Genomic DNA, 113,881 nt, shown 5'->3' on the forward strand with positions numbered 1-113,881 from the left:
ATTGTTTCTTTTGCTGTGCAGAAGCTTCTTAGTTTGATATAGTCCCACATTGTTGCTTTTTCATGTAACCAGTCTTTTGGATATATTCCTAGGAGTGGTATTGCTGTGTCATGTGGTCAGTAGATTATTGGTTGCCTAAGTATTCTCCTTACTAACTTCCATATTGGTTGCATTAGCCTACAATCCCACCAGCAGTTCAATAGGGTTCCATTTTCCCTACAACTTTGTAGCAGGTGTTGATAGTTTTCTGTATGTGGGCCATTCTTACTGGTGTTAAGTGGAACCTCAATGTTGCTTTTATTTGAATTTCCCTTATTGCCAGGAAGCTTGAGCATTTTTTCATATGCCTGTTAGCCCGTTGGATTTGTTCATTTATAAAGTGTCTGCGCATTTTTTTCTTGCCCATTTCTTGATTTGCTTTGATGGTATGGTTGTTCTGGAGTTCTTTGTGTATTCTGGAAATTAGCACCTTGTCTCTTGTGTAGTGTGCAAAGATCTCCCACTCTGTTGGATGATTTTTTACTTTGTTGATTGTTTCCTTTGCTGTGTAGAATCTTCTTACCTTATGTAGTTCCATTTGTTTATTTTTGTCTTGACTTCTTTTGCTTTTGAAAATTTTTCTAGGAAGTAGGTACCTACACCTGTATCTTGCAGAATATTTCCAACTTTTTCTTCCAAAAGTTTGATGGTTTTTTGGTGTAGTTTTTGATCTTTTATTCATTTAGATTTGATCTTTGTGTATGGTGAAAGGTGTCCCACAAACTTCTTCCTGTAGCAGAAGGCTACTTTTAAAAAACTAAACAGTTATCACCAATAAAAAGTGTTTATTTTTGCAATCTACTTACTTTTATCATGACTTAAAATTGTATTGTCATCTATCTTTTTGACCTATTTTTAATGGTTATTCAAACTGCATTTTTTTTCATTTGTCAAATGTCTTGGGATTATGTTTTGTATTAATTCCTTTTTGGAATATTATAATAAAATGTTAAAATTATTTCTTATTTTATTTAGGGTATTTCAGATAAAGGCACTCTACATAAATAACAGAAACGCATATTCATAGCTTTTTTTCTTTATTATTTCCTATTGTGAGGCCTTTCAAAACAACTCTTAACATTGTAATATCTATCCTGTAAATTTCTCGCAAAGTTCAGATATTTAAACTAAAATCTCTGGATTGTAAAGGACTATTAACAAATAATAAATAACTGGCACTCCAAGATGGAATAAGGTATTCCTAAAGATAAAAAAGTGAAAATAGAGTTCTTAAAAATTATTTATTTATCATGTTCCTTTTTGAAATTATTTTTTTTCATTAAAATATGTAATTTTCAGCTGTAAAACAGATAGGATTAGGAAAAGCTCCAAGTGCTACCATCCTGTCTTGGAGAAAAGCTAGACAACTGCTGGTGCTTGTCCCATCAGGGCAGCAGAGAGGGTGACTGGGTCCACAGGCAGGTGTGGCTCCTTCTTCATACCTCGAGACTCCCTCATAGGGAAGACACAGAACATTTCCAATGAGTAAGAAAGAGGGGAGGTTTTGCCTTTGGTTGGTTTGTTTGTTTTTGAAAACAAATTGGAACCACACCTCAATGGTGATCATACTTCCCCAACCGGATAAGCGTGGCCTTCTGAGTCATGATAGTTGCTTGCTCTGAGCACTCTGTGGCTTGGCATTTCCCCAGGTGAGTATTGACACTGACTTCACCGTGTGCAGCCAGGTGGCATGGAGTTGATCAGGCACTTATCAAGCTCTATCAGGCTTCAATCACTTAACCTGTCAGGCTTGTTCTCTCTCTTGTTGCCAATGACTGTCATTGTTTTTATCCTCCCAGTGCTAATCTGGCTGATGTAGATCAGATGGTGACTGAATAGAAGCTGCTACAGTCTTGGGTCCATGATGTACACGTAAGTACTTGGCTTTTCTCATTAAGGGCTGTCAGTGTGGACCGAGGTTTACCACTCCTGATACAGACCATGCAGGCACTGGCTGGTACACACTGCTTTCAGATAAGTTTTACACGTGTTTTAGCATATTTGAGTTTTATTTTGTTGTTTAGAAAATAAGATGTCTGTGAAATAGATTGGTCAATGAGACCTTCTTTCTAAAAAATAAAAATATAAATTAAACGCTATAATAGGTTAGCTATATTTAAACATTTTGAAAAGTTTGTTTCAAAGAATGAAGTGTTGGCACAGTTAACGTACTTTATTTCATATGTTTTACAGCATGACATACATTCTTTATGTGTGCATTCTGTCTAACCAGACTAAATTTAGAGGAGAGTTCTTTTTAATTTGAATTTAAAAAGTAACAGAAAGAATAAAGATGAGATTATTGTATATTTTACCCTAATGAAATTGTTAAAATGAAAATACTCAGATAAATAATATCGAATAAACTCTAGACTTTATGTGATATTTGACATAATTAAACATAAATAATTGATTAATTAAGATGAAAGATGTGTGCATATTTATATTTATGTCATGTTCAAGCTGCTGTTCTGTAGCATCAGCAACCAATAGCAGATTGCTCCTTGGACTTTTGTCTAAGATCAAGTTCATAAAATGAATAGCTGATGTTGATGAGTGACTTCCTTCAATCTCCTGGTTAGTTTAAACTTGTTTCTCAATGAGGATTTTAATCACATTAATTTCTCACTAGTTCTGTGCTGACTGATGTTTCAGACTTAAGCACGGTTTTGTGATAATTGCAATTGTTCAGCAATTTGCTCTTTGTCTTCAGTTAAACTAAATACTTTAAGCCTGTAGGCCCTGGCACTCTTAAATGATGAGTGTTCTTATTCGTGCTAGTTTACTTTCTAATAACACTAAGAGCCTGAGGAATACAGTACATTTCATGCACAGAGGTTTTCCCTGTTGCCTTTTCCCTGTACTTGTTAAATGTAAGTATGCATACTTACTGTTTAATAAGACAGAATAATACAAAATATGCAATAGAAACTCAAATTTAATATTTCATATTCATATGTATACATGCTACCAATTTCAGTTTTTAAAAATTAACAAAGAGCTTGTTCTTTCATATTTATTTAGTCATTGGTGGCACTATTTTTTTTTCTATTCATTTATTCATTAATTACAGTGTATTACATGACACAATTTCATACGTACTGGGATTCTCCCCCCTTCACCCCAAACCCCTCCCCCATGGTGAGTCCTCCCACCTTGATGCATAACCACAGCCCAAGTTCCGCCGAGACTCCCTAATTAAAAGCTCACACCATACAGAGTCCAGCATCCCACTTGTCCAGTCAAGTTCAACGGCCTCTTAGGGAGGCCCTCTCAGGTTTGAGGGCAGAGCCAGCAGAGCGTCACCTCGATCAATTAGATCAGCAACAATCCAGGTACGATGAGACTGGTGCAGAGTCCACTGATTGACATAGTCCGTCTTAGAGTTTCCCCTTGTCCAGTTTTTCGCTGCAAGCATATGGCTGAGGTGGTTGATTGATCTACTCCATCTTCTATCTTTTCTTGGTTAATGTTTTGATTCCTCCATTTTGTTCAGGGGAATCCCCAAAGAAACTTTGAGGTGTTCCCAGTCCAGGCTCCTAAATACACTACTAGTAAGCACAGTGCCCGCCACAGTCCATCACTCCGATCAGCTGGTGGTTGTAATCCCTGGGTTGGTTCTATTCTGAGCCCCGACCTCCATTGGCACTGATGAGTATTGAAGCTCTTCCCGGCTCTGCCCAAAACACACTCGTCCCTCACCTAAATCAGTGGGAGGTGTGCTGGTTGGGTGGTGGCACTATTTTTTTTAAAGATTTATTTTTATTGCAAAGTCAGATATATAGAGAGGAGAAAAGAAAGAGAGAAAGTGGACCTGGCATGATAGCATAGTGGTTAAGGTCCTCGCCTTGCAAGCCCAGAATCCCATATGGATGCTGGTTCTAATCTCGGCAGCTCCACTTCCCATTGAGCTCCCTGCTTGTGGCCTGAGAAAGCAGTCGAGGACAGCCCAATGCATTGGGACCCTGTACCTGTGTGGGAGACCCAGAAGAAGCTGCAGGCTCCTTGCTTTGGATTGGCTCAGCTCCAGCCATAGCTCCAGTCATAGCGGCCGCTTCGGGAGTGAACCATTAGATGGGAGATCTTCCTCTATGTCTCTCCTCCTCTCTGTATATCTGCCTTTCCAGTAAAAAAAATAAATAAACCTTAAAAAAAAAATAAAGAGAGAAAGATCTTCTACCCATTGATTCACTCCCAAGCGGCCACTGCCAAGCGGCTGCAACGGCCAGAGCTGAGCCGATCTGAAGCCAGAAGTCACAATCTTCTTCTGGTTCTTCCATGTGGCTGTGGCGTCCCAAGGCTTTGGAATGTCCTCGACTGCTTACTGGCGCCAATATGGGATCCCAGTGCGTCAGGTGGCACTATTTTTAAAAATTCAATTATTGTACATTTGTATTTGAAAGTCAGAGAGTGAAACAGAGTTAAAGATAAGGGAGAAGAAAATACGGATTTTCTAGTTTCACTCCTCAAATTCCTGGTTATCAAAAACCAGGGCCAAGTAAGATCAAAGCCAGGAAGCTATTTACCTTTCTCTAGGAAGCGATGCCTTTCTCCAGGTTTAGCCTTACCTTTCTCCAGGCATAGCTATAACTTTCTCTAGATCTGCCACATGGTGGCACAGACTCACGTATTTAGCCATCGCCATTACCTCCCAGAATGTGCATTAGTAAGAAACTGGATCAGAAGTAAGAGTCAGTGTTCCAACCAGGTGTACTGATACAGGAAATGGGTACCCCAAGCAGCATCTTACCCACTGTGCCAACTCTCTGCCCTATGGCATGATTTTTTTATTAGTCTGGTTCTCCTCTTCCTAATTTACAACCTCATCTCTACTCACCCACATTTGCACTACTAAAGTATCCTTATAGGCATTCGGGATTTCTATATTGAAGTATTGTCAGCTTTGATTCAGTTTATGGTTCCAAGCATTTTCAGCATCCCTTCTAATAGGATCCTAGGCCACCACCAGTATATTTAACATAGAAGGTCAGATAGATGGTTCATTGAATTCATTATAAATGTATTTTGCCAAATGTACTCACAGAGTGAATGAGCCCAACATGCTATAGCTCATCAATGTGTTGTTTTCAGTGTGCTGAAGTAAACAGACCAGCATGGTATTTAGATGTGTTCTAGACCCAGCTTTAGACTCTTATCTGAACTTACTTATCTGTCAAGATATTGCATATATCTATGTAAAATGTGGAGTTTACAGGGAACCGAACAAGGTAGGAGGTCTTGTCATTGACAGCATGAATCTATTTTTGTTTTATTAGTTAATTATTTAGCATATATGGGGATTACCTTTTTATTCTTTGCTATATTGAAATAAAATTGACATAATACCTGATACTAATTTCTTTTTTTTAAACTACATTTCAAATACTAAGCATTATATTGTGGAACTGTTATTTTGAAAGTATGAGTACTCCCTGGTGGAGAGCATTTATTACTATAGGTTACTAAAAAAATTTTTTAAAGATACTTGTCCTTTTGAATGCTTAAATTCTATTATTTTGGGGTTAACAGTTAACTAATATGGATAATATTAAGACATTAGAAAATTACGATATTATTTCAGAGAGTAGATAATTAGGTTTGGCTTCGTAATCCTTATATGTGATCAATGGTTATCAGCTAATAGAGAACTTCATGGCAAAAACCAAATCCATAGGTCACACCCTGACCACACAATCTGATACACATAAAAGAAGGATAGCTCAGGTGGTACCCAACCAACTCAAAAAAGTTCTGAATATGCAGTAATTGAGTGAATAGGAACTACTTGGAAAATAAAGGACAAATTTTACACTGAAAGGCGATGGCCCTTGTTAAAGTTATAGGGCTTAAAATGTACTTGCAAACAGACGAAGGAAATTGATACCGGAATGATTGATTTCCCTATAAACATCTTCATTTGTGCTAAATTCAACCTTCTGGACCTTATTATGAGTTAAATGAGAACAAACGCAGGATAAAGAAATGATGGTATTCATAAATTGAAAGCACTGGGGAGAGCAGCACAATAAATGAAAGCCAAATTTGAAATATATCTTGACAATTTAAGAACTGAAAGTTTCCCATTGTGCTTCAGAGGAATCTGAACTCCTGTAAGATTTCAGCATTAGAAAGATCTTTTTGTAAATGTTTTTGTGGGGGTTATTAATTTTTAACTTTTTCTTGATACGATTCCATAGGCACAGGGGTTCTCCCCCAGTCCTTCCTCCCCATTCCGCTCCGCTGTCCCGCCAGCTGTTTACCCTATAGTATTACAATAGTACGGACCTTCAGCAGCAATCACAAGTCCGTCATTCTGCTCTTCAATTGTATCATGGCATTGACACAAGAAAACTATAGGAAGAGAGGTTGGTGTTTGCCCTGGCAGATAAAATCCTCCTGCTCCATGTCAAAATGTTTGATCTGATACTAAGCCTCTCTCCCCCTCCTTTTCCCCCCTCCCTCCTTCCTTTTCCCTCTCCTCTCCTGATTCATTTATGTATTTCCTTTTTCTGGTTCATTTATGTATTTGAAAAGCAGAGTCACAGAGCAAGAGAAAGAGAAACACACACAGAAGAACATCTGCTGTTTCACTCTCCAAATGAGCTCAAAGTCTGGGCTGAGTCAGACCACAGCCAGGAACCAGGAGGGTCATCCAGTTTTCGTACATGGGTGGCAGGGTCCCAGGTACTTGGACCATCGTCCACTGCTTCCTCAGGCATATTAGTAGGGATCTACAACAGAAGTAGAGCAACCAGGATTGGAACAAGAGCCTACACGGAATGCTAGTGTTATAGGCAAAGGCTTAACACATTATGCCACAGGTCCAGCTCCTTAGTTCTGCTTTTGATTCTAGCTTTCTGCTAATGAAACTTTGGAGAGGCTGTGGTGGTGACTCAAGTGGTTGGAACATGGCCACACATATGGGAGAGTTGGCTCATTATGTGCATTTGGGTAGTAAACATGTAAATAGGAGCCCTCCTTCTAACTCTTTGCCTCCCAAATACACTTTTTTTTTTAAAGAAAGATTGCATAAAAATTAATATCCTGACCAAAAAGATGGCCTACATTTAAAAGGATATCTTGTATTTGATATACTATCAATATTCTGTCTTTGGAGTACTTAGGAGTTAGTTAGTAGGGACGACAAATGTATACTTAGGGATAAATACCAAGACAGATGTTTGTACTTTTGTGTTGCATAAGCATCATAAATCTTCGTTGTCTATGATGAAGTAAAGTAACCTGTTAATACTTCAGGAACATTCATATTCAAATTCAGTGTTCAGAACCCAATTCAAAGACAAGTCAGAGATGTTTGACTTGCTGTTTCGGATTTATATTATGTTTGCTACCCAACAGCACATAACACAACTTTGGTCCAACTTGTTTCTTGTAGCTGCCAGTATTTAGTGTGCACTAACTTGTCTTTAAATTTTTTGCAAAGAGTGTTAAATTTTATTTCTAATGGCTTGTTTTTGCTGAAAAATTTAAAACAAGCTACTTGGAGGCATTCAACAATTCACAAAACTTTACCGAGACAGCAACTCACATCTTCAGTGTTTCATACAAAATAATAATGAATTTATTTAAACTGCAACTTTAGAAAATATGCAGTATAAAATACAAGAGGATATGGTGAAATCTCTCCTTTTGTAGTTTAAAATCATAAATCACTAGCAGATTTTCATGTTGCTCAAATTTACAGCCTTTTTTTGTTAGAATGCAATATACGAAATATCTAAGGCAACTGCTAGAATATGATTCTTAAAAACTAAGTATCAAGACAACATTTGAAAACTTCCATGTATGATCTAAATATGCTATCATAGATACTGAAATGTGAAACAACTTGGAAACCACATTCCAACAGGTGAATAATACAGAACAAATCGCCAAGCATTTAACTGGTAACAATAGAAAAAAAATCAATGCAGGCTATGTTAGACACCACTAAAAAAAGGGTATGTTAGACACCACTAAAAGGGTATGTTAGACACCACTAAAAAAAAGATGAGAGAAAAGCCAGTTAATCATGTGATCTAAAAGGTGTCAGAAAATACTGTGTCAAATCACAAGAGGAGGTATAAAGTTAAAATGTCAAAACCCTTATTGTGATAAAGGTCTTTTTCAAAAACAAGTTAAAAAATCAGGTCATTTACTCTGCTCACATTTTCACATTGAACTCATTATGTCAGTCGTATGCCTAAACCTGAACAGGTTGTTGAGACCTGTAGGGGACTGAATTTCAGGCAGTGGCATAGATCTCACCTGGAAGCCGCAGCAGCATAGTGCCAGCATGCCATTTTTGTTGTGTCTACCAAATCAGTAAGACACATCCTGTCCACTCTCACCTTCTGTCTTTCAGTCATCTTTGCATTAATTATTCTGCTCTTAAGATCATGGTTTTATAAATGCTTCTGAGGGACTGGTCACCATTTCTCCCAGGTTAAAGGGAAACTCAATTACTTTATCTTTTACATAGCTTAAAAATCATATCAGTATTTTTAAATTAAAAACTTTGATCACATGAAAGGGTTAAGAGGTTTCTCAGCCTTTTCACAGAGCTAGTGGAATGATTTTCAGTAGAGTTAGCTCAAGAAATGAATATTTTTATTTATTTTTATTGCAAAGTCAAATATACAGAGAGGAGGAGAGACAGAGAGGAAGATCTTCTGTCCATTGATTTATTCTCCAAGTGGCCCCAATAACTAGAGCTGCACGAATCCAAAGCCAGGAGCCAGGAGCTTTTCTGGGTTGCCCACACGGGTGTGTAGAGTCCCAAGGCTTTGGGCCGTCCTCCACTGCTTTCTCTGGCCACAGGCAGGGAGCTGGATGGGAAGCAGGCCTGGCGGGATTAACACCGGTGTCCACATGGGACCCTAACACATGCAAGACAAGGACTTTAGCTGCTAGGCTACCACACCAGGCCCAAGAAATGGATCTTTAAAGGAGAACACAGACTGACTCCTTGCCTTTAATGATTTTACTCTTTTTGGGCAATAATTCTTGCTTAAGATCCCTTCTGTGTACTTTATTCCTTGATCCTACAAGAGCAGCAAGAACTTACTTGGTAATGACTACTTTTCAAATTTAACAATACCACTCATTTCTCCTTTCGATTCATGTATCTGTTCAGCCATAACCTTCCTCTTATTGACACTAGTTTTAAAATGAACATTAAATTTGTAACTCGATTGTGGCAGTATAAATGTGCAGCTTCTTAGGTTTTTTTTAAATTTATTCACAGACCTATGGACCGTGAGTCTGTTTTTTTGTTTTGTTTTAGTAGTGTTTTCCTTGACTGTTTTAGGACCTTCCATTATCAAAGAATTTGGATGACTAAAATTGAATTGTAACTTATAATCAAGGAACATAGCAAGGGCAGCTGTTACTATATTCTTATCTTATTGCTCAACTCAAACAGGTTTCTGATATTGGTAAGCCAGAGTGCAAAATTAAGCATCCTTCTACATTGCTTCAAAGGAAAAAAAAATCAAGAGAGTCACGAACTCACTACCAAAATAGCCACACCTTTAAACTAGTCAGAACAAACTGTTCTATATTTGTGAATGTCTTGCTGAAAGTAATTTAGTACATTTTAAATAATATATATTTATTTTCAACAGTCATGTTTTAAGAGCTGTCCTAGATTCCTGTAACTGAATTTCTGCTTAAGTTACACATTATTTGTGTCTTAAAATAAATGGTATAAACATCATTGACAATGAAATCTACTGAATATAACTTAATTTATTTTATTTATATGCTAATGTTGACTAATCCGGCATCATTTTAACTCTCTAAAACAAGCTGCATGAAAGCTAGAGTCCAAATCACACAATATACTTAGTGTAATCTGGTTGCTATCATGCCTATAAGGTATGAAGCAAGCTTTTTTCCTGGCTGGAAATCTTTTTCAGAGGTTTTTTTTGTGTGTGTGTGACCTTGTGTAATGATGTACTAGGTTGACTGATGAGTTTTAAAGTAAATATAGAAGTACATTTTTTTCCACCTACTTATGCAAATAGAATATACCAGAATATGAAATGTGGTAATGGAACACTGAGTACCATACAAAACTGAATGGCTACACTTCCTAAGTTGCCCACACAGCTACAAATTTTCTTAGAAAGCTCAGATGTTAGAACCCAATTATTCTGTTTAATATTCTGTAACTGCACAGCATAACTTTTTTAAACTTGCAAAAATTTGGTGGTATTGCTATACTAGTTGATTATGTATCAGTGAGCTACTTTCAGACCATCAGAAAGTTACAAAATACTTATTTGAAAAATATATATCTTATGAAATATATGGGCTGCATGATTTTTAGTTGTCAACGATAAGACAGCTGAATATCTAAGAGGAAAATTCCAAGCGTGAGAGTCTTTGAAACTTCCTTGTCTGTTGTGCTCTTACCCACTAATTATGTCTCACACAAAGCTCTTCAAAAATGTGACAGAACATTTCTGGGACATGTTAATTGTGTTATTTGGCATGCAAATTTTATGAATTGTAAATGAGAACATTGTTGATCTCCTTTATCTAGGACATTTATATCTTAATCAGAACTCCTCCCTCTGAAATGGATTACAAAATAACATTGAAATAGAAATATTTGTACGAAAAGTTATATGGGAACCTAAGTTGGAATTGTTGGGTATTTATTGCTTTTTTTTTTTCCAGAAACTATAAACTAATTATGCATTCTGTTTGGCATTTGTGATACTTTATACATACATGTACATGGATATATGTATATATATATATATGTTTTCTAAAACTAAACTAGTATTTATTACAAGTCCAAATTATATTCAAGTCTATTGCAACTAATCATAACTCATTTAACTGTATAGTCTTTGAATATCAGGAGACAAACCACTGAAATGTTTTTCAACGTGTCAAAAATATTCAACATCAACAAATATTTTAAAATATTTCCATAAAAGAATATTTACTAATTTATAAATTATTTTAAGTCATCATTTAAATTCAAGGTTTTAGAAAAACATCATAAATGTTATATGGAAAACCAAAAGAATGCAAACAGCCAAAGCAATCTTGAACAACAAAAAGAAATCTATGGCATCACAGTATCCTATTGCAAGGCCCACTGCATGAGACCCAAGTCAGCATTGATTACCAATTGATACAATCATTCATGAGTGATACAGTTGTTCAAAAGATTACATCAACCAACTGAATAAAATAGAAACCCCAAGAATAAGTGTGGGTGTTTACAACTAATTTATCTTTGAAAATGTGCTAACACAATTCCTGAAGAGTTTAACACAAATATAGGATATAGCGCACTGAGATTTAGTTTTTTGTCCTGAAATATTCTTCCAAATTCACAAGCAGTTTATAGAAATGGACTTCTTAAGAATCATTTTGTGGGTTATTAGCTGAAGATAAACTATATTAATAGAAATAGTCACACTGCTATTAGAATCATTGAGATATATTTAGCATAGGCAACATAATTTTTCTGAAGCTGACATGAGTTGCGTGGATTCAGTGATCTGAGTGTAGCAGAAGAGGAGAGGCTTCCCAGGGGCTTTCCTATAATGTAGTGCTTTCCTTCTCCATTTTTTAAATGTCAGTATTTGAAAACAGGATTCCTGGAGTCTTTTTTGGCACAGACATCAAATTGGTGTCCTGTTACTTAATCAGAAGGTTCAAGCCAAATGGATGAGTGTTCTAGTTCCTCCGTCCTTTGTTAGGTGACATGTATGATTATTTATACAAGAGTCTTAGGAGACAAAACAAAACTACAAACCAAGAATATCAATTGGATTCTAGGAATCTATGCTGGAGCTTCTAGATGATGTGGATCAAACATTGATTTGTGTCCCTCTTGTCTGTGTGACCTGCTAGCAGGTTCTTCATGTGACTCATATTCATAGCTGTAATTTTCCAAGTTAACAAGATTTCTAAATGATTGTTTTGCAAGAGCCTTATAAAAATGTACAAGTAGAAGATACATTTCTGGTCTGCTGGAGACTACAGTTTTGTTTAAGCACTAAAGTTTGTAGATACAAGCTAAAATAAATAAGCATGCAATCCAAGACTTCACTGTGTAGTAAAATATTCAATCCACATCAGAGCAGAAGCATACTAATAACACCTCAGGGTATTAGGATATTCAAATCATGCTAGGTAGAACTTCTATAATTTGTGTAACCTTTGACCCCAGAACATCCCTGTCATTACTGGGTTTTTCTAAAATCTTAAATTCGCTAATTATTTTAAACACTTATAAATGTTATGAAATCCTATGTTGATAGTATTATATGTAGTGAACTCTATGTGCTATAACATCAGCCATATTGTTAAAGCTGATTCGTGCACTCACAGGGCATTTGGGGAGTGGTAGAATAGACTATTGTGCATATTTCTTTTAGCTGCTCCCTTCCTCACTCACTAGTTCTATCTGCACGGGTTTTACCTCACTATCCAACAAGCTTCTACTCAATCCATACAGGCTGCCTCATCTGCGTGTGCAACTCCTTTTAATTTCACTTACTTACACAACCCTTCAGTTCTTGGTTCAAGTGTCCTTCTGATTCCTGATCACAGAAAATTTTCCTTTTCTAGGCAATTATTTCTCTTGCCATTTTCAACTTATAACTACGTGCTTCTATGACAGTTTTGACATCTGCATTTCTCTCCTAGATCATAAACTCTCATGAATATCTCTGATTAATCATTCCATCCACAAATATGAAAATTTTCAGTTTTTAAACAAAAATCTGAGGTAGCATTACAAAAAAACAGTGGGAGAGAATAGGCAAGCATGTAGAGAGAACTCATATCTCCTGGCTGACTCCTCAAATGACCACAACAGCTGATCTGAAAACTGAGAGCCAGGAGATCAACACAGGTCTCGCATGTGGGCGGCAAGGACTCAATTAATCCGTCACAGTTGCTCCTCAGAGTCTACAATAGAAGGAACCTGGGGTCAAGAGATGAAACCAGGAATAAAACCCAGGCATTCCATTATGGGACCTGTTCCTTTTAACCACTAATGTCCTACTCCCAAAAACTATTTTTAAATTAACATATAAATCTCAAAATTCTTTATCAAGCCTAAAAGTGAAGATCTGGTTGGAAATTGCTATATGGACAGAAAGTTTCTGTTTCCTATGAACAGTCTTTGGGCACTATGTCTGTGTCCTTGGTAGTAAATTCTCCTTTGACACTCAAGATAATTGGGAAATGAAAGTTCCTAATCACAAACGCCCATCTCTTTTTTAAAAAGTGGCATCGTTCCTTTAAAGGAAAAAAGATTTAAGTGAAGTGCATTGATTTTTCTCTCCCTACTTGTTATTAATTGGCCTAAGGAAATGGAATGACTTTAGCATGACTGAGCCTAATTCACTTAGTGACACTGTTGTTTAAAAAAAAAAAAAAAGGTCCTGGTTGAACATACCACATAAACCTGGACCCACCAACATATTTGAAATGAACACCAGCTCTCCTTTTTTTTTTTTTTATATGACTTGCCTTACCGGCAATTTGGCTATTTAGTACTGTATCTTAATTGTTTTATTGGAGCCCATCCAACCTGACAAGATGTTGCCAAAGGAACTCTGGCAGAAATAGCCTGGTAATGGTATAAATATTTTTCCTAGTATGAACTCCAGAGATTAAAATTGTAAAATTACTCTAGTTGCATGGAAAGCTTTAATACTTAAAAGCACACATAATTTTTTAAAGATTTATTCATTTTTCCTGTAAAGTCAGATCTACAGAGAAATGGAGAGACAAACAGAAAGATCTTCTGTCCATAGGTTCACTCCCAAGTGACTGCAACAGCCATTACTGAGCCGATCTGAAGCCACAAGCCAGGTGCTTCCCCTCATCTCCCATATGGGTGCAGGGTCCCAAGACTTTGGGCCATCCTAAACTGCTTTCCCAGGCCACAAGCAGGGAGCTGGATGGGAAGTGGAGTAGCTGGGATTAGAACTGGCGCCCACTTGGAATCCTGGTGCATGAAAAGCAAGGACTTAACCACTAGGTTACCGCCCTGGGCCCACAAATTTTGCTTTGATCTATTGCATTTCCTGTCATCAAATGGTTTATTTTTTATTTCATTTTTAAACCACTGGGTTGACTGTAATTAGGACACAGCAAGCTGTAAATATTTAATGTATAGGGTTTGCATATAAATGTACACCTTTGAGATTACCACAGTTGGGATGATAAGTTGAACCATCATCTTTCCAAGTGTTTCCTTTCACTTTTTATTTTTTCTACTTGAAAACTATGTTAGGTACATTTTTTGTAGTAACAGTAGTTAACATACTAGCCTCTTGGCAAATTTCAAAGTAAATAATACACTTTTGTTAACTGTATGTCTTACAGTACACAGTAAATCCACAGAAATTATTCATCTTGAGTAACTGAGACCCTGCTGTATTTGAGTTCGATTTTCCCACCGTCCCTAACCCTGGTAATCATTATTCTACTCTGTGGTTCTGTGAGTTTGAACATGGAGTGTAACTAGCCCTTAGAATCTCTAGTTTCTTTGGGTATATTTTCAGAAGTGACAATTGCCAGACTAAATAGTAACTTTTCCGTAGTGGCTGTAACAGAACCCATCTGAATCAGCTGTATATAGTGATTCTCCTTTCTTCATTATCTCCTCAACAATTCTTATCTTGTTTCCTGATAACAACTGCTACAACAGGTGTGAAATACTGTGTCATTGTTTTGATGTGCATTTTGAAGAACACTGAATGCTTATCCTGTACCTGTTGGCCATTGGAATGTGTTCTTTGGTGAAATATCCTTGCAGATCTTTTCCCCAGTCTTCCTTTACATTTATTTATTTATTTATTTATTTATTTATTTATGAGACACAGAGAGAAGTACATATGTGGATGTCCAACTTTTTAATAACATTTAATGAACAGGCTGTCATCTGTGCATGTGTATTCGGGGCACCCTTACCAAAGATCAGCTGGCATGCATTTATTCGTGATCTCGCTATTCTTTTACAGTGGTGTATGAGTCAGTTTGAAGTCAACATCATGTTGGTTTGATTCATGTACCAATTCTATCATGAAATTGGGTAGTGTGATGCTTCCAGAATTGCTTGCCTTTCAGGATCTTCCGTGGTTCCTTATGAATCTAAGACTACTTTTATTATTGTTGTTATTATTATTTTGCCTTTTTAAATATCAGAATCTATGCTTCTACCCACTAGGCTATATTCACTGAACTCAACTTTCTTGGGGACAAACTTTATGCCTTTAACTAATAAAGAACCGATTAAAATGAAAGATAATCCATTCTTTGGGATTTAATTCCACTCTGCCCTATATGTATTACCAAGCACTGAGGGGAAAGGCTCTGAGTCTATGGATAGTCCTCAGCTTCACAGGCTGCGTGGGATGTTCTAAATCAATGTTGGGTTGATCTTCTATTGCTGTTTCTTTTTATTAGGGGTGTGTGTGTGAAGGAGGATCATTTACCTCAGTTAACTCATGTCATTAGAGAAATGTCTTAGTCATAGACAGTACCAGAAATAAAAGCATTTTGGCAAAGAAGTGGAGAGGATTCTGTCCAAGCAGAGTACCTCGTGTCTATGCTTTGGGTTGCACAGAGCTATGCTAAGATGTGTAACACATAAAAAGAATTTTCCCTCAGGGCTGCTGCTGGGAGAACACCTGATTTGCACATAAATATTCATGTGGCACACAAAGAGTTTATTGCATTTAACTCATGCTTGGTTAATTACATTTCTCTAGTAACAAGCCTAGTCAGATATGTAAATCCTCGTCTTGATAGATTTAAATCCTCATCATGATCAATTATCTGATGCCTTCACTTCACTGGGTTCAAATGAATTAAATAGCATTTTCTTATAATATCTTACTGACACCAAAGAACAATGTAGAAATGGTCCCCACAATAAAATCATGTAAGGGTTACAATAAATATTTGAGTAATTTTGGTCACACATTAGTAAAGACTACTTACATAGTCCCACAAAGTAATTTTTCATTTATACTTAAACTCTGCCAACTCTTCTTGGTGTTACTGAGTTAGACTCACATATAAATATGTGAAACATAAACTCTAGGTCTTCTGTTTCTGACTTTGAGACACAACTTGGTTCATTGGTTTGTTTTATTAAAAAGCCAAAACCTTAATTTGTGAGTGAGAAAAAGGAGACTTGTAAAGTTCCTGATGATGAGGTGCAGATTGGGCCTGGCAGCTGGGATACTGGTTGGGATACTTTATCCCACATCAGAGTTCCTTGTTTGAGTCCCAGTAATTCTCCAGTTCCAGTAAACCCTGGGATGCGGCAGTTGATATCTCGCGTGAAATCTCTGCTGCCTACAAGGGAGGCTCGGCTCACCTCCTGCTCCTGTCATTGCACGCGAGTGAGCAAGAGGATGGCAGATTCTTCTGTCAACTTACCTGCCTGAAAAAAATGTTTAAATCGAGCCACGTTTTCCACAGCCTTTTATGTAATTACTATTAATATTTCCCAGTCTATAAAAGATATTTAGAATATGCCTTCTCAACATGTTCCTGACTTTTCCCAAACTATCCTTGTTTGGATAGTGATAGAAGGGACTCCACACTTAAACAGTTGGCTTTCATTTTTGTGGTAAAATGGACTTTGGCTTCTTCATCAGTGAATATCGAGTGCCTAGAATAGTGCTGGTCACACAACAGTGAGAGCAATTGGTGAAAACCTGTGGAATGAATCGCGAGTGATGAAAAAATTGAAGCTATTCTGTGTGTTGCTGAGGATATACAACTCGGACTAGTCAAAGATAAGAAGGATTTCCTCAGAAACTTAGGAAGGAAATATTTTAAGAAAGAAGGGTCTGCACAACATTGTGATGATGCTATAATGAAGGGGGGTTTAACATCGGGATTTTAATAGATTAATCATAAATTATATTTAACCTAAATTCTGTGGTTCTGTATAAGTCCTGAGAAAATCAAACGATGCTGACAAATGTATTTGCAAATATGCCTACAGAAGAAGTAAATCCCTTTATTAAAGGTTGAATTGTCTAGATTACCTCCTTTCTATTGCTGCTGAAGCCAGGGAACAGAGAGAAAAGGAGCAGTTCCTGTGTGTGACCACCACTGAGTACTCATTCCCACTTACAGCCTGCGCCTGCCCAGCTGTTCCCTATGTTGACATAGTTTCCAATGGACCAGTTTCATTGTGGCATGGCTTAAGATGCCACCTGCAACACTAACATCTCTTATCAGAGTACCAGTTCAAATCCTGTATGTTACGTTTCCAATCTGTTTCCCTGCTAACCTGTCTTGGAAAATAGTGGGAGATAGCCCCAGTGCGTTATCCCCCCACCAGCAATGGGGGATACCTGAATGCTGCTCTGGGTTTCTGGTGTTGACTCATACCAGCACTAACCACTGTAGTTAATTGAGGAATGAACCAATGGATGGTTGATTTCTCTCTGTCACTCCTCTTTCTTTTTGTAACTGCTTTTATAATACTAGAATAATGAAGATGTGTGTGGCAAGTAAAGCTTTGAGAATAAGAACACTTATCAGGGTTTGTGTGAGAAATCAGAGTGCTGAGGGTTCCATCATGGAGAATTTTAAGGGTTATAGAAAGGAGTTATACATCAGTGTGAAGCTCAGCAGTCAACATTGGCTAATGTGTTTCAGGGAAGTCCTGACTGGTCTGACATACACGTAGAGCGCTATGTACCTTCTCCATGCCTGTACTCCAGGTTTAAATCTGAATTTGATTCTACTTAAGTATTCATTTAAGAAGGTTGTGCCACTTTACTTAACAAGTTGTCTCACTTTCAAAATCTACTTGATTATCATATATTTCCTTGCTTAGGGCAATTTTGTGTTAGTTTTGATGAAAAATCATTAGGCATTTGCCTTCTGGTCTGTATTTACTACTTTTTACTTCATATTTCTATATATTGTCTAATTTAAAATATTCACAATCACATATTATCTTCAGTTAATAATGTAAAAAGGGCAGCCTTGATGTTATTACATTCTCAGAATATTTGGGATTTTATGGATAAACTGCATGGCTGATTTCAATGAGAGTCTATGTTGAGAATTGAAGTTTGTCTTTTTGTTCTATTACTTGTTTGAAAGGTAGAGTGACCCAGAGAGGCATAATGAATATGTCTTTGGGTCTGATTGGTATTGTTGCTTCAATGTCACAATACCAATTATACCCAATTCCACACATGGTGGAATTAGGGCGGAACCCTAGGAATGGAAGTAAGCAGTGCAGCTGGCCTGTAGACTGCACTTTAGAAGGACCATCCCCAGATGGTACTGTAACATCACAGCTTGAGTTCTAGGGAGGGGACATAGGTACACACAAGTTCCTTCTCCACAGGAATGTAATGACTCCAGCCAACTCTGTAACCTGGGCTCGGTTCCTGTGAGAACTGTGGAACTCTCATATTGTCAATATGGAGCGGTCAGTAGTGGTGATGGGGACTGCTTAGGCTCTCTTGTTTACGTTTTCTTTTGGATGACAGCTGCAGGCTGCTTCCTTCCCTTCTCTGTCAACTCAGGATTCCAACCACCACCCTGCTGAAATCCAGCATTTTCTCTCAGGCATTGCCCTAGAAAAACAGCTGTCTAGTAGTAGTTTTGCTTTTTCTGTAGAGGAGTTGAGTGTAAGACACCTCTATTCAGCTCTGTTGATGATGTCTGTCACTGCTGTCCATTACTGAGTTTCTGGCTTCTGCTTCCCAGGATTGCCAGTGACCTCACTGCAAGATGAGCTGCTCAGACTGAATCCCACTGTCCACAACTGGAGGAAATTGAACTGTTTATGCCATAAACTCTTGTATCAAATTTGTTTAATGCTCTCCACTACAATGTCCATCCCTTTATGATTTACTGCATGAGATTTTTAAATTCTTTTTAAAATAATGCTTTTTTATTACTATTTTACAATGTGGTCCATAAACTCTGTGATTTCCCCTATCCCCTCGCCAAATCTCCTCCCTCCCACTGATTTCCCCAAATTATTATGGTAGTATAGTTCTTCATAGTCACATGTCCATCATTCTGCTATTTAAGTGTAACCTTACATTGTAGGTATGAACAATGCCAGAGAGTCCAGGATTCTATTGTCAAGACATTTTTAACAGTTTCTTTGGGAACTCATCTTTGGTTTGGAAGTAGAGATGTATACTACATTATATCTTCACAACTGGTTATGACAGTCTCCATTACACAGTTATTACACTTCCCCTTAAATGAAAGGCTGTAAACCAAAATCAACAACAGGAACTGTAATGAAAAAATTACAACTTGAAGTTAAACAACATGCTACCTTATGACCAACATGCTGCTGTAGAAATGAAAAAGAAAATCGAAAACATTCTTGAGGAAAACGATGCTTTTGTGCGACCTATGTGTCACTGAAGCAATCAGTAGGGGAAAATTAAAAAAAAAAACTTTTTTGACGAAATGAAATTGAAAACAAAACTATCAGATCCCATGAGATGTGGCAAAACAGTAGTAAAAAGGACCTTTATATTGTCTCCCTTCTATTGTCCCCTGTGTTTTATAGTGAAATAGTCTATCAAATGTAGTCTTGAATCCAACTTTCTGCTCTTTACATGAGCATGACAATTTTTTTAATGGTCTGTTCTGCCAGTGTGTCAAGTGTTTTTTCAATGTAGGCAACTTCCCATACTTTCCATTTGCCAGAACAGACTTACAAACATCCACAATGGATTTCTTCTCATTCTTCATGCATCAAATGAAATGTTACTGCTTATAGTCCATTTATTCTGTTCAAATATTCCCCTCCTTCACCGAATTTATACCTTCCTATTTTCGACCACATACATCTTACTCTTCTTGATAGATCTTACCAATCTCATAAGCATATTTTTGCTAGTTTTCTCAGTCTCTCTTCTACATTACCAGCATCATAATATCAGGGACCATGTATTGTTGTAGTTGCAGTTTTTTAAAAAAAATTAAAATGATTTTTATCTATTTTTATTGGAAAGTCAGATATACAGAGAGAAAAAGAGACAGAGAGGAAGATCTTCTGTCTGATGATTCACTCCCCAAGTGACTGCAATGGCCGGAGCTATGCTTTATTGTGGTTAATTTCATGTAACAAAATTCAATACATGAATCATTTTCTAGTTCACAATTCTAGACCAAAATATATCATAGTCTACTTTACAATTTGTCATCTCGAACATCCTTAAAATTTGTTTTGCTTACCACAAGCATTTCACAGCTGCTTAACTTTATGATTTTCATCATTTAGCCGGTAACTGCTTACTGTTCTTGCCAACAATTCTTCAAATATAAGTAACAGTATACTACAATGTCTACAAAGTAAATACAAATTCTCATTGTCATAGCTTTTGGAAACAGACAAAATAATTATGAATGGGAAGGAAGGGACATTTCTAATTTTTTTTAATTATTTATTTTTATTGAGAGAAGGAGAGACAGAAAGCTCTTCTGTCAGTTGGTTCACTTCCCAACTGGCTGCAATGGCTGGAGCTGAGCCAATTAGGTGATTTAGTTCTATGACTCTTTAATAGAATCATTATCTTTAATAGAATTATTATAACGTGATAGGTCATGCAACTAACACAGAACATGCAAGAGAAAGGTATTGAAACAGATACTCTTCATGTGACTTAGACCCAAGTATAAGTACAGTGAGTTGCTCTACATTAGCAATAGTGATGTCCATTTTGGAAATATTCTTTCTATTTTATTCTTTCTCATTTGGCCCAGAAGCAGTCATTCACCTTGACAACCAAACAAGCGAGTCACTAACACCTTTCTTGATTTATGGCAATCATTCACTCGATAAAGCGAAAGGGCTGGAGCCAAATCTGTTTTCTCTTCAGCTAGAGCCTTCTCTGTCTGTGGACCTTCTGTATAACCTCTACTCAATCTGCCTTGAAACACACATTCATCCGAATATGTCATTATTTTCTGCCCCTGGTTTCAACTGTTTGGCTCCCTGCAGGGTAGCTTTCTAGCTGTTTGGTTGGGTTATCAGCCTTGGAGCACCCATTCTGCCTCTAGTACTTCCAGCACAGCAGAGCTAATGATGGGCTTGCAGTCTTGAATACACTCAATGCACCACAATTTTTTAAAATAATTTATTTATTTTTATTTCAAAGTCAGATATATATATATATATATATATATATATATATATATATATATATATATATCTGGAGAGAAAGAGAGAGAGAGAGAGAGAGAGAGGAGAGACAGAGAGGAAGATCTTCATTCTGATGATTCACTCCCCAAGTGAGTGCAACAGCCGGAGCTGAGCCAGTCGAAAGCCAGGAGCCAGGAGCTGTTCTGGGTCTCCCACGTGGGTGCAGGGTCCCGAGGCTTTGGGCCGTCCTGGACTGCTTTCCAAGGCCACAAGCAGGGAGCTGAATGGGAAGTGGGGCTGCTGGGATTAGAACTGGTGCCCATATGGGATCCCGGCATGTTCAAGGTGGGAACTTTAGCCACTACGCTATTGCGCCAGGCCCCACCACAAATTTTTAAGAGAAAACACAATGTTTTATTTATTTATTCATTCCCAATTCTAACTGCTGTCTAACTGCTTCACATTCTTAGCTCTTTGCAGTTATTTTTCCTGTGACAGTTCCTTGTTCTTGTCTTTTTTGTTCCACCTAATGCATCTACATTCTTCTAGAGCTTAATTGTGTTGCATTCTTTTTTTTAAAAAAAAAAGCTTTACTTATTTTTATTGGAAAGGCAGATTTACAGAGAGGAGGACAGAGAGCAAGACCTTCATTCTGATGATTCACTCCCCTAGAGACCTCAGTGGCTGGAGCTGCGCCAATCCAAAGCCAGGAGCCAGGAGCTCTTCCAGGTCTCCCATGCGGGTGCAGGGTCCCAGCATCTTGGGCTGTCCTCCCCTGCTTTCCCAGGCCACAAGCAGGGAGCTGCATGGGAAGCAGAGCTGCCAGGATTAGAACTGCTGTCCTTATGGGATCCTGGCTTGTACAAGGCGGGAACTTCAATCACTAGGCTACTACACCAGGCCCTGATTGTGTTGCATTCTTGGCAAAATCCTGCAGAACAGTTTTGGAACATTTTATGTAGCATGTACTGTTTTATTTCATGGAAGATTCAATAAATATTTTACCAAATAAAATTGAAAGAAACATTTTGCCAAAAACTCATTTGAGATAATGCAGTGTTGAATCTTATTGTGGGATTTAGAAAATAAAGCAAGGAAATGATCACCTTCAAGTTAGAGAAGGGTCATTTGATTGGATAGTGGAGGCAGGGCACCAATAGAAAAGCTAAAAGTCAATGAAAGTTACTTTTCAGTACTATAATTTTATCAAGCAAAATTTACCAATTTTGTTTTCCTTGGGGAGGCAAGTAAAATACATAAAAAAAATATTCAGGGCTGCAAAAGATCATTTTTTAAAAAATAAACATTGAAAAAAATTTTTTAATAAAGTAAAACTGAGGGCCTGCTGTGGTAGCCGAGTAGCTAAAGCTCTCGCTTTGTATCCTCTGAGATCCGTTATGGGCGCTCGTTCTAATCCAGGCTGCTCTGCTTCCCATCCAGCTCCCTGCCTGTGTTCTGGGAAAGCAGTTGAGGACATCCCAAACCCTCGTGAGCCTGTACCCATGTGGCAGACTTCTGGAAGAAGCTCTTGGCTCATGGCTTCAGATAACCTAAGCTCATGCTGTTGTGGCCACGTGGGGAGTAAATCAGTGGATGGAAGATCTTCCTCTCTGTGTCTCCTTCTCTCTGTTTATCTGCTTTTCTAACAAATAAATAAAGTAGGACTAATGACAATATTCTGAAATAGTATTGCTAAAATTCCCTTACTACGTGATGTAAAGGCATTACTGTTTATAAATTGTATTTTTAAAACAAATCTTCATATTTCACTAAATTTTCAAATTGGCATCATGGCAGAAAAACTGTAGAGAGAAGAGGTCCTCACTGAGGCCTGAGCATCAATAGACCTTAACTGAAATTTATTCTGTGACTGCGGTAACAAGGGAGGGTATACACCTGAAAGGTTCATGTTCTTTTCAAGAGTTAGCTATCCTACTGTTAGCAACGCAAACTGTTCATAAAGGAACATAGTAAGAGGACAGTAAGCCAGAGCTAGTATTAATTTCTACCACCTTACTATTGTTTTTCTTTCTGTTATCACAGACCAGTTGAAATTTCAGAAGCTGAATACCCACGAGTTGAATACCAACGAAGGCAGCAATTTTGGGACCCTGTGAGGCTAGCTCTTTTCTCCTTGGCGATTGTGGCAATCATAGCCATTACAATTGGTATTGTTACTCATTTTGTTGTTGAGGGTAAGTATCCAGGTCACAACTGTATTGCCTAAGTGCTCTATGACTTAGTGCCTTGAGATTCTGTGCTGTATAAAAAATGGTATTTGCATATTAACCTTTTAATTACTAATCTTTCATTGACCTTAAATTACAGTTTGTTCCCACATTGATATTTGTGCTGCATATTACGTACCCATTGAAACTTGTAATATACATTGCATTGATAGGCACATTTAAAAGAAACATATAAGAAAGATAACATTTCCTTTATAATTAAGACAAATAACAGCATGTGTAAGCTTAATTTACCACATAATGATCAAAGGATCCATTCAGCAAGAAGAGATCACCATAATAAATTCATACACACAAAAATAAATAATCAAAATAAGAGGGAAAATAAATCCAATAGAGACCAAATGAATTACACATAAGTTCAATGAATCAAAAAGCTGATTCTTTGAGAAAATCAACAAAATGGGTTCCCATCCACCCAACTAATCAAAAAAGGAGGGGGAAGACATGAATCAATAGGACCAGAGACAAAAAAGGAAATGTAACAGCAAATGCCTTGAACATACACAGAATTACTAGGAACTATATGCTAACAAATCAGAAGACCTAGAATAAATGGATAGATTTTTGAACACATACAGTCTACCAAAAATGAATCACGAGGCAATTAATAATCTAAATAAAGCCATAAACAAGGACTCAGATTGAATATGTAATTAAATACCTTTCAACAAGAAAAGCCTTGGACCAGAAGCCTTCATTGCAAAATTCTACCAAACGTTTCAAGAAGAGCTTACCCCAATTCCCCACAAATTATTCCAAACAATAGATAGGAAGGCAATTCTTCCAAACTCCTTCTATAAAGCCAATATTGCCTTAATATAAAAGCCAGATAGAGACATAACAGAAAAAGAGAACTACAGACTGATATTCCTGATGAACACAGATGCAACGATCCTCCACAAAGTTCAACCAACAGAATCTAACAGTATACCAGACAAATCATTTACCTGGGCCAGATGGGATTTGTTCCTGGCATGTAAGGATGCTTCAACATTCACAAATCAGGATATGTGATTCACCAGATCAACAGGCTGAAAAATGAAAACCACATGATGGTCTCAATAGATGAGGAGAAGGCATTTGATAAAACCCAATGCCACGTCATGCTAAAAGCTTTAAGCAAGATAGGCATAGAGGGAACATTCTATAACACAATCAGAGCGAAATATGAGAAATCCAATGCCAGTATCATATTAAAGTGGGAAAGACTGGAAGATTTTCCAGTAAGAACTGGAAATAGACAAGGATGTACACTGTCACCACTGCTACTCCGTACAATGTTGGAAATCCTTGATAGAGCTATTAGGCAAGAAAAAAGTTGAAGGAATTCAAATAGGAACTGAAGACTTAAAACTATCCTTGTTTGCGGATTACATGATTCTCTACATAGGAGAACAGAAAGATTCAATAAAGAATATATTGGATCTCATAGGAGAATTTGCCATGGTAGCAGGGTACAAAATCAATGACCATAAATTGACGGCAGCAGAATACACAAATAACTCCATGGATGAGAAAGAAATTATAAGTGCAGTCACCTTTAAAAAAGCAAACAGGAATCTCTAAATACCTTGGAATTAACCTGGCCAAAGATGTGGAAGACATATATGATGACAATTATAACATATTGATAAAAGAAATAGAAAGCATTAAAAGATGGAGAAACCTACCATGTTCTTGGATTGGCAGGATCAACATCATCAAAACATCCATATTACCAAAAGTAATATACAGATTCAATGTGATCACAATCAAAATCCCAACAACATTCTTCTCAGAAATAGAAAAAAAAATAGAAAAGTTCACTTGGAAGCACAAGAGACCCCAAATAGCCAAAGCTGTCCTGAACATATAAAATATAAAATAAAGCTGGAGGAATCACGATTCTAGATCTCAAGATTTCCTACAGGGCAGTGGTCATCAGAGCAATCTGGTACTGCTACAGAAACAAAGAATAAAATAAATGGAACAGAATAGAAACTTCAGAAGGGATCCCACACATGTACAGACAACTAACCTTTGAAAAGAGAATTGAAAATAATCTAGGAAAAAAGTTCGGTCTCTTCAATAAATGCTGTTGGGGCAATTGGATAGCAGCCTACAAAAGCAAGAGGCAAGACCCCTACCTGTCACCTTATACAAAAATCAGTTCTAAATGGATCAAGGACCTAAATCTGCACCCAGAAACCTTCAAATTATTACAGGAAAACATAGGAAGCACTCTCCAACATACAGGATTGGGAAAGGCTTCTTAGAAAAGTCACCAAAAGCAAGGTAGTCAGAGCCAAAATAAAAAAATGGAATTACATCAAACTAAGAAGCTTCTGCACAGCAAAGGAAATGACCAAAAAACTGAAGAAGCAACCAACAGAATGGGAGAAAATCTGCACACTACAAAACAGATAGGGGACTAATACCCAGAATTTACAAAGAACTCCAGAAACTCAACAACTGCAAAACTAACAACCCTGTGAAGAAATGAGCAAAGGAAATGAACACACATTTTTCAAAATAACAAATTCAAATGGTTAATAGACACGTGAAAAAAAGCACTCAGACTCCCTAGCTGTCAGGGATACACAAATTAAAACCACAGTGAGGTTCCACTTAACTCTAGTGAGATTTATCTACATTCAGAACTCTACTAGCAATACCTGCTGGTATAAATATAGGAAGAAAATTGCCTTCCTTCAATGCTGGTGGGAGTGTAGGCTAGTACAATGACTGTGGAAGTCAGTATGGAAAAAGTGCTGAAAGAAGAGAAAATTGGTCTGCCATATGACCCACTTCTGGGAATATACCCAAAGGAAATGTGATTTGCATATGAGAAAAGAATTTGAACCCTCTGTTTACAGCAGCACGATCTACAATAGCAAAGACATGGAAACAACAGAAGCCTGTCAAAAGAGGAGTGACTAAAGAAACAGTAATACATCTACTCCATGAAATTCTACTTAGCCAAGAAAGGAATGAAATTCTACCATTGCAACCAATTGGTCCCAACTAGAGATCATTATGCTCAGTGAAATAAGTCAATCCCAAGAGGACAAATGTATGTTCTCTCTGATAAATGGCAACCTTCATGCAAAATGTATGATTAATAGTGTTTTTAATATTGTTTTGCTACATTTCATATTCTGTTTTTATTTTTTATTTCTTTGAAAATTTTTTCTTATTAACTCCTTCACTAACTCATAGGTCATAGAGTAGTTTCATTTACTTCAAGTTTTTTTTTTCATTTTTTCAGTGACACATTGATCATTCAGTGGCATGTTATTTAATTTCATGCTGTTAATTTTCTATTTTTCTTTCTGTTGATTTGTTTTATGGTGTTTCATTTAACAGGATGTATAGGAGCTGTGTAATATAATGTGACACATCTGTATCACATCCAGATGTGAAGATACAATGCAGTATGCATCTCTACTTCCACATCAAAGATGGACTCCCTCTTAAATATATCTTGACAATGGGATGCTGGACTCTCTGCCAATATCTATTCCTATAATGTCAGGATAAACTTAAATAGCAGAAGGATGAATTTAGTGCTACTTATAAATGACTATACTACTGTAATAATATGGGGTGGAGTAGGGTATTCAGTTGGAGTATGGAAGGGAAATCCCAGTGCCTATGGAACTGCATCGTAAAATAATAGTAAAAACAAAACAAGCAAACAAAAACCCCCCAGCTATAACATCTGCTTATTATGAGAGGTTTTCTTTTCTTCTTATTCTTTCTCTTTTTTTAGTAACTGAAGAACCTAGTTCTCAGAAAATCCTCTATCATAGTGAAGCTCCTGATCACTTGTCATGAAACAAAGACAAGTTTGTGAGTTCTAATGGAAAATCATTATCCATCCAATTTCCACTCAGAATTTGACTAATTCTGATTCTTTATGCTGTCTAATCTTTAAATGCATTTTAAAAGCATGAATTTTTTTCAGTTAATAATATAAAAATGACTTCCTTAACATTTCAGAACCTTCACATCTTTATGAGTAAACTAGATGACAGTTTCATTTTTGGAGACTGTATTGAAAAAGTAATTCATTATAATTTTTATATATTTAAAAAATTATTTATTTATATTAAAAGTAAAGTGACACCAAGAGGGTAAGACAGAGAGAAAGAGAAATCTTCACCCACTGGTTCACTTCCCAAGTATCCATAACATCCTGGTCTAAGCCAGGCTGAAGCCAAGAGTCCAGCTGGGCCTCCTAGGTTCATGGCCATAGGGGAAAAATCTGCAATAATTTTTGCAATAATGAAACACAAAGTGCATTATAGGAGCCTAATTGATGATACTGGTGAAGAATTGGGAAATAAGAAACTGATCACATTTAACTACAAATCTTTCTTTTATTTTACCTTTCAGATGATAAATCATTCTATTATCTTGCCTCTTTTAAAATCACGAACATCAAATACAAAGAAAGTTATGGAATAAGATCCTCAAGAGAATTTAGGGAAAGAAGTGTTCAGATTGAAAGAATGGTAAGCACAATAGACAATTTTAATTGTTTTTATAAATGGGTGTGTGTTTTTTTTGTTTTTTGGGTTTTTTGTTTTGTTTTGTATTTGTACTGTGAAGGTGAGCATTTAAAAAACTTAATCCCTCTGTGTTTTAATTTCTCCTCTCAAATGAAGACACTGTAGTATTGAGGTCACACAATGGAGAAGAACAAATGACTTAATTGATACAAAATGCTTAGAATCATGTTGTGTACCATTAAATGTATATGGATTAAGGCAGGCAATTAATTCCTGAGAAAATTGTTGAATGAAAGATATATATATATCTATTTTTAAAACATCTCTTTATAAGCTAACACTTTTAATTGCCATCTGCATTAATACTTTTTAATCATCACGTGAATCTATTTTGATTTTTTTTAATAGAATACAATGTGGTAAGTCCATACATGCATTCAACAAGGCTGATTAAATAAAGTTAGCTAATATTTTGCACTCCCTAAAAAATTTTAATTTCTTGAGTTGACATTGAATGGTATTTCTTTACAGGATACCATGTATTTAACATAAATTTTTTTCATTTCTTGAGTGACACTAAACATTTGTTGTTTTCATTATTTCATTCTGTTAGAATCTTTGAGATCCTTTCTTTAGTTGGCTTATTGAATAGTTCATAGCTTATTGTGAACCACAGGCAACCTTGCAGAACACTGGGACTTCCTCTGTCTGTATTTGGTTGCTTATTGTCCATCCTCTCTCTTCTCCCTTGTATTCACTCTACTGATCACTATTCCATGGTTGAGTGGAGCTGGAGACAAGGGTTCTTATCTGCTGCAAATTCAAAAACTTTTAAGTCTAATCATGTGAGCTATGGACTATCTGGATTATTTTCTCATTCTTTCATGTTTCTTTAACACATTCACTTTCTTCACTGTTTGGAAAATCATTTCCTCTCCAAACAAACAGGAATTTCACTTTCATAATTATTGAAACTGTTGGTGAAAAAATATATCCTAAGATTCATTCATTCATCTTTCCTTTACCCCACTGAACCATCAGTCTATGCATTAATTTGTTCATATATTTGTTTAAGGAATATTTAGTGCCTTCCATACCCCCAAAATCCTGTCAATTTTCTATTTTATTGAAAGGGTGTTACTTTTTATTGATGACTAGAAAGGACAAGAAACAAAAGTTATATTCACCTTTAGTAATGTATTAATGATTGAAATTACTAACAGTTTAAATCATAGTTTATTGTTGACTGGTAGTATCTCTAGCATCATTTTCTGATCCAAATCAACCTGAACTACATGCATAGTGTTCTCTACCTCCAGCTAATAAATACTTGTGTAGATTTGATCCTGAGTTCAAAGAGCTTTCACTATGCTCCTTTTAGACATAGATATCAAGTGCCCTACCCTCTTCTCTCTATCCTTAGTACTTTGAAATCATTGTTAGTATCTGCGTGAGTTTAGAGTAGGGGTTTGTCTTTAGTATATGTGCTGCCGAAGCGAGCACAAGGGGGTGTTGTCTTTAATTCACAACATTCTACTCCCTTGCTTTCCCAAAATCATGTTATTCTCACATATAACATGCCATCATGTTATCATAGAAGGCTTAAAGTTCAGTCCAACATTACTTTTTTTCTAAGATTTATTTTATTTTTTATTAGAAAGTCATATATACTGAGAGGAGGAGACTGAGAGGAACATCTTCCATCTGCTGATTCACTCCTCAAGCGGTCGCAACTGCTAGAGCTGAGCTGATTTGAAGCCAGGAGTCAGGAGCTTCTGCTGGGTCTTATGTGCAGGTGCAGGACCCTAAGGTTTTTGGCCTCTACTGCTTTCTCAGGCCACAAGCAAGCAGCCGGATGGGAAGTGGGGCTGCTGAGATTAGAGCCAGAGCCCAAATGAGATCCCAGCACATGCAAGGCGAGGATTCTAGCTGCCAGGTTACCGTGCTGGGCCCCCAACATTACTTTAAAAGTTCATAGTCAATAATCTCAGCTGACACTCAGGTAAAAATCTCTTAGCTGTGAAACTAAGGAAAAAACAAACCAAAAGTAGTTACTCCCAAGATGCTGTGGAGAGGCAGATAAGGAGTGTATATTTCCATTTCAATCGGGGAAACAAGGGAATGGAAAGGACTTAAAGGATCAAAGCAACGTTACTTCAAGAAATCAGTCTTTAGCTGCTCACCACTGCACTGACATTGAAAGCACCAGAAGTGAGTAGCTAATAAGACACATGGCTTATTTAAGCAGTCAGGGGAAAGAGTGCATCTCTGGATGAAAATGACTCTGTTTAATCAGCAGGAAATTTTTTTTCAGCAAAGGGGTAGCCACAGGAGTTCATAATAGTAGTAATAATAATAATAATAGTAATAAATGTCTAGTGAGCTGAATACCGGGGGTGTTTTTAAGATGTACTCTATGTTATCCTGGCACTGGTCAAGTACAGGTTTCTTTGGTACAAACCTAAGCTTATTGTAGTTAGTGGTTGCAAATGTCTTGCTCAGCTGGAATGTGAGATCTGGCATGCTAGTATTTTCCTTTCAATTAGTTTTCGAAATTCTTATACAAACATTATTCACAAGACTAGTACAAAAATCACCACATTAGTCACAAGACAAGTCACAGGACTAGTCATAAATAAGTCACAGGATTAGTCATTGGGCTTTATTTGGTTAAAATGTAAAAAGCAGGAAAGGAAAGATGCATTTCTTAGGGCTATAGCAACACCTAAAACGAATAGGGAAAATGTTGCATCATAGGCACACAGGGCTTCCAATGGCTTGGACTGCCCCAGCCCTACAATTCTGGGGTCATAGTTCATGCTTCAGTTCTCAGGGAAGAAATCTCATCTCTGCAGTTCCACTAAATGCTGACCTGATGCGAACTCTTTGTAGGCACTATGTACCTGGAACTGACATATGTCCCGGCCACTTTGAAATCTAGGTGGAGGCTTCTATGTCATCATGGTGCTGTCACATTTTGCCCACAGAACTGCTCTCTGAGGCCGCACCTAATAATGTGCAACGTTTCTTAGCCAGTGTTACTGGCAGATGTTACTGGCCCATCTGCTTTTCTGGAATTTCATCTTCATTACTCCTCACATGTGCACAAACCTCATAGCACAACTCTCCCTGTCTTCCAGGCTTTCTTTTTAAGTCTCACTAGGAACTCCCATGAGCCCAGAACTCTAGCATTCTTCGTCCTGACAAAATCAGTATTATGTGAACAACACTAAAATGTGCTGTCAGCATGAGGCACATCTGAAGTCAGGGAGCCCAAATCCAGAGGAATCGTGGGGCACTGGAACACCCTGGGTTCCTTCCTGGAAACTTTTCCCTGGCAGGTTACAGAAAAACAAAGTTGCACTTTTAGCCTCTCCTGGGGCAGGCTGTAAGATCTCTGAAATGCCCCCTGGGGTGTTCCTCTCATTGTCTGACCCATTTCCATGTAGCTCCCTTTCACTTGCAGTAATCCCTTTAACAAGTGTCACTTTCCTGTTCCCAGTGAACTTTTTCTTCATCCCTTCCTTGACCAAATCCTTCTGTTCTGCTCCCTTTTATTCCTGTTTCTCACTGTGAAATTACATACGCTCTTACTGTATCCTGGAACATGTTGCCACCTTGAAGTTTCCTCCATCAAACAAGCCAGAGCAGGGACGCAGCCCCACAGCGTAGTCAGGGTGGTAGTGCAATTCCCCAGAGGATCCTTATCAACAAGACCTTTGCTGTCAATATTTCCACCTGTAATCAGGTCTTCTGGCCCTCTTCAGCGTTGATGAAAACTCTCCGTTTAACCTTCCCTGACACATAAATTCCAAAACTTTCACATCTTTAGCTATAGTTACTAGTGATGCCCTCACTTCCCCACACCAATTTTCTGCAGTTATCTGCAGAAACATAATCTTGAGAACATACAGGTTTGCTTCAATTTAGGATCAGCTGGTCACATTAGCCAGCAGATGGAGGAGGTTGTTCAAAGCAGAGTAGATGCAAAGGAACTATCACACAGGAAGCTAGGAAACAGAGAGAGAATATAGGCTGCACCTAGCTCAAATAACCAAGTTTCTTGCAAATACTACCTTCTGAGAGCAAGCCCCCAATGACCAAAAGATATCCCACCAAATCCACTGCTCAGACAGTGTAGCTGAATGAAGTCTCCACCCTAAGTCCCTCAAATGTTAATACGAAGACTTCAGAGTTGAAACATACGCATCACTTTGAGGAGCCAATTTCTCTTTCATTGATAACAGGACAGCAGGAAAGGGCAAAGGTCGATGACAGACAGTAAGTGTTTTCAACAGTGACACTTTTGTCAGATTTCTATGGGATACTTGAAGGCTAGACTCCATCACAGAAGAGACTCTACACAGAAGAATAGGTACCATGATATTGATGTTGTACCAAAAAGGGCTGCCCTGGTAAGGTAGAGCAAACCTCCCAGCATCACTGGACCAGTGCTCATGTCAGGCAAGAGCAACCTGCTGGAGAAGTTCGGGTATCAGATGCTATCAGCCACCACTTACAGAAACAGGGATGCACCTGCCCACTGAACTTGCAAATTCAGTAGAGTAAGTTTCTGCTTCAATTCTTTCATCACATGTCTAAGTGAATTAAGTTTACTCATAACCTCAAGGGAAAAACTAAATTGCATTTCCTTGATGAATCACCACAAGCAATAGATATTAGAGAAATTGATGGTGGACAGGTAATGGATGAATGAATAGATAAATGATTGAAAGATAGATAGATAGATAGATAGATAGATAGATAGATAGATAGATAGATAGATAGACAGTGCAGTGAAGGCTATTGCAGAAATACAGAGACTCATCCGGCTTTAGAAAGGGCCATAACATTGTTCTCAGGATTTCATTCTTTCTATTAGTCTCGATGTGGCAAATGAGTTACCTAATATTTACTTGATATTTACATTTTCCCAAGGTAGTAACTAAAGTGAGAAGGACAGTTTTCCGTAATTTTCCTTTTTGGGAAGTTTGAAGAAACAATCTGGCTTTCGGTCTGATTCATTTTGGAACACTTACCCCATCACTGCACTGTGAGCACAAGAATCAAGCTGTGCCACTCTTGCAGGAGATGAGACAAGGGGGAAAATTCAGCTGTGTTGAGTCTACAAGAATGTAACTAAGCTACTCTTTTTCCTGCAATAATCTGTTTAACCTTTCTACTTGAATCTCGCAGATTTCTTGAAGTTACCATTTCCTAGTTCACTTCTTGAAGGTTTCTCCCTCTCAGATTCTCATGTCCCTGATTGTTTTTCACGTAACAAATAATGTCAGTATCTTCCTAGTTGCCAGAATATTTTCTTTTCCATCATCCTCATGCCTAATTATTCAAAAGTTATGTTTCTCCTACCAAATCATGATGTCCATCCTAGACCTAGCTAAATCTAGCCGGCATCATGCTTCAAAGAAGTAACTGCAAATTGTTACCACAACCAGAAAGATCTTTAGGAAACACATTTTTATTCTTTTGCTTAAACTTGGAATAAAATGCCCTTGCACCTGCAGGCTTTGCTCTGACTCCGCCCACATTTACACCCTCCTCCTTCACATGCTCTATCTATTGACCTTCTTTGGGATTCCTTGCACAATCGGTTCCCTCCACCTAGAACATTATTTCATGGCTCTGCTCTTTTTGTTGCTGATTCCTGTTCATCTTAGAGCTACCTCCAACTTCCAACCCTTCTCTGTTATAGTCTCCTAGTGATTATTCAGTATGATTCCACTCTATTAATTGCCTTTCCAAATGAATGTCTTGTTGCATAGAGACTGTCAATATGTCCATTCTGAGTCTGAGTCCTACATCTTTGTGTTCTCTCGTCTTTATCTACCTATTACAGTTAATTAAACCTTGGGGACCCTCTAGCTTATCATCCTGAATGATTAAGAAAACAGCAAAAGAGAAGAAAGAGGCAGGATATGCTGAAAGCTTTCTGCAGGAGAATAAAAGCCAGCTTTTTTTTTTCATGCTGTTAAAATAAGCCATATCTAGAGAATCAGTCCTTAATCAAATGGGTATTCTACAGCTATCTCATGCAAAATGATAAAGCCAAGGTTAGGAATGTATGGTTCCTTCCTTAGAGGAGCTTATAGAATGGTTGGTGTACAGAAATTTACGCCTGGAAAAAAACGTAAAATGAAAAATTTAGATAACAAAATGGTGATTAGATAAGACCTGCCTATACTCTGGTTTCTCTGCAGATTGTAGATAAGATCCGCCACAGTGCAGCACACAACTGTCAAAAAGCATGACTGGAATGGTCATTATTTCAGGAGTTCAAGGGAAGGAAAATCCCTTGGAGTTAGCAGAAAGCTTTCCTGGAACAAAACCAGGATGGATGATTTGTTGGTGCCTTTGCCCTCTGCTGATACACATTTCCCTGACTGACAGGAAAGGGACTCTGCACAACTTGCCTGCTTTAATTTCATGGGTGGACCTCAAAGGGATTCCCTACTGGCACAAATAATTCCTAATCTTTCTTGAGTGCTTAATTTGCATGCAGTTCCCAGTTGGAGGAAACTTACAAGCTCAAACTTGCCAAATAACAATCATTGGGTGGGTATCAGCTTCTTTAGACAGAGTCACAGGTAATGCTTCAAAAATGTTGTTTCATTTTCTAATACTAGAGTTCAAACCAAGGACAACAGTTGGTCTCTAATTTTAAGGTGAACATTTTCCTCATTTTACGTTCAGCTTGCAGACTATCTTATTTTAAATGGAATAATTGCTGATATAATGACTTAGGTTTGGATCAATAAAATGCAATTATGTAAGCAATAGTTTGAACTGAATATCATGTTACTAAATTCCCGGATGAAAACTGTAAACATTACCTAAACTTCCCTGAAAATGGTTACAATACTAGTTATCTTTAGAGGACAATCTCTTTAGTCCTGTGAACCATGGAAGCAACGAGGGCAATGTCTAAAGATGTTGTCATTTATAAGGTTAAGTTCCATGAACAGATTTGTGACCTGAACCTTTCTTCCCACTGACAAAGCTTCTTTGCGTGGTCAGCTGTAGTTAGGATCCAGAACGTTCTGCTTATTTCCTTGTAAAATTCAGTTTTAACAAGGAACCCTGCTAAGTCAAGTTAGAATCTACTCCTGCTGTCTTATAGCTAATCAAGTTCCTCTTCCTCCACCAGCCACCAGGAGATGTCAGATTGGTCTGGCCTGCCATCAACAAGAGTTTTGCTCTGTTAGTTAAGCCAGAATACTCTCACCCCTGTTGTTTCACTTGGCACTTTTTTCTTTTATTTAGTAACTCCCTTCTTGCTCCTTGGCTAGAAACTTCCCTTGCCCATGCAGTACTGTCTCCCCAATCATATAATTACATTGCATATAACTACCTCAATATCTCTTAATAAAATTTTACTGATCATAATTTAATACGTACATTGGAAAGTTTTTCCTCACTTTCCTTTGGACCAGAACATAAAGTAGTTACTGTCATATAAGATCTTGTAATATAGACATATTAAAAATTTTGAAGGGAAGAAGGAGGCTTTGATGGTTGGACAGGGCAAAATGCAAGTTAGTGAAGGGGTAAGATGTGGTGCCCACACTGAAGATCTTAAACTTGAAGCAGGAGTATAATATACCCAGGATTTGTACTCAAGGTGACATCATAGTTGCTGGGATTCAAGGGGAGACAGACGGAGGTGGACCACATAACCATGCTGATGATGCCCAGGCACATGTTTCTAAAGAGATGTTGTAACTGGACCGTAGGAAGGAGATTCAGCATTTATGAAGTAAAATCTGTGGGGCATATTACAAGTTTAGGAAGGGCTATTGTAAAGAAGGAAGGCCATATTTCTTCTTTCTAGAAGATGTACTAATTGGGGGAGACTTGTTTTGGAGTTAACTCTTTTAAAAAAAAGCATTTATTTATTTTTATTACAAAGTCAGATACACAGAGAGGAGGAGAGACAGAGAGGAAGATCTTCCGTCCGATGAATCACTCTCCAAGTGAGCACAACAGCCGGTGCTGTGCCGATCCAGAGCCAGGACCCAGGAGCCAGGAACTTCCTCCAGGTCTCCCACACGGGTGCAGCGTCCCAAGGTTTTGGCCCGTCCTTGACTACTTTCCCAGACCACAAGCAGGGAGCTGGATGGGAAGTGGAGCTGCCGGGATAAGAACCAGCACCCATGTAGGATCCCAGTGTATGCAAGGCGAGGACTTTAGCCACTAGGCCACTGTGCTGGGCCTGGGGTTGACTCTTATGTCAGTATCCATGACATTACAATTACTTCTAATTTAGTCTAATACATAAATAATCATGTAAATTTGATTTTCCCTGCTGTTAATATTTTTTAGTATTCTTTACATAAAATGAGCCTCTTTCCTCCCCCAGGGAAGTGGCATATTCTCTTATCAAATGCTGTTGTTTATCCAGCTTTATTTGTTTATTTCTCTCTCTGTACAGTCAGTGGCTCATGTGTTGCCTAGGTTGCCTTTTGGGAATCAGGATCATTTAAGAGATAGTTCATTGAAAATTCACGATCCTTCAGTGGTTCAGACTGGAATGGCTGAATCATGAAATGCTGATGACTTGGAGTGTGGTGACGTTCATTCCCAACTCCAATACCAGTTGTGAAAGAGATGCTGTAGAGAGATGTCTAAAAAGTTAGTCACATGGCAGATATCACAAATTATGTCAAATGATCTGGTAATCACAGAATCATTTCAGAAATCAACCCATTGGTATCAGTAATGAAATAAATGACATCTTGGGGAATGAGCAAACCAGAGGTCAGCTTTCTTTGAAAAAATAAGGTGCTGTCTTAAAAAAATAGCTCATACGTCAAATTACACGACACTTAAGACTAACAGTGTCAGTAATTTACTAGATATCATACAAGGTGTGAAATGCATTATTAAATTTAATTTAATTTCCAAGTTAATTCAATGAGGCAGCTAAAGTGATCATGTCACTTTACAAAGACTTGGTGAGATTGAATAATTTTGTTAAGATTGTTATGATTAGAATTCAGATTTCGTATTACTGCTAGAAGTTAAACCACTTGAATAAACTAGACTTTTGACTTTACCTCCAGTCTCGAGATAACAACAAGTGAAATTTGTTGGTGTTTGTTTTTGTTAATCAGATATCTAGGCTATTTCGACGTTCTTCTGGGGGAGGACGGTTCATCAAATCACATGTTATTAAATTAAGGTATGTGAACTGCTTTGCAGCCTGACACCTTTAATATTAGGATGGGTTTTTACCAACATAATTGCTTAGCTGCCTTGTATATATCTCTGTGTCAACACAAAGGCTTCATAAATGTCAAGCGACGTGAGCCAGACTACCCAACTGTATCCTTCACTCTACAGGAGGATGTAGACTGCTTTACAACAAGAAAGTCCCAGCTACTAGGGAGAAAATGCTGCAGAAATAGATGAAGAAAAGAGATGCTGCTGCTTACACATCTCTGCCCTTAAGTTGGAGAAAAATTGTTACCTTTGATTTCCTCCTGTTAAGCTGATAACTATCAGATTATGTTTCTCTGTAATAAGGGTCTCCTTTAATGCCAGTGCATTTTTGCTATCATTACTTCATGTAATTTTATTTGGGTGTTTATTGACTGACCAGTAAACCTTAAAACATCAGTGCTTTGATGTAATCATGGTACAGGACAAAGTCAGAAGTGGACAAGGAATGGGCAGGGTAGGGATTGTGGAGCAGAGCATCCCAAGGGATCTCCTACATCTAGTTGAGGACCAAGGAACAGCATAGACAGGAAAATAGTATGAAAGGCTCCTTAGGTGCCAGATCTGGATGCACAGGGCATCGTGTCTGCCCACATTCCTGTAGACAGAATTCATTAGGGAATTTTGATTATTTCAGGAGAAAATAGGAAATGAAATTCAACTCTGCACTCAGCAGGCAAAGGAAATGAGTTCAACAGCACAGTCATGGTTTCTGCCCCACTGCTCTGAACAATAATAATCATGGCTACAAATATTGTCCAAAATGTCTTAAAAATCTAATTTTAAAGATTTACATAAAGCATAATTTGTGAAAACATGCTCCCTCAAATCCCACTAAACTCAGTTAAGTAAACACAGAGAGCAATTTCCTAGGTAAATATGCTATGCAGTAATTCTTATTTTTATTTTTTAAAGAGTTATTTATTTACTTGAAAAACAGAGTTACAGAGATGAAGAGACAAAGAGAGGTGAAACTTCCATCCACTGCTTCATTCCCCAAGTAGCTGTAACTTTCAGGGCTGGGCCACGCTGAAGCCAGAGCCAGGAGCTTCATTTGGATCCTTTCCATGGGTGGCAGGGTCTCAAGCACTTGGGACACCTTCCCCTGCTTTCCCAAGACATTAGCAGGCAGAGAAGCTGAAAACGGAGCAGCTGGGACACATACAGGTGACCACATGGGATGTCAGCATCCCAAGCTGTGACTTTCTCCATTAAGTCACACCATGAGCCCCCATATGCATACGTCATGTTTTTGTATCTTCTACAAGGCTGATGACACTCTGAACATTTGCAGCCACTCCCATTCTTTATGTCCAGAGATAATGTGAAAGGATGATACTTTCATACCATCCATTATGTTTCTTTAAATTCAGTAAGAGTCCTAATTGATAAAAATGGTTCATGTTGGAGAAATGATATTACTCACTGATTTCTTTCTCTTCAGTCCAGATGAACAAGGTGTGCAAGTTCTCATGGTGCTCATGTTTCGATACTCATCTACTGATAGTGTTGAGAGAGTCAAGAAAAAAATTGAAAGGACTTTATACCAAAATATGAAGATCAAGCAGTTGCCTTTGACTATAAGCAAACCATCTTTTAACCTCACACGTAAGTCTTTTTTTCCTAATCTGTTTGTTGGCACATATTGAAATATCACATATATTCTATAAATATATATAATCTTAAAAATATTTCTGCCTTGTTGGACATGCATATTAACCTTTAATACATTGTTTTAAAACCCAAATAGCTACATTTTGCGATTATATTCCATAACAAAACTTTAACTGTGTGTGTTTTCTGTGGCCATAGATGTCTTTCATTAAATAGAGAAATACCTAGGTAATCTGTGGTGGAGACTGGGGATTGCATCCCTCTATCCAGTTTCAGGATTTAGAACAAAATGCTCCAGTGCTCCGGAGAACTGGCTTTGCCTTGTGTACTTCGAACTGAAGGAAACTGACCAGTTCTGGGAAGAAAATATCTGCTGTCCTCCTTTCTCCTACTTTCCTTTCTTCCGAAGGTCAATGATAAAAACCAGACTTTGTCTTCCCCATAGGAAACCACATAACCTAGACACATTACTCTAACTTCCCCTGCTTTTCTGTGAAGGTGTCATCATAAGGACCCTCTTTCCAAAGGGGCACCGTCATGTACCCAGGAGGAAGGAATGCTACACAGCACACACACACACACACACACACACACACACACACACACACACACATCTGAACAGACAGGCACTGGTGCGGCTTGCCCCGCAGTCCGTCATCATTAGAGCACAGCCTTTCATCCCTGTGCTCTCCTACAGTACACAGTTGTCCACTCTGCATTAAACTTAAACCTAAATACCTTTCCCTGGATCTATACATCTTCATTTCTGAAACCTTCATATCATGACAAGCTTTTATTAAACAAGGGTGTACATTTTCGCCTGTTAGCCTATCATTATCAGTTTTAGCTCAGGTTTAATTAAGGGCCCTATGGGAGGAAACTCATGTTTCTGAGGAAAATCACTGCATAATTCTCCATTTCCATTTTGACAAATAAATAGAATAAATGGTCGCCAAATCAAGCAAAGTTAAATGTAGCTGACTTAAAATGAGCCGAATGGATACATTTGTTGGGGGAAAGATGTTGCAGATGTCTCCTCAACTTTCTTTGACTACATTCCTACTCTTTCCTGGTCCTGGTGTTGTAAGCCTTGGGACATGTGTAATGCCGGTAGCTCCCAGGAATGCTGGCAAAGGGATAGGCCTAAACCCAAAAGCCTGGTCAGCACCCACTAGGCTCAGAACAGAAAGTTGTTTCCTCAAGTTATATATATGTAAGCCCCAAGGAAAGTGACCATATTTACCCTTACTCTTTGTTTCCTAATTTTTTTTACTGTTTCTAAAGAAAAGTCTGAAAATCAAGAGCCTCTGATTTTACTTTAAATCAAAATTATACAATATGTACCCCAAATCAATGCTGAGGGCTATGTAAAATGCACTTCAAAAGGGGTTTTTTTGGAAAAATGATATTTAAAGATGAGTTTATATTGGTGAAAAAAATTTTGAAAATTATGCATCGCTTTTTCATATTTTCCATGTACTTTATTAAGATCCCATATATAATGCATGCTTATGAAAAATTGAATGCCCTTGTAGAATATGGACATTTTAGACTATAAGCATTTCTAGTTATGACCATTTAAATAAAATAACATAAAATGGGAATATATTTTTTATCAACTAATTCATGTTTTTTTTATTACAGCTATTGACAGTAAAAAGATGCGGAATCTTCTCAGTAGTCGTAAGTTTAACAATGCACAATTAATCTGATCATTTCATAGCAGAGATCATGAGGGACAACTCACCCAGCTTACAAAAGTTAAAAAATAATATATGAGAGGCAGAGACAGAAAGAAAGAGAATTTAGCATCTGCTGATTTCCCTCCCATATGCCCAGAATGCCCAGGGTTGGGCTGGGCCAACAACTAGAACTCCAAGAACTCACTTATCCGTGCTTCCTGCACATATTTCTCGAGCTACTACTTCCCAGGGTCTGTATTAGCAAGAAAGCCAAATAAGATCCAGATACTCCAATGTGGAATCAGTCATCTTTTTTTTCTTTTTAAAATTTATTTATTTTTTAATTTGAAAGGCAAAGTTACAGGGAGAAGGAGAGACAAAGGATCTTCCATCCACTGGTTCACCCTCCAAATGGCCACAAAGGCCCAAACTGAGCTAATCTGTTTCCAGGAGCTAGGAGCTTCTTCTAGTCTCTATAGAGTCCAAAAACTTGAGCCCTCTTCCACTACCTTCCCAGGCCACAAGACGGGACTAGAACAGGTGCCCATAAGAGATGCCAGTGCTGTAAGGTGGGAGATTAACTTGTTGAGCCAGGCATCCTGATATTTCAACCACTAGGCTAAATGGCTACCTACAAACTAACTTTTTTCATTTTATATTTGTATAAGAAAGTAATCTTTTTATAAGTTTTAATATTTTAGATTTTTACATTTATAAATTTGCACCAAATACTTTGTTTTTTTATCTATATAGTTAAAAAGACACATAATCTTGTAGATGATATACTCCAATTCTCTTTAAATTGGCCTTTAAAATTTTTCTCTCACAATTCAGGAGAGTATTTGAACTTTTTATTTTTTATTTTTCAGATGTATTGCAGTTTTTTTTTTAATTTTAAACTTCTTTTTTTTAAATACATTTTATTATTGTTGTTATTATTTTATAATACAGTTTCATATTCCCTTATCCCCTCCCCAGTTCCCTCCCCCCCAGTTCCTCTGTATCATTACTAACATGTAGTTCTTCATACTCAGTCTTATGTCCATCATTGTGGGCATGGACAATGGCAGAGAGTCCAGAATCCTATTGTCAAGATATAGTTTACAGTTTCATTGTAAGTCCATTTTGGAAGTAGAAATGGATACCATACTACATCCTCACATCTGGATGTTAGTCTCCATTCCACAGCTACTGTACATCTCCTTAAATGAAAAGTCATGATTCAAAATCAATAATAGAAAGAAAGGAAGAAATTTACAATGCCATGAAGTTAAATGACATGTTACTAGATATGACAGTCTCCATTACACAGCTACTGTACATTCCCTTAAACGAAAAGTCATGATACAAAATCAACAATAAAAAGAAAAATACAAATTTGCAATGCCTGAAGTTAAATGACATGTTACTAGACATGACAGTCTCCATCACACAGCTGCTATACATCCCCTTAAATGAAGAGCCACAAAACAAAATCAACATCCGGGAGAAAAAAGAAATTAACAACATCAAAAAGTTAAATAACATGCTACTAAATGACTAATGTGTAGCTGAAGAAATGAAAATCAAGAACCTTCTTGAAGAAAATTATGCCACTGCATGATCTACGAGTCATTGAATGATTTAATCAGAAGGAAGTGTTTTGAAGAGATGAAAACAACAGAAAACAACAAAACCCATGTGACATAGTTTCCGCTGATCTTTGTTGAAGCGTGTCTCTTCCAGACAATAAGCAGATGGGTTTTGTTTCTTAATCCAGAGTACTAATCTATGATGTTTGATTGAGCTTAATCCATTTACATTCAGAGTTTAATATACATGGGTGTTACTTTGGTCCTATCATTTTAGGAATGGGTTGTTCATTGGTTTAGCCTTCTGTTGTCATTTTACTGGGATCTTCTTCCCATTTGCCTTTGGTTTTGGTAGGTGCTATTCCTCTTTTCTGTCAAGAGAACTTCTTGAAGTATCATTTGTAAGGCAGGGTTGGAAGAGGCAAATTCTTTTAGCTTTTCTTTACTGTGGAAGAATTTTATTTCATTTTCAAAGACAAAAGAAAGTTTTGCTGGGTATGTTATCCTAGGCCGACAATTTTTTTCTTTTAGAATCTGAAATATGTCACTCTATTCTCTTCTTGCCTATAGAGTTTCCTGTGAGAGGTCTCCTGTAAGCTTAATTGGCATTCCTTTATATGTCAATTGATTTTTTCATGTGCACATTAAGGATTTTTCCTTATGTTCAATTGAAGAGAGCTTGAAGGTCATATGTCATGGTGAAGATCGCTTTTGATCAAGCCTGATGGGAGTTCTGTGCCCCTCCTGGAACTTGTTTCCCAATTCTTTCTCCAGATTAGGGAAATTTTCCTTTATTATTTCATTAAATACATTTGCAAACTCAGCTTCTCTTTCTGCACCTTCTGGGACTCCCATAGCTCTTATATTTGGCCTCTTAATAGTGTCTTTTAATTCTTGAATACTTTTTTTGGCCTGATCCAGCTCTGCTTCCAGCTTTTTGTTTGCTTCCCCCTGCTGACAGGAAATATCTTCCAGTTTTGAGATTCTTTCTTCTGCTTGCTTCATTCTATTTTGGAGACTCTCCACTGTACTCTTAATTTGCTCTACTGTGTTCTTAATTTCTGATATGCCAGCCTTGATTTGCTTTATTGCTTCTTTAAATTCTTTGAACTCTTGCATGAGCTTCTCATTGTTGATCAGAATCTTTAAAATGAGTCTTATGGATTCTGTGTGCCCCATTTTCTCAATGTCTTCCTCAGTTAACTCTGAGGTTGGCATAGGGTTTTGCTCCTTTGCAGGGGAGTCTTCAGTAGTATTCATTGTGCTTTTGTCTCTTCTTTTGCTCTTGTTCATTGCACTTCTGGTTAGCAGAGTCTTCTCCTTGGGGCAGGTTTCTAAGTTGTGTCACCCACAGGGCTACAATGCGATTTTACTTATTGCAGTTGGTACACAACTTTTTGCTTGCAGCCACTTGTGCCACAACCTCCAGCGAGTCCTATATAATTAGGTTATTGGTGGCGCTGATCTTGCTGGAACCTGTTGGACATTAGGTCTGGGTGCCACACGGACCTATTTTGACCCATACGATGCCACAATTGGTATTATTTTCCTGCGGGACCAGTGCAATCACGGACCTCAGCAAGTTCTCGCGAGATCAGCACATGCGCAGTTCACTGTTGTCTCCTGCAGTCCCAAAGCTATTGCCACAGTACCCAAAATGGCGCCTGATATACAACCAGTACAGTTCTTGATCTGCTGGTCATCAGATCCACGAGCTACCCAAACCTGCCCTAGGTGGAATCCATAGAATGCCACATCGTTGCAGTTTACCGAGTCAGAAATGAGCTCACTCCCAGCTCAGCGCATGCTCCGTCCCTTCCCTTGCCCTTTTCTGCTTTCCCAAAATGGCGCCCAATTCAGCTCTAAGGGGCTGACTGGGCTATGGAATCCACTCTGTTCTCGCACTGCCCATCTGAGATCTGCTGCTCTGTGTCTGCTCCTGATCAAATCAAACGTACCAGTAGAACGGACAGTTCTTTGTCTGGGTTCACCACCCGAGCTCCCAGTGAAAGTCCCTTCCCACCTGGTTGCTGGTGGAGTTCTGGCTGCTGGTGGAGTTCAGATCGCCGTGCTGGAGTATCAGTCTCTGCAACACCACACCGTTGTGTCCGCTGCTTTCCTGTGTCTATCAGTCTCCAGGTACCCCTCTGCTGTTGTTCTGTCCCTTTCTATTTCCTGAAACATGTCCTCTCTGTTTCATCCTGATTAAATGTTTTTCCGTCCGCATAAACGTGTCCTTACCCTATTCCGCTATCTTGATTCCAGCCTGTATTGCAGTTTTATTGAAATCCTGGAGGTGCACATTTTCTGCCTCTTTGCTGTCATGTCACTCACAATTTGCTGACTCATATTTGAGTCTTTTTTTTTTTTTTAGGCAGATAAACCCATTACAAATATAAAAAGGCAGTTGTTTGGCCTGGGTTTTGGTCCTCTCTCTAGCTGCTGTTTCCAGATTCCTACTCATGCGGATTAGGAATGAGAGCCAGGTAATGATCCCAGTGGCCGAGTTCCTGCCAGGCCTAACCTTAACTATGTGGGTATTTGAGGAATGGATTCCAGACAGGAACACTTTGTTCTCTTTCTCTGTCAAAACAATTTTTTATTTCTTATTGCATAGCATTAAAGCTGTCTGCCATCTGTATTGTTGGTTTCCAATACAGATACCAGTTTAAGGCTTGGATGCCCTAATTCCAATCCAGCTCCTTGCTAATGGTCTAGAAAAAGCAGTAGAAGATGGCCCTGACAATTGGACTCCTGCTACTCATGTGAGAGTCCCAGATGAAGCTCCTAGCTCCTGGCTTTGGCATGACCGAGTGTGGGCCACTGTGACCGTCCCGGGAGTAAACCAGCAAATGGAAGACTAAGATCTTTTTTTGTTTCATTGTACCCTCCTTTCCCACCCAGTCTCTGTGACTCTGACTCAGCTACTTAGTTTTCAATGCATAGTTTCCTCATGTAAAAACTGTGCAGCTATAAATATGCCTAAAGCAGGTAACAGAAGATCTACAAATTTTTGATATTCAATCACGTATCTATTTGCCCATTACAAAATTTTTAAAACATCTAGTTACTTATTTTGAGGTTGACACTGTGGTGCAGCAGGTTGAGCTGCCACCTGCAATGCTGGCATCCCGTAAGGGTGCCACTTGAAGTCTGGCTGTTCCATCTCTGATCTTGCTACCTATTAATGTACCTGGGAAAGCAGTAGATGGTCCAAGTGATTGGGCCCTTGACCCACATGGGAGATCTGGATATAATTCTTAGTTCCTGGCTTTGGTCTGTCCCAGACCTGGCTGTTGCTAAAATTTGGAGGGTGAACCAGCAGGCAGAACAGCTTTATCTTTTTGAAAGGCAGAGTTGCAGAGAATTACAGACAGAAGGTGAGAAAGAGATCTTCCTTCCACTGGTGATTCCCTGTGATGTCCTCAACGGCCACCAAAGCCATAGATCTCCTATGTGGATGGCAAGGGCCCAAACAGTTACACCTCCTTCAGGTGCTTTTCTCAGACCATTAACAGGGCCAGATAAGAAGTGGCGTGACTGGGACATGAACTGACGCCTATATGAGATGTCGACATTGCAGGCAACAGCTTTACCCACTAGGCTACAAAGGCTGCCCTCACTGTGCTTCTTTTTAACAGAGAGACACAAGTAAGTTCCTGATCTGAGTATAATGAAATGTTAGTATTTCTTCTTCATTATAACCAGAGCAATCAGGATCCCTACGAAACAAAATCTCAAAGGCTAAATACAAGAATGTGTTAAAGAGTAGCTGAAACAACACCTATGGGTAATCAAGATATACTTTCTCCCCGTTCCTTTCATGAAAAAAAATTGTGTTTCTATGGCAGGCTGTGGGATAAGGATGACACCTTCAGACATGCCATTGCCAGCATCCTCTTCTATGGAAAGAATTATCCAAGGGCGGGAGACAGCTGTGGAAGGCGAGTGGCCCTGGCAGGCCAGCCTACAGCTCATGGGGGCAGGCCATCAATGTGGAGCCAGCCTCATCAGTAACATGTGGCTGCTCACCGCAGCTCACTGCTTCCGGAGGTAAGTCCACCAGGCCTCTGGTTAACCTTCTTTTCCAAGTTGTATCCAGCTTAGCCTCAGCTCCATTCATGGCAACTCTGCTCTGCTCCTCGATGCACTCTGCTAGTTCTTTTTTTTTTTCTTTTAAAGATTTATTCATTTTGTTACAGCCAGATATACACAGAGGAGGAGAGACAGAGAGGAAGATCTTCCGTCCGATGATTCACTCCCCAAGTGAGCCGCAACGAGCCGATGCGCACCGATCCGAAGCCGGGAACCTGGAACCTCTTCCGGGTCTCCCACGCGGTTGCAGTGTCCCAATGCATTGGGCCGTCCTCAACTGCTGTCCCAGGCCACAAGCAGGGAGCTGGATGGGAAGTGGAGCTGCAGGGACTAGAACCGGCACCCATATGGGATCCCGGGGCTTTCAAGGCGAGGACTTTAGCCGCTAGGCTACACTGCCGGGCCCTCTGCTAGTTCTTAACATGTAATTCTGTGGGATTGTGATTTGGGTTCTCTTTCCTCCTACGTAATTATCTTTGTGTAATAAGTAACTATTATATTAGGGAACTTCAAAAACCATAAAGTATGTGTGTTATTGACTGCTACAGATTTTAAATTTCTTGTACCAAAACATTTTTTTAAATATTTATTTTTATTTGAAAGGCAGATTAATTTAGACAGAGAGAAAGAGAAACACAGAGACTGGTCTTCCAGCTGCTGGTTCACTCCAAATGGCCACAATGATTGGAATTGAACCAATCCAAAGTTGGAACCCAGGTGCTTCCTCTGCACCTTTCATATGGATGAAGGATCCCAAGGACTTGGGCCATCCTCTGAGCTGCTTTTCCAGGGCATAGGCAGAGAACTGGATTGGAAATGGGGCAGCCAGGACTCAAATCAGTGCCGATAAGAGATTGGGCACTGCAGCCAGAGGAATAATGTACTATGCCACCATGTTAGCCCAACTGTATTTCTTAATTCATTTTTCCTCATCTTTGTCACAAGTTTAAACTCTTCAGCACACCCAAGGAGTAATTCACTCCAATCTGTTGTATTTCCCTCACTAAGTCATCTAACTTCGTATTTTGGCATCCATTGTCACTTCAGAAATAAAAATAAATCCTGGCTATCTCAATTGAAATCTTGTTTTCTCGTTAAATCATCCAAGAGCCCCTGCTGCTGGCTTGCATGGTCCAGCATGTTGTGTGGAAGGTGGGAGAGACTTGCTACCTTGTCTCTCTATCCTTCCACCATTAAAGACTAGTCATGGACAACACAGCAGGAAATTCCTGCTGGGGCTTTTGTGACAGTGGTTCTTCAAACTCAGCTGAAAGTGGCTGTTTGGCATAGCAGTAAGGATTCACCTGAGGTTCCTCTATCCCATGTTAGGGAGCCTGGGATTGAGTTTGGGCATTGCTTTTAATTCCATCCTCCTGATAATATGCCTGGGAGACAGCAGATGCTGGCCAAGTGTGTGAGTCCCTGCCACCCATATGGGAGACCCAGACTGAATTTTGGGATCATGGATTAAACCTGGCCCACTCCACACTGTCCTAGCCATTTGGGGAGTAAAGCAGAAGATGGAATGTCTCTCTGCTTCTCAAGATTAAAAAAAATAGAGAAGTGGAAAGACAGATAAATAATGAATGCATTTTTTGCAGTTCAGCTGTGTTAATTTCAGACACATGGACACACAGGCTCCTTATTGTCTCAGAAGATAAAGGATATCCTTTTTTCTTCCCTAGAGATTAACCATCTAGTACAGAAAGCTCTTCCTTTCAACGTCTCCATGACAAAAATCTCTGAATACAGTCCCCTGGCCTGACCAGCAACATTAATCTTATACCCTCCTAAAGAGGCCATACATGATCAGTCCAGGAACCTCTCTAACATCCTTTTAAGTGTAGCACCATAGCTGTTTTCAAGACACTGACACAGATCTTTATGTAGTAGACTTATAGTGAGAATGACCTAATGAATTTGAGGTAATTATCTGCTACTACCTCACTACAGTAAAGAATCTCGTTTAAACAACTTTGAACTTTTTAAAAAGATTTATTCATTGTTATTGGAAAGGCACATATACAGAGTAAAAGAGATACGAAGAGAACGATCTTCCATCTGCTGGTTCAATCCCCAAGTTGCCATACCAGCCAGAGCTGATATGATCCAAAGCCAGGAGCCAGCAGCTTCTTCCAGGTCTCCCATGCAGGTGCAGGATCCCTAGGCTTTGGGCCATCCTTGGCTGCTTTCCCAGGCCACAAGTAGGGAGTGGGATGGGAAACAGGGTAGCCAGGATACAAACTGGCACCCATATGTAATCCTGAGTATGCAAGATGAGGACATTAGCCACTAGGGTACCTCACTTTGCCCCAGACTTTGAACTTTCAAACCAATCAACATTATGCCTTGAATGTGAACTTAAGTTTCATCCATTTGTTAAGGCTTTTTGATTTGTACTTGTTCAGAGAGTCCTCCAAATATACATTTCCATTTCTGTAAGAATTTACAATTAATTGGTCTTTGTTTAGGTACAGTAAAAAGAAATAAAGCCAAGATATCAAATGGATATTTAGTGCTGCTACAGTCATCACTGTATGGGCATGGGTCCAGGAGACAATGGAAGGAGGATTGGATGCCCTAAGTTTATACACCAACTTCAAGGCACTTGCAAATGAAAACAAAAGAGAGAGAGCATTTGTGGAGTCAAAGGAAGTCATTTTAAAAAGATTTACTTATTTTTGTTGGAAAGGCAGATTTACAGAGAGAACGAGAGAAGAGAGTAAGATCTTCTGTCCACTGATTGATTCCCCAAGTGGCCGCAACAACCAGAGCTGAGCTGATCTGAAAGCAGGAGCCCTGAGTCTCCTTCAGTTCTCCCATGTGGGTGCAGGTACCAAAGGCTGTGGGCTTTCCCAGGCCACAGGCCTGAAGCTGGAAGTGAAGTGCAGCAGCTGGGGCATGAACCAGTTCCCATATGAACTTCCTGCATGTGCGAGGCTAGGATTTAGCCACTGACTCATCATGCCAGGCCCAGAAAGTCACTTTTAAAACATTGAAGTCATACTATAGAATATTTTGTGCTGAAGTTCATAGTTCAGGAGAGTCACTGTCATTAAGGTGATCATCCTGGAGAAAGGTGATTCAGTGTTTCAGATGGTATTTCATGTAAATGTAGCATACTGCTGTGAAGAGAAAATGTAAAATATTTTGAAGACAGCATAGCAGTTCTCAAAATAGTTATTATGTTTTTGAAACTGTGTTTTCTTCTGCAGAAATAATGTGTTTATAAATTCTGTTCAAGTTAATCTTAGCACCTACACGTCCATGAAAGATCAATGCAGTCTTTGTGTGGGTATGTAAAAAAGTTCTTAATGGTATGGCAGGAGACATGGGCCATGTCCTTTTGACACTAACTGGCTGGGTATGTCACTTGCCTGGACAAGTCACTGAGTTCCCTGGGTTTCTGTTTCCTTATCCTTGCAACATGTTGAGTTAGTGTATTAAGTGAGGCTTTCTTTCTCATCAGTAGTGAATGAAGGGATGGGAAAAACTCTTGTTTTGTCAATTATTTTATTAGTGCCTTAAGACCTGGGGTTGTACTCATCTTCATACCTCCCACAATTCTGTGTAGTAACCAGTGCCTGGTTCTCCAGTTAATATTTCAGTCCTAAAATTTTTGCTTTAAATACATTTTTTCCTTAACAAGTAGCAAGCTAGATACGAGCAGAAAACTCCCCCCACCCCATCCATCAACTCCATGCCCTTGGCAGCTCAGCCTATTTTGAAAACCACTAATCTTTTGAAGTTTTTTTGTTCCACTTAAAATTTAATGATTCACCAATTTAATCATCCTCCTTGAAAGTGGAAATCCCCTATCTAATTCACCTGTGTGTGGTTTCCTTCTCCAAATTTTTAACCCAGGGTTTCAAGTCTCATCAACCTTAAAAAAAAAAAAAGGTATTAAAAAACAAGAGAGAGAAAAAAAACTGGAGTTTGGAGAAGAATTAGAAAGATAAAAAAATAATAAGATTAGAAACAATTTGCTTATGATGGAAGTGTGTAGGGAAACATTCACCCATTTAAAGGATGAGCCCCAGTCCAATTAGAGGGACTTTCTAGACCAGACTGTGGGAGCACGGTTGGGCTAGGACTACAAAGTCCTTCCTTGAAAATAGGCAAGATATATGAACATAGGGTGAAGATATAACCCTGGCATACATGGGGTACATGCAACAGTCAATTTGTGAATTCTAAAAATGGATGGAGGGTTTGATACTGAGCTGAAGGAAAATGAGTCTTAGTGTGTAAATTATCCCAAACTGATCAAAAGTAGCATCTTCCCAGCGCATTAAAAATTAGGAGAAATGAATCTTAAAAGTTTCTAATTAACGAACTGCTTAAATCTTATACTTCAAACCTCATAATTTGTTAACTTAACATAATTGATTGTATGATTTTAAGAATTAATTTTTTTCCATAGAGTCATCCATGGCAGCTTCTGTCACCATGAGGGTATTTTTAGATGCATAGTGCCAATAGTGGGAGAGAAGTAAGTCTCAATCTTTTTTAAAGTATGAAGTTAAGTATCACCAATCTTACCCTTCAACTTTTCTTTTTCCAGAAATAAAGACCCAAGTCAGTGGATTGCTACTTTTGGTACAACTATAACACCACCTGCAGTGAAACGAAGTTTGGGGAAAATTATCATTCATGAAAATTATCGTAAAGAAACAAATGAAAATGACATTGCTTTGGCTCAACTCAAGAGCAGAGTTGAGTTTTCAAATATTGTCCAGAGAGTTTGCCTCCCAGATGCATCTATAAAGCTACCACCTAAAGCAAGTGTATTTGTCACAGGATTTGGATCTATTGTGGATGATGGTGAGTAGCTTCAATACTGTTTTCCTATCACAAAAATGTCTTGAGATCAAACAAGCTGTCTCAAATTTTTCATAAAAATAGAAGTGATACTTACAAAGTATGTGGCCCTACGCAGGCAAGAGGGATAGATGTTCAAAAGTAAAGAAAATAGGGTCCTTATTTTTGAGTTTCTATTTGCAGCTGTGATAAGACAGGGGAAAAACTACCAGGGAAAAATAAAACAGAATACTGGATTAAAGAAGGGCTAAGTAGTATGTGAGAGCAAGCGAGTAACTAAATACAAATTGTATGCTTTCTGAATGTAAGGACGTCTGTTCAGTACATACCCTACATCTCAAGCAAGCCAAGGAATAGCATGATTTCCCTTTGCTTACTGCAGCCTTTTCTAATTTTAAAGAGAATTTGCAATAGCTATAAACATTTAGATGGGTTTTCTTGTTAACAGAGTATACAAACTTTTTTTTTCTATTCCAGCAGTGCTGAGACTGTATGTCTAAGAATTTTATAAATTTAAGGTCAGAATGTAAAGATTGTTAAACACTAGTTCACTCTGTTCTAAAGAGAGAAATTATCTGAATATTATAAAGTAAAAAATAAAAAGTTATTAAGGTTCTACCAAAAATATCCAGAAGAAACAAGAAAACAAGTACAGTATTATTATATCTTAAGTTAAACTTCTTGGGTGAGAATTGATTTCATTTTTAATGGAAAATTTTTGAAAATCTCCATGTATGTCTCACTTCATTTCTCCTTCCTATGCTGTTACATAGTGTTTCACAAACAGTTCTGGTCTATTTCCCTTCCCATGTCCAATAGTTCAGTGTCCCCCACTCCTAAACCCAGACCTGTCTGTACCGACATGAGATTCTTTGCACCAAAGAGACATCTGTTTTTCTCCCCAAATCACAAGACACACACTACAAACAGAGTAGAGCAAATACATCTGTGCATTGGGTTCTGGTTTCTACTTCAACAGCTCTTGGGAAATCAATTAACAAGGCCTTGGCTTCCTTGCATGGAAAATGTGTCATTTGGACAAGAGCTGTGTGATGGAGCACTCCGAAGAAGTACAGAAAGATGTGGACATATCTCTCATTAAAAAAACCCACATAGATACAGATAGAGACACAGACACAAGTTTTGCACCTAAGTTTGAGTGCCTGAAGGATCCACGAGTACATTAGTGGAGCATATGTATCACTAGTTCTTCGCATGCAGACAACAGAAAGTAAAATCAGAAGACTACTGCTAATAAAACAATCGTGTGCTTTTGCTCTTAAGGATACACACCTATCTTCATGTCTTGGATACAATTTCATTTAAAAACGCTGTTTGTTTGTGTAATAGGACCTACACAAAATAAACTCCGGCAAGCTAGGGTGGAAACTATAAGCACTGAAGTGTGTAACAGAAAAGATGTGTATGACGGCTTGATAACCCCAGGCATGTTGTGTGCTGGATTCATGGAAGGAAAGGTAGATGCATGTAAGGTAAGTCCAAGACAAAGTTCAAAATTTCTTCTTGTTGTGTCTAAATTTGGCATGTATTTTACCAGCCAGAAAAAAAAAAGCATCCCTTTCACCAAGACCTATTTTGATTTAGTAAATCACATTGAATGTTTAGTGTATGACAAGAAAAAAATTAAGCAACCTTTCTGCATTCTTTTCTTTACCATAAAAAGATAAAAGGAGCATTCTAATTATCCCTATTTTACAAATCAGGAAATTTAAACCTATTATTCTCTATTTTTGGACTCCACAGTTACCTTTGTTCTCTATTATTACTTTCTTAAGCAAGCTCAGAAACAAAAGACAGAAACCTCACCTCTATAAAAGGCAGAAACTCACGCCTTTTAGTGGGTCACATACATGCTGTGTTCATCCCGCAGCCTCCAAACTACTCCCTTTGTATTGCTATCCTGCTTTAATGGCCTGAAACAGGTTTCCTCTCCATTCCAAGCTACATGGCATCGACATCAGTCTGCTTAAATACCCAGTTCCTAAACTTCATCTCCATTTCCATCTGACTGCTTGACAACCACCCCCAACGTTCCCTCCTCGTGCTTTCAAATAATACACTCCCTCGGTTATGTTTCAGCGTGCCAACCTTCATTCCCAACACACATGGCATGGCATGCACAATTATTCTTTGTGTGCTTCCTCTGTTTTATTTCATTCTGTAGCCCTCATCAATATTCAGTACATAATATTTTTACTTAACTTTTTTCTTTACTATTTATCTACTAAATAAAGTTAAATAAAGGGAGATATTTTTGGAAATCTATATTCTATATTTCTATATTATCAGTACCTAAGACAATATCTGCTGCAAATTGTTGACTGCATTAAAAATATAGTCATGGAGTACAACCTGTTGCCTTCATATATGTATGCACTGTAGCATGACTAATTCAAGATAGTTAACATATCCATCACCTCACTTGCCTAAGTTTTTGTGGTACTAAATTTAATCTCTCAGCTGCTTTGAAATATACAATACATAATTGTTGATATGGTCACCCTACTGAGCAGTAAATCTCGATACTTATTTGTACCCTTTGGCCAGCAATTCCACATCCCATTTCTTTCCCTTTCTCACCTTCCAAACCTCTGATAATCTTCACTTTAGCCGCTACTTCTGTGAATAAAAGATACAAGTGCAATCAGGGTGTCACATGGTACTGGTCTTTCTGTGTCCGCCTGATTTAATTTATCATAATGGCCTATAGATTCATTCATGTTGTCCTATGTGGCAGATTTTTGCTTTTTTTAAAAAGGAATTTCTTGATTTTTTATTGGAAGAGCAAATTTACAGAGAGGAGAGACAGAGAGAAAGATCTTTCATCTGCTGGCTCACTCCCCAATAGCCACAATGGATGGAACTGAGCTGATCTGAAGCCAGGATTTAGGAGCTTCCTTCAAGTGTTCCATGTGAGTGCAGGGCCCCATACATCTGGGCCATCCTCTGCTGGTTTCCTTGGCTATAAGCAGAAAGCTAGAATGGAAATTGTGCAGCTGTGATATTAACTGGTGTCCATATGGGATTTTAGTGCTTGCAGGTGGAAGATTAGCTAGCTATGCCACTGCAGTTTTCCCAATTTTGTTCTTTTCAAAACCTCATTAGCATTTGAGTATGTGTATATAAATCACATTTTCTGTATCGTTCATCTGACATTAGGTTGATTCTGTATTTTCCCTATTGTGAGTAATGCTGCAATGAACATGAGAACTCATGTATCCTAAACATTGATTTCTAGTATATTCAGGAGTTGATAGCAATATTTTTTTTGCTTTTGCAGAAGTGCCATAGTGTTTTCCATAATTGCTGTACTAATTTACATTCATAACATGCACAAAGATTCCTTCTCTTCTCATCTTCATCAACACTTTTCTTTCATCTTTTTTTAAAATTTCTTATCATTTGACTAGGCCTTTGCTGTTGAACTCTCTTTGCTAGATACCATTGAACTTCCTATACCTGAACATTATTATCATTTCAAAAATTTGGAAAATATTTATTATTTCCTTCAATATACTTTCTGGATCATTTTCTTCCTGTTCTCTTTTACAAACTCCAATTGCACTTAACGTTAGTTTTCTTCTTAATGATGCTCCATGATTCTCATGGGCCTTCTTCATTCATACTTAATTGTTTTTCATTCTGATTATATGACTAGATAATTTCAAATATTATTTCTTTGAATTCCTTAATTTGTTCTTTTGCTTCAAACTATTGAAGTTTTCTACTGAATTTTAAATTTATTATCATATCTTAAAATAAATTTCTGTTTTGATTCAGTTACTTTGTTGAACTCATTTTATTCATGAATTAATTTCCAACTTGCATTTAGCTTTCTATTTTTTCAAAAAAATTATTATAGCATATTTACTCATTTGATAAAGTGAGGCAGAGAGTGAGAAAGATGTCATATTCACCAATTAGCTTTTCAAATGCCCACAGTAGTCTTCAAGGGGTGTCAAATCTGCGAACCAGGAACTCAATCCAGGCATCTCAAGCAAGACAAATCTAATTACTTGATTTTTGACTGCTGAATCCCAGGATCTGCACTGACAGGAAATAGGAACCAGGAGCAAAAACTGAACGCAGACACTCTGACCATAAGTGTGGGCATCTTAACCACTACAACAAATGCTTGGCCCATATTCAAATTTTCATAGTGCTTACAAGTTAATTAAGACAATTATTCTAAATTATTTGTCCACCATTTCATAGGTACCAATTTCTTTAGGTGCATTATTGGAGCTTTGTTAAATATTTTTGGTAGCATGATATTTCCTGAATTTTCATAATCTTTGTGTCCTTGCAGTAGCTACTGCCCATTTGATGGAACAGAAATCTATTCCAACCTTTGTTTAGTATTTGGTGCTTATAGTTTTGTTTCAATTTTTTATTGGGCTGGTGGTGAGCAACTCCAGACAGGTAGATTCTATCATGTTCCCTTGTTGGACTAGGCTGTTACCTATGCTTTGGAGTCAAGGGAAAAGTTCTAGTTGTGCTCTATAATGAATTAAGACCACCACTTATTCTTCTTTGTAAGGTAAGAGATATTGATCAAATGGAGATGTAAGTTATATTCCCTGGCTGGCCAATTCTGCAATTTGCATTCTGCTACTAATTAAGATTATGTGTTGGCCTCTAACACTCAGCAAGGTCTCTAAGATACTACCCCATCAATTAGGGTGTTCAGGAGCCTGAGACAATGCTTCAAATATATAAGAAACTATGTTCCATATACGTGGGGTCATGGGCTTACCTTCCAGCCTATGGTAGTATTAAGTAGAACCCTGAAGCTTAATGGAATAGCTTTCATCGTGGGGCAAAGAGAGGCCTGATACTCCTCTCAGCAAATATGCATTTACTTCATCCTCCTGGATTACCAATGGTTTAAGGAAGGCATAGAGTTGGATGGAAAACTAGCCAGGGAATCAAGCCTGGGAACACCACAGACTGTGTTTCCTGCAAAGTAATACTGCTGGTTATGTTTCCTGGAATGCTGAGCCATCAACAGGATCCGTGCTGGTCAGAGGAGCCCCACCTCTTATTCTTTTATTCTGACTGACTCCAGGTAGTCTAACCCTGCCAGCACTGCTGTGTTTCCCATGACATGAGACAAGACAGCACCCGCTCTGAAACATCTCAGATTGGCAAGGAAGCTAAATGTTCATTGCTGACTCTTCCCCTCCCTTTAAAAAACACATGGCTTTATTGAAACATCTATGTGCAGGGCTGTGTTTGTCTTGGAAGAGAAGGCAAGCAGAAAACATTGCTCTTGTCTTCTTTGTACAGCTGGTCTCAGAACTGGAGTCGAAGGAAATGTTTCAGACTCACTCCTAAATTCTGGAATACTTACAAGAGTTTGTGAGGAGAACAGACCAGGACAATTGTGATTTGTAGTCCATCTTGTTGACAACACTCCTGCCATTAGTTTTAGCTCACTGTTGCTTAAGCCCCAAGCTTATTTGTGGCACTCTTTCAAGTGGTTCTGTTTGACTAAGTTCCCAAACTGAAAACAAGCTCTCCCTATACTCCTCCATCTCCACTCAGGTAGAAATTTCCTGAAGAGAATATTAAAACACATTGGTTATTACCAGAAGTTCTAAATAGCAAAATCTGATAGTACATATTTGGATTTTTTTTTGTTTGTTTGTCTGATTGATTCTCCAAATACGTCGGTCTTTGAAATTCCCCAACACCATCTTTAATCCCTGTTTTTTCCTACTACTTGTTACCATTTGATGACTTTGTGCCCCAATTTTAAAAGGAAAACAGAAGCACCTTTCTATCTGCTCAGCACCAAGCATGCAGCCCGGCCTTCATCTTCATTCACTTCTTCCACTATCATTTCAGGATTCAGATAAGAAGTTGCAGCTGCCGCGAGCCAAATCCCTCCTTGCCAGATCCCTGTTCTTATGCAGGTTTTGGTGATGTTCACACTAACAGTTATTTTCTCTCTGTGTTTTTGCAGTCATCATTTATCTTGCTACTGAATCTTCAGATGTCCTAGAGGGGAAAATGTTCTTTGTTTACACGGGTATCTCCAATTGGCAGTCCACCTTGTCACTTTATCATCAAGCATTTGAACAACTTTAATACTTCTTACTTCAATGTTCTTACCACCTGTCATTTTCCTTCATCCATTTCAACCAGGTTTCTTCTTCTTCCACAGAAATGGTACTTCCTAAGGTTTCCAGTAACACACCACTGGCATTCATGTGTTTAAAGTCAATAAATGCTTTTTTGATTTATGTTTTAACCTTTTAGCAGTATTTGACAATGTTCAACACTACCCTTTCTTGAAATAATATCTTTTCTTGCCTTGTAATAACTTTCACCCTATATTATTCCCTGCTTTCTCTCTAGAGTCCACTTGTCACCCACAGCCTCAGTGACCATCTCTGCAGATAATTTGTAGGTTTATGTTGTTAGTGCACAGCTTTTCTCAGAGCTCCAGAGTCACACATCCAAATGTTACTGAAAGACTCTACTTGAATATTTCAAACACATCACAGATTTGGAATGCTGTACCTGATTCTGCTTATTCTCATACCCATCCAACCTGGACCTCTTCCTTTGGCCAAAATACTTGGACCACTGCTACACACATGGGAGACCCAGAGTTCTAAGCACCTAACATCGTCTTGGCCTAATCCCGGCTATTCAAAGCCTTTTGGAGGTGATACAGCTGATGGAACATTATCTGCATTTTTTCCTCTCCTTTTGTCACTCTGCCTTTCAAACAACAAAATGTTTTAATTTATTTATTTTATATTTAATTTATTTATTATGTTTAATTAATTTATTTTTATTGGAAAGGCAAATTTACAAAGGAGATAGAGAACAATCTTCCATCTGGTGGTACATTCCCCAAGTGGTCGTAATGGCTCGAGCTGAGCCAACCTGAAGCCAGGAGCTCTTCCAGGTCTCCCACGTGGGTGCAGGATCCCAAGGCTTTGGGCTGTCCTCCCCTGCTTTCCCAGGCCACAAGCAGGGAGCTTATTGGAAAGTGGGGCAGCCAAGACATGAACTGGTACCAATGTGAAACTGGCGTTTTCAAGGCGAGGACTTCAGTCACTTGGCTACTGTGCTGGGCCCTAAGTCTTTTTAAAAGAGTAGGTTCATTTGTATTTTCCATCTATAGTCACAAATACTAATTATATATTTAACATAGTTTATGCATGGAAATTAGGTCATGCATGAACCAAACCAAAAATCTGAAAATCTGTTAACCTCTCCAAGGAAATAATGTAATTTAAATTTTAGCACACTGCTGGGTCAGGCATTGTATAGTGGGTTAAACTGCCCCTGCAAAAATGCTTAGATGTCCAAGCTACTCTGCTTCAGTTTTCCACCAGTGTGCCTGCGAAAGCAGCAGAAGATGGACCAAGTGCCTGGGCCCCTATGAACCACATTAGAGACCCAGATAGAATTCTGGGATTTTGATTTTTGCCTGTCCCAGCCTGTATGTTGCAGCCTGCTGGAGAATGAGCCAGTGGATTCAAGATTTCTCTTTGTGATTCTTAAAGTTTCTCCCCGTCTCTCTGTAACTCTGCCTTTCAAATAAATGATTAAAAAAATTTTAGTATAATATTTAACTCAGCTGAGAAGACTATTACGAAATCTATAATCACTATATAATCTAGCTTTGTGGTCTATATACAATTTCTACTTTTTTTCTGTAGAAGAGAAATGATCATAATAACCTGTATACTGAATTGGATTAAGCTAATATTATTAAATTTGTTTTTGTTTTTTTAGGGTGATTCTGGAGGACCTCTGGTTTATGATAACAATGACATCTGGTACATTGTTGGCATAGTAAGCTGGGGACAATCTTGTGCTCTTCCCAAAAAGCCTGGAGTCTACACAAGAGTACATAAATACAGAGACTGGATAGCCTCAAAGACTGGTATCTAGTGGAAATTGTCTGAATTTTAGAGCCATGGAATGGAAACACCTGCTTCTTATATATTATTGTTCACAGCAAGTGGCCTAGAGGAATACTTTTACTAGATGTTAAGAACCTCTTTGGACCTGGACCAAATTAATACTATGAGGTGGACATTATGTCCACATGACCAAAATGTCCCTCTTATGAAGGAAGAAGACATAGCAAACGTCAGATAGCATTGTCTCCACACTCAGAAGGGGAGTGCATGTGACAATTCATAAGATATAAAAGGTCTCCTCCCTCCATGGAAGAAGCAGAGCATCATTTTCCACAGGATATGAAAAATCTCAAGGGGTGCCAAAATTATACCTCATATACTTTAACTACCTGGGATTCGTTTAGAAAAATATCAAGCTAGTTGAAATATCTTCAAGTTGAAACCCTGAGGATTTTCAACTTTCTAGAACTCAGGACTACACACTCCATGATTAGAATGTAGGGCCATGATATTGTAATACAACTTGAACACTACCATGGGTTTATATTTAATGAGGCAAAAAAAATATCGTTAACTATAGGAGGTGTCATTTTTGAAGTATTTAAATGTAATTGAACTTGCCAAGAACACTGTGTTTTGCTTCAAGCATAAGCTTCAGGAAGCATACTGTGTTTTTAAGAAGCATTTCTGATTTACTCTTTAACAGTGTTTTTACTCTGTAACATTATTCTTGCCATCCATGCATCAGTTGTAGCTAGCCCAGAAGTAAGACACAGAAAATTCTTAGATGTTTTATTGTATAAGTGCAAGGAGCATCAAAAGAAGGGGATGAAGGCTGTGAAATGATTCAAAACAGGACCCGCACAATAAATATTTGATGCAATGAGCTATACAATAATCTATTTAGAAAGATAAATAGCAGTATTTGTTAACTGGTACTTTGGTAAGTCTTCAATTCTATGACAGAATAGATGCCTATCAGAACATTTTCACTTAACACAAGAGCCCAAACCAGAAAGTTGCTGGAGGGAGTGGCACAACTGACCACAAACGAAGAGCCGTGTACCAACTGCAATAAATAAAATCAAATTGTAGACTTGTGGGTGACACAGTTTAGAAACCTGCCTCAAGCAGAAGACTCTGCTAACCAGAAGTACTACGACCAAGAGCAAAAGAAGAGACAGAGGCAAAGTAAAAGTTACTGAAGACACCCCTGCAAAGGAGCAAAAGCCTTTGCCAACCTCATACATTGAGGAAATGTGGGATACAGAATTCAAAAAGCTCGTTATAACGCTTCTTATCAACAAGAAGCACATACAGGAGTTTAATGAATTTAAGGATATGTCGCACAGGAATTAGCAACATTGCAACAAAATCAAGCTGAATTATTAAAATGGGCAAATGAAAAAAAATCAGTGGAAAGTCTCAATACTAAAAGGAAGGAGGCAGAAAAAAGAATCTCACAAATGGAAGATATTTCTTGTCAAAATGAGGAAACAATTAAAAAGCTGGAATTACAGCTGGATCAAGCTTAAAAAAATTCAAGAATTAAGAAATATGATTAAAAGGCCAAATATAAGTTTCAGAAGTTACAAAAGGCTCAGAAACAGAAGTTGGGTTTAATGCTGTATTCACTGAAGTAATAAATGAAAATTTCTCTAATCTGGAGAATTTGGAAACAACCTTCAGAAGGGGCACAGAACTCCCAACAGAATTCACCAAAAGTGATCTTAACCCCGACACATGATAATCAAGTTCTCTTCAGTTGAAAATAAGGAAAAGATCCTTAAATGTGCCTGAGAAAAAAAATCAGTGGACATACAGAGGAATGGCAATGAGACTCAGCTCACTTCTCACAGGAAAATCTACAGGACAGAGGAGTATGGAACACCATATCCAACATTCTAAAAGCAAAGTGTGTACCCAGAAAAGCTTTCCTTAGTTTTTGAAAATGAAATAAAATTCTTCTGCAGTAAAGAAAACCTGAAAGAATATGCAACTTCCAGAGCTGCCATACAAATGATATTAAAGATGTTCTCATGACAGAGAAGAGGAATAGTACTCACCAAAACCAAAGGCAAATGTGAAGAACATCCCAGTAAAGTAATAATGGAAGACTAAATCAGAAAATGAACAACACATTGCTAAAATGACAAGATCAAATTACCATCTATTCATATTAACCATAAATGTAAGTAGCTTAAACCCATCAAATATCATAGATTAGTAGACTGGATCAAAAAACAAAATCAATCTATTGCCTACAGGAAACACATCTCACCAACAAAGATGAGTGGAAACTGTATCTCATGGATTTTAGTTTCATTTTTTCAAAAATGTGTTTTTTTCTCATATTGAATTCTTCAATGACTCATACATCATACAGTAGCAACATTTTCTTCAAATGGTTCTTGAACTTTCTCATTTCTTCAGCGACACGTTAGTCATTCAGTAGCATGTTATTTAACTTCATGGTATTGTAAATTTCCATTGTTCTTCATGTTGTTCTTCATGTTGTTAAATTGCATGTTGTTGATTTGTGGTTTTTCATATAAGAAGAGGTATATTAACTGTCTAATGGAGACTATCATATATAGATGTGAGAATACAATGCAGTATACATATGTACTTCCAGAACAATGATGGACTCCCAATGAAACTGTTTTCTGTATCTTGACAATAGGATGCTGGACTCTCTGCCATTGTCCATGCCCACAATGATGGACTTACTACTGTTTATGAAGAATTATATTGTAATAATATAGGGAAAACCATTGTATGGGGGAGGGAATTTTGAAAGCAGATCAGGGATATCCCAGAGCCTATGGAGCTATATCATAAATTAATAATAATAATAAATAAATTTTATAAAAGAAAAAAGTTTACAATTTTTCAGACTCATTGTTTTAAAAGAGAGATTATATCCATTGGGGTGACAGAGTTATGTAGCATATACTCCAGGTAGAATCATCTTGGAGTTCTAGGAGCCATGATAATTAAAGAGTAACTTTCTAATACTAGAACAAGATGTACCCCACATTTTTGCTAACTATGCTCTAACTGAAGCATTCATGATTCAACAATAAAACATATGTATTAATAGGGGTCTGCTGATTCAACTGAATATACTCATTAGCTTATTTTTTGTTAACAGAATTAGTTGACAAGAAAAGATCTGTGGGAATCACATTCCATATAATCATGGAAATGAAAAATCCTTCTTACAGAGAATTGAATTAGAATAGTAGCTGCTGGAACTGGATGGGTCCACAAGCTTATCTTCAACAGCCTGTTTGAGTTTTTGTGCAAGTAGGGTCAAAACAACTTCTACAAGGTCATATAGTAGTTGCAGGCTGTGTAGGCATGGACACCAGGGCCCCAACCATGAGTTTCCCTGACCCTAACCTGAGTTTTCCAGGCTCAAGAAGCAAACTCCACTTGCTTAAAAGTCACTGAAATTACATGATTGTTGCCGAACTGTCTGTATTTGCAAAAACAATATAATGTCAGCTAAGCTTTACATGGTATACAATATTGTTGGATCGAATCAGTTTTATGTATCAGAGAACAACTCAGCCAAAACCATATCTAACTGTGCCTATGAAAATGAAGGATGATTTTAGTGTAGGCAAAGCTGCTTTGCTAGTTAAAGTGGCTGGTGTCCACACTCAATAGAAAACTCACCCCAAAGTCATGCCTTCTTGTTTCCTTTCCTCATCCTCAACATTAAGCTTTATAATTAGGAAATAATATAAAGCCTTGATATGATACAAATTTAAAAGCCATCTTAACTATTGAAATGTTTTAAAGATTAAAAAGTTTGAAAGTAATCCTTTAAAATACACAGTTCTTTTCCTTTTCACTCTTCTTTAATACCTCACTATAAAATTTGTTTTATAACAAAATCAAAAGAAAATTCTGGGCTGGGTACAATGGCCTAGTGGCTAAATCCTTACCTTGCTGTGCCAGAATCCCATATGGGTGCCAGCTCATGTCCTGGCTACTGCATGTCTCATTCAGCTCCCTGTCAGCTTGGGAAGCAGTAGAGGATGGGCCAAAACCTTGGGACCTTTCACCAACTTCAGAGACCCGGGAGAAGCTCCTGGTTCCTGCCTTTGGATGGGCTCAGAATCAGCTGTTGTGGGCACTTGAAGAGTGAAACAATAGATGAAAGTCCTTTCTCTGCATCTCCTTCTCTTTGTAAGTTTAACTTTCAATAATCTTTATAAAAATCTGACTTCCAAATCTTTATAAAAATCTGAAGTAGGTACTGCGTTTGTGACCCCCAGGGGTGAGGGATCCAGCGATGCTTGGGACCCCTGGCCCGGGCACTTGGACTTGCCTGCAAGAACATATCCTAATTAATGAAAAAGTGGGACCGAGAGCACAGGCCCTGTTGTAAAAGGAGACTATTGCAGCACATTCGGAGCTGTAGCAGAGGAAGGAGAACAGAACAAACTGGACAACTAACACAAACAAACGATGACAGCAAAAAATCTCAGTGACTGGAATCAATGGACACTGGGAGGGTGACATTATCCTCAGATCGATGAAATTGACAGCATTTCAAAACTATCCAGACCACTTGAGCACAACCCTCAGAATATGTACACATTGAGACTCTGGGTTGATATGTGGTGGCAGTTCCTCATCCCTGGATACTGGGATGTGTGGAAAGTCATGAGTGCTTTCTCTTTGTTTCTCTCCTTTCCTCAGGAACAACAAGAAGAAATAGGAAATTTGGAGGCAATGAATTCACCCAGTTTTCCCTAAACCTGAGTCTTTCCCACCCTGATCAACCATGTAATCATTATTTAAAAATAAAATTTATTTTAAAAACTCAAAAGAAAACTTTACAGTGCAGAAAAATAAAAATAGTTATTACAGCTTAATTTGTAATAAACATTCTTTTATGTTTATTAACTCAAATTTCCTTGCCTTAAAATTTTGACCACAACTAATAAATGAGGAAAATGCAATCATATCACATAGTTTCAAAAGAAAAATAAGACTTGTTCCTGTCTTCAGGTTGTCAAATGTAACAGTAAGCTGAGTACCTAATGATGTTGTTGAGACTCTATAAGCAGGCCATAAATTGCAAAGGTCAGGAATACTTAAAACCTGCTCAAAAAGAACAAACTATGAATCTCCAAACTCACATCAGCCCAAACTAAAGGCTGCAAATGTATTAATATATAAGGCAAGACTGACTTTTCAGTATAGCTGGTTAAAGTTGCCACCTGCAATGCCAGCTTCTCGTTTAGAGCACCACTTTCAGTTCCAGCCGCTTTGCTTCCAACCCAGCTCCCTGCTAATGTACCTAGGAAATTAGCAGAACATGGCCCAAGTACTTGGACCCTTGAACTTGTGAGGGAGATCTTCTTGGGTTTCCAGGCTCCTGACTTTGGCCTACCTCAACCCTGAACATTGTGGCCATTAGGAGAGTGAACCAGCAGGGAGGAGATATTTTTCTCTTTCTCCTGCTCTCTCTTCATCACTTCTTTTCAATAAATAAACCTTAAAGGTTTGAAGGAATTTTTACATGGGTGTTAATATTTTTACTTGCTAATAGCATTACTTCATGTATTCCATAAATACTATTTTGTTGAAATTTACTCAACATTTTTTCTCATGAGAAACCTATAAATAACACAGATGCTATGGTTAACATTAAATGGTTGAGTAAAGAAATCCATTTTATAAGACTATAGCTGCCATCCATAGTGATTTCTTTCTTAGATCTGGAGAAGTCATTTGCAAACCATCTGGAAAGTATGTATCATTCCGTATGCCATTATCAAATTTCATGATTCCTTGGTGGAGGTCAAAATAGCAACACTAACAGGATTTGAGAGAAGTTCTTTCCAACCCTAATAGGTGTCTTTCAGGGCTTCAAGATCCCATGCAGGGAGTAAATGCAGGCATGGCGGAAACCGCAAGAAAAGTGGAATGAGAAGTCCAGTCTCTAAGACAATATCATGATTTAGCTTTGACAGCTGAGGTGTTGCCTCTTCTGAGTAAGCGAGACAGTAGTTTCTTCAGGTTAAATGTGCTCCTGGGGAAAATACTGTAGACCTCGCTGAAATGACAACAAAGATTGTGTACTACAAAATAAACTTAGTAGACAAAATGGTGGCAGAATTTGAAAGGATTAATGCAAATTTAGAAAGATGTTCTGTAGGTAAAATATTTTCAAATAGCAAAACATGCTACAGAGAAGTCTTTCATGAAAGTCAGAGTCTGGGCCAAAACTGTAGCATAGCAAGTTGAGTCTTCACCTGCATTGCTGGCATCTCATATCGGCCATGGTCAAGTCTGGGCTGATCCACAACTGAAGAAGCAGAGGACGGTCTAAGTGACCGGGTCCTGCATCCCCATGGGAGACTCAGATGCTTCAGCCTGGCCTAGCTTTGCCTATGGCATCCAACTGGGGAAAGAACCAATGAATGAAGGTTATCTCTCTCTTTCTCCTCCTAAATTCAGAAAAGAAAAAGAGAAGAAAAAGAAAAGAAAAAGAAGAAAGTAACTGTCAGCCTATGTGGTAAAGTTCACTGTTAATATTATTTCGAAGAATTCCTGTAGTCACCTCAGGCCTTAAGATTTACCACCTTTATCTGCCATCAGCCAACACCATCAAGGCAAGATCTTCCATTAGCAAAATGATCATGACTCACTGAAGGCTTGAACAATTATTACAATTTATTTCAGCAATAAAGTTTTTAACAATAATTTTATTTTAGATATGCTTACATAGTTGATTAGGATGAGAAGGATTGAAGATTAGGGGAAAGTGGATGAGACTAGTGTTCCCAAATTTTCTGTTTATATTTCCTCTCTCGTGGGTAAGAGGGGATGTTGAGGGGAGGCTACACCAGCCTCTCAACCACCTCAGTACCTGAGGATGAGGAATGACAACCTGAGTCGTCCCAGGGTCCCCAGTGAGGAGGATGCTCTGAGGGTCTGGCTCCTAGAGATTTCTGTAATTCTGAAACGCTGTAAATCTCGCTGCTGCAAGGATGAGGACATCCTTCCAAGGTCCATTGTCTGAAATAGTCCACTGTGAGGGCAGTGGGTTGCACTCCAGCCTTTCTTCTCTGTCTTTGGATGAGCTGTGCTGGGACTTCTTTGATAAGCAACTCTAAGAACTCAGGTTCGGTTTGCGTTACTTGGCAGCCTGGCTGGTGTAAGTGGCCCACACCTTACCTGCCAGCTGTGAGAGTTGTATATGACCTATGACATGATTGGAGCATCTGGAAAGATAGATGTGCCTCCTAGCCAATTAAAGTGTCATTGTTGGTAAGAGGACTGTCTACACATACCCTTCTGCCTCCCCCCCTTGTTAGTCTATGTAAGTTTGTGCTTGCTTTACAATAAACAGACATGTCAATCAGACTGTCTCTGGTGGTTCTTGCTGATAGAGAATACCATTACCTCACCCCCTTGGTGGTCACAGGGCCCTGCTGATCAGAAAACTCCCAAGAGTTCACCTTAGCCTCTCCATTCTCCCAGATATTTGCTGTCAATTCTTGGCTGGGGTAGTTGGCCAAATTGTTTGGTCCTGCTTTCTCTGCACCGGTATCAGATGTCCTTTGTAGGCCCCAATGGAATGCCTTACCATCCAAATGCATCTGGCTATAATTCTACTGTTCTAAGCCACTGATGAGACCCAGTTGTGCTATATACATTCCATGATCAGACCACAGATCCTGTGTTTCTCCCCTTCTGTGTGATATTTCTAAACTCAAAGTTATTTTATACTTAACAGACTACAATATAATGTAAGCATAATTTTTCAAAAAAATTGATAGGCAGAATGATAGAGAAACGGCTTGCAGAGAGAGAGACCTTCCATCATCCAGGAGCCCTGAATACCATCAATTTTATCAATTTTCTGTATTTTCACTAATTTGGTTGGTATTGTGAAATATATAGTTTAACTATTAAAAACTAGTTCTGATAAACAGAATTATTCTAAGATCTTTCGCCTTTATGTCATTATTAAATACAATGCGATATTATATTCATGCTTATGCTAATTCCATAGCCAAAGAGTGTTTGGAAATAGGACTAAGGGCACTGTCTTCACATTTTCAGGTTACTCTGACCAAAATAAAGAATAGTCATTCTGGAGTGTTAAAGCCATTGTTTCAAACACACACATCGCATATCAGAGTGACTTGGCTCTACCAGCTTCCACTTTCAATCCAGTTTCCAGAATATACTTCTTAAAAAGCATTATCTAATGGTCCATGTTTACATGCTCTTGTCAACTATGTGGAAGATCTGGATGGAGCCCTTGGATCCTGGCTTCAATCTGGCAAAACCACCCCAGTTGTGGGCCCAGGAGTTGGAAGATTCAGCTATGTAACTCACTTCGTCTCTACCTCCATGTAACTCCTTATCTCTGTCTCTGTCTCACTTTGTCTTTCAGAAGAAAACAATAACTAAACAAAACCTAAGAACTGAATGGGTAGCTTATGAACAACAGCATTTATTTCCTACAGTTCTAGATCTAATCAAGATGCCAACTGATTCAGTGTCAGAGAATAGACATAAACAGCACTTTCTCACCGCAATTTCCTGCTATAGAAGCATCAACCCAGCTCTCTGGAACTTTCTTCACAAAGGCTCCACTCTTGTGATCTAGTCATTTTCTAAAGCTTAACTCCTGATAGTACCACACAGGAAATTAGCTTTTCAAAGATTTTATTTATTTGAAAAGGCCAAAGAGAGAGTGAAAGAAGGAGAAACATAGGGAGAGATCTTCCAATCCAGGGTCACTTTTCAATGGCTAGGCTTGGTCAGCCTCAAGTCAGGAGCCAGGAACTCCGTCTTGCTCTCACAAGGATAGAAGCAGCAGAAGTACACTGACGATCTTCTGCTGAATTACCAGGCATAAGAGCCGTGAGCTGAATCAGAAGCACAGCAGTAGGTACTCCAGCCAGCACTTCCAATATGAAATGTTGGTATTGGCACCACAAGCCTACCCTGAGATTAGGCTTTCAGTGTAGAAATTCTGAAGGAACATAGGCTTTTAGACCATTACTGCTTTTAGACCATTTGTTGTTGAGTCAATCAAATGAGACATTACTCAAATGTCCCTATATGTAAGATATAACCTAATATCTTAAAAATGAAGCCATTGAAAAATTTATAAGCTTTTCTTCCAAATAGCAAACAACTTAGAGATCCCAAGTCTGTGTAGATACAACATTGCTGGATTGAAGATGAAGGGCAGCTTTAGCTAATAGGAAACAAGGAAATGAGGAAACAACTTCCTATGAGAAATGGAATTCTGCCAGTATGCTGAATCAACTTGGATTTACTCTTCATCAAGCCTGCAGACAAAAGTTTAGCCAGTACTTATGGCACTTTCAGTCTTTGGGAGTCTAAATAGAGAACAAAAAAGTTCAGCTCACCTGCACTTTTGTCTTATAGTTTAAGAGCAGATAATCAGCAATTGTTACCTTAAGCAATCAAGTTTGTGATTAATAATTACACAGTGATAAAATTGATAAAGATATATCAGTTTGAAAGATTTCACTATATAGTGTATTTATTAGTTATATTAACACTATATTTCTGTTTTTAAGATTTTTTTCACAATGAAGTATGGGTTAAATATAAGAGGAAATGTTCATTATTGAAGTGATGAAAGGAAAGATCTAATAATAAAATTTCATATTTTTTTTTTGCAGAGATGCTTGTAAGTGCATAATTTGAACTGCAAATATTCACTACCAGGAAGGATGAATCTACAAGCCTAAGAAGAGAAGCCTAATTGATGAGAAATTACAAGTTAGAGATTGGTCTGAAAGTGTAGGCTCTGAAGTTCAGGTGCATCCTGGAGGAGATGACGTTAGGATACGAGTTTTTGGAGCAGGTATAGATAGCTACTAATTAAATACCCTTACAGCACAATACCTATTGAGTTGAAAGCTGTGAGAAAGAGAAGGAAAGTGACATCTTTGAGATGTAAAGCAAAGATTCCATAGGAAAAAATGATTAGACTAGCAGGAAAACTTCAGCTATCAGAGAAGGTATACAACTAGCTAGAAAGCAGAACACAGAAGTAGTAAAACCCTTTCAAATGGCATGGGACTCAAAGCGAGTTCCATTTCGCTTCCTTTGAACAGAATCCCCCTTTAGGGCAGTCATAAATTATACATTGACATTATGCAGAACCGTCTGATCTTGCTTGAGGTTTGTCTGAAAGAGCCTGAAAGCAGACTTGTGCTGACTCAGAAGGAAGAAGCCTCTTCTTGAAACACAAACACAAAACTTCTCAGAATACCACAGGGTGTTGCTGGGTTTTGGACTTGATATTGTTTCCCACTTAATTAGCTAGTACCAGGAAATTCTTACTTCCTGCAACAGACTTATCAAATGGTTCGCCATCTCCAACATACTATTGGTTAACATGTACTCATCCCAACTTGCTAAACAAGTTTCTTTTAAATCCTTAAGTATTCTCACTTTAGTCAGCTTACAAATCTGAAAGAATGCCCAAGATTCTACTCATTTGACAAGAAGTTACACAGCACGGAGGTGGAAGATTTCTAATTCTCCCCAGCGCACGATGTATCAGTAAGGTCTTATTTTACTTCATTTTTGAAAGATTTGTTTTGCAATTGTGGTTTTTAATGGGATTTTGAGGTTTTTCCAAATTATAAATCTGCTCATTTTCTCTACATTTGTTGAATAAAATAGTAACAGTAGTAATAATAATCCTCTTTATTTCAGGAAACCATACCAATGAGTTTGTGATTAAAATTTGATAAATGTGATAAATTTGATATGTTGGATTTTAGTCAGAGGGTTTAATGTGAAGTCGTTGTAATTAGAGAAAGGGAGGAAAAGCAGAGCCTGAGTTTAGCTGTCCAAGTTGTAAGAGTGGAATAGGCAGGGAAGGCAGGGTTTGTCACCCTCCCTCAAGAACTTAGAATAAGTAGTGTTGTTTGTAATATTCCTTGACCCTTGAGAAACCGAGGAAACATTCAGGTTGAACAGATAATATTGTATTCAACCTCTGCTCTACAGGTAATAAACGTAATTAAAATTCCAAAAAGCAAATACAAATATTAAGGTCTTTTAGAAATTCTTTATCTTTTGAACTAGAAAATGAATTAATCAACAATACAAGAAAAGAATGAAAAGCAAATATGTGACTCCAACATTTTTGAATTTTAATATATCTTTGTAAGGAAGTCTGTAAATAGTAAATCTAAAGAACTATTGAACCTTACTCTTCTGTTTTATTCTTTGTTTTCGAGACTTTTCTACATTACTAAACATTGTCTTTTTTCCAAAAAAAAAGAAGAGAGAGATTTATTCATTTACTTATTTATTTGCAAGACAGAATGACACAGGGGCATGGGGGCGCGAGAGACAGATACAGAGAATGAGAGAGCCACATCTTACATCAGCTGGTTCACTTCCTAAATGGCTACAACAGCTCAAACAGGCTGAAGCAGAAGCTAGGAGCAGAAACTCCATCCAGGTCTCCTGTGAAGGTGTTAGGAAGCCAGGCAGTTGAGCGTGCCCTCATGTGCTGGTCCCAGGCACATTAGCAGGGAGCTGGATCAGAGGCAGAATATCCGGAACTCAAACTGGTTCTCTATTGTGAGATGCCAGTGTCCCAAACAGAGGGTTAACCTGCAATGCTAGTCCTGAACACTAATTCTTCACTAATAAATATGAGGTCTACTAGAACAAACTGCTCAAGATAAACAAAAGAGTTATAAATGTCTTTTTAAATGATGTTTAACCAGAGTTGCATTTTTCTTCTTTAACAATGATTTCATATTTGCATATAAAATTCAATTAAATACACAAGAATTTCTAAACTATAATCTGCCAAATAGATTTGACTCTTCACAATCATTTAAAAAATTTCTTGTCCCGCCATCTCGTTTTAGACTAACAAATTAAATTTATATTATTTAAAGATAAAACAAACAAAAACAAATTTGCCACATGGAAATGGATTTCATTTATGGAGCTGGTGCTGATTTACTTTTCAGATGGAATGAGGCAGACATTTGGTACAGTGTCTGTTTAAGATGCCCACATCCTGTATCAGAATGCCTTAGCTGAAGTCCAGTTCTGCTCTGCTCTCCGTTCCAGCTCCGTGCTCATGCACATTCTGGGAGGTTCCAGATGCTGGCTCAGGTGGTTGGCCCCTGACACCCACGGAGGAGCTCTCTTTTAAACTGCTGATGCCTGGCTTTTGCCTGGCCCTGTCTTGACTGATATAGCTGTTTAGAGAATAAACCAACAGATGGGGTATGGATCTGTCTCTCCCTCCCCACCCTCCCCACCTATTTCTGCCATTAAAATAAGCAAAAATAATAATAGAAAAGGATTACTTTTGTTTAAGACATTATTTTTAACATGAAAGATTTCTAATATATAAAGGAAAATTAGTAATGCTGAATCAACAGAAATAACAAAATCAGTCTATTTTTGTTTCTTAATATGTTTATTATTGTGAGCTTTTATTATTTATTTGAGAGGCAGAAAGAAAGAAAGAAAGAAAGAAAGAAAGAGAGAAAGAAAGAAAGAGAGAAAGAGAGAGAGTCCCATATTTACTCAGGCATATATAATGCCACTTTTGGCATTGGAGGCAAACATAAGGTTGAATTGCTTTTATTTATTTTGGAGGCAGAGAAAGACCCCATCTGTTGGTTTCTTCCCTGAATGCCTACAATAACCAGGTCAAGACTGAGCAAGTGCCAAGAGTCAAACACTAAATCCAGGTTTCCCACACGTGTGACAGGAACCCAGTTACCTAAGTCCTGATTGCCACCTCTATGGCGTATACCAGCAAGGAGCCAGAGTAAGGCGTTAAACCCAGGGAGTGGGAGATAGGACATGGACTTCCAAACCTCTAAGCTAAACACCCAACCCTGTTTCTTTAGGACTTGTACAAATGTAGTTTCTGTATCATCTTTTTTGCCTTTACGCAGAAGAAATCGGCAAGTGTGGGCCCACATTGTGGTGTAGTAGTAGACTAAGCCTCTGCCTTAGTACTGGCACCCAATGGATGTAGGTTCATATTTGAGCTGCTCCACTTCCTATCCATGGCTTGGGAAAGCAGAATAGGATGGCTCAAGGCCTTGAGCTTCTGATCGGTTCAGCTCTGGCCGCTACAGCCATTTGGGAATTGAAGTATCCCATCTCTGTCTCTTCTTATCCTTATAACTCTGCCTTCCCATAAAAATAAATAAGTCTCTCTCTCTCTCTCTCTCTCTCTCTCTCTCTCTCTCTTTGTCTTAAAGAAACCTACCAGAGAGATAAAGCACTGACTCATTGTAAAATGAGAAGAATGGGAAAAACAGAATGAATGAAAAATTTGGGAAAGGCAAAAACCCTACTTTGGGCCATAGGTCAAGAAACCAATGAGGTTTCCACATTCCTGTTATCTTCCTTTTTCAAGATTTCAAAGTTATCTCCCTCAAGTCCAAACTCCTTATAAATTCCACAGTCTCATTCTCTGGATAAATTAGTGGGTCAGCTCCATTTGCTGTAGCAGTACTGCGTGTGGTTTTCTTCAGCTTTGTGATGTGGGTACATATTGCACAGGTAACTGGTAGAGTGATTGGCACATATGTGTTCATTAAACCATTTAATTGTTCTCCAGGTTTTTTTTCTTTCTTAACTAAAATTCATCCAATCCTGTTGCTCACATCTTAATTTGACACAAATGGATTTCAGATCATCTTTTTACAGAAAACATTTTATGTTTTTTCAGGACACCATTCTTATTGAGATACAGTGAACACTTGAAAATATATTTATGACATTTAATCCTTAGTTTATTTCTAAACTTGAGTAACTCTGAAATAAATTCCTGGTATTATCTCTATGCTAAAATAATCTGAGACAATATTATATATTTCTGTTTACTCCTTGCAGAAATATTAGCTTCTTCATGTAGTGACATCCATAAGTGGATTTTAGTTATTTCCACATTGATCATTAAAGTCAGGCTTTGGTTTTATAGAAATGGGCATAAAAAGATTTGACAAGTGAAAACATGTAAATATAGAAAAATAAGGTCTACTAATTTTAATCTGGAAAGCAAATTTGTCATTTAAATGACAAAACTTTCCTAATCTTATTTTTTACTTATTCATTCAATCAATTTTTTAAAAAGATTTATTTATTTTTTTATTGGAAAATCAGACAGAAGGAGAGACAGAGAAGATCCTCTCAAATGACTTACTTCCTAAGTGGTCGCAATGATTGGAACTGAGTCAAACTGAAGCCATGAGCCAGGACCTTCTTCTTGGTCTCCCACATGGGTGCAGGGTCCTATGACTTTGGTCCATCTTCGACTGCTTTCCTAGGCCAAAAGTAGGGAACTGGATGGGAAGTAGGGTGCCAGTATATGAACCAGTGCGCATATGGAATCCTGGCACATGCAAGTCGAGGACTTTAGCCACTAGCCTACATAGCTGGGCCCTATTCATTCATTCATTTTTATTTTAAAGACAGAATTACAGAGAATAAAGAAAGAGAGAGAGGTCTTTGATCTTCTGGTAGACTCCCCACATAACCACAACAACCAGAGCTGAGATTATCCAAGACCAGGAGCCAGAAGCTTCTTTCAAGTTTTCCAAATGGGTGCTGAGGTCCAAGGACTTGGGCTGTTCTCTACCACTTTCCAAGGCCACAAACAGGAAGCTAGATCAGAATTGGAGGAGCCAGAACCCAAACCATTACCTTTATGAGATGCCAGCACTGCTGGCAAATAATCAGCCTGTACGCCACAACACCAACCCCAATCATTGTTTGTTTGTTTGTTTGTTTGTTCAGAAAGAGAGAGAGAGAAAGGTCTTCCATTTACTGATTCATTCCCCAGATGGCTGCAGTGGCCAGAACTCAGGCAGGACTTGGGGCCAGATGCTTCATCCAGGTCTCCCACATGAGTAAGAGCCCAAATAATTAGGCCATTGTCCACTTCTTTTTTCAGGTCATTAGCTTGAAGCTGGATAGGAAGTGGAGCAGCCAGAAAAAAAAATCAGCATCTATATAGGATGCTGGTTTCACAGGCAGTGAAATTACTCACTCTGACAATGTCAGACCCTTCACTTATTTTCTGTGACTGTGCCTTTGGCTCTAGGAGACCTGTGTCATCAATGTAACAGCAACCAATGCAAGAAAATGAAGAAACAAGAAGACAGATGGATACGGACCATAATAAGAATCATTCAAATCTCTGAATATAATTCCAAATCTATACAGAAATTTAATTTTTAAAATTTTGTCTCAGAGACACAGGGAGAGACACACAGAAAGTTCGTATTCTCTTAACCACACTGCCACTATCCAGCCCCAACAGCCTGCAATGGCTGAAAGTGGGCTCGGGCTGAAGTCAGAATCTAGAAACACAGTCCAGGTCTTCCACTTGGGTGGCAGGAACCATTCGCCTGATTCATTATCATCGTCTTCCAGAATCTGTATTGATAGGAAGCTGGGGTCATGAGATGGAGCTGGAAATCAAATAGAGGCATTCTAATGTAGCATGCTGGGGTAAATGGTTTCCTCCCCTATTCCAGATCATGTCAAAACATATAGCTGCATACATATCTACACATAAATATATGGACTTTTAAAAGTTGTATGTATCTTAATATAAGCTATCATAACACATAAATACATGTGTTAATCTGTGGTTTTACTGGAAGTATAAGCATAGTTTTTCACTATAATATGGTCTGTGTTTTCCCATCTGAGTAAAATCCATACACATTGGAGTCAGTGCTACACTTACTAAAATATTTTAACATTATTATCTGTAAAAACCATATCTGTGACTAATTTTATGCACATTAATTTTTTCTTTAGGGTATATTCTGTTCTGTGCATCATTTTCATGATTCCTGGAATACCACCCCATAAATACAGATTACAGCCTTGACGTCCTTCCCATGACTGGTCCCTATACCTGTAGATAACTGAAATCTGGCTATTTCCCCAGGACACAGCTTCCTTTAGGGTACTATTAAGTAAGAATGTCTCATTCTCTACTACAGTTTCATGACTGAAGATTTAGTCTTTGCTATCCATCCTATTCAAGATCAATACTTTCAACAACCTTATAAAACTAACACTTTGGAGGTTTAAACAATTCATCTAGATTTGAATTAATGCTAAACACAAATGTAATCAATACACGTTAGTAGTATTACCTAGAAGATTAATACTCAAACTACTGATGAGGTGATTTTAGGTAGGATTTGTCCTAATGTGCACTAGAGGAAATAAAGCAAATATACTAAACTCATTGTTATTATATTAATTCTTTGATACAGTTTGTAGGTATAGGGATTTCCCCCTCTGGTTCCCCCCTCCCCTTTTCCTACCTTCCTCCATTCCCCATGTTATTAGAATAGTACAGTCCTTCAACAGCAGTCACAACTCCAAGATTCTGCTATTTAAGTGCATCATGGCATTATAGTTATAGGAAATGGTATAATATTTATATGAGATTATTATAGAGAAATTAGATATATCAAAATATATCAATTTACTAATGTAAGGGCATTGGTTTAGAGTCCTCAGTGGATGTGGCAAAATAAAAATAAATTAACTGAAATTTGGAAAAAGCTGTAACAATTCAAAGAAAGATCAATCAGTTCTTAAAGGACAGTAAATGAATACTTGAACTGAGGACTTGGGTGGAATCTTAAAGGTTAGCACATTTTTCATAAGTAAGGAAGGGTGATTCTAGCCTGGGATTGTAGCATGAACAATGTGGGATATTCCTCCAGTTAGTCAAATAGTTGTTTTCGTTTGTTTGTTTTACCATTCTCAAGACAAAGAAATGCTACTGACAAATCCTTCTTTTCCAAAATAAGTGCTCATAATATGGATTTTAAAATAGAAGATACTGCAAAGTTTAGTGACCACATAAATACATCATAGACAAGGCCAGGGAAAATTCTGCTAATCATTTGATGTTAAGTCTGACTCTTGTCATTTTATAATTACTTTTGTAGTAAAACATTGCGTTGACAATGATTACCTGAATTTACCAACATTTTCTATTTATACATTTATCATTCTCTATAGCTCTTGAAGCTCATCAAATTCAAGCAACTGTTTTCTGTTAAAATATTTATTGACTGCCTCAATATTCTGTATTTGATGAAAAATTAACAAATTATAATCAAGTTTAAAGGAATTTTTCAATTACAAAACAAATCATAAATATGTTACAGATCATGAAGGAAGCAATGGGTTTAGCTCACAATACATAGTTTTTATTTAAGACCCTTCCAGTTAGCAGTTGTGTGTCCTTAGACACTTCTCTCAGTATCAGAACCCTGTGACTTGCTTGTACTTCTGTCTGTAACCTAATTCAGGATAGACACCATGAAAACTTCCATGAAGCACAATGTTTTGAAGGCTAATATACCCAGTACAGGTGCCTCTGAGAAGACAAAGTATTATATGTATGTGTGCTTTGATGACCCTTGTGAAGTAAATGACTGGGTAGCTTCCCAGCTAGTTTTCATATAATTTTTGTGAATTGGATTTCTATTCAGGCACCTGAGAATAGACCTAGTAGAATTACCTATTGTATCCTACTTACAAGTGAATTCTCTTCATCAAAGGGTTTTTAAGTATCACCATGAGAAGTAATCTTTCTGGACCCCACTTTTTGGGGTGCCTTAAAGGTCTAAACATCAGTGGTTTCAGTATTTCAGGACCTGCATTAAGTGATCTTGGCATTCTGCTTTTACATGGTCTCTGGAGAGCACCAGCGAATGACTTTGGATGTCATAACTACCTCTTTGTGGCACTAGAAGCTCCGATTGTAGCCATGGGCATCATGAGTCTTGATGCTCTTCAGTCTGCCTGAATTTAGATTTAAAAAAATAAATTTGTTTCTTAGTATAATTTAACTCAACAAAATATACACGATAATCATAAGCCTCTTTTTCCTAATAAGCCCCATTCTTCATTACAATGGTATTTCTCAGTTAGAACCTATATTGTACAGAAGAAAATACAATAAATAGAAAATAGGGAATTAAGGTGGGCTCAATTATTCTACTGCTTTCATATTCTTGGGAAAAATCTCTTTAGCGTAGTAGCCTAACTTGAAGAATGAGCATCATAGATGTCTGGGGAATATAACTATATAGGGCCTGTTGAACTCTTTATAAACTACATGCTATGTAAACTATATACTACATAAATGGAAGATATTGCCAGTTATCATTATTATTATGGTGACCTGTGCTTCACCTTTTGTTCACAAATCTGTTTAGATCAGGTAGCATAAAGCGCCACTCCAGCTCTTTGCAGTGGACTTAAGACTCAAATCAGTCCCAAGAGTTTCTCAGACCAACACAGGCATAAAGAATCTCTCAACAATTAGAGTAACTTACCAGAGACATGTGAATACTATTTATATATCACAAAAGTAAAGCAGTCACCTCTGGTGGTTATTTTGCCACTAAAATATGAAGATAGGTAATAAGAAAATATTAACAGGAATGTTATCTGGACAGAAATCCCTTGGTTACAATGCTGACAAAAACCTTCAACTGATCTTGAATTCTGTGGAGTGGCTTCACTGCAACAATCAGGAAAATCATCAACCATTTACACCTCATAAAGCACCTCTTTTGTTCCTCACACTCAGTTATTTCATCAATTATGTCTAATTATAGCTAACACGAAATAAGCACCTTCCACCTGCTTTCTTATAACTTCTCTGTAGTGATCATCTCCTTTGCAGTTTTTTCAGTTTCACTCACATTTATTAATCTTTTATATTCCAGATATTAACTACAGCAAATAAGAGATCATGTGAATTTGTCTTTTTGGGCATATGTTGTTTCAGCAAGTATAATCTCTCATTGCATGTATTTTATTGGATCAACCAAGATTTCATTCTTCCTAGACCTGAGTACTAACCATTATGTATACACCCCACAATTGCTTTATCTTGTCATCAGTTGGTGGACATTTAGTTTGCCTTTGTATTTTAGCTATTGTGAATCGAACTGCAATAAACATGTGAATGCTGGTAAATCCTTCATAGGCTGATTTAATTTCCTTTGGGTATATTGCCAAGAGTGCGATAGCTGAGTCATGCAGATTTATTTTTAGTTTAATGAGGAAACTCAGTACTGTCTTCCATAATAGTGTATTTACATTCCCAGTAGCAGTGTTTTTTTATTATACATATTTTTATTGCATTTCATTTTATAACAACTTTTCATAGGCTCTGATGTTCCCCCATCCCCTCCCTGTGCCCTCCCCCCATGGTGGATTGCTCCACCTTGTTGCATTATTACAGTTCAAATCCAGTCTTGTTTCTTTCGTTCTTTCATTGCAAGCATGTGCCATGCATAGAGTCCAGTATATCATTGCCCAGCTCAATTCAACAGTTTCTTGGGGAGACCAACTCTGGTCTAAAGACATAGCTGGCAGAATATCATTCCGACCAATTAAAAGCCATAACATAACTTCAACAACAGTTTCCATCATTATGGTGTTAATTAACATCGTATTGAGTGACTGATATGTTAGGCAATGCGAGTTCTTAACCACATCCTGTGACTACTTCATTAACATTTCAATTATAGTTCATATACAACCGGCCTCTATCTTCCTTAAATTGGCTACAGGACACTATTCAGCTGTCTCATGTCTTTTTCCATTCCAGTACTTAGCAGTTTATTATGTTGAAGCATAATTTTTACTGAATTTGGCAGATCTTAGGATAGTCAAAACTAGCTTATCCCTTTAGCAAGGCATGTGACACCCGCTGAGGCATAGAACACTGTTGGGAGGGGTGTGCAGAGAAATCTTCCATACCCTAGTTACGAGTAGTTTATTTTCATGTCCTACCTAGTAAGGTATGCGCGAGTCTCCACTGATCGCTTCCTGTCTAGTTCAAGCCCTCCTTGTTATTTTCTGTCTATTCCAATTTTTTTTGATGTTTGTTTGTTTTGTTTTGTCTTGGGGGCAGGGGGACTCCAGGGCGACCCTGATGGTCATTGCAACTGAGGGTGGGGATCCAGTATTGGAACTAAGTAAGGACCAGAGAAAGCTCCCCTCCCCGGTCTTGGGGGGAGTTTATTGTTCTTCTGTTTCTGTAGACTGTTCAGGGCTCTTGGCTGTTGTTCCGGTGACATTGGGCTCTACGAGGAGGGATCTGGACCTCTTTCATCCCATGTGGGAGATTCAAGTGGGAGTGGGTGACCTCACAGTACTTAGCCTCCAAAGGCACTCCAATTCCCTGTGGTCTCCTTGGCCGTTGGGATGTAGTGCTTGGTGCCCATATTGATAGTTCTTGGTGAGGATCCGGCATTCTCCAGTGTTGGGATACAAGTCTCCTCCTGTCCACCTGTTCCACTCTGGAATCTCCCTTGCTCTGTGCATATGACCTCCCATTAAGAGGTTGTCAGGATCGCTCTCGATACCCCCCATGTCTTTGTGGTTTTACTATTGTCTAATGCTGATTCGAGTCTTTTGTCCATTAGCTACCTGTTATGTTCTTGATAGGTTATGCTCTACATTTGCCTCACACATTCTAGGGAGATGGAAGATCTCTCTGCCCTCCCTCCCCATCCATCACAGTTTAATAAACCCGGGAGCCTGCAAATGAAGCGAAGTCACACAACTTGTGAGTGCCAAGGAATCCTGTTCCAAAGAACTCCAGTTCTCTTGCCCACAAACACGGCATATCCTAGAGATTTGAAAGGCGATTGTGGCCACATTCTTAAGGAAAAAAAAATGTGAAAATAATACTGGTTATTTTCTCTCTAGCATCATGTGAAATATGTAGAGATGACTGGAAGATGCAAAATATCATTTAAAATGCATGTCATTTTCCTAAAATCATCAGGAAGTTCAAGTGGTGTGTCTGTCATTGCATTGTTCTCAAACATTTTTTCTTAAATGTGTGGCACAAAAGAGTGTATGATACATGAATTCAAATCCAACTTAGTAAACCTATCATACAGCATTGGAAGGAATGTAGTTTTGTATTCTTAATGTTTGCTGAGAGTAGATATTAAATGTTCTCACCACACACATATAAAATGGCAAACTGTGAAGTTATAGATATGAAAATTATGTTGGTTGTACAACAGGACTACAGAAAATTCCTGAAAGGAAAAGATGACCATAAAATTTAGATGGGGGGAGTACATTTGGCTTAGATGCTAAGATATGTTGGGGATGGCCACAAGTCAAACCTGAATCAGGTCGGAACTTCACTGCAGACAGCACCTTTCCCACACTGAAGATCCTGCCAAGCAGTAGATTTGGGTTCCTGCTACCTGAATGAAAGACCTAGAGTTCCCAGCTCCCAGCTGTGGGTCAGGACCATTTGGTGAGTTAAGACAGAAAAAGCTCTCTTATTCTTAGTCTCTCTTAAATAAATTCGGCAAAGAACTGTTTTTTTAAGCATGATGTTCTTTTTCCACAAAGCTTTTGGAGACCCCACACACCCCATTATACATCCTAAGTAGGTATAGTTTGGCTTTGCTAATGATTCTATGCAGTTGGAGAGAGAGAGATGAATGAATGCCAGTAAATAAGGAATTGTTAGACTTACCCTTGCTCATAAGAGAAATCTAGAGAACATGCTTATTATGTAGTGAATCACATCCAGACAAAATTGTATAGAGCAGTGAGATATTGCGAAAACCATCCAAGTAATTAAGAGAGCATAAAGATCATTTCACTCAATTATCTACATAATTATAGTAATTTTTTGACTTTCCCTTTTCAAAGTGATTCTGACCAATTGTAGGCGGATGAGACTGGAGCCCAATCTTTTCTCATCCTGTCCCATACTTTTTCTTCACATACAGAGCATCATCTCTGCAGAAAATAAACAATGTCAGCTCAACAAACTGATGAAGACATTCTGCCCACTTTTGGCCAAATACTTTGCAAAACATGGTTATACTAACACCAGAAAAGAGAGAAAACACAGACACAGAATTAAGCCAGATATACTAACAGGAGTTTGTGGGATGATTTGTTCTCATTATTTGTATGTTCTCATGCAATGAAATAAAGGTCAACAGCTGAGGATGGAGGACTAGCATTGGAGATTTGAAAAAGCATAAAATAATGATCATCTTCTCACACAAGCTAGCACAATAATCTGGAAGCATTAAGGGACAGCTTCAGACTACAGGTCCTGAATCTAGACTCATCAACATAACAGATACTTTTTCTTAGCCACAACTGTGTGAACATGAAGTAGTAGAAAGTTGCATTTAAGCAGGATTTGGAGGTTTCTAGATTATTGTAACAATATAAAAATGGTTACAGATAAGAGATTATGGGATTTATGGTAGGCAAAGAGAGTTTTGAGAAAGAGTTGAATATTAAATTGTATGCTTGAAGAAATTGCAACTAATGATAATGACAAGTATGGCATGTGTATGAGACTGAACAACTGAAGTAGAGAACAGTCATGCCATAAATAGAATAGAAAATAAAAGATGTCCACTGCAATAAAAGAGGTAGTAACAAAACAATGTAGGATAGTCTAAGACAGCTGGTAACTGGAAGAAATCGTCTTGCAAAGAACCAGTCCCTTAATTAGGAAAAAGGCATTGGAGCAGCACACTGAAAGACTGGAAATGAAGTACCGATGGAATTTCACATGGAAATGTTAGTAGCTGGGTAGACAATGAAAAGCGTATTTTGTGTAGAACAGATGTGAGCAAAACACAGCAAACAATGAAAGGAATAAAATAGCACAAACAATGGACAGTACTATATATAACAAGCAAGACAAGAAAATGAAGAAATCAGAACTTGTGTGGGAATATGAACTAGTGCAACAACACTAAAAAATGATGTGCTACTTCTCAAATGAATACACAGCTACCATATGACCCAATAATTTATTCCTATGCATAAACTCTTCAGAAAAGAAAAGATGTGCACATATTAGTTTAAATATCAATCATCATAATATCCAAAAGCTAGAAGTAACTCAAATACTCATCAATGGTGAAATGGATAGCAAAAGTATGATATGTTCATACCTGGTGTTGCCCATAAAAATAGAATGAAGTGTTTAGCCATTGTGTAACACAAATGAATTTTAAAACATCTTCCTAAGTGAAAATACTCAAAAACAAAACAAATACATGATTTTGCTCACACAAGTACACAGAACAAAGAAACTCAAAACTTGAGCATAGATTAGCAGTTGCTGGAGAAGGGTCAGCAGGTAGATGGTAAGGTGAGGGAATGACTAAAGGATATGGGGTTTCTTTTTTTATTAATTTGTTTATGACTCACGTGAGGGCTGCATGTATCTGTGTATATAATAAAAGCAAACTGTATAATTTAAGTAGATAAATTGTGTGGCATATGAATTATGTCTAAATGAAGAATTTAAAAAATGATTCTTGAAAAACATTTTTCAAGATCAAGAAGATAAAACATTTCCTCACATTACACTTTTGGGGTAAAAGGAGTGTAAAAAGAAGTTTCATTCAACAAATAAAAGGCTCTTCTTTTAAAAATGCAAATTATATCATCTTCCTAATTCAATGTTTTCCAAGTGTTCTGCTGTTCGTAGAAGCATTAACACCACGTGACAGTCTTCAGAAGCCCTGTGCATTGCTCCTTATCTGTTCTCTGGATCCTTTTCCTCTCCTCCAGTGTGGACACCCTGGTCTCATTTCCTCCAGAAACTCGCTCTTGTCCAACTGACAGAACTTTCTGCTACATGATGGCCACACATCTTGAATCTCTTTTCTTCACAATTAACTTTTTACTTTATATTCCTCCTAATAGTATACAAATGTTGTATTCCTTGCCACTCGTTTCTATTTTCTATCACTAGGTTTTACTTCTCTTCCCTTCTTCCTGTTGCTTTTACTCTGTTCTTGTTATATTCCACTCTCTCTACTTACCTGTTCATTTGTTTCCTCTTTTAATCCATGCTTGAAAACAAAAGCAAAATAATAATGAATCTGTTCACTGCATCCCATATTATTCACTTTCTGGGAAAGGCTGGCAGTTTCCTCATAGGTTAATCACAGAAGTAGCATAGGACCCAGAAATTGCCCTCTTCTGTGTATGTGCTAAACAAATTAACACACTTATCTGCATGATGACTTATACATGGATGTTCACCACAATTTTATTCATAATATTCAGAATGAAAAAAAAGTATAAATATACACCAGTTAATGAATGAACTAAAATGTAATATATTCATATAATAGATTATTAAAAAAGAGAAATTTTTGATACATGCTAAAAAGTAGACGAATTTTGAAAGCATTATACTAGGTAAAAGAAGCCCTGATTATAGGATTTCTGCTTGAAATAATGCATTTCCACTACTCTATGCGGTTATTTTTAACTATTAACGCTCAGAGTGGACAAAACTCACAAAAACTGCAGTTTCACAAGATGTAATACAGGAAAGCAAGGAATACATTTCCAAAGGAGGGTCTTGTTCCTGAGGGTGGAATGTCCACTCTTGGTAGACCCATGGGTTGACTCACACCAATGTGAGGAACCATAATTCTGAGAGGCTGGTTGTTCAGCAGGCAGGGGTGAGGTTGCCATCCTAGTGCATACTGTGTTGAGACTCCAGCAATGTTGGCTACAACACTGCCTCTTCCATTGAAACCATTACCTGCTGTGATGGCACCCACAATTCATCCCTAGAACAAGACTGCTTAGCCAGTATGAGCCTGAGCAATTAAGACCCCAGCTAGTACTCATTTGCCAGCAGCCTTACCAAACCTTGGGCTTGCTGTAGCTGTGGCAGGTGGTATACAAGAAATGCCAATGTCTAGAAATAGCTTTTTGGCAATCATGGGTACCAAAGAGGGGAGTGAAATTTTAAATAATAGATTATGTTGATGATGCCAAAATGTGAGTATGTTGAAAACCATTAGATGAATTAATTAGCAATATGACATATTCTGTGAATTATGTCTCAAGTAAATATGGTAAAGAAAGGAAGGCAAAGAGGGAAAGGAAAAAAAGGAAGAAAATAAAAATGAAAACACTGAAAGCCTCTGGATGAGCAAGCATTTGGTTCAGGATTTCAGATGCTTGGGACTTAAGATGTTTGGGACATCCCATCCCATAACTTAGTTCCTGAGTTTGAGTCCCATCTCAAGAACTTGGGTCTTTAGCACCTACATGGGAAACCAAATTATTCCAGGTTCACAATCTTTTCATTTGGCAAGAGAATCAGCAGTTGGAAGATATCACACACTGTCTCTTTCAAATATTTTAAAATGCCTCTAGAGGTTTAAAAGTACGTGTTCACTAAATGTAGATGCTCACTGCCTCTGCTCTTCACCAAAACTGTCAATGTCATGACTATCTTTTTTTTTCAAACATCTGAGTGATTTCTGCAGCGGTTTCAAACAATTGTTTCAATAGGTTTTACGTTCTGACTCAAGGAAGACTTCAGGTGATTTTTCTTCAAACTTCAAATTTTAAATTATAAATAAAACCATATCCCACTGATTAGATCTAGCAGTGGAGGGACTTGTTCACTAGAGAACATTTGTAAATAATGCATTTATGTATGCTTCAACTTTCAAAACAAACACTACTTTTTTGTGGAGGTTAGATTAAAGATGAACAATGCCTAATTGAAAATTGTAATGAGAAAATTGGGAAAATTTTCCAAGAGAAACAAGACAGAACTATAGAAGTATTGGTAGAAGCAACTGTGCTGGTCAATTCCATTGTATTCAATAGGCCCTGGCAGTAGTATGCATGCAATCAGGTTGTCATTAGCTGAATACTCTATGGTTTTCTTCAGGGAAAGTTTTTCACGGGAGCTACAGCATGAAACTTTGCTGTCCTCTCAGACAATATCCCTTTTGAACTCTTAGCTCTTAAAAGACCAGCTATGGTAATCATGTTTTAATTATGTCATCAGTAAACTCTCCAGTTATGAAATACTAAGTCCTTTTAAATGCATAATATGGAGTTGTAAAAGTTAGACATTCAGCTTGTCAGAACATGAGTTGTGACAGTAAGAATAAATCTCATTTGCTCATGAAACGGTTAGTATTTCTGCCGACATTACTAATTTTATGAGACTCATTGTATCTGGTGGTTTCATTATTATAAAGATCATTATCATCATTATTAAATCACTGTTAAAATAAACAATAACATCACTATTACTGATTTTTGCATGGCACTAATTTTTTTGCAGTTATTCTGTCTTCCATAGGCAAAGAAATAAAATTCCAACTCTAATTCATCATAATTTTCATACTGTCTCTAAACTATTATTTCTATTCAGTAATTTCTTTCCCCATCCCATAATGCCTACTGCTAACCTGTGACATCTCTAGCCTTCACAGGCCTCTAAGTTCAAGTTGCTTTATTTACTAGGAGACTGTGGGGATAACAAGGGCTTCACCAGGATTCCCAGCTGCTCCACCATCGTGTGTATCTAATTTTGTGTCTGGTGTTGTCATTTGATTCCAATCTGGGGAATTGGTCTATGCCTCCATTTATTTCATGAGCAGCAAATCCAATATCTAAGACACTTTCTGCCAGCTCATTTCATTCTATTTCTTCCAATAAGTGGAAACTAATTGGAAATCCTTTCTTAGCTACTTTTGAAAGATGATATTTCATGCTTAGCAATAGTAGTACAGTAGCTAAAACTCCCAAGTCTTCTAAATAATTCATTTTATCATGATGCAAACAGTGTTCCAGGTGTTTTTGCATATATCAGTTCACTTAGTCTTTTTGATAAACTCACCAACTGGCTGTATTTTACCCTTCTTGAATAATGAAGAGATTGGATGATGGCCAACAACCTACACTGAGGAGTGCCAGGATGAGAACTCCATTGAAAGATGGGTGTTTACAGAAGTGGTTGCACACCATTTGGGATGCCCACATCCTATATTACAGTGCCTTGGTTTAGGTCCCTCATGTGTATCTAAGAAGTGGCAGACAATGGCTCAGGCAGTTGAATCACTGACTGGTGTGGGAGCCTCAGCTATTCTCTAGCTTCTTGTTCAGCACAGACCAGTCTCAAATGGAAGATCTTTCTCTGTGTGCCTTTCTGTGTCCCACCCACCCTCTTCTAAAATTCAAAAGCTAGGCTGGCATGGCTGTGGAATCTGCAATTTAAATCACTCTGTTAAATATCTCTTTAAAAGGTTTCCAAATTGTCTGATCTTTACTGGATCAACAAGATCCCTTTATACCTTATCTCAGAAATTTTGATGGCAATATTTTGTCTAAATGAAGCATTGGCTGTCAAGCATCTATGTATCAGATTTTGTGTAGCAGCTCTACTCCTGCTTCTAGTTTCCTAACAAGCAACAGGTGATGACAAGCAGTTGCGCTTTTGTCATTCATGTGGGAGACCTGGACTAAGTTTTCAGCACCTGATTCTGATCTGACCCAGCTCTGCATATTATAGACAGTTGAGTAGTCAACCAAGGGGTGAAAGATCACTGTATCTCTCTGTTATGTACAAATATATATGATTACATACGCATATAATTTATGTATATGCATACATGTCATAGATATTTTTAGATGAAGCATTTGAAAATCTTAAAAAGACAAAGAAGAGATACAAACTGAAGCTGAGATGAGCAAGAGCCCTTCCTAGTCTGCTGAGGGTTGATTTACAGAACGCTTGCTCGTAAAACTGGGAATGACTCACTTAGAAGTTAGATGAAGGCCAGGGAGGGACAAAAAGAATGACACTTTTAAACCGCTTTGACGTTTTGAGACAGGTTTTCTAGACTGACCTGCTGCATGTGTAGTATTTGTCACTGCTTGTAGAATAGGGATGGATACCTCCCAGATGAGGTCACTTACGTTTTTCTTTTGTTTGTCTATCAAAAGTTATTCTAGGACTGGCTTTTCCTACACGGCAGTGAGTCTGTTTAGTCATCTTGCTGGACTATTACGACCAAATGTAAATTCTTTTACTGGGAAGTTACTGGGGAGGGAGAGACAAGGAAGGAAAAAAGGGAGAATTGTCCTTCTGCAATTTTTAGGTACAAAATTTGCAATTATATCTTGACTCTAGGTAGGTGCTTAATTTCATTTCTCCTTCTATCATGGGTGAAGCAATTCATCTCTAATAAAACTATTTAAATATTTTGTAAACAGTATGCAAATATCCACTGCTTTTGACATTATTTTTACTTAGAAGACACATTTTTGTTTAACAGCACCTGTAAAGCAAAATATGTCAAAAATCTGGAACAGCCACTGAAATTAGTCAAGGCTCGAGTTAAAATTCAGATGACAATGAAAGAAAAGCAGAAGAAATATTACTTAGTTAAAACAGCAGCTAAGACTAAATATTTTAGGGTAAATATTTTCCACTTGTGAACATAAGATGACAAGTTGATCCCAATTGTGTCTCTGGTATTAGAAAATGAATCATTCAACAGATAACTACATCCATTCGAAGATGAGAATTTCATTGCAAAACAAGCCCCTCTTTACAAATTAGTTTCTATGTCTGACTCAGAAAGATAGTGACCCATATTTTGTCTCAGAGTGTTAAGCCACAGCTTATTATGACTGCATTCATATAGGAACACTGATCCAAGTCCAGGCTGCCTTGTTTCTGGTCTAGCTCCCTGCTAAGTGCATAGGAAAGCAGTGGAAGATGGCTCAAATGCTTTTGGCTCTGCCACTCACTAGGAGACTCAGATGGCATTGCAGGTTTCTAACTTCATCTTGGACCAGCTCTGGTAGTTGCAGTTATTTGGAAAGTGAACCACTGACTGCACAATTCTCTCCCTCTCTCTTTATCTTGCTCTTTCTCTCCTTTTCAAATAATTAAAAATAAGTTTAAAAAATAAACAACAGTGAAAAAATGGATCCAGCCTTCTTAAACTTTAAAAAATTATCATATTTTCAGCCATTAATTCCCCAAACAAAATTAATAGTAAATTATTAGTTTTTCACCAAAATGCTCAAACAAATTTTGTAAAATCTTGGTAATAATATGTTAAACTGTGCTCTTCAATTTTCCATTTGACCCAAGTATCCCACTTCTGGGAATATATCCAAAGGAAATTAAATATGCATATGAGAAAGTGACCTGTACTCCTGTATTTGCAATCTGCAATAGAAAAGACATGGAAACAACACAGATGTCCATCAAAAGAGGAGTGCATAAAGAAACTGTGGCACATCTACTCCATGGAATACTACTCAGCCATTAAAAAGGCTGAAATTCTACCATTTACAACCAAATGGTCCCAACTGGAGACTATTATGTTCAGTGAAACAAGTCAATCTCCAAAGGACAAATATCATATGTTCTCTCTGATATAAGGCAAACTTCATACAAATAGAGGCAAGAAAGGAAATGCCAGAGCCTATGGAATTATATCATAAAATAATAAATAATGTTTTAAAAAAGAAATTATGAATTCCTTAAAAAGAAAATCTGTTGAAGGATTTAAAAACATATCCCCCTGTGTTGTGTACAAAGTAGTGTTCAGTAAGCACCTGCACAGTTAGTTAGTGACAGCGGTCATTAGTTGTTTATTTTTCCTGACATTTACATTCTGTTTTCACCAGTATCTTGTAGGTTCCCATATGTTCTTGTCTGCCTGAGGCTCCCTCCCCATTCCTCCACTTCAGTATTCAAGGCCCAGTTCAAAGGACAATTCTCTAATTATATTTACTCATCTCTAATTGCACTTGGGAGATAATTTTGGGATCACATGTAGCATGTGTATCTAGTAATTACTTCCTGTGTCTCTAGATAGGAGAGGATAGCTTAATTGCTTTAAATATCAAGCAGAAGATGTTTGATTAGCATGAGCAGGAACCTCACTAAATAGCAGCTGGATGAGTTTATGATTGTACAGTCTTCTTTTAATAAACATGGTGAGTAAGTTCATCAGCTGTTGCCTACGGTCCAGCTTCACAGCCTTGAAGACACTTCAGATGCATTCAGGTTATAATGCTCTTCTCTGGCCACCAACCAAACAATACCGGAGTAACTTTTAGGTCCCATCAGAAATGCAGGTGATCTCAGAATTAGAGCTTCCTGAATACTTCACACTGCTCAGATTGACAGTTCGATGGTGAAACATTGCCTCTGGGTTCTGCAAGACACCAAAGTTATCTTGGCTCTTTCAAGATCATTGATGCTTGAAGGTGTTATCCAACTGATATCTACAGTATTTATTTGAGTTTTCTTTCCACTTTACCAAAAATGTATCCATTCCAGAGAGCGTGATTCATTCTTGTTTTTTTTTTCCTTTCATGTGAAATTTGACAGAGTAAGAACCAGTAGCTTAACTTCTCAAAATGCAATGCCATTCAATTCAATGTATTACATATCTCCAGGCAGCCCAAGTCAGTATTATCTCAGCCCATCTCAGTTCTAGAAAAGTTCACATCTGGTGAGGATAGATGTCTGTGTCACCCCTACCTGCTCCTATGAGAATTTTGCAAATGTCACTCATTTACAAGCCATGTTAATATATTTTAGCATTTTTGCCCAACTTTGGTACTATTGTTACTGTAACATTTTCTTATAAGTTTATATATTCGTAACAAGTCTTCTTCAACATAATATCACCTATAAAAATCCCAGGTTTGAAATCTTTTTTAAAATTTATTAATTTTATTATTTTAAGATACAGTTCCATAGGCTCTGAGATTTCCTTTGCTTCCTCCCAAGGCCCCGCTCCCCTACTGCTTTCCCCTCTGTTATAATAATAGTAAAGTCCTTCATAAACAGTCGTAAGTCTATTATCGTAAGTTGTAAGTCTATGCTGCTCTTTAACATATCCTGATATTGTAGGTATGGATGAATACAGAGTCCAGCATCCTATTTTCAAGATAATAGTTTCATTGGGAGTCCATCTCTGATTTGGAAGTAGAGATGCACACTGCATTGTATCTTCACATCCGGATATGATAATCTCTATAACACAGTTATTATACATCCCATTAAGTGAAAATCCATAAAGATCAACAACAGGAAGAAAAATGGAAAATTTACAACATGAAGTTAAATAGCATGCCGCTACTCCATGGAATACTACTTAGCCATGAAAAAAGAATGGAATTCTACCACTTGCAACCAAATAGTCCCAACTGGAGACCATTATGCTCAGTGAAATAAGTCAACCCCAACAGGACAAATACTATATATTCTCTCTGATAGATGGCAACCTTCATGCAAAATATAAGATCAATAGCTAATGCTGTTTTTGCTACATCTCATGGGTTTTAATATTTTTGTTTTTATTGTCATTCCTTCAAGAAAGCCTTTTTCTTATTAATTTCCTCACTAACTCATAGGTCACACAGTAGTATCATTTGCTTCAAGCTGGTTTTTTATTTTCTTTTTCATTTCTTCAGTGACACATTGGTCATTCAGGTTAGAAATCTTAGAAGCCTGTGATTATATAGTTATCACACCAAATCACAGAAGGCCTGAGTTCAAAGTCCTGACTTATCGTTACTTTTTCATTTATTAGAAGCTTCTTATTACTGTTAATGATCTTCTCTTACAATTCTCCTCTATCTTTTCTTCTACAACCTACACTCTTTAAGAAGCTTTTCATTTGCACCTAGGACTACACAAAACTTAAGCATAAAAAAGCCCAATGGGCCTGGCGGTGTGGTCTAGTAGCTAAAGTCCTTGCCTTGAAAGCCCCGGGATCCCATATGGGCACCGGTTCTAATCCCGGCAGCTCCACTTTCCATCCAGCTCCCTGCTTATGGCCTGGGAAAGCAGTCGAGGACGGCCCAAAGCTTTGGGACACTGCACCCGCGTGGGAGACCCGGAAGAGGTTCCTGGTCCTGGCATCAGATTGGCGCGTACTGGCCCGTTGCGGCTCACTTGGGGAGTGAAACATCGGATGGAAGATCTTCCTCTCTGTCTCTCCTCCTCTCTGTATATCCGGATTTCCAATAATAATAATAAAATCTTCATAAAAAAAAAAGCCCAAGTTCTATTTCTAGCTCCTCCAATATCCAACTTAAAGGTATTGCTAATCTATGAACTTCAGCTTTTCCATGTTTGAATGACACAAACAAAACTGTGCCCTTGTTCTCTGAGGTCCATTGTGACCTGAAACACTTAGACCAAATGTATGATATTTGTTCATTTACAAAGAAACATTAGAGGGCATTTGGTAAATGATCAGAAAATATGCAAAATCGCAGTTAAAACTAGCATGATATTGACTTTAACAATCACTACATAAGCTTAAATGTCAATTAAACATGTTGGTGCTTTCTAATACTTCATAAAAAATATGCCAAATGTGGAGTTAGCTAAAATGTCCAGGAAAGTTTCTCTATATTGAAAAGAACATTCATTGCTAAAGACCTATTTGGTTTAATGAACAACTCTCTCTCAAAAGGCCAGCGATTCTGGGCAGAAGAACAAGTACATTGCAACCATGGATGATTGCCCTTATTATCACAGCCATTGTGTTGATTTTGGCAATAATTATCGGTCTCCTTGTTTATTTTTTGGCATATGGTAAGTATCCATCTCATTTTTTTTGAAAATTTGAACACACTCAATTTCTCTGAAATTCTAAATATCTTCTAACATTTACAATGTTATTTTCATTTGAATAAACATATTCATTTGGAAAATAATTTTTACGTGTAAAAAATAGTTGCAATGTCTAAAATTTGGTGTGATGAAAAGTTAACATTATTTTTATGCAAAAAAAAGTTAACATTATTTTTATTTTTTACATAATATGTTATGTAATTTTTATGTTTTATTAATATTTAATATTCTGAGAATAGCGATGCTATTTTGGTAACAATTCTAGCTTTAAGGTTGGGCAAAGATAATGTTATCTCATACATTACTAAATTAGTAGCTTCAATTTATTGTCATTAGCAGGTGATCTTTTTGTCAGGATCAAACATAAAACACTGTGACTGTGAGAATCTATGTACCTTACAAAGGGTTAGAAAGACAGATTGACCAAAGTGGGTGAAGACTGAATTCCCAGGAATTCACCAATTACATTAACTTTTAAGATGTTTTTATTTATGTCACAGGCAGACTGAGAAATCTTGCATCCACTGGTTCAGTCGCTAAATGCCTGCAATGGCCTGGGTAGGAAGCAAGCGAAAACCCAAAGCTGGAAACGCAATCCAGATTTCCCACATGAAAAGCAGAAACCTATTTACTGAGCCATTACCACTGTCCCTGAGTGTGTACAGTCAGGATCCAGAGCAAAGGATCAAATCCCAAACTCCAATATAGGACAGAGACGTAGCTTGAATGTTGAGCTAAAGACCTATACCCAACTTTTCAGATAGTAATTACCACTATCTCTTATACAAGATGACTTTAAGAATTTTTGGAAAATTGAATCTTAGAAAAAGATTTATTTATTCATTTTGATGGTTGGACTTACAGAGAGAAGCAGATTATAAAGGGAGAGAGACCGAGAGAAAGAGAGAGACAGAGACAGAGAGAGAAAGAGTGTCTTCCACCTTTTGGTTGACTCCTCAAATGGCCTCAATGACTAATGCTTCACCGGGCTGAAATCATGGATCTTCTATGTGGGTGGTGGAGTGGGTAGGGGTCTCAACACTTGGGGCCACTCTCTGCTGCTTTTTCCAGGCAATTAACAGGGAGATGGATTGGAAGTAGAGCAGCTAGGATGCGAGTTGCCACCCATATTGAATGTCTGGGTCACAGGCCTTACCGGTTTCTCACAGCACTGATGCAGAAAAATAAAATTTAATGTTTACTTGGGTGAGAAAAAAATCTCAGTGGTCTTCATAGCCTATGTGCAAAATGTGTATTATGAATATCTATATATGAATTTCAAAATTTTCCATGAACATATTGCAGTCATCTTGGATCCACAACTCAGATAAACCAAAGATAAACTATTGTTGTTCTCCCTTTCAGATCAGAAACCTCACTATTACAAGGTCTCCTTCCAGATTCCCAGTATTGATTACAATCCCAGTTTTTCTATAGAGCACTCAGACAGTAGAAATGAAATGAAACAAAAAATTGCTGGTGAGGTAAGTCTCATCTTTGTTGTCATTATTTCTACCCTGAAGAAACTCTGGTGAAGAAGCTTAGACAAGAGTCAACAGAACAAGAAATACCACTCAGGGTAAGGTTGCCTGGCAAAAAAAAAAAAAAAAAAAAAAAAAAAAAAAAAAAGCCATGTATTGGGCAAAAGAAAACTGCACCAGAAACTAAACCAACATATGCTTATTAAATAAATAAATAGCCTATCTACAAGTCACAGTGTTAAACTTACCTGGAAATACAAGTGATTTATTTAGTCTCAAATCGCATTAAATTATACTTTTATGAACCACCTATTCTATGGGTAATTCAATGTGCTTTTCACTAGGAATTGCACACCCAACATTTACTCCTAAAATTATTCCGCCAAAGGAATTCTTCCCTTGGAGTCTTCAGCTGTATACACATCCTCTAATGATCTCTGCATGGACCAGTCATAGATGGAAGATCATTCCTGCCAGGTTCAGAAAACTTCTTTAGCCAATTCAAAATGAAAAAGTGATTAGATGAGTTGGAGTATGTGTAGAGCTGGTTTGCCTTTCCAAAAAAAAAAATCCCAAGAATATTTTTGTTATTGGAAGAAAAAAATAAGAAAATATTATACTAAGCAAAATATCAAATTAGAAATAACACGTGTTGCAATCAGAACTAACTGGATTCACATCCTAATTTTATCATCAGCTTAGCAGCTTTGGAAAAGCTCCTTGAGCTCACAAAGTTCAGCTCCAAAACATTTATAATTTTACCCAACTTTCAGTCATATTATAGAATAATAAATATTGTGAATAAAACAATTTAAAAGCAATATCCCTCTGTGAGAGCACTTGCTTTCAACATTATTTTCTATGTAGAGGCCCCTTCTGGATTTGTGAATTCATCCATATTGGGTATAATTCTAGTTATTGATATGTTTATGGTACCTCACACAGCAGCTGCCACATGATAGCACCATAAAAATCAAGGAGATGATAGTAAATAGATGGCCAGATCAATAATGCTGGTCCTACTGCCTTCTATGTAAATGGAAACCACATAGAGACGAGACATATAATCATTTAAATAGAGTCAACGTTTTTCTTTAACATGCAAGGTACAAATATCTGTTAGCCATGGAAGTCATTGCTTCTGCAATTACTTATGGCTGTCATTGTAGTATGCAAGGAGTCATGGACAAGCCACATAAACAATTGAATGTGACCATACTTCAATTAAACTTCGTTATGAATGCTAAATGTTCAATTTCGTAAAATTTCTAGGCTTTCTTATTCTTCTCTTACATTTTTCCATTTAAAACTGTGAAGGCCAATCTTGAATTATGGAAAAATGAAAATTAGATGGCAGACAAGACATGGCTTCTAGGCTACAATTGGCCAACCCCTAATTTAGAGTTTGAACTACATTTATTAAAAAAAAAATTTTCTAGAAGAAAAATCAGACCTGAACCTAAAATAAATTATATAGATTCCTTGCAAAGTTAAAAACTCAGACTATTAATGTGCTCATTTTGCCATGAGCAAAGTATGTTTTATAAATTTCTGTTTTAAAAAGAAAAAAAAAGGTGGGCTGGAAAGAAATAGGAGGAGACGGGCAGAAAGTGTGTAAATACTCTATAACTTTGCATATGTATGTACATTGTTTACATTACATATGTATGTGTCAAACATACATGTAAAATCTAGGCTTTATATAAAAATGTAAATAACTGGCCTCTAGACAAGGATACAGCAATTAGTTTAATTTTTCAATTCTAGTTTTCTGTATTAGTTGCTTTTGAAGTATATTACATATATTTGTATTACTATTTATTTTTCATTATAAATAGATATTTTTGCACTACACAAAATTTTTCTTTAAAAATCTTCTTTCACAGTCAATTAGATGGAAAACACATGGTTATTTGCTTTGGAATAATTACAGATTTTGTAATAGACTTACTTGTATATATCAGTTTATTCAATTTGATATCACTTGAAACTTCACCAAAAGACGTTGCATAAATCAAGTCAGATAAATGCACTTGGTCCTGTAATGGTCTTATCGCTTGAATTTCAGACTAACTCGTCAGATGTGGGTCCACTTATTTATGTGAGTCAGTCTTACTTCTGACTGACCAGCTTGATGAGTTAGCTGTAATAAAGAGGTTCATGTAATCACAGACACTGAAAGAAGCTGTAATTTTTTTTAAGTTGTAATTTTATTAAGAAATAGTTTGGTCTACGAATTCATACTATAGAGAAATTATCTCATGTAAGAAGTCTGGGATATTGCCCAAGTGGCATTTGTAGTCTGTTTCATGCACTTTTCTTGATAACATTGCTCATTTACCACAGGCTCAAAATCTGAATTAAATTTAACTAAATCCTAAAATACTGACCCTTCAATTCCGTAATGAAATGATAACAGAGCTTAGTGATGCCGGATGGGAGAAATCCATGTACAGGACTGGGCCATTTTGAAGCCAGCAGTCAAGTCTTCCAAACAAGTACTGGAGCTCAAGTAGTTGGGCTATCCTATACTTTCCCAGGAGGATATGCATCAAGCTGAATCAAAAGTGGAGTGCTGGATATTGAACCCATGTCCACATGGAATGCTGGTGCTGCAGACAACAGCTTAACGCACCATGCCACAGCACTGGCCCCCGAACACCATGCTGTTTTAAAAGCTTGAGATACCTAGGTTAATTTAATTCTTTATATCAATGATCTCTACCATATGAAAAATTGTCTGAACAACCAACTGTAAGTATGATGTTTATTATATCAGGATGAAGTTTAAATGAACTTTTGGCAATGGGTATCTTTCATGAACAGTCACAAGTTCATCACGCTTCCTTTGGAGTGTGTCCTGAAAACTAGAGGGGAAACCAGTGGGAGGGGACGGAACTTGGGGAGGGAGACAGAGAACTTCAGTGCCTACTAAACTGTGCCATAAAACAAACAAACAAACAAACAAACAAAAAAACTCAAAGAGTTTAAAAGAAAGAGTTCATCAGAGCTATATGCCACTTGGTAACATTCACATGAAATATATACGCATTCGATTTAACAAAACAAAATTTAATTTAATTAAATTTCCTATATCAATTCATATAGTACATTTAAATTACTTGTTTGACAGCATTTCTGTTACATGTTAACTCTAGGTGTGCCATCTTTTTTGAATAGCGAATAATGATGTGGATGCCCAACAATAAATCATAAAAAAGTTTAAAAATATACTGTAGTGAGTATTGAGTATGCCATTCAGCGTTCATATACTTTAAACACTGTATTTCTAGGAATTTTGCATACAAAAAAATGAGCTTTTAAGGATACCTGTAGACAAACATCAAAATAAATAATATTTGTATCATGGCAGACTAAGCAAGCATCGTTACATACTGAAATGCATGTAACTCATAATTCATCAAGCTCTTCTCTTCTGTTTTTCCTTTTCCAGATAGACAATATATTTCAAAAATCCAGTTTAAAAGATCATTATATTAAATCTCATGCTGTCAACTTCAGGTAATCACACCTAATCAACTGATTCATTTTTTGGAATTTGTATTATATAATTGCTATTCAGTAACTGGTTTGGGGGAAAGTTCCAGAAATTTTAGGTCTGTCAAGGAAAAAAGTTATTTAGTATTATTATCTTTAACTGTTATTCCATCTTTCCTGATTTTGCATGACAAGGCTCTTGAATAGTGGTGAAATGCATTCTACTAGTTGTGCTTTAAAAGACTTTCAAATCATCATTTTCTTCAAATTTAGTTACTTTATTATTTGCAAGGCAATATTTTGAAGAAAAACAGTGTTTCATCTGTTTTTTCATGCCTGAAAGATCCGCAGCAACCATGAGTATGTTGAGCCCTTGAGCAGTGTGGGTGCTAGGAACCTACCCACGTGAGCCACCACCTGATGCTCCCATGGAGCTCAGCAGCAGGAGGCTGGAATAGGGGTGGCACTAGTCCTCAAACCCAGGCTCTAGTGTGGGATGTTGGCTGCCCAACACTATCCTCATCTTTTTGACTTTCTCCCCCCATTTTATTCACTTCTTAGAAATAACAAAGAGCTATTGCAAAATTTTAAAACACAAAAATACACATACACATATATATGTGCACACACATACATTTTTTTCTGGAAAATTTTTCTAGAGGTGCCAGGAAACCTCTACCTGAATTTGAAAAATTATTACAAACATGAAGTAATTCAGGTATTAACATCTGTGTGTTATATGAAGTGTACAAATGTTCATGGCAAGTCAAAACAAGTTATTGAGGATCCTATCAATAGCTAAGTAGTAATGAATAACATAACACTGTGGATATGCTCTCATTCATTGTGGTGATTTTATTTTTCAGGCCAAGCAACGATGGTTTGAAAACAGATGTATTGCTTATGTTTCAATTTCCTGCTAACAATGTGGACTTTATAAGAAAGCAAGCTGATGACATTTTACACCAGAAACTGAATTCAAATGAAAGTTTCTTGAAGATAGATACTTCATCCCCTTACCTTGGAGGCAAGAAACACTGTCTTTCTTCCTTTTTGCAGCTACAGGTCACTTTAGCAACAACAGCTGCAGAAAAGGCTTTTCCATGCCACCATAAGTGAAGTCATACTTCATTTCAGTTTCTCACTTACTTGAAAATGAACAAACCCACATGCAGCACCAAAGAATATCTTCCTTTGACTAAGATTAAAATAGTTATGAAGCAGGAATTTCATGGTAATGTCAATGTAGTATCTTCTTGGAATTATTTGAGTTAATGAAGCATATTTGTGCTAAAAGGCTACACCCACCATTGACATGGTAGATGCCTGGCTTTTCGCTTGCAGTAACCTCTGCATTCTGAATCCAGAATGAGAGAACAGTGTGAATACACAGAGCACAGTAGGTGCAATGAGCAAGATTTAGGCTCAAGTGGAAAGAGTCCTGGAAGTTTGGTTTACATCACTGCATCTTTTCCACAGCACACAGGGTAGATTTGGCCCAGTACACAAAGGCAGCCAAACGAGAAGAAAGATGCCAGACTTGATAGGACCTGTCTCGGGATAAGCACAGCCTCTTATGTGCAACACACATATTAGAGCTAATTGACAAGCACTTGTGGTATGAGATTAAACAAAGTGCATTGTAATTCCAGGACTATTGTTAACCTCCTGTGAGTGAACTCTGAAATTGCCATATTTTGCCAGAATTTGTTTCAGCCAAGTTAACATGAGATTAAAAAGTAGACAAAAAATTCACAAGTTGCCAACAAATCTTCCCCCAACACTGTTCTACAAAACCATTTCAGGGGGCACAGTAGGTGTGATGTGTTAACAAACAAGAAAATTAGATTGCAAATCTGCTTTGAGTCAGAGACCAGAAAAATAAGCTTACAGACAAGAATATAAAGCCTTTGTGACTAAAGCCCAACACTCAGTTCTGTCAATCACACAGACAGATGCAATATATAAAGTGCTGGAACTTAGCATAGATGAAGTTTCCAGAAGGGACTATTTGTTGGACATTCAGGTGTGAATAAAATGAATGTTTAATTTTAGGAAATGTAAATTTGATTTTGAAGTTCTGTCCAACCAAATGTTAAAAACAAGTTCACCATTTCAGAAGTTATGACTGTGAAGGCCTTGTGTCCTTCATGGTGTTGCTGGCTGGACAAGGGGTGTTCAGGTCTCAGACGCTAAGGCCCATTGCGTCATCTCGGGTGATCCACCTCCCCCTGCGAGGTCTTGGAGACTTCCTCACTCTCATTCTCACTGCCGTCTCGGAGTGCTGATTCTTCCTGATACTTGTGCTTTGCAAGGGTGCTTACTCATTTCTGTGCACACACACACACACACACACACAATTTGTTGAATGCAGGAAATGCATCTGCTTTGATCGCAAACACATTTGGAATATTAGCACAGAACTCAACATAAAAGAAGCACCTGCAGTTTTTCAAATACTGCCATCTAACTGTGTAAGTTAGGTCAATTCTTTGGTAGTAAGTAGGAAACAAAAGAGGTATTTAATAATGTGGCAGAACACTGCGGAATCTGAAACCATTCCTTTTCCGTGAGTTTCATGGTCGAATTGAAAAGAAAGTTAGTGTGCTTAGACTTTTTATCAGAGCAGAATTTCACAGGGTACGAGACCTTCTCAATAAGTATATCTACTCTTAGTTTTAAATCTCTGGAGTGTACTTTATGAAGGGTTGCAGATGACAATGGAAAGAGTCCTAGATTGAGCTCAACAACCCCATAACCCGCACACTGGCCAGGGCACCAGAGGAGAGAGCCTTGCAGGATGGCAGAAATTTTCTGCCTCGGTTCCTGCTTTCTGTGCTTTGCGTTTTTTTTTTTTTTTTAAGATTTTATTATTATTGGAAAGCCAGATATACAGAGAGGAGGAGAGAGAGAGGAAGATCTTACATCCGATGATTCACTCCCCAAGTGAGCCGCAATGGGCTGGTGCGCGCCGATCCGAAGCCAGGAACCAGGAACCTCTTCCTGGTCTCCCACGCGGGTGCAGGGTCCCAAGTGCTTTGGGGTTTTTTAAAGCATTAATTTATTCATTTGAAAGGCAGAGTTAGGGAAAAAAATAGAGGAGAGAAAGAGAAAGAGAAAGAGACAGAGAGAGAGAGAGAGAGAGAGAGAGAGAGAGAGAGAGAGAGAGACTTTTCCATGTGCATGGTTCATTCCCCAAATGTCTTCAATAGCCGAACCTGTGCTAGGTCAAAGCCAGGAACCTGGAGCTTCATCCAGACCTCCCAAATGAGTGGAACAGTTCACATATTTGGATCATTTCCCACTACCTTTCCAGTTGCATCAGCAGGGAGCTGGATTGAAAGTGCAACAGCTGGCACTTTAAGCAGTGATGATATGGGGTGTTGGTATTGTAGGTGGTAGCTTAGCTCACTGAACCACAAAAACCAGCCTATAGTTTCTCTTTTGCAAAATGACAATAACCACAGTGGAACTTCATTCTTAGGAAGCTATAAGGATTCCCCAAAAAAGAATAAGTACAAATAAATTAATCTAATTTCAAAATTGACTACTTTATCTCTTACGGAAAATAACTGGAAAGCTCAATCAATCATGCAGTCCACAAAGATGAGTACTGCACAAGTGCTTGTGGGCAACAGAAAACAAGTCATGCAGAAAATCTTAACCTGCTAAAATTATTTTTTGTAAGATTGAAACTCTGAATCTAGCTTTCAGAGATGGCAAAATGCAAGCCTGAGAAACTGCTGGCTATGTAGAATCTAAAATATGCATTTCATAGTTCTTCCATTGTTATCAATTATCTATAGCTATATATGTATATAAAGAGCATGGGGGAGGGCGGCACGATAGTGTAGCAGTAAAGTCCTCGCCTTGAACGCTCCAGGATCCCATATGGGCGCTGGTTCTAATCCCAGCAGCCCCACTTCCCATCCAGCTCCCTGCTTGTGGCCTGGGAATGCAGTCGAGGACGGCCCAAAGCCTTGGGACCCTGCACCCACGTGGGAGACCCAGAGAAGGCTCCTGGCATCAGATTAGATCAACTCCAGCCGTTGTGGTCACTTGGGGAGTGAACCATCGGACGGAAGATCCTCCTCTTTGTCTCTCCTCTCTATATATCCGGCTTTCCATTAAAAATAAATAAATCTTAAAAAAGGAGCAGGGAAAAATGGTTCCCTCACAATGTTTTCTCAGAACTGATTCAGCTTTCTTTGTCTTACAAGAGAGGCATCTTTTGTATAATATTCACATAACAAATATAGCATTGTAGAAGTTATTCAATAATTTCTGCATGGACAGAGCTTATAATTAAGCTAAAAATACCTGACAATTAACCACAACTCCAGTCTTCTTCCTCTCGTCCTTGGTTTACCAAGAATTTCACTAAAATATAACTGACTAGATAATCAAATGGCTGCAAGAAAAGCCTTTCACCTCAAGAACTAATAAATCCACTCCTCAACAGACTTGACTTAATATTACTGTGAGAATATAATAATCAAATAAGTTTTTTTCTTAGTATCTGGTACTCAGTAAATGATTAGTTGTCATTATTGCTCATCTCTTTATTCAGCAAATATTTTTAAGAGCCCATTAACTTCAGGAAATAAAGAGACCATCCTCATAGGACTATTATTCTAATTGAGGTGAGAAAGATGATGACCTGATAAGTAAATTATTATAAGTAATATCAAACAATAAGAACAAGTAACATCGAAGAAAGCAGAAACAGGTAACATCGAGCAATGAGAAACCACATACGGAGATGAGAGAGTGGGAAACTACTTCAGATTCTGTTGTCATAGGAAGTCAGAGGGGATGCTTTTTAAACTGAGCCCCAGTTGAAATGAGGAACTAACCATACAGGCCAGGGGAAGAGCATTCCTGGAAAACGGGGCTACTGGAACAAAATCGGAAGCATGAACACAGTGTCACAGTCAGAACGAGGAGTGTCAGGATGGTCCTTGAGGATGGTCAGGATGGTCTCACAGCTACAGCAGTTCAACATGACATCACAGATGTAAGCAGGGATTGTGCTATCTAGATTCAAGGAGGTCTGGGCTTCATGATCAAGCAAGTGATGAAAAGGCTGTTATTATTAGTGAAAATTATAAGGGGTTTACCATAAGCATAGTTCTCTGAAGAAGAAATTCATGTTCTTTAGGGTCTGATCTCAACAAAAGATAAGTTCATTTTAGGCTCACCAAAAGCACGCCAACTTCCATCTTAAGAAGACATGGGTCTGGACTGCCATTTGTATGCCTAGCCAACATAACAGATCATTCAATAACTCAGTTGCAGATTGTACTTTTCTGCATTTCACTTTATTAAAATTATATATCACACGGTTACCATCCTGTGGATGTACTGAGGGACTTTGATTTCAAAGGAAGCATCTCTAAGATTTGATTCCCTGCTTCTAAGATACTTCCAATGCCACTAACACTGACGTGCACACAAGTATACAAGGAGATAAGCTACAGACATGTAGTAAAGCATGTGTGATACTGGTCCTTGGCTTCTTCTACCATATTTTAATACAATGGCATGGCATTAATTAATTTGATGCAGTCCTCCTTCATGGCAAACATTGGTTTTCATTATGTCAAACATTTTATCAGGATTTTCCCAGAGTTCACATATTATCAGGAGAGCTTAAATTATATCTAAGCTTTATTTTTACCAAAAATGATTTATTTGTATACTTACGTATTTGGTTGAAAGAGTTTTGTTTATTTAAATAATATTGCGGAGAGAGAGAGAGAAACACACACACACGTACTGAGAGAGAGAAATAAGGAGAGGAGGAGGAGAAAGAGAGAGAGAGAGATCCACTTCTGTTGTCCTTGAATGAAGAGGCTGAAGCCAGCAGCCAGGCACTCCATCCATGTCTCCCAAATGGACGTAGGGACCCAAGCACCTGGATCACCCCCTGTTGCTTTCCAGGGTATGGTAACAGGGAACTAGGTTGGAAATAGAGCAGCTGAGAGAAATACTGGAGTCTATACGGGACGTCGACATCCCCTATAGCAGCTTTACTGACATGTCCTGTCAGTCTCCAAGATCTCTCCTTTTTTTATAAGATTTACTCTATAGCTTTAATTTAATATACTATTACAGTTACTCCCAACCAGAAAAAAAAATCATGCAGATATCATATTTTAAATTATAATTCCATTTGTAATTAATCATCTTGTTTTTCTTTTCCAGATATCAGTGAAGTACAAGCAGAACACATTCTGAATAGCTGTAAGTTCAAGAATCTCACAGAAGTTTATAAATCTAAAAATCCACTAATTAAAAATGTCTACTGGAAATACTTGTTCTTTTCACAGAACGTTTCATCGATGATTTCTTTAACAATTTCATTTTGGTGAATTTTTCAAATTTGTGTTACTTTGTTAAAAGACATTTACTATAAAATGGAAACTGACATTTACACTGTAGCCCCGCACTGCTTGTAATGTCTGACAAGTATTTTTTAAAAGTGCAGATAATAATTTACTACAATAAATAGTGTAGAGATAAGAAGCCGAAAAATGTCATTTCTCTCTGAGGAAACTGCTACACACAACATGACTCAGAACATGAAAAAAAAAGATTTTTAAAGTAATGAGGAAGATGTTCTATAATTCTTTTAAAATGTTAGCAATCACTAAAACATGAATAATCACCTTTTACCATTACAAATAATTACTACTATATTCTGTGTAATGTTAATTTCCATGAATTTTAAGGTAGATCATAAATACTCCCATCCTTAACTATGTGCCAAATATACTTATACGTGAAGAAGTCTTTGAAAGTAAGCATTTGATTTCCTTTAAACAGGTTGTGGTATGGGAATGGACTATCCCTCCATGGAAAGAATTGCTGATGGTGAAATCGCAAAGAAAGCGGATTGGCCGTGGCAGGCCAGCCTGCAAATGGACGGTGTCCACTTTTGTGGAGCATCTTTGATCAGTGAAGAGTGGCTCATAACTGCTGCCCACTGCTTTGATACGTAAGTATTTAGTTGGGACTCACAGGATCATCAACCTCACTTCCTTTCTCACATTTATACACAAGAATTTTATCTCTCAATTACCAAAGAACAGTAGGAAAACTAGAGAGAGTGTCTTTAGCACGTAAGATATTTAGAAATGGTGAAATATAATAATGTCACTTAAATTTCTAAGCAATGAGGAAATATTCTGGATACAATACTAAATAAAAAGAAAGCATGAGGAAACCATAATAAAACAGTGCTCAAATCTGACTTCTCTCTCTCTCTATCTGTCCTGATTGATAATTATGCATACATTCACATGAGTATATATATTTGCATACATATCTATGTGCATATGGATATGTGTGTCCAAGTTTTATGTATTGGTATTTTATTGGTATGTGTTAGTTTTGTAAAAAAAAAAAAAAAAAAAAAAAAAAAAAAAAAAAAAAAAAAAAAAACAGTAAGTGGCAAAGAAAGATACTTTCTTTAAAAAGTACACAGAGTCCCATTGAGAATAACAGGAAATACTATGGAATAGGGGATTAATTATCATCTGAATGAAAGCAAAGCTGCCATAGGGTTGGGTAGCTTCAGGGTCAAATGCCCTGTCCCACCTGAACTTGCCTGGCCTCAGTGCTTGGCTCAGATTCCAACTCCCCAACAAGGAGAGCCTGGGTGGCAGTAGGGGTGATTTAATAGCTGGGCTCTTACATGGGACACCTGGGTTGAATTCCTGGACCATGGTTCCAGTGCCAGCACAGCCCCATTTCAGGCACTTATGACATGAGCCAATAGCTGAGATGTGTGTGTGTGTGTGTGTGTGTGTGTGTGTGCGCGCGCGCACGTGCACAGCTGTGTCTTTCAGTCTTTGCCTCTCAATTAAAAATAAAATAATAAAAAGAAGATAGGACCTCATCAATGATCCATCACCTTAAATAGTTTGCCCTTCTCCCACACTTGTACCCCATGCCCATCCAGTCTTGGGCAACCACAGATTAGGAATGAACCAACTGTGCTCCTTTTAATCTGTGATTAGTTACAAAAATCCCAAACTATGGATGGCTAGTTTTGGAACAACCTTAAGCCCTCCACTGATGAGAAGAAATGTGCAATCAATTATTGTTCATGAAAATTATGCTGCCCACAAGCATGAAGATGACATCGCTGTGGTGAAGCTCTCTACTCCCGTTCTATATTCCGAAGAAGTACACAGAGTCTGTCTCCCAGATGCTGCCTTTGAAGTCTTGCCCAAGAATAAAGTGTTTGTCACCGGATGGGGAGCATTAAAAGCAAACGGTGAGTATCAAAGCAATGGACACATTCATTTGAACGGTGAATAAGATAAAATACAAACTCAGAATAGGGAAAGCACAAGATGAAATCTGGAAATACCATGACAAATATGACCGAACAAAGGAAAAAGCAATATGTTGAATACCAAAAGCTTCCTTTTTACTATTACCACATACTTAAACTTATTTTCTTGACACTAGATTCTTTTGCAAATGTACTAGAACAGTTTTTAAATTATTAAAACATGTTTTCCCTTTTCATTTTCCATCATTTACATCTAAGACTCTGCTATGGCTTGCTAATTCACAAAGTATATGGCTTGCAAGAACCAGTAGTAACATGCTTTGCTAACACAACATGCAAGTAAATAGAAGTTACTTTGACCAAGTAACCTGAATGGCTGGGTTTTACCTGGTGCTGAATATTACACTGGGTCCTTTATAATTCATGTACATATGGAGTTGATCTTGAGCTTAAAATTCGTAAAGTCTACAAGTACAAAATTTCACCTCAGTTGATAATATACAATAAGCTACAAGGTCTAGGTATCAGTCTCTCGACACCAGGCCTTTAATTACTAGGCCTCATGATTGGACTTCTTCCATATAGTTTACTAAACTCTCACATTTTTCGTTTTAGTTCCACTTACCTCTTATAAAGTTGCGGTCATGTATTTGTTAAAAAGCATAGCTATAATCAACAGGGTCTTTATGAATATTTTTGTAAAAGTTAGTTTCTCTCCAATAGACATTCTAAAATTCTGATGCTGAATCCAATCCTTATGACCTAACAATACTTTTGTATCTCTGGGACATCTATATTCTTTAGGAAATAGTGATAGGAAGGGGAAACTGAATTCTTTGGTGTGTAAGTCTATTCTGATCACAGTAAAACGAAAAGCATCTAATACCTGAATAGCATCATTATACTTCCTTAAGAATCTAACTAAACTCAGCACACCCTACCCCCTAGAGTAATAATTTGGGAGTGATTTGAGGCTTTGTATCAATCATTCAAAGCCCTATAATGTACAGACTATTGTGAAATGAGGTATCTGCTCTAATAAATTACTGAAATGATGTTGTAAATTCATAGGCTGTCAGACTATGCTTTTCTTAGTAGATGTTTGATTATGGTATTTTTTCTGCATTATGAAATGAAGGTAAAGACCCCTCAGGCTTTCTAGTAACATTTTCTAAAGTTTATATAACTATATTCAGTCAGAATTCTTGTTATCTGAAAGTTTGAAACACAGAAAATTTCTACTCTAGATATTGTCTCTCTTGAACACCTAATAATGTAAAAAATTATTTATTACATCAGTAAGCACTTAATTGAGCTTCTAAATTATAAAATTTAAAGAAGAGCTAAGTATACTAGACCAATTGTTGAATAAAATTGGCATAAGGAAATTGTAAGTAGCTGTAATACACTTGATTAAAACTTGGAAACTTTAAATATATTAGATGCTGCAAAATCAATAGTATTAAATGCTGATGATGTAGTTTCACAAATATATGATTTAATTATTTCAAAATCTCTAAGGAGCAGTTGGCAAGACCGTCTGCTGCTAGGAGTTCTTATAAACACAATCTCTATTTTGTATAAAGGACTTATTTTACAAAAGAAACTATAAATTGAAAATGAGAACATAACATAAAATAATACAACATGCAATGAAGTAATATTATCACATAACAATGGATCATTAGGTGTGTGTTAATTAACACAAAATCGATTTCTTTCTTATACTCAGAATGTATCATATATTTTATTAGAGTTGCAGATAAGCATGATTTTGTTTCTCTAAAATTTTATTTTCACCATTGTGAGATTCACATGGCCTATGAGGTAGGTAGGTTTGTTTTCAACAAGACTTTTTTACTTATTTCAACATTTGTTATTTGATCTAATATTTGTTCTAGATGGCACATTAGGTTATTATTGGTATTCAAATCAGCATGATCTTTCCAATGAAGCAACAGGATTCCAGTGTACTGGTTACTTCTAGGTAGTATACCCTTGTTCAATTTTGCTTTTCTTAAAGGATTTCCCCATTCTGAAGACAGCTTTGTATTTCACAAAGGCATGAAAAAGTTTCCAAATAAAAGTATATTAGGTTGCGGTTGGTGAGCTGTAACGGAATCCGGATGCTGCGGAATCTGCTGGCTCTTCGTCAGATTACCCAGAGAACCAGAAGCACTGCTTCACGCAGGCATTTAAAAAATGAAGTTGCGGAGAAACAAAAGCTGTTTCAGGAGGATACTGGAATTCCATTGCATCTAAAGTGGGGGGGTCGCTGATGCCCTTCTGTATAGAGTCACCATGGTTCTTACAGTTGGTGGAGCAGCGTACACCATGTATCAGCTGGCCATGGCTTCATTTCCCAAGAAGCAGGATTGACCTGAGTCATTCCAGAAACCATTCAGTTCAGTTGCATTCAGCTCTCTGTGGACCAGTAACATGACAAATAAATCAGCTCTTCTTTGGGGATCAATATTTACTGACTGGTACTAACTGCCACCAATAAAGCAGTCTTTACCATGAAAAATAAAAGTAAATTAGGTTATCACAGATTCTTCCAGGTGATGTAAAATACTGCAGGTTTAAATATAACACTCTTTCCTACTTAGCTAAGTGGTTATGGCATGATGGTTAATCAAGTAAACTTCAGTTTGTTCAACTGAGGAAGAAAGCTTCTACATCAACTCTTTGTAGTTGCTGAAAAACCAACTGAGGTAATAAAAGGCACGGTAGATGGTAGACTGAGCACACTCAAGAAATGTAACTTGTTTCTGAATACTGTCAGGTCAGAATCTTCAAACTTTAAAATTCATGTTTTTTCACTGATTCATCCTTTGAAAGCCACAGCAATTTACCACTGTAGCAACAATGCAAATACTCTTCATCTATTTATCTCTTCCTTCTTTAGGTCCCTTTCCCAATGCTCTCCGACAAGTTGAGATAGAGATCATAAGCAATGATGTGTGTAATCAGGTTAAGGTGTATGGTGGTGCCGTTTCATCAGGAATGATATGTGCTGGATTCTTGACAGGAAGGCTAGATGCTTGTGAGGTAAGACTAGACTCAAATCCACAAAAATGACTCAAGTAAGAATGGCCTTGCTGATTATAGATGGATGTTGCTTCATGGGACTCCTAGAAATTAATTCATAGATGAGAAGTGAGCAGGAAGAACAAATGAAGAGCGTGGAAGAGATGGAAGCTATCCCCAGTTAATATCCTCTTGAACAGAACTATCTGTAAGAAGTGGCAGCAGACTACAAAACAGAACTCTGATTAGAGAAAAGTGTGGGAAGCATGCAGCAGAATCCAAGCCAAGCAGCCATGTAATTACTGCTTGAAGCAATAGTCAATACCAACACGTGGGAAGCTAATCCTTAGTAACTGCAAGTCACTGAGACAGAGCTGCAGAGAGTTCCATGACCAATAAATTCTCACCACACTGTGCTTAAACCTTTATCTTTACACAGTGTTCATCCAGACAGCATTACATCATTTAGACAAAAATGAATGACTTGATTATGTTTTAAAAAAGATTAATTTTTTTATCATTTGGAAAGACAAAGTTACAGAGAGGAGAGACAGAGTGGTCTGCCCACTGCTGGTTCACTCCCTAAATGGCCATAGCAACTGGAGCTGAGCTGATCTAAAGCCAGAAGCCAGGCACTTCCTCCATGTCTCCCACATGGGTTCAGAAGCCAAAGTACTTGACCATCCTCCAGTGCTTTTCCAGGCCACAAACAGGGAGCTGGTTGTGAAATGGACCAACCAGATACTTGCACCACAGGCAGTCAGAGGATTAACCTGCTCCACTTTGGCATTGGCCTTAGAATGAGCACGTTAAAGGTGGTATGATTGGTTATAGGCAAAATTACACTATTTAGGACAAAATCCAAAAAATGCATATTCTTGTATAGCAATATTCAAGTGTTACTTCACAAGCACATCAAAACTAACTGAAGAGGTAGCTAGTATGGTGGCATACAGAGTAATCCTCTGCTTGCAGAGCCAGCTTTCTAATTCCCTGCTTTTGATTTGGGAAAGTGACAGAGGATGGCTTAAGGCCTTGGGAGACCTGGAAGCAGTTCCTGGCTTCAAACCACATCAGTTCAGTTCTGGCCTTTGGATCCACTTGGGGAGTAAACCAGTGAATGGGAGACTTGGACTATGTTCACAGCTCTCAGACTCAATCCCAGCCCAGCCCTGGCATTCACACACCAGCACACAGAGGCGAGGACATCAGTGTGTGAGCAAAATCCTTACAATAGAAATTGTGCAGATTTCTTAGAGTGTCCTGTACCTATCTTCTTCCTCTCCAACTTATTATTGCATTAAAACAAAACGTCCAGTACATCTCCCTATCAAATTGTTTGAATGGACAATTTGACATTTTGATTCAAAGCATAGGTTTGATTAGAGCTGAGTCAGGAGAGGCTTCCTGGAGTTGGTGACGTTTTAGTTGCAACTTACACTCTATGCAAGAATTGGTTGTTTGGATTTAGCTCACTTTGCAGCACCTGTTTAGACAGAACAAAATCTTTTTCTGAATACTGAAACTTTGTTCACATCATCTTCTAACCAAAGGCACTAATAAGGTATAAGTAATAAACTTTATTATCATATTAATATTGTAATTATCATATGAATGAGTAAAGCTAAATTAGTTTCACATATTTTAGTTCAGATGATTGATTTATTAGATATCTGTATGCCAGGAAAGCGTTATTTCTACTGATCATGTTCTTTTCTCTTTTCCAGGGTGATTCCGGAGGACCTCTGGTGATTGCACGCAACAGAAACATCTGGTATCTCATTGGAATAGTGAGCTGGGGCATAGACTGTGGGAAGAAGAACAAACCTGGACTTTACACCAAAGTGACTCATTATCGAGACTGGATCAAATCTAAAACGAACATCTAGTGCCACAACTGCGTGCACAGCCCAACTGCAAATGTCCTGTGCATTCTCTAGCAGATTGTGTTTAGTGTGTATTGCCAAGTGTATTGTCGCCAAATTCAGGATGCAAAGAAATGTGGTCTGACAACTTTCTCTGAATAGCTAGAAGGCTGTGCTTTGCTGGCCAAGAGAACAGAAGGTTCTGCTAAGTATTTATTATCACGTCCTCATTCGTCTTCCGGTGCCTGTTACATTATAGAGGAGTTAGGCAATTTAATCAGACCAGGAGTTAAGTGACCTCTGCCTTTTCCTTCTCGGAGCATACTTCCCTGCCTGATGTTCCACCCTTCCTGTCTTCAACAGATAATCCTCATTGGATGCACCCATTAGATCAAGAAAATTAGTGTTGACCAAAGCCAATGTAAATGATACCATGCAGGTTTTAACTCCTCTAAATACTTACACTATGAGTATTTTGAAGTTACTAGTAACAGCAGAGCTGGAAATATTGTCTAGCACAGGATTTTTTTCCAAGCGATGTTGAAATGCTTCAAATGCTCATCAAGTTTCTTGGCTTTACGTGAAGTTGAGTGTAAAGTGACAGGGATTCAACTAGAATGGGTTACATTGAGCTCAATCTGTAAAAACAGGATATGTTCAATTCCTTGCAGAAGCCTACTTTTCACTGCCATTTCATGATCTCTTCATGAATTATTTAAACAGGTTTATTTTCAACCAACTTTAGAACAATTAGATCACCTTCAGAATTGGAAGTTGGTATAAATCAGATATTCCTAAACACTGTACAAGAGAAACCATTAGAAAAACAGATATCAATAAACAATCTCATAAAGGATTTTGTAAAGACCTTATGATGAAATATTCAAATTTAATTAACACTGGCAGGTATTTCTCACAGAATATTTATGTAAGTTCTTCATATAATTAAAAAGGCATATTTAGAATGGTTGAGTTATTCTAAAAATGTCATTTCCATATGCATTTCCTGAAATATTTTACATGATTATTAAAGAATAGTTAATAAAACTCAGATGTATTCTCCGCATCTGAATGTTTATTTGCTTCATTGCCACACAACAGACTCCTTGCTCTTGGCTTCAACAACTGGAAATTGAGGCCAGATGGGGGGAGGGATAAACCAGCAGATGGAAGATCTCTCTCATAAAAGAAAAAAAAATTAAAGAAATAAACAAGGAATTATGTCAAGTAACAGTCTCTCCTGCCCACATATTTTATTGTATACATTAAAAAGTATTTATAGTAAAAAGAAAAAAAAACAGACATTATCTTTGAATCATCAACATAGTTCAGGCTTCTCAATCATGATGCCGTTGATTTTGTCACAGAGAGTGTCACAGTTGGGGGAGACTGTCCCGTGCATTATGATTATTCAGCAATGGTTCTTACCTCTGCATGCCAGATGCCAGGAATATCCTTAAAATGTGGTTATCAAAAATAAATCCAAAGTTAAATATCCATAGGAAGCAAGATTACCTCTAGTTACAAATCATTAAAATGAAGTCAATAATTGGAGAGAAGGGCCCAGCTCAGTAGCCTAATGGCTAAAGTTCTCACCTTACATGCAACAGTTTGTGTCCTGGCCACCCTGCTACATATCCAGCTCCCTGCTTGTGGCCTGGGAGAGCAGTCAAGAACGGCCCAAGGACTTGGGACCCTTTACCCACGTTGGAGACCTGGAAGAGGCTTCGGGCTCCTGGCTTCGGATCGGCTCAGCTCCAGGGATTGCGGCCACTTGGAGAGTGTCATCAGCTCTCTGTCTCTCCTCTCTGTATATCTGCCTTTCAAATAAATAAATAAATACCCTTAATGAATTAAAAAAAAAAAACATGTTTAAAAGCAAGGTCCTGGGGCTGGCTTACTGCCTGTAATGTCAACATCCCATATTGGAATGCTAGTTGGAGTATTAGTTAATCCACTTTTGATGCAGTGCCCTAACAATGTGCTTGGGAAAGTAGCAAAACATAGTCCAAGTGCCTGACTCCTGCCACCCAAATGAAGACCAAGATGAGTCCTAAGTTTCTGGATTCAGGCTGGACCAGCCCTGATCATGGAGGTGATTTGGGAAGTGAACCTGCAAATGAAAGATTGTGTGTGTGTGTGTGTGTGTGTGTGTGTGTGTGTGTGTGTTTCAATAAATAAATAAATCTTTTCTAAACCATAGGTTCTGACTCTCAAAACCACATGAAGAGTCACAAGCATTTTTGGTAACTGCTACTTAACGTAGCAGCCCTCTGGGGAGTGTTGGCTAGGCACAGTTTGATTGTTTTTATGCTGAGCTTCCCCTGGTGTTCCTGGTCATTCATTGGAATATGAACTACAGCTAGCCCACTGGTGAGATGAAAGCACTTACAGACTGACTACCCTGCAAAAGGTCCCAGAGTCTTTAAGAAGTAAAATAGAGATGGTTTTGTTTGGGGCTTTTAATCAACAGATCTTTCTTAACAGATAGATACATTAATGGACATCAAACTAAAGAGTAACACCACATAAAGGGACATCAAAGGAACTTAAAACATTGATTGAAAGAGGAAAATCATATTTAAGCAGGCATTCAATCCAAAACAAGAATTGGATCACACAATCTTTTAATGCCATCTTATCGTGGTTAAATGCAAGAAAAGTGGAAACAAAAAAGGTCACTGTGACACATACTTGTGTGCAGGAAGGGCATGAAGACTTGGAGCCCACACACAGTGTTATGCTGCCACCTGCTGGTACAGGCTATTTCATATCATTTGTTGTTTCATTTCAAGCTATAAAGTTATAGGAGTACTTTCCCAACATAGAGTGATACCGATTTATACATCTGACAATCTCTCCTGGATTCTCTCCCAAGAGAATCAAAGTTTAGAGTTTTGTATATCTTTTTACAGTTTTGACTGTTTATACAAACTATATAAACATATCCATTTATCAAGGATTTATCCACTTATTATTACAAAAATAGAATCATGTTACAGGCAAGCATTAGATACAGGATTCCATATGGGAGTCCCTTGACTTGAGTCCCAACTCCAATCTAACTCCAGCTTACTGTTAATCCTGACACCCACATTGGAGAGTTGTACTGAATTCTCTGCTTCATCCAGACTGACTGCCAGGAGCATTTGTGCATGAACCCAGAAATCAAAGGTCTCTCTCTCTGCACCCTTCTGTCCTTCAAGCAAAAATAAGTAAATATGTATTTTTTTTAAGAAACAAAAAAAAGATAAAATCATTTTGTAAGTGCATGTGCGTCTGTGTGTGTTTCTTTTTCTTTCTGCTAAAACAGTGAACTAGCACAGGATACTTATGTCAGGAAGTACCAGCAAACTCTTTCATGTCATCACTGGTGAAATCTTTAATAATACAGCCACCACCTTCTGTCAAGGATTATCTGTACCTGGCAATTCAATAGGCAATAAAGTGAATTAGCCCTAAGCTTTCTGAGATCACTCTATCTGACACCCCCAAATTCATGTGGAAATTCAAGTGGAAAAAGTGTCTCCTGACAGAGTCCAGGGTCAGGAGATACCTTAGAACACAGTGCAGAGGCTGACACTGTGGCTCTATACACTTCAAGCCGTCAAGATTCAAGAGTCAGCCTCCCGTATGGGCACCAGGTCATATCCTGGTTGCTCTATTCCCCATCCAGCTCCCTGCTTATGGCCTGGGAAAGCAGAGGAGAATGGCTTAAAGCCATAAGACTCTGCACCCACATGGGTGACTTGGAAGAAGCTCCTGGCTCCTACTTTTAGATCAATTTAGCTCTGGCCATTGCAGCCATTTGAGTAATAAACCAGCAGAAGGAATGACGTTTTCCTCTGTCTTTCCTTCTCTGCAAATCTGCCTTTCCAACAAAAATAAATAAATCTCTTTTAAGAATACAGTGCAGCTCTGATCCTTATGCAATTCAGGAGGAAGGAAGAAGAGTTGGATAGGAAGAAACCCACAGGGTAGTGTGGCATCAAAACATCTTTACAGGCTTCTGCAGAGTCCTTAACTCAATGTTATCCTTCATGGAAATCCTGGATGTCCCAAGAATGCACTACTGGAACAACTGTGCAGTACAGTGTTTACGGTAACAGGCTGAAAGCTGCCTGTAGAAGGAAAAAAATAAAACAAGAATAACAAACCTCATGGTGAGCACACCTGTGAACTCACAACTCATCGCCTGCACCGCCTGCCAACTCTAGCTCCTGAAGCAAGAGATCTGAGAAGCGTATTCTTACAATCATTACAACCACAAAGCTACATCTAAGACTACACACAAAAGTGTATGT

General features: G+C 37.8%; 2 protein-coding genes and 1 pseudogene across 2 annotated transcripts; all 3 read left to right on the top strand.

Annotated features, from left to right (window-relative positions):
• Positions 1-1,851: 1,851 nt before the first annotated feature.
• Positions 1,852-58,884, top strand: LOC101530870 (transmembrane serine protease 11F). Its single transcript, XM_058667259.1, has 10 exons — positions 1,852-1,911; positions 23,225-23,376; positions 27,811-27,929; positions 37,058-37,125; positions 38,608-38,771; positions 40,422-40,460; positions 45,882-46,083; positions 50,690-50,949; positions 52,297-52,439; positions 58,726-58,884. Exons 1-10 carry the CDS (start codon positions 1,901-1,903, stop codon positions 58,882-58,884), a joined length of 1,317 nt encoding a protein of 438 aa, XP_058523242.1. The 5' UTR covers positions 1,852-1,900.
• Positions 58,885-65,757: 6,873 nt separating this feature from the next.
• LOC101531115 (transmembrane protease serine 11G-like) lies at positions 65,758-109,601 on the top strand. Its single transcript, XM_058666655.1, has 10 exons — positions 65,758-65,891; positions 91,238-91,359; positions 92,764-92,882; positions 96,334-96,401; positions 97,244-97,404; positions 102,585-102,623; positions 103,206-103,377; positions 104,402-104,661; positions 107,591-107,733; positions 109,440-109,601. Exons 1-10 carry the CDS (start codon positions 65,758-65,760, stop codon positions 109,599-109,601), a joined length of 1,380 nt encoding a protein of 459 aa, XP_058522638.1.
• LOC101521411 (cytochrome c oxidase subunit 7A2, mitochondrial-like) lies at positions 106,801-107,061 on the top strand (annotated as a pseudogene).
• Positions 109,602-113,881: the final 4,280 nt, after the last annotated feature.

Source organism: Ochotona princeps, chromosome 7 (assembly GCF_030435755.1).
Source record: "Ochotona princeps isolate mOchPri1 chromosome 7, mOchPri1.hap1, whole genome shotgun sequence".
Classification (NCBI taxonomy): Eukaryota; Metazoa; Chordata; class Mammalia; order Lagomorpha; family Ochotonidae; genus Ochotona; species Ochotona princeps.

Bases quoted from the DNA above. Each gene is read 5' to 3' on its own strand.
- LOC101530870 (XM_058667259.1), top strand. The intron at 40,461-45,881 runs GTAAGTTTAACA...TTTCTATGGCAG, and splicing joins GCGGAATCTTCTCAGTAGTC to GCTGTGGGATAAGGATGACA. The intron at 46,084-50,689 runs GTAAGTCCACCA...TTCTTTTTCCAG, and splicing joins GCAGCTCACTGCTTCCGGAG to AAATAAAGACCCAAGTCAGT.
- LOC101531115 (XM_058666655.1), top strand. From the start codon at position 65,758: ATGAGGAATGACAACCTGAGTCGTCCCAGGGTCCCCAGTGAGGAGGAT. The intron at 102,624-103,205 runs GTAAGTTCAAGA...TCCTTTAAACAG, and splicing joins AGAACACATTCTGAATAGCT to GTTGTGGTATGGGAATGGAC. The intron at 103,378-104,401 runs GTAAGTATTTAG...ATCTGTGATTAG, and splicing joins GCTGCCCACTGCTTTGATAC to TTACAAAAATCCCAAACTAT.